This window comes from Lacerta agilis, chromosome 16, assembly GCF_009819535.1.
Source record: "Lacerta agilis isolate rLacAgi1 chromosome 16, rLacAgi1.pri, whole genome shotgun sequence".
In the NCBI taxonomy this organism is placed as follows: domain Eukaryota; kingdom Metazoa; phylum Chordata; class Lepidosauria; order Squamata; family Lacertidae; genus Lacerta; species Lacerta agilis.
The window spans coordinates 36,412,063-36,541,088 of record NC_046327.1 but is presented as its reverse complement, the minus strand read 5'-3'; the positions used below and the strand labels follow the sequence as shown (position 1 = coordinate 36,541,088).

Below are 129,026 nucleotides of genomic sequence, written 5' to 3'. Positions count from 1 at the left end.
TTTAAAACCCACGTGCAAATCTCAGAACTGGATTTCTGTAAGGCTTTCTTTAATTCTCACATAACTGCAATTCCATAATTCTCACATAACTGCAATTCCAGGGTGCAAGACTAACTTACAACAAAAAGTATTGATGGAGGTGTAATAAACACAACACATGTTAACATTGATTGTGAATATCAAGCTGCACCTTGACTAGGTATAGCTATCTTCCCTCATTTCTGTTCTTTTTAACCTGAAAAGAATTGCCATTAGGGTTTCCTCACTTTTCCTGGTTGCCATGTTGCTTCCAGACAATGTCAACTTCCAAAATAGGTTCTTTATATTTACACTGCACCAAGACAGTAGTTGGTGGTGATTATGAAGCATCTTCACCCTGACTGGCTGAGCTGCAGCAACGTCACAGAGAGGAGAAACAGACAGTGGGGTCTCTGTCATGGACTAAACTGCAGGAAAGAGGGGGAAAGCGACGGGGGGAGAGGGAGAATGGGCATAGAGGAGAGCTTCATATGGCCAGGAGGTGCAGAGCTAAAGAATTATGGCTCTTACGATTACAGGTAGGTAGCCGTGTTGGTCTGCCATAGTCAAAACAAAATAAAAAATAAATCCTTCCAGTAGCACCTTAGAGACCAACTAAGTTTGTTCTTGGTATGAGCTTTTGTGTGCATGCACACTTCTTCAGATACACTGAAACAGAAGTCACCAGACCCTTATATATAGTGAGAGAGTGGGGAGGGGTATTACTCAGAAGGGTGGTGGAAATGGGTGATAGGTGTGGAAAACCTGTTGATGACTGTTAACGACTGCAATTGGTTTTACAGGAAAAAGCAAGGGGTGAGATGATCAGACTTGTAGTCTACCTACAACTCGGGCCACAAGTTAGCAAGCTGTAGTAAAGGATTCTATATGGACATGAACAAGATCTCTATTTGTTTGCTATGTTAATTCCGTGGCTGCTGTTTCTCTGTCTTTGGGCTGCTTGGCTTACATAATGCATAGTGGCTTGACGAGAGCCTGACTGAAGATTTAACCAGTGCATTCTGAGTCTGTATAACTAGTTTACCCAAATCACGGTTCACAGTGAAAGAGTTGGGATTCACAAGTGTTGCCTTCTTCCTCATAAACAGCTGGGGATAGAGTTCCTGGCCCTCCAGTCTCAAGTATTTTATTCCCAACTTAAGATGGTACAGAGTCGCTTAAAACAACGTGACTGGTCAAAGTATTGGATTAGTAGAACGCACTGCAATGGGACACTTTCTCCCATGGGCACCAGGGGGTGCTATAATCCCAGTACGTAGAGGCATGGCTCAACCCATTTTCAAGTCTTTTATAAACAGGAGGGAAATGGGGTCCCTGTATAGTGAGGTATGTGTGCTTTTCACTAAGGAAGTAGCACTACTGCACACAAACATCCAAAGGGAGAAAAATCCCCCTATGCAAATATAATAATGCTTCCTCTGAAAGAGAAGGTAGGTAGCTTGGAGGTACTTCTGGATCCTTTGCTGTTGCTTGAGGCTGTGGCACCGAGTGCCTTCCATCAATTTCAGCTGGTGGCCCAGTGGCATCCCTATCTGGACAGGGACAAACTATATTGGACAAACAGGCCAAACCCTACGCCAAAGGATAAATGGACATAAATCTGATATCAGGAATCACAAGACAGAGAAACCAGTAGGAGAACACTTCAATCTCCCAGGACATTCTATACAAGATCTTGAAGTAGCCGTCTTAATACAAAGGAATTTCAGAAATAGACTAGAAAGAGAAGTTGCTGAATTGCAACTCATTACAGACTTAAAACCATGGAGAGACCTGGTCTGAACAAAGACATTGGATTCTTATCTCATTATAAATGACAGAGCTATCTTTAGCCATCTCACCCCTTGCTTTTTCCTTTAAGACTAATTGCTGTCGTTAACAGTCTTCCACACCCATCAGCCAATCCCCCTTTCCCACCACCCTTCTGAGTAATACCCCTCCCCACTCCCTCACTATATATAAGGGTCTGGTGACTCCCGTTTCAGTGTATCTGAAGAAGTGTGCATGCACACGAAAACTCATACCAAGAACAAACTTAGTTGGTCTCTAAGGTGCTACTGGAAGGAATTTTTTGTTTTATTTTGTTTGGGCAGGGATATCTATGTTCCAGTAACTAGGTTAGATTACTGTACTGCAACACATTATGCATGGGACTGTTTCTGAAGATGGTTCTGAAACTTCAGCTAGTGCAAAATTCGACAGTCAGGTTGCTCACCAGGGCAAGACGGTTTGAGAATATTACACCGATCCTGGTGCGACTGCACTGGCTGCCAAAGTGTTTCTGGGCCCAATTCAAAGTGCTGATTTTGACCTATAAAGCCTTAAGTGGCTCAGGGCTGCAATGCCTCAAGGACCACCTCTCGCCCTCTCCCCATCATCTGTTCATCATCTGAGTCCCATCTTCATGTGTCTCCCCCGTGAGAGGTCTGGGGGGTGGCAACATGAGAACGGCGTCTTTTCTGCAGTGGCTCCGTTTGTGAAATGCTCTCTCCACAGAGGTTTGCCTGGTGCCTTCATTAGATACCTTTAGAAGCCAGGCAAAATAGTTCCTCTTCAGCCAGGCCTTTGGTTGATTAGCATTCTCTGGCGTTTAAAATGTATTGGAGAGGGTTATTGGTTTGTTTTTGTTTCGTCATGTATTTTGTATTCTCATTTTGTATTTCTATGTTGTGAACCGCCCTGGGATCTTCGGATGAAGGGCAGTAAACAAATTTTAATGATGATGATTATGATGTCTTGGTCGACACCAGACTCCTTTTATTTTAAAACTATCAAGGACATCGCAAAAGCACAACCGAGGGACTTCCAAATCTGGGGCAATTTCAGCAACATCCCTTTTTATATTTTGCTGGAGGTTGTACATCCTCCCCCCAAGCTGGATTTGAACACCCCATATACATGTCATGATGACCCCCATATTTTCTGCAGGCCCTCTTGCAAATACAGAGCCCCACCCCCAATGTTTGTGGGTGCACACGATTGTGTAGAGACACATATTGTATTTAAACTATGTTCCAGCACTGATATACATTCATATTAAAATGGCATGAACTATGAGAAGGCAACATGCCGTAAGCCTCAATAGATCAAAATGTCCTGAACTGGAAATGTCCTCAGCATGCTTCCTCACCAGTAAATCCCACTAAGTTTAATAGGAACACGTGGGTGGAAATGAAACATTATAGCACCATCCTACTATGCAGGGATCGGGATCTGGTGACCCTCCAGTGTTGCTGGTCTACAGTCGTCATCATCTTCGACTATGGGCTATGCTGGTTGGGGCTGATGGGAGTTGAGGTCCAGCAACCTCTGGAGGGCCATAGGTTGCCTATTCTTGTACTAACATGCGAAGGATCACACCCTTAAAGGGAATTGGCCAGTTTACTGAGCTGTCTGAGGTTTCCAGGCACCGGAGGTCTTCCTATGATTTCAATGCCACATTGGGAGTGTGGGATAGATTGGAGGGAAACCTTGGCTTCCAGGGCCTGACATTTCACGGTTCTCTCTATTTTGAATTTATTCGCCTTTCCAATTGAGGGCTCAGGGGCAAATTGCTTTGGAAATGGGCTGTGAGAGATAAGGCAAAACAATGAAAAAATGACCGGAGAGGAGCAATCTCAGAAAATAGGCAGTAGGCAAATAGATAGAAATGTCACAGAATTATGTTTCTTATGAAGTAGACTCTAGGCTATAAGTGCTTTTCTCGGGTGGGGGTGGGGGAGGGAATCGTAATCCTTAAAACACCACAAGAATCTTGGCTGCTTTTGTTGCAATGGATTGATAGGGCTACCCTTCTGGAAGCTGTTCGCCTTGTTGCAGTCTATCCGGTTTACCATTTCTCTAAACTCAAGTTATTAAGCAGGAAAAGGAGATCTCAAGAGCTGGGGAACCCGTGGCCCTCCAGACATTGCTAGACTCCATCTCCCATCAGCTGCAGTCAGAATGGCCAATGGCCAGGAATGATGGGAGCTGGAGTCCAACATCATCTGGGCTAGAGAATCACAGGTTCCTCATTTTTGTCTCACTCCATTTGAGGTAGTTATATAACAGTAGTTCACACACATTAAAGGTATGGCTCATTACCATAATAACCTTTTGGATTATCAAGATTAGAATAAAAATGTAGCCATGGGAGCAAGATCTGAGGAAACAAATTGCCCTAGTCACTTGTGCCTTATTTCAGGGAATAGTTCCTTATTTCCTATTAACATTTAGCAACTGTTTCTTGAAATAAGGAACTGGTGCCAAGCCTAGAACAACATCAGGAATACTGCCACAAGTGTTAACGCCTAAATGTAGCACTATAAAGAAAGGATGTAGAAAGTTTTGAACAGCTGTCACCTGTTTAAAAAAAAGATTTATATTGGTGGATAAGTGACAATGTAATATAGGGAAACAACAACAACAACCTCTCTATAGAGCCAAACTGCTGGTTTTGAAAAACCAGAAGAGAGTCTCTCTCTCTCTCTCTCTGAGAGATGGGGAGACATGTGTTTGGCCATATGTTGTTGGCCTACAACTCCATCCTCGCTGGCCTTTGGCCATGCTGGTGTGGGCTGAGGGGAATCCAATAGCATCTGAAAGGGCCACAGGTTCCCCACCTCTGTTTTAGGCCTTAGTTCCCAGTGAGAAAGTAAACCTGTGTCAGAGCTGTACCACATCATGCTGCAATTAGGAGCTCACATGACTGCATGCTCCTAATAATCATTATTATCATCCCTGTACATTAAAAAGAAACAATAGTAGATTGTGCCGCTGCTTCTGAGGGATCTGAAATAAAACCACCATGATCCGAGCAGGACTTTAGAGACTTGGTGCAGCTATGTAGTTGTGGAGCACTTTCCTTACCAGGAAAGACTATGTTTTGTTTAGTTTTGTTCCTGTTTTTATATTGTACTTTTGTGCTTCATGTAAAGGGCAATATACAAATTTAATAAATAAAATAAGCAAAACATTCTGGGGTATGTTTTAGAATAAATCTGTGAAGCGGGTGAGGGTGGAGGAAGGGGTGTGCGCAGAAATAATTCAGGGTGTAATATCCCTGCATGGCAGGGGGTTGGACTAGATTACCCTCATGGTCCCTTCCAACTCAGCAATTTTATGTTTCTTTGATTCTGTGAACCTTTAATATCAGAAGGGCGAAGCCTAGGCTAGAGCCCCCTATGTGCATTCCATCAATGGAGCCCACCTGAAGTCTCAAGAGGTACAGCTCAGATTCATGTCTACCATCTCAGAGAACATTAGGCCTCTGAGAAAGGACCTTCTATCTCAGCTATTAATTGCAGTGAAATTTCAGCTGGGAGCAGTATGTACGACGGAAAAAACAGGCCTCCGTCTATTGATAGTTGGCTTGGAATGATTTGAAACCTTTTGATCTTGGACAAAATTGCTTCATAAACCAGGAACATAGAAAGCAACCCTAGATTAAACCACTGTTTTGAGAGAGAGTTCTCATTTTTGTGGTATATGGAGGATAAAACAAACTTTCAGGGGGAGAAACAATCCACCAAGACTTTTATTTAGGTCAATTTATGGAGCAATTCATTCTAAGTGTAGGTGGGTGGGAATTACTACTCTGCTATTGTGTGCTTATTTCTGGAAGAGCCAAAAGGATTTGCTTTCTACACATACATTTGCGAATCCCAAGAATCATGCCATGCAAGAAACCCTTTTTCTCCAGCTGCTCAGGGCTCCATTCTGATTTTTGTCTATTCTTTTGTTTCATCTAAACTTATTTTAGATCAACTAACTTATATAACTAAATCTTGTATAAGGCAATAATCTTTTTAAATGATATACTTACCTCTTTTCCCACCTACCCTGAGTGGTTAACGCCTAAAATTTCTGCTTTGCTCTGGGTCTGTGTAGGTGGACTGTAGCCATCAAGCAAACAAAAAGAGAGGGGTGCAGTCTGAATATGTTCAGAGGCACTCTCCCTTCACCAGGGGTGCCCACTTCAATATACTGTATTGGGGGGCGTAAGCCCCGCCCCATATAATCGATCACATGACAGGGCACACAATATTTGAGTGGTAATGTCCACCAACTTTGGGGGCCCTCAAATAACAGCATTTTGTTGGGGGGCTGAAGGGATCTCGGCCCCTGGGAGTTGGCTCCTATGCGTTAAGTGATCTGTGCGTTTTTAGGCTGAGTTACACAGACACCTCGCATTGAAATCCGGTTCTGGTTCGAATGAAGTCTCGCTCCTCCACTCCCGCCTCGTCTTTACCTGGAAGAGAGCTAGGCTCCCTGATGCGAGATCCCCCCCCCCCAAGAGCCCTGCTTCCCTTGCTTGCCCGTCGTCCTTCCCTCCGTCCCCCTCCCCCGTAGCCCGCCGCTTGCCCTGCCGCCTTGCCCGCCCAGCCCACGTGGACGCGGCCCTTGCCAGGCTCGGTAGCTGCGACGGCGGTGGCATCTGGTTCTCATCAGAGGCTTCGGGCGGGTTGGGTTTCCGCGGTTTCTGGGCGCTGGCGGTGCCAGGCAGCGGCAGTATTGCAGGCAGGCCGGCCGGCCACGGCCCCGCTTCCCCTCCCCTCCCTTGGATCCCAGCCTGGGACGGGACGGGACGAGCCCTTCCCCATTTCTTCTGAGCCGGGACACCAACTCAGCCCCCGCCCTCGAGCCTGCGCGCCTTGCAGGCAGCTCATCCGGAGCGAGCAGCGAATACTAGACGGAAGGACCCGGCAGGGGAGGAGGTACAAGAGCGGACCGAGTCTGGGATATAGTTCGAGAGAGAAGTGGGGGGCGTGCAATGGCTCTAGAGCCCGTGCTTCTATCCTGCCCGTCCCCTCCCGCATTACCTACGCTGGACCCACGCCCCTATATCTCCCCTCTCCCTCTTTGACCCACCCCACCGCCCAGTTCTCTCCATCATCCTCCCGCCACCCAAGGGGGCGTCCATCATCTCTCATCTCCTGGCTCCCGTTGCCATGACAACGTGCCTTGGCTGGTACAGTGGCGGCGGCGGCAGCAACAGCGGCAGCCAAAACAAGGGTGCGGGGAGAGATCTGGGGTCTGTAGCGGGGAAAGGGCACGGTGAGCTGGAGAGGGGGTCTGGTGGCGAGAAGATGGCTAGGACCGGGAGAGCTGTTCTTAGGTGTGTCATTGGGGGGCAAGCTCATTTCCAGGCGTGCAACTGGTGTTTCCCCCGCCCTCCGCCCGCTGCTTTTTTTTAGGCAGGGGTGGGGGGAGGACAGGAGCATTAGTCCGGTTTCTCCACTAGGAGGCGCCTTACGCACAGCAACGTTGCCTAGGGCCGGGAAGGGGTGTAATTGGGAATTTATAAACTAGGGGGCAGCCCTTTGCCCTCCACCCAGCAGATTTTCGCTTCTTTTCACGAGGTTCCACCCCCCAAAAAAATAAATATGAAAGGAGGCTCGAGGATTCTAGCAGCGGAGAGACGGAGGATTTATTATCCTAGAATCTTCCTTTGCTCGCAAAAGACCCGTCCTCTCTCATGCCGCGTAACTCTTGGCATCTTCTCCAGGGTACATGATGGCTCAAGGGTGGGGGCGGGGGGGGGGCGCGAGTGAAACTGTCCCTTGCAAGGAAGGAGGAGTGCAAAAGCAGAGGAGGGCGAGAGGGAACTGCGCACGTGCGCTCCTTGCACCGATTGCCTGGGGAGTGTTCGGTTTTGCAGCCAGCCGGCCTCGTGGGCTCCGCAAGCGTTTGCTTCCTTCTCCAGGTTGGGCACTTATTTACAAAAAACAACAACACAAACAACAAACAAACAAACCCAAGCAGCAGCTCCGCGTGTGCAAGAGCGGGAGCGAGGCGCTTGCCGAACGCCCCTGATTCTCGCACTGGCCGCCGCTCAAGGGTCTGGATGAATGAGTGCCCGGGCGGTACCATTCCATGGGCCGGGGGTGCGCGTACATGGCGACTCCTTGGCGGGGAGGAGAGAGACGGTTCTCCCGCTGCCCTTAGCTGAAAAAGAAGGACGGGGGCTGGCGCAAAGGAAAATCGAGGAAGAGTGGTTTCAGAGACCGGGCAAGGAAGGGGCTGGAGAGGGGGCGCCGCTTTCCCCAAACCCCTTCCCTTCTCTTCCCCCCCCCATGCCTTTAATGGTTCTGGCCACGTTTAAAGGGCTCAGACCGGCTGGGGCGGGAGCAGACGCTGAGCAACAGCGGCGGCTGGAGACGGAGACGAGGGAGGCAGCAGGCGGGGAGCGAACGGCGGGCAGGTACAGCCTGGATCCGCGCAAACTGCCGAGGGGTTTGGGGGACCCGGAGGTGAGGAAGGGAGGCGTCACCCCACACCGGCCTGCCCACTCACCCCTCCATCGCAGCACCGGGCTGCATCGTTTTCGAGCAACAAGGAACGCCGTGGCTATTCGCAAAGAAAAGGGTGGTTTGGTCCTGCCGTGGGGGGAGATGGAGTGGGATTCCCCCTCCCTTCACTTGGGTCTTTGCTAGACAGGGCGGGGCAGCCCCTGCCTGGTTCTGTGCCAGCAGCAGACGCCCCATCTGTTGCCCCCACCCCTCTTTTGTGGTTGCGCTTCTTGCATTGCTCCCCCCCCCCTCCTCCGCCGGGTCTTTTAAGCCTACCGTTCAGGGAGGTTCCTCGCTATTTCCCCTGGTTTGCGAAGGGGGCTTCGTAGCAAGTGGGCGGCCGTCACAGGAAGGAAGCGGGGCCGGGAGAAGGGGGGAGGCGAAATGAACAGGTAAGGGAATATGGGCGAGAATGCAAAGTCAGAGAAGATTGGCCGTTTCGAGATGGCACCAGCTGGGTGTGTGCCTGTGTGGAAGAGATCAACTCTTTCCTTCTTCCCCGCCACACAATGATTTGATTCCTTACCCTGGAAGAGCCCGATCCGGAGTGGAGGAGCCTGGCTAACGCCCATCACACTCCAACTGGGGTTGACTTGTGTGTGTGTGTTGTGTGGGGGGCGTTCGCTTAGTAGGTAACATAGACATCACCTCGCTGGCCCCTGATCTGGCGACTGTACGCGATTTGCCGGTGGACTTGTTTGTATCTGGTTCTTTGCTTTTGTTAAAACGAAAAACAACCCCCCTCCCTTCTCGTTATTCCTGGAACCAAAAAATTTAGTCATTTGTAATGGAGGAATTTCCAAGCATGTTATCTTAGTGGGGCTGGTGAGGATGCGGATTCTGCTGGAGGGGCCAGAATTCCTCCTGCTGTACCTTTATGATGGCTGTTTGGAGTTCTAAGGTTTTGCGAGGAGGGGTCTCCAAGCTCTGGGAACTGGGTCAACTTGATTGATGGTGGTGTGTTCTGGAATGGAAGGGAGGAAGGGGCTCTAGGCTCTCATGTACCTTTAATTCAATGCATTGCTTTTTTAGAAAAAGAGAAAGGGGGGGAAACATTTCCTTATTTTGTTAATCCCCACAAAAGATCTGTGAGTGAAATCCAATTGTTCCCATTTTGCAGAGTGGGAAAACTGAGATTAAGCTCACCCCTAGAGGACCTATGGCTGTGATGTTGTTTTGAACCCTGGTCTCCGAGGCCCAGTGTTGTATTTGATGGACAACTCTGAAATGTGTGTGTAACAGGTTGGTGTCTCTCTCTATTGGCAGGAAGATTGGTTGATCCCAGACTGTTCCTCCTACTTGTGCTTCCCTCCCTGGTTGCGGGCGTAATAATGTATTGGGTCTTAGAATGGTTATGGTTGCTGTTCCACCCAGTGCTTCTTCCAGGCCTCTTTCTGGGAGGGGTCTGCTTATAATTCATGCCTGTTAAGGAGGGAAAAGTAGACAAAAAGGGATTGGGGAGGGGGAGAAGCTTGGTATGTGGGATGGGAGATTTCTCTCTCCTTCCTGTGAGGTGGATGATTGAGAGGCTGAGCATTTGGGTTGGGGGGAGAGGAGGAGGAATGAAATAGCTTGTTGGAGGAGCTTATATCAATGAAGAGCAAACCCAGCGGTTTGTGGTTTGCTTGGGTCGCAGAAGGTTGCATTGAATGAAAAGGGGGGATCTATGCACATCGGTTAGGATATTTGGAGCGACAGGCTGAGAGGCTGGCGTATACTGATGTTACAAGCTGGTCTGCTGTGGGGCCACCATAGTGGGTGGGGCTGATTCATTGGCTTAGTATGGTGGGAAGGGACAAGGTGGCAGCAGGAAGCCACTGGAACGAGTGTATTGGCAGGAGGAGAGTGTGTAAAGATGGGATTGTATATTACATTTATTACAGGCTTGAGTATAGGGTTTGCATGTTTGTTCCAGTTAAGCTGAAGAATGGGGGGCAAGGTTGCTGGATGACCCTTAATTTTTTTTGGGGGGGTCCCTTCCTACCACACTTTATAGAAACCACAAAAACATAGTTTCTCCATGACCACATACAGCTCCATACACATCCCTATTTTTAAGTATGCTCAGTGGTGGCAGTCTAAGTAGATGACACTGGGAGAGGCGGAGTGATGATCTGATTGGCCTCCCTCACTCTGTATGCTAAGGTGGGGGCGCTTGCACGCTTTGTGTATGTGTGTGCATGTACTACAGTTCTGTGATCAGTGGACAAGAAGTCCAAAATAGCATGGGAAGTTGGGTAGGGATATTGGGAGCTGTTACTGTGTAATAGGTGTAGATTCGAAGCTGTGTGTGTCTGTCTGCATTATCTTGAGCTACTCTGTTCTCTAGATAAGACTCTTATTATAAATTCTGCAAGTCCCTATCAACAAAGAGTCTTGTAGTTCCTTTAAGACTAACAAATTTGTCTTAAAAGTGTTGGTCTTTCAGGTGTCACAAGGTAATGGTTTTGGCTGCAGAAGACTAGCACTGCTATCTCTGTGGGGAAGTACCATCGCAGGGTATTAGGCTCAAAACAAGGCTATAACATTAAAGTGTTAAGCTCTTTGTTTCTCTCCATTTTTAAAAAAAACATTGTTTTCTTAGGAGAAACTGATCAGTGTTTATACCACACCTTAGCCTAGTGCTTGGTAGGGCCTCTGGGAAGCAGGTAAAATTGCTTCATCAGCCAGCCTTTGCCCACGGCTACCAGTTTGCCCGTTCCTGCTTTAATGCATACTTTAGCCACTAGTTCGTACTTGCAGCCAGTGGTAAGGTAAAAGGATAGATTTGCATTGCTTGCTAATGGCTGGAGCCATTGAATTTGGATAGTATGTGTTCACCTGAAGTGTGAAAACTGTGATCTTGCATATGATGGGCAGGAAGAGACCACAAATGTTTTCAGAGAGCTGTTTTGGGGATAGCATATTGACAAGTTGGGGAGATGAATAAAAAAAACCCAGCGAAGCATGGGAACTTTCTGAAACCTGGATGGTGTGCAACATGCAGCTGAGGGCCTGTAGGCACAAGGGATCTAGTTCACACACAAAACCACAGTGCTTGGTTTCTTGTTACTTGGCCTCTTGAAGCTGAATGTGCGGGGCCAGGCTAGTGAAAATCATTGTGTTTGAAGTGATGGGGAAATGTGGGCTATGGCCTACAGTTGGGGGTGGAAGGAAGACTGCTTGACCTACAGAAAGTCTCATGTTCAGTCCTTAGCATCTCCAGGCAGGACTAGGAAAGACTGCCAAACCCTGAAGAGTCGCTGCCAGTCAGTGAAAACAGGACAGGGCTGGTTGAAGTTTGATGTCTCTCTATTTTCCTAGGTCATTCAGACATGCAGAGTATTGCCTTGATTATAGAATCATAGAAGAGTTGGAAGGGACCCAAGGGTCATCTAGTCCAACTGCCTGCAATGCAGGAATCTCAGCTAAAGCATCCATGACAGATGGCCATCCAGCCTCTGCTTAAAAACCTCCAAGGAAGGCGAGCTCACAGCCTCCTGAGGGAGATTGTTCCACTGTCAAACAGCTCTTACTTTCAGAAAGTTTTTCCGTATGTCTAGTCGGAATCTCCTTTCCTGCAACTTGAAGCCATTGTTTCAAGCCCTCCCTTCCAGAGCAGGAGAAAACAAGCTTGTTCCATCCTCCATGTGACAGCCCTTCAGATATTTGAAGATGGCTATCACATCTCCTCTCTGTCTCCTCTTTTCCAGGCTAAACATATCCAGCTCCTTCAACCGTTCCTCATAAGGCTTGGCTTCTAGACCCTTGATCATCCTAGTTGCCCTCCTCTGCACATGTGCAGATGGCTCCTTGATGATGGAGCCACCATCTACAAACCAGCCCATAAGGCCCCATTTGAATATGAGGTGAACTGGCAAGAGCTTTCCGTTGAAGCATTGCACATGCCCAGTAGTCAGTTTAATTGGGGCCCTGAGCCATTGTACTTCTCCTGTGAACATGCTAGGGATCTGTAGCTGAGGAAGGTTTTGAAGTGGCATGCAGTGGCTTAGGGCCCCTATGTAAATGAGACTCCCATCAACATGCGGTGCCGCATGGGCAAGTTCTTTATGCCTGCCCGTATCCTTTTTCAGTGGGGCCCCACAGTATTTGTTTGGAGGTGGCGCTGTGATGATGTACATAGCAAGGATCAGGGGTGGTGGACTTGTCATGTTCCAGCAGGTACCGTTGTGGGCCAGTGACCCAGTCCAGGGAGGTATAAGACGCCTGTGCAAAACACTCGCCAAGGGGAGCTGGGATGATCAAAGCAAGCTGAGCTCTCAAGCCCTAAGAATCAATCAGTCCGGGTTCAAAGTATCATTGAAAGGCAAGGTCAAGGAACAGTCCACGGTCAATACCAAAGGGAATACAAGTCAAGCAAGCCTGGGCACCTAGGCGCAGGTTCATGGAGTTAGAGCTGTGTTCTTTCTAGTAACTGGAAGGTTCAAATGGGAGACCTGATATATTCTGGCCTCCTAGACCACACCCCAACCACAGCTGCTGGTGATGAACATAAGGTGATAGTGCAGGATCAGGCCAATGGCCCGTCTAGTCCAGCACTCTGTTCTCAGAATGGCCACTCAGATGCTGGTCGGAAGGCTGCAAGCAAGACCCGTGCAAGAGTGTTCTCTCTTCCTAGGATTCAGAAGCTTCACTGCTTCTCACCTTTCCTCTCGAGCCACACAGTCTGTGGACACGTGCTGTGCTTTCAGTCTCCAGCCTGAACCTTTTGTTGCTGGAGTTCTGGAGCCCCGAGGAGCATTTTATTCAATGGTCTTCCCCTCGGAGGATCTCTCAGGGCTAGATCCAGATCTGTGGTGTGTTGTGTTTGTCCTCTGAGGACTGTGTGTCTGGTACCAGGCCACAGCTAGGTATAATGGAATCCTTTTCAGCCTGAGGGCCAAATTCCCTCATGCGTAGCCTAACCTGGGGCCACATGCCAATGGTGGGCCGAGACAGAAGTGAAAGTGAATGGGTAGGATGTGACCTTCGTACAACAGCCAGGTGAAAGCCAGAGGTTTCCACACATACACAAACTCCATGTCTCCCTCCACCCTGGCAAGCGAGAGGCATTGCCTCAGGTCAAAGACACATTCTCATTAGGCAAAGCGTGTGACAATGGTGTAGAGCAGGCCAGGGGTTGTGTGGCCCAGAGGAGGCTTAGAGGGCCACATTTGGCCCTTGGGCCTGAGTCTGCAGCTCCTGCTGTAGATATTGGGATATTTGTGTGGAGAGAATCCTTGGGAATGAGAAGGGAGCCACCTCTGGTTAGTGCCATCTTTGTTCATTTTGTGTGACAGGTGGCATTGCTGCCTTCAGCTTTTCTTCATTGTTGCAGGGGTGTGTGTGTGTGCGCGCTTGTGCATGTGATGCAAGATGCTGTGTTTGCTTCTCAATTCTGTGGGTGCTGTTTCATGGTGTGCATGGTGGGTGCTAATGAGAAGCTGCAAGGGTGTTGGAAGGAAGAAAACGAGTTCCTTGGCGGCTGTGACTCTTTACTTGGGGCGGCAGCGGGTGGGGAAGTGTGGATCTCCAGCCAAGAGGTGCTGTTACGCGTTTGCAGCCCCTTTGGGGAGGGGCTCCAGGGAGATTTTCAGATTGGCATTAGTAATTGTAAACCTAATTCCAAGATAAAAAATTTCCTTCCAGTAGCACCTTAGAGATCAACTAAGTTTGTTATTGGTATGAGCTTTTGTGTGCATGCATGCACACAAAAGCTCATACCAATAACAAACTTAGTTGGTATCTAAGCTGCTACTTGAGAAGAGAAGACTCCCTGGAAAAGACCCTGATGTTGGGAAAGATGGAGGGCACAAGGAGAAGGGGACGACAAAGGATGAGATGGTTGGACAGTATTCTCGAAGCTACTGGCATGAGTTTGGCCAGACTGCGGGAGGCAGTGGAGGATAGGCGTGCCTGGCGTGCTCTGGTCCATGGGGTCACGAAGAGTCGGACACGACTGAACGACTGAACAACAACAACAACAACAAAGCTGCTACTGGAAGGAATTTTTTAAATTTTGTTTCTACTATGGCAGACCAACACGGCTACCTACCTGTAACTAATTGCAAGAGACTCCCTTTGTTAGCAACCCTCCAAATAAGTGCTCACGACCTGGCTGCCCAATCCTTCCTGCATGCCTCCTGGGAGGAGAGTTCCACTCAGTGGGACTGCACTCAACGATGGGGGGATCTTTGCCCCTCCAAACGTTGCTGGACTGTAGCTCCCATCCACCAGCGGGGCCAGGGAGGATGGGAGTGGCATAGTACAGCAAGATTTGGAGGACCACACACAAGTTCCTCGTTCCTGATGTGTAGGGTGGCAGCTGATTATACACACACAAACATGTCATTTCCACTCTGCTGCTGGAGGCTTTGCCTTTTCACTGCACAATGTTGGACTGGTGCTTAACCACCGTTTCCTCTTCTCTTCCTTCCCCCCACTTGCAGGCTGAATGAGCTGCCTGTGTCTGGCCCTGCCTGACCCCAGGCAACTCCCTGGCCATCATGTGGCGGCTGCTGCTTATGGCCACCACTACAGCTGTGGTCCTCCTTTCCTCGCCGCCACCTGTCCTAGGCGTGCTGTCCCCACCCGCCGCCTTCACAGTCTCGGACCTTTCCCTCACACACCTGGCTGTCCACCATGACACGGGCGAGGTCTACCTTGGGGCCATCAACCGCATCCTCAAGCTCTCGGCCAACCTGACCCAGCTGCGGGCTCACACCACGGGCCCGGTGCCCGACGACCCCCGCTGCTACCCTCCGCCTGGCGTGCGACTCTGCGCTCATCGCCTGGCCCCCGCCGACAACATCAACAAGCTACTGCTGATCGACTACGCTGGCAGCCGCTTGGTGGCCTGTGGCAGCGTCTGGCAAGGGGTGTGTCAGCTCTTGCGGTTGGATGATTTGGCCAAGCTGGGGGAGCCGCACCAGCGCAAGGAGCATTACCTTTCCGGCGGGCGCGAGCCAGACGCCATGGTTGGTGTGATTGTGGAGCAGCCAAGGGAGCCCAGCCAGTTTTTTGTGGGCACATCCATTGGGGGGCGCTCAGAGTATTTCCCCACTCTCTCCAGCCGCCGCCTGACCCCCGACGCCAGCAGTCCTGAGATGTTCAGTCTCGTCTATCAGGATGAATTTGTCTCCTCCCAGATCAAAGTACCTTCGGACACTCTCTCGCTCTACCCGGCCTTCGATATCTACTACGTTTCTGCATTTGTCTCCGGTGGCTTTGTGTATTTCCTCACCCTGCAGCTGGACACAGCTCAGACCCCACTGGAGCCGGCAGGAGGCCCAGGGGGTCCGGGCGTGACTGGCGGGGAGCGGTTCTTCTCCTCTAAGATCGTGCGCTTGTGTGCCAATGACACAGAGTTCTACTCGTACGTGGAGTTCCCGCTGGGTTGCTCCAAGGATGGCGTGGAGTACCGCCTTGTGCAGGCCGCGCAGCTGGCCAAAGCAGGCCGCGAGCTGGCCCGGTCGCTAGGCATCGCGGAAGGGCAGGATGTGCTCTATGCCGCCTTTTCGCAAGGCCAGAAGAACCGCGCTGCCCCGCCCCGCGAGAGCCTCCTCTGCCTCTTCACGCTGGATGAGGTCAACCAGCGCATCCAGGAGCGCATCCAGTCTTGCTACCGAGGGGAAGGCCGGCTCTCCCTCCCTTGGCTTCTCAACAAAGAGCTGCCCTGCATCAACACGGTACGATGCCTGATTTGGACTTTTTGCCCCCCCGCTCAGTTTCTACATGCTAGTTTCTGTCCTTTCCCCAAGGATAGGACACCCCCTCCCCAAAATGTTGGTGCTTTAGAGATATTTGGGCCCTTTCTGTCATTGTCACAACCTCTTTGGTCCCATTTTGCCCCAGAATTCACACGTAACAGCCCAGGAAGTCTTGTTTTGAACAAAACCTGTTACATTTCCTCTGCAAATTGAGGCACAAACACGCTGTAGGATAGGAGTGAGGAGCCTGTGGCCCCCTGATGTCATTGAACTACAATTGCCATCATCTCTGACTGCTGGCTGGGGCTGATGGAGCCCAACATCCTCTGGATGGCAACAGATTCCCCATCTCTGCTTTAGAATATAGGAGTTGCTGGGGAATAGAGTGCCATTGTGTACCCAACTCTAGCTCCGTTGTGCAGGGAAAGGGCACCCAATCCCATTTGATGTTGACTCTCGCCTCCTTGTCTCCCTGTCTCCAGCCCATGCAGATCAATGGGAATTTCTGTGGTCTGGTGCTGAACCAGCCCCTAGGGGGGTTGCAGGTCATTGAAGGGCTCCCACTGCTGGAGGAGAAGACTGAAGGAATGGCCAGCGTTGCTGCCTACACCTACCGTGGCCACTCAGTTGTCTTCATTGGAACGCGTGCGGGCAACCTCAAGAAGGTGAGATGTTCTCCTTCGGTGTATGGAAAAGGGGTGGGGAGGGAGAATATGGGAGGGCGGAAGTGGTTGTCTCCACACAAGTGTGGCTGGCTTCCCTGGTTCAGTCCCCAGCATTTCCAGGTAGGGCTGGGAAGGAGCCTGTCTGCAATCCTGAAGAGCTGCTGCCTCTCAGTGTGGACAACTCTGATTCAGGCAGTTTCCTATGAGACATCATGGTCTTCATCTGAGCTGGGTCTGTGTAAATGAATTAAAATTCCTCAGAAGCCTCCCCTAATTGGGACCATCCTCTCTGGCACAGCTACTGTATTTTCTAGAAGAGTTTTCTGTTACTGGTGGGGGTATGCTATGATTTTACCTTCACCAGGAAAAATAAAAATGCATCCTCCAACACGGTTTATGTGGTCAGGTCTTCTCCTCCCTTTTTCCAGAAGAGCACATCTTATGTAATCTTATCCAGAACTCCTAAGTGTCACTGTTAGAATTTTAAACAAAAGTCAGTGGTAGGCTGTAGAATGCAAGTGATGCATTGGCTGAGACTATATTTTTCTGCACATTGGGGCCACATATTTTGAGTATCTCTGACTATGTGCTGAGTGCCCTATTCTCATCACTGCAATCTCCCTAGCTGGGCTCCACACACCTGGGCTGGCGAGGGTGGAAGCAGCTTCCAGGAAATCTTAGGCACCCGTGTGCATTTCTTATTTTTAATTAATTTCACACTTCTGGTATCACATCTTCCACTTGCTGTGCTGAGAGTTGGGCAAGAAAGTGCCAAGAGAATAAAATTAGTTTATGCTAGGAGCTGCATGCTCAGGAATTGGGCCGTGCCCCATGGGACGCCGGGCAACTGTCCCACACCTCTCACAATTACACTTTGAGGTGGGGAGAGGGTTGCAATGTGGAAACATATCTGGCAACAGTGGTGGTCACTGGACAGACTTCTATTTCATTGGATTTCTTACTCTCCTCCTCTCCGTGTCTCAGGGCAGGATACAACAATATAAAAATACAATATTAAAACCAGTTAAAACAATTTCCAATCAGAAGAACTGGGTGGGTCCTTCTATTTCAAGTGTCAAAGGCCCAGGTAAATTGCTGGTTACTGTCTCCCCCCCCCAAAAAAAATAACAACAACCCATAAGCCTCGACATTCTAGATCTAGTGAAATATTCTAGAGGGACATCTGAGGAGGCATGCAATGCCCTTTCTCTTTATGGAAAATCTCCTTCTCTCAACCCAACCCCCAAGCATTGCCTGCTGTGCAGTGGGGGTGGGAGAGAAGCAGTTGTTACTGGCAGCCCCCACCCTTTGCCATTAGTTGCCACTTTCCAGAGGCTTGTGCCCAACAGACCTGGCGCATTAAATATTAACCGGGCGGCGCATGAGCTGGCGCACCCCTCCTCCATCTAGCTGGGGGGGGGGGAAGTTCCAAGTCTGAGAGAGCAGCAGAGCCAGACGGAGATTGTAATTGTGCCCTGTAAAAGAGCTGGAGGGGTCAGGGGAGTGTCCAGGCATTGGGGGTCGCAGAGGCTGAAGCTCAGGTAATGTTGCCTGGTGGGGCAGATGCGCCAGGGTTAATCCTCCCCCCCCCCCTTTTCCTGCATTTTCCAACCTGATTTGGTTGCCTTTTGCAGCAAGTGTGTGCATGGTTGGCGGGAAGGAGATGTTGCTGGCAGATGTGAGGCATGCGACCTAAAGCCATAAATTATCCTCCGTTAGGTTCAGGGTTCCCTTTGTCACCAGGATGTGGCCCCATAATTTACTTAGGGTAGCATCTTCCATCTCTGGAGCATGTGAAGCCACAGTGTGTTTCTTAGCATGTACAGAATGCTTTCCCTTCATCATCTGTCTGCTTCCCCTGAATCTGTCCGTCTCTCTTTTTATTTTATGCTATTATTTTCTCCTTTCTTCCCTAAACACTGCCTTGGTTGTATGTCGGCTTTGGTTTCAATCTCGCTTTCTTGCTGTGCCTCAGTCCTCACTGGACGATTTGGCTCCTAGCTTCTCGCTCTTTGGGTTACCTACCGTTTTAAATTGGCCCAGGGTGGGCCTTTCCGAGGCGCAATGTGGGTGTTTTCGCCTCCTGACTACTCTGATTCTGGCGAAAAACCAACCCCAGCTGCCCATTCCAGCTTTCTCTCTGTCCCGTGCTCTCTCTCTCTCTCTCCCTCTCTCCCCCCCCCACCAGCTGTGGGGTCAGTTTTGAAGTGGAAGGGTCCTTGGGAGTGTACGGGGCGTCTGGTCTTTGGGGCTGGTGGCCTGGAATTGAGTTACAGCTTGTTGTGGTGGGGGAAGAGGGAGAAGAGAAATGCTGTTTAAACTCTTGAACCCCTGGCAGGGGGCATGAAGGGAGGTCACGACCCCCTTCTGTCCCTCATGCAAACGGTGGCAATTCAATTAGGATGGCAGGAGGCAGGGAGGTAGCCCCTCCGTCTGCCTTTCCATTCCCAGATCCCCCTCTGCCGCCTTCAATACACTAATTGCCTTGTTGCTGTGCAGCCTGGAGCCTCACCCAGGGGTGACCTGCCTGTTCCCCCAGTCAAGTCTGAAAAGGACCATTATCCTGCTCCTTGGGGAAGGGAAGAGGACTCCTATCTGAATCTCCAGCTCTACAACTGCACTGACCCCCAGGGGCCTGGTTGGTTTGTGGGGGAGGCTCAATGGGGCTTTGTTGGCCAGGATGAAAGCTCCTTTGAGCAATCTCTTGGGGGCAAGTGTGTGTGTGTGTGTGTGTGCGTGAGAGAGAGAGAGAGAGAGAGAGAGAGAGAGAGAGAGAATCTTCCCCATTGTAGGTACTTTCTTCAGATGTGGAAAAGAGAGCATCCTTCCGTTCTGCTCCTGGGCTCCACCTTAAGCCCATGAGGCTACCACGTCACTCCAGGGCAGGGGATTGCCAGTGTGGTGCCCCTTTGGTTGTTGTCAACTCCATCTCCCATCAGCCCCTGCCAGCATAGCCAGTAGTGAGAGATGATGGGAGTTGTAGTCAAGCAACATCTGGAGGCTTCCTCTTCTCTAGAAGATAGTTCCACTCAGTCTCCCTCCACCTGTCCTAAGAGGAAACTTGTCTCTTTCCCAGACCACACGCAGTGGGCACTTCTAATTGAGTTGTGGTTGTGTAGTGTGGTGGCAAATCTTGAGCATTATGAACCTGCGAGGGGGTGGATGAGGGGATTCACTTCCTTCTGTTGCCTCTCCACTGCCCACTCTTCTCTCCCCTCCCAAACTTGCCGTATGCCTATGAGGTGATTTTGTAGAGATTGCATAGGTTCCAATGACTGTAGTCAGTGCCAGATTTACGTATAAGCTAAGCAAGCTATAGCTTGGGGCCACACTCTCTTGGGGGCCCCCAAAAAAATTTAAAGAAAAAAAACCCTGGATGTACATTTCCAAAATATAAGAAAAAACCAAATAAAATAAGACCTACATACAACAACAGTGTTTTGTGTTGTGTAGGCCCCTATGATGTACGTAATGGGCCCCGCCTGCTATATAAAGGGCCCCACTACCATAATAATAATAATAATAATAATTAATAATTTATTTATACCCTGCCCACCTTGCTGGGTTTCCCCAGCCACTCTGGGCAGCTTCCAACAAAATATTAAAATACAATAGTCTATTAAACATTAAAAGCTTCCCTAAACAGGGCTGCCTTCAGATGTCTTCTAAAAGTCTGGTAGTAGCTTAAGGCCTCATCAAACCTAAATCCGGCCCTGACTGTAGTCTTCCCTTTTTTACTTCATACTTTTTAGAGGAGAGCTTCGAATAAAGACAATCTTTGGTATGTTTCCTTCCCTTCAGTTTCTGTGTCTGTTTTGTAAACATAGATGCCTATGGCCCAGTTGTCCTTATTTATTGGGAATGTGGTATTGTTCTTAGCAATTCATTGGTGCGTGTTTTTTTAACATTGTAAATAAGCAGGGGAGTCTCTCAAGTTTCACCGCCCCCCCCCAACCCCAGGTCTCTAGGAGCTGTGTTTACACTTCTCTGTGTTTATACATGTGTGCCTCTGCACAGAGGGACACACACAGAGCTGCCGAATGTCTTCCATCCCTCTCCCATTACTACCTCTCCAGATTATAAATGTTGCTGAATGCGATTAAGGCCGCAATCCTTTGGGGATATTGTGGGTCTGACTTCTGAGTAAACGTCATTAGGGTTGCTCTGTGCATTCTCCTCATTATAGAATAGCAGCAAACAGATCTATTTCATGATTGAACTTTTATTGAGTTTTAGGAGGAGGAAATGGTTCTGCTCAGTTTATTCACACACCGCTTTGGAAGCCAGGACAGGCCAGGCTATTTATCGAGGTTATTTTTAGACTGCTTTTCAGTCCTGTCAGATTCCCGAAGTAGGGATACAATAAAATATGTTAACAATTCAAAATAACATTACAAGGAGGGAGGGAGGGAGGGAGAGAAATGAAGCAAGGCTGCGTGGGATTTACTGGTCAGGGGAAGGGCCACTATCCAAGCCTGGAACATCTTTCAAGACCCAGGTAGGTAGCAAAACAATGGTGGGGTGGGGTGGGGGGAAAGCAGCTGGAGTCAACTTCTACCCCCAGAGTTCTTCAGCCATGGGTCCCCAGGTGTTGTTGGGCTGCAACTCACAACATCCCTGGCCAGCTTAGCCAACATCGGGGTGATGAGGGTTGTAGCCCATCAACATCTGGGGACCCAAGGCTGAAGAGCAGTGCTCTGCCCCATTCCTCCAGCCCCTTCTCTTTCTGCTGGGCCTTCTTGATGCTGCCTTTGAACACTTCACGGGAAATCCAGGTCATAGGTGAATCTATTATATTTAATGTTTTGCACAGTATTTCAAAGTTATCGTTGTTTTAAGATCAATTTGGAAACCATTAATATTGGGCTGGCTTGATCATGGAACTGCTTGGGAGTTAAGTGGCTCAAGCCATAAAAGGCCACATCCCATTAGCAATGCAGAAGTGTTCTGAAACTGTACAGGAAGAAGAAGCATGCACCCTGATGGTGCAGAATAGCCAAATATTTTTTCTTTAAAAGAGAGAGGTACTTTGCCTGTCCATCATTCATTGCAGGGATGGAGAACCTGTGGCCTGCCAGATATTGTTGGACTCCCAACTCCCCAATGGTCCGGGATGGTGGGAGATGTCATCAGACAAAATATGGAGGGTCACAGGTTCACCAACCTGTCCCAAAAGTTCAGAATGCTTTTTTAAAAGTCATACCACTAAATACTGTATGTACTGCAAAGTAACACGCCTTTCCTTTTACCCATTCAAAAATGCAAATGTCAAATAGTTGAGTAACTGTCAAAATCATTGACATTTGGTTGTTTTTTTTAGTAAAGTGAATTTTAAGAAAACATAGTGGAAGCTCTTCGGCACCACTGCGGGGTTGAAGAAAGGGACAACATCCTCTGTCTGCAAAGTGACATTAGGCTCTAGGCCACATTCAAGCTCTGGGGCCATTTTGGAAAGTGCCTTGCAAGTTCCATCTGGGCTCTGTGAGAGAGTATTTCCTGGGTAATTTGCCAAATGCATACTGTACAACTTCCCCTGTGATATGCAGCTAGTAGCTGGAAGTGAAATATTTTTGCACAAAGTGGTGCAAACCTGTGCTAATGGGGGGTTCTGTGCACAGTGGCTAATATAGAAGATTAAATGGGTCTGTGCCTTGGTCAGAGGAAGCTTATGAGGAAGGGGTTATTGGATTTATGAAAATTCTCAGGTATTATAACTCACTTCCAGAAATTGTGTTAAGTTCTGCTGTATGACTTTTGAATTTACCAGTAACCATATAGTAATTCAGATTTTTTAAATAGACTTTATTATTTGAAGTATCAAAATAAAAACCAAGATAGTAGTCTCTATTTTAGCTAGCAAAAGCAACAATTTCCCTTGGAAAAACAGCCTAAGACAAAGAAACGAGAACATTAATCACAAACTCCCTTTTGCATGGAAGAAATTTGATTAACTTCTGCAATTCTCCTCTTGTGTCCAAATCCTATGCCTATTTTTAATTTGCAAAGCCAAGCAGAATGACAAAATTGCAAAGAGCAAGATTGCATAGAGCAAAATTACTAGTTCAGTAGCAGCACAGCAGTGGCTGATCCTCTGCCCCATCGGAAGCCCTAACAGCTAGCTCTGGTTGGGGCAGCAGGTGGGGGCTGCTCATTTGTTTTTTTTTTTTTTAATGTATTTCCTTTTTCTTTTGCTGCATCAGTTCCAGGCTCACACAGCTGAATGGTTGTATGAGATCTGGCCCATCAGAGGATGCATGGGGGTTTGGATCTGGCAGATCCAAAACCACTGGCGCCCTGCTCCATTTTGTGGTTTTCTGCTACTATGGATGGAGAACTGCTGCTGATGGGTGGGCCTCTATAGAGCAGAGGCCTACAGATTCCAGTGGACGGTTGCTTTCACTTCATCAGGGTTAGGATTGCACCATCAATTTTGCTAACAAATAGAAAACGTGTAAAAATAATAATAGTTGAATTGCTTCCCACAACACCTCTCATTCCTATTGCAATTGCTGCTACCACCACCTGCCCACATTGCCTCTGTGGGCAAACAGGTATCCAGCAGTGGATGTACCTTTGGATCTCTTTGCCCCTCCCAAATTGCAAACTTAAAAGTACACCACCTTCCTTTAAATAGGCAGAGCTGTTAATCTTTGGAGACTCCCAAATGTGTGGGATCTTGTGCATAGCACAGACTGTTAATTACTGAGAATTTCAGCAGCTATGTAATCCAGACCCTTCAAAAAACATTCTTGTGGTGCCTGGTTGCTTTTTCATTACAAAATTTCTCATAAACTTTATACTTCAGGGCATGCAGCCGACTAGGCACATTGCATCTATCTATCTATCTATCTATCCATCCATTCCCTCATTCATTCCCTCCAGTTTTTGCCATTCCAAGCAGCTTGCAAGCTAGGTGCTTTACTGAGTCCAAGGTTGCCTGCCACATGTTGCTAGTGGATTTCCCTTGGCATTAGTGAGGCACACTTTGTGCAGGTATACTACACTGGGAGGAGGGGTGTTTACAAAGATGAAAGCAAATACCATTTTCAATTGACAAATGGGGAACTGTGGATTAGGTTCACAATTAGCTCTGGGTTGTTGTTGTTTTTAAACCACTCTTTGAGTGCACACATGTAGTTTTCCCTTTCAGGTGTGTGTGTGTGTGTGTGTGTGTGTATATACAGACTGGAACCTTGCTGTGATTTTTAATGCATGCAGCCTTCATAATTTTCACCGGAAAATGAATGTTTGTGGTATACGTGCACCAGCACCAGTATACAGCTCCTGAAATATGCAGCCGTCTTGGAGATGTTGGTTTATCCAGCCAGTGTATGACTGAAATTTTAACCCAGATGCAGTGCTCTTTTCAGCAGGCTCTATAGTTTGGAACAAACATTTGACCACCAGGTTTAGGAGATAAAACTGCAAAAGGCTTCTGTCTTCCGGGGGTGGGGGTGGGGGACTTCTGAATGTCCTGTAACCATAATATTATGTTGCTAATTCCTTCAATCTCACGGTTCACAGTTCCTGCAAGGAATCAATATCCCACTTCTGACACCATATACAAAACGTTTCCTTATCAGCTCTGTGGCACAAAATACCCCCACTATATTTGTCTGTTGCCCTTATGACAGATAAGAACGCAAGGTTGAGAGCATGACTTTGCTACAGTGCCACCCAGCGAATCAGAAGAGTACCGAGCTGCAATCTGAACCCAGCTTCAGGCTTTACCCTAACCACACCTTTTCATTTGCCAACAAAGCCCAGTTTTTCAAAAACCCCTCAAATACTGAACTGTGACCCAAGGGAGCTTGTGGTGAGAAAACGAGAATACCATTCATGCCCTTTAGGACTTGCCATATTAACAAAGCTGCTCATGCGCTTGCACTCCTCAGGTGCGTGTGGGACAACCCCAACGAGGCCCATCTCTACGAGTCTGTTCCTGTGATGCCTGGGGAGCCGCTGCTGCGTGACATGGTCCTGAGTCCGGACCAGCGCCACCTCTACTTGCTCAGCCAGAGACAGGTCAGCCTCGGGGAGAGGGATGGAGTGGCTTCTGTCGCACTACAGCTGAGAGGACAGACCCCTGAGGGCCGCATTCTCTTGTGGGCAAACTTCCAGGGGCCACGTGGCAGTGGGGGCGGGGCCAGAGGCAAAAGCGGGTGTGGTCAGGGGAAAAAGTGGGGCGGGGCAACAGATCTGACTTGCTTTCGTACTACATTTCAAATCACAGGCAAGGAAGAGGTATTGTCGGTGTTCAATAACAGGGCAGAAGCCCTCAAGGAAGGCATGGAGGGTTGGGTGGGTGGGGGGGAGAGAGAGAGAGAGAGAGCTGCATTTGGGTCCTGGTCCTGAGGTTCTCCACCTCTGATCTAACTGGTACTGTGTTTTTTAAAAAAACTGAGCCAGGCCTTATGCTGGAACATGAGGCGATGAGTGCAAGAAGGCTTGTGAATAATTATTTTCCATCAGAGTCATTTCTGAGCAATTGCAGCCACCGGCACCCAACACTTCTGGGGTTAGAGAAATGGGTCTTCCCACTTACAAAAGGCACACATCCCAGACACCTTTTTTGCACTCATTGCTAAGAGCAGGGCAATTTGACTCTGCATATATTTCACTGTGTTTAAAACATGCCTATTAAGAGGAACTAATCAGTATTTTTTCCTTTCTAAGAGGGGGAGGCAAAATCTCTAGTGCGTTATTTGGGACAATAGGTGGAAAGGGGGTGTTTGGGGGTGTGTGGTTCTTGACAAAACTTTTCTCTGGAAAGCTTTTAGATTCCTAAACCTGCAAAAAGGCAAACCTTCTTTTTTTGTGGAGGAGGGAGCTGTGGAATTTGACATTTTGAATGGAATCACAATGCTGCCTGTGAATGGAATCAGATGCTGAGGTTAAGAGTATGATTTCTGCAGAAGTGGCTTGTAGGAGTTGTGGCACATTGTGGGGTTAGGGCTACTGGGAGGATGGGGTGCTGTGCAGAGCTGCCAGCTTTCCCCACTCTCTTTATCAAGGTATTGTGCAGTTTAACAGCAGGCAGAAATTCAACAGGTGCCTTCCCCAGTACCAGAAACTGGACTGCTAGATTTTGACTTTGCACAGAAGCTTTGCTGGGGGCAGCGGTGGAGAGGAATAGCAACCCTGATACCTACTGATCTGATGAGGAGAAGGAAGGCCTTGTCTAATGACTTAGCCCTTCCCCTCAGGTGGTCCGGCTCCCCGTGGAAACTGTGAACAGTACTCATCTTGTGCTGAGTGCCTGGGCTCCAGAGACCCACACTGCGGCTGGTGCGTCCTGCACAACAGGTGAGAGAATTTCCTAACACGCGCTGCCCCCCCCCCCCCAAGAAGCATTGCACAGGCGAAGAAGAATCCATGATCCAAGACTAGCACCCCCTTCCCTCAAAAATGCTGCTTTATTTCCCACCCGATGTTGGGGATCAAGTAGGGAGGTGGCAGCCCAGTGTGAGATCCCCTCTCTCCTTCCTCCTGCTGTGGCCTCCCTCCCTCCTCCACCCCTTATCTAGGCTCTGCAGGAGCCTTAATCTATTAAATCTGCCAGCACTGAGCTGACTAGGAGGAAGAGTTAGAGGGGGTTTGGGGAGGGGGAGAGGGGAAAAGAAGAAGATAGCAGCGGTTGTCCCTCCAAGAGTGTGGGAGGTGGTGGGTTTCCTTCCCTGCTCTGCTCCCCTCCCACAACCCATCACTCGATGTCATATTGAGCAGGGCAGCTGGGGGGAAGAGCATGGGGAGTCTTCTGAGCACCCCCCCCATTGAAAGCAAGCTTGAGTTTCATCCTCCCTGCAGCAACAATGCTTCCTGTCTCTCCTGCATTTTATATCCCACCACCCTGCAGGAGCAGAGCGGAGTTAGGGCGGGGGGGGGGGAGATGGAGCAGAGGGCAACCCCACCCTGCCAGCCACTGCTGCGTCTCTGCTAGCAAATGTTTTCCTCCTGTCTTTACCCCCCCCCTCTTTCCTCCCAATTCCCTATCACTGCCTCAGCACCTGGCACAGCAACTTGCACCTCCTAGCTTAATATAGAATTATGTGATAATACTTGGAGGGGGGTGAAGAAAGAGTGAGAACGGAGGTGACACCCCCCCACACACAGTAGTATTGGGTTTGGGGGGGTGGAGTGGGAGAGGAAGGGAAAGAGGAGAGAGAGAGAGAGAAAGAGAGAGAAATAAGAAGTACTGTAGTGGGAGCTGCTGGTTCTCTTAGGACTGCTCCTCCACTCCTGAGCCAATTCTTTTCCTCCACTTGCAATCCTGTGCTCTCTGAATCAGCCACGGAGGGAGTGTAGGAGAGGGCTGGGGCTGAAGGGCTGATAATACCTCTTTCCACACTACCCAGCATGGTCTCTCTCTCCCTTGACTATGAGGTTTGCTTGCTTGCTGCTTCACTCTCCCTCCTGCCAACCCTTGTGGGAGGGGGGGGAGCAGCATTTCATTCTAGCCTCCCTCAGCCCCTTTGAGAGGAAGGGCAGGATATAAATCTTAATAAACAAACAAACAAACCCTTGCTCAAGGCGGGCATCTCCGTGCCCAGCTCCCTAAGCTCCTTTGGTTCCTTCCAGCACTGACAAGCCTAACAAGCCTCCAGGGTCCTGGAGAGGAAGCAGTAGCTTCCTTGCCACCCCCCACCCCGCACGCGTGTGCACACCTAACACACCTGAACTGCTGAGCCTTCTCTGGCTTCTGTTCCACCTCCATCTCCTCTGCCACCTTTCCTCCTGCCAAAGTTCCTTCCGTGTGTGCCACTTTCTGTTGCCAGATCAGGAGACAGTCTGCTCCGCTGAGTGCTTTGATAAGAAGTTCTGTTCCTCTAGTAGCAGGTCCCTGTGAGCTTTGTCCCACACCCACCCCAGTCCCATTGGTGGCAGCAGTGGCCGAAGGCTATGGAGAGGGGAGGATGCCAAGGCTGTGAAATTATCCTTTGCTTTCCCCCTCCTCCCCAAGCTGCCTTGTTCTGTTGCCGCTCAGGTGTTGCAGAGAGAGCGAGTGTCCCCGCGCTGCAGAGCCTCACCGTTTCACAGCATCTCTGACTCAATGTGTGCGGCTGCTTGTTGAGCCCAACAACATCTCGGTGACAGAGCCCCGCATTGTGGTGAGTCCTATGTACAATGCTTGTGCCCGCCCTGGACTTTTGGCTTTCAGTTCTCCTGTGTTTCTTTGGCAAGGAACCTCCTCTGTGTTTTGCAAGTGGTGAAGCGGGAAGGTATTGATCCTGCTCCTCTTTCTGAGGAGGGGTCCTTTCCTCAGGCTTGTGTCTCTGGATAATATATGCCGCAGTGACACTTACCTGAGCTACATCCCGTTTCGATTTCTGTAACCTCCTCTATGTGAGACTCTCTTTGAAAAGTGCTAAGAAGCCCCCAGGTGGCCCAAAAAGCTGCAGCTAGATTGTTGACCAGAGCTGGTTAGAGGGAGCAGCTACACCAGCTCCAGTGCCTACCAGTCTGTTTCCGAGCACAATTCAAAGTGCTGGCTAGGACCCTGTAAAGCCCTTCACAGTTTAGGCCCAAGATGTCCGAAAGGCTGCATTCCCTCATATGAACCTGCCCAGGATTTGAGATCTTTAGGGGAGGCCCTCCTCTTGGTCCTGCCACCCTCACAGGCACGCTTGGTGGGGATGCGGGAAAGGGCCTTCTGGGTGGTGGCTGCACCCAGACAATTTTGGAACTTCCTCTTTAGAGAAGCTAGACTGGCTCCCTCCTGTCCATCCATGTGCAGGTGAAGACCTTGTTTCAACAGGCTTTAGAGAACTGATTGGTGGTGCTGTGCTATTTTTGTTGTGCTTATCTGTATGATATATATAATATATATATATACACACACACACACACACACACACAACCCCCTATGTTTTTTTGCTGTTCTTATTTTATGTGTAAACTGCTTTGAGTCCCTGTTAGGGGGGAAAAGGCGGGGTATAAATGAATATATTATTCTTATTCTTATTACTACTATTATTATAATATGTCAACCTGCTTTCTCGGAATCATTTATTATCCTCCTATCTTGGTTCTTTGCCATTTGAACCCCAGTGTCCTGAAATCACCTGGACCTCTGCAAAGGGGACTTACACACACACACACACACATGCACACACATGCACACACTTGGGGGGTTGTCTGTGGACAAAACCATATTTGCCAGGTACTCCTCTCCTTTTAACCACTTCTCAACTACAGTTGGATAATTGATCTATAAAGTTAATGAAGGCCCCTTTTAAAAAACTTTTTTCCCTGCCAAAGTAGGGAGTCACGACTTCCGGTTAGGTGCCGAGTCAATGGCGGACGGGAGTCCGATGGCTCCGTCCTCCGTTAGGCGATAGGGATCTCCGTGTCTGCGCCACGGGTCCCTTAAAGCCACGGGAAGAGCGTCCCGTGGACCGACGGCTTCGTGGGTCCCAGACGTGCTGTCTCCGCTCCTGATTGACCCTCGTAAGGGGGAAAATCAGGCGAGCGGAGCCCCAGCACGGGACTGAAGAAGCGACTGCCTGCGGAGGATCAAAGCAGCGATCCCGCCAGACCTGAGCACCCGGCACTTCCTACACAGAAACTTCCAAAGAAACTCTGTAAGTTAAAATACTGGATTATTTTACAAGTTTTAAAGAGCACTGCTTGCAGAGGAAATTGCAAAAGGAAGCCTGTTCCCTTCGAACTGTTTGCGCGAGCTTGGTAGCGCTAAAAGATCAAAGCCGCGACTAACGGGAAAGTTTTGCGAACTCTGCCAAACTTTTTAAAAGTGGATTAAAGTTGCTTAAAGGTTGTTTAAAGACTTAAAAACAGTTGATATGGCAAAAGAAGAAGCCCCTCACCCTCTGGATTAGGATTCGGGTCAGTAGCGGGCTGTGATATATTGTTGCCATTTTTTTTTCTTTGTTGGTGTTTTAGTGACTGTTTACCAGTGGAGACATTTTGACTTCTTTGTAACCAGATACAAGTTACTTTTGGGACTTTGGTGGTAACACTGCAAGTTAGAAACTGTTACTGACTTGGGCTATATGAAAATATACCCTTCTTGGCTGTAAGGAATTTATATTGTGGAAAATTCAAACTCTTTGCCTAAAAGCCGGATCTTTGGGACTGGTGTGGGCTCCTGGCTCAGCAGTCTCTTTGTTCTCGGAATTGAGCTGCTGGCCACCTGGTGTTTACTTTTGGGACTGTTGGCCTTCTGCTGTGAATGTCTGAGATTGTTACCACAGCAACTGGAGTGACCTTGAGATTACAATTGCAGAGCCCACAGGAGATGGACACTAGATCAAAAACAGCTGGTTCTAGCTCTGCACAAAAAAGAGGCTCTGTTTCCCTAACTCTACAGGAACAAATGGAGAAATTGGTTGTTAGTGTGGCAGAAATTGCAGCAGGATTGAAAAGCGTCACTGAAGGGTTGAAACAAACACAAGACCAAGTTTCATCAGGAAATACAGCAGTGAATTCAGCAATAGAAAAATTACAAGCTGACATAAAGCTGATATTAAAAATTCTACGCAGACCCTGGAAAAATCAATTGGGCAAATTGAGGAGAACGTAAGGAAGAACAGAGAAGAAATTAATAGAATTGGGCTGGAGGTGACCACCTTGAAAAGGACTCTGAGGAAATTAAAGTGGTCAAAGAAAAAATAAAAAAGGTGGAGGAAAAATTGGACAATTTGGATTGGAGCAGATAGAGAATATTGGAACACGACAGAGAACTGTTGAAGAGTCTCTCGCTTTTCTGCAACTACATCAGAGAGAGGGCAACATCCGTCTAAGGGGTCTTCCAGAATTGGAAGGGGAAGACCTAAAAGATTATATTGTGAAGCTATTTTCAGGATATTGGGAGCTAGAAGAAGTTAACGTCTCAGCGCGCATAGTGAAGGCCTTCAGATTTGGTCCAAGAGGTTCCAGAGGAAAGAAAAGCAACAAAACAGTCAGTGACTGTTGATTGTGCTACACGACCGACACGATAGAGACTTTTTTCTGGATTTGCACTATAGAAACAACCTGGTGGTAGAGCAGAATAAAGTAATTTTTTATAAGGACATCCCCAGATTTTTCCTGGACAAAAGAGTTCCTTACAACGACTTGGTGACTGAGCTCAGAAAAAGGAAAATTCCCTTCAGTTGGGAATTTCCAGAAGGCCTGGCATTTACGTTTGAAGGAAAGAAGATAAGAATAAGGTCCTTGGCGGAGAAGCAAAAGTTTTTGGACAAGCATCAGGAACAATTTAAAGGCACACCACTCGACCCAGCACAATTATACAGGTTCCCAGCGGAATTTCCACCACCGCCGGGACCACTAAGTTTACCAGGTTCAAGCCAGGATTTAGAGAAAGACAAGAAAAGGAGAAGCAACTGGAGGAGAAGAATAAAGAAAAGAAAATGGCGCTCAAGCTAATGACATGGAATGTCCGGGGATTGAATCAGAGACCAAAGAGACGCAGAGTGTTTTACAGCATAGAAAAGAAGAATTTGGATATAATATGTTTACAGGAAACCCACATAGCCCGACGTCATAAAGATTACTACAGAACAAAAAATTAGGCCAAGAGTTCATATCATCGGACAAGGTCAAGAAGAGAGGAGTAGTGATATATGCAAAGGAGAAATATAGCCCAAGACAGCTTTTTAAAGATGAAGAAGGGAGATACATCGCAATTGAAATTAATATACAAGGCGAAAAACTTTTGATTCTGGGACTTTACGCACCAAATGATGGAAAGTCAATTTTTTATAAGAAAATACATGATCTGCTGCTGGACTATTTGGATTACAAATTAGTTTGCCTTGGAGACTTTAATGGTGCAGTTTCCACATTAATGGACAGATCTCAAAGAACCAAATTAACGAAATGATGGGAAACTCCCAAAGACTTTTTTCGAAATGGTGGATAATTTGAATTTGGTGGACTCTTGGAGATTAAAAAACCCTACAGATACAGAGGCAACTTATTTTAGTGAATCTCAGCAGTCATGGTCGAGAATAGATTACATTTGGATTTCGAATGAATTGGCTCCAAAAATACAAAAGGCAGAAATTGGCCCTAAAACTCTTTCAGATCACCAATCCGGTACAGTAAATCTAAAAATGATTTCCAAGGATTCTTTCAGATGGAGAATGGATGACGCTCTGATGAGAGATACCAAGCTAGTAGAAAGAGCGGCGAAAAAGATGAAAGAATATTTTCAGATAAATTGGAGTTCCGAAGTGGAAAAAAGAATTGCGTGGGATGCAAGTAAAGCTGTAATGAGAGGATTCCTCATTAGTGAAAAAGCAAAAAAGAAGAGACAACAAAATGCAGAAATGGAGAGATTGTTGAAGTCAATCAAAGAAAAGGAAAAAGAATTGAGAGGGCATCCCAGATGTGTTAAAATCCAAAAAGAAATTAAATACTTGCAATCCCAATATGCTAATATAATGAATCAGGACATTGAATGGAAAGTGAAAATGATGAAACAAAGAACATTTGAATCGGCTAATAAGTGTGGAAAACTACTAGCTTGGCAATTGAAGAAAAGACAAAAGGCAAATGTCATCAATAATTTGGTAGTAAATGGAAAAAACGTGGAGAAACCGGAGGAAATCAGATGGTGCTTTCAAAGATTCTACAAGCAACTGTACAAGGAGGAGAAGATAGATGAAGTAGAAATAGACCGATTTCTGGAAAAGAACGGATTGCAAAAAGTCCCAGAGGAAAAACTAGTTACTCTCAACCACCCAATATCGACACAGGAGATAGAAGATGCAATAAACAACATGCAATTGGGGAAGGCTCCAGGACCGGATGGACTAACAGCAAAATATTACAGACATTGAAAGACTGGCTATCGCAGCCGCTAAGAGAAATTTGCAACAAAATATTAGAAGGAGATAGGGCACCAGAGACGTGGAAAGAAGCCTTTATCACACTGATTCCAAACCAGATACTGACAAGACTCAAATGAAAAATTATCATCCAATATCCCTTTTGAATGTGGATTACAAAATTTTTGCAAATGTATTGGCTACAAGGCTGAAAAGAGTGTTGAAAGATTATATACACAGAGATCAAGCAGGTTTCTTGCCAGGAAGACAAATTAGCAATAATACGAAGAATTATTGTGGACATATTAGAAAAACTGGAGAGAAACATAAATACAGATGCGGCACTACTGTTTGTTGATGCAGAAAGCATTTGATAAAGTTTCTTGGATATTCATGAAAAGAATTTGGAAAGGATGGGAGTTGGAGAAAATTCCTGAATGGCATCAAGGCCATCTATACAGAACAAAGAGCTAAGTAATAGTAACAGTGTGATATCGGAGGAGTTTGAAGTTGAAAAGGGAACAAGACAAGGGTGCCCTATCTCCCTTTACTTTTTATTACGGTCCTGGAAGTCCTCCTAAATATGATACGAAAGGATAAACAGATAAAAGGAATACGTGTGGGAGAGAAAGAATACAAACTACGCGCCTTCGCAGACGATCTGATGTTATCCCTGCAGGAACCGGAAAGCAGTGTCCCCAGAGCCTTGGAAATAATTGAACAATTGGACTTGTAGCTGGTTTCAAATTAAACAAACAGAAAACCAAAGTTTAGGAAAAAATTTGAGTGCAGAACAAATCCAAAGAATACAGGAAGGCACTGGCCTCAATTTTGTTAAAACAGTAAAATATCTAGGTATCATCTCACAACCAAGAATTTGAACCTGTACAAGGACAACTACGAAAACTGTGGATGGAAATAAAGAAAGACATGGAGATATGGACAAGATTGAAATTGTCGTTAATGGGAAGAATTGCCGTGATAAAAATGAATGTCCTACCCAAGGATGCTGTTTTTATTCCAAGCCATACCAATTTTGGACAAACTGGATTGTTTCAAGAAATGGCAAAAGGACTTATCAAAGTTTATATGGCAGGGCAAAAAGCCAAGAATCAAGTTTAAGATTTTAACAGACTCTAAAGAGAGAGGAGGCTTTGCCCTGCCGGACTTAAGACTTTATTTTGAAGCAGCGGCCTTTTGCTGGCTAAAGGATTGGTTTCAAACTAGAGAACGTTGATGTATTGGACTTGGAAGGATATGATAATATGTTGGCTGGCATGCATACCTTTGGTATGACAAGGTTAAGATCCACAGAACTTTTAAGTCTCATATAGTTAGGAAATCCTTGTATCAGGTCTGGACTAGATATAAAGACTTGTTAGAGAGAAAGACCCTAGATGGATTTCTCCAGTGGAGGCCAAAGCCTATAAGAGACCGAACATGTCTGCAAACTGGTTAAGATATATGGACATATTGCAGCAGGAAGGGGACTCTTTTAAGCTAAAAAGCTACGATCAAGTGAAAAGCCAGGTCCCCGACTGGCTGCATTATCATCAGGTATATGAAACATTAAAATGGACAAAAAAGTTGGTTTTCAAGCAGAAAAATCAAAACTGGAAACAGAACTGATAGAATCGAATTTTAAAAACCTTTCCAAAAATGTATAATCTCTTGCTAGAGTGGCATACGAAAGATGAACTGGTTAAATCGTCAATGATAGACTGGGCGAAAGATGTAGGACATAATATCATGATGGATGACTGGGAGAGATTGTGGCAAAAAGGTATTAAATTCACTGCTTGTCATAGTTTAAGAGAAAATATAATGAAGATGGTTTATAGATGGTATTTGACACCAGTTAAGATAGCTAAGATGAATACCAAAATGTCAGATGTATGTTGGAAATGTAAACATGCGAAAGGTACCTTTTTTCATATGTGGTGGTTGTGCCCAGCGGTAAATGCTTTCTGGGATAAGATTTATAACGAACTTAAGAAGGTAATGAAGGTTACCTTTTGTAAGAAACCAGAGGCATTTCTTCTGAGCATAACTAATGAAGAGATACCCAGTCAGGATAGAGTGTTTTTTATGTATGCCACAACAGCAGCTAGAATCTTATTGGCAAGAACATGGAAAGGCGAAGAGATACCAACGGGGGAAGAATGGCAGATGAAGATGATGGAGTATATGGAACTCGCAGAACTGACCGCCAGAATCCGAGACCAGAGGGAGGAGATGGTTTCACGGGATTGGAAGAATTTAAAGACTATTTAGTTAAATCAGTAAAATTGAATATTTGAGCAGAATTAAATAGAACAGCGGCTTTAGCAGGTATATGTTAGATAAAGTTGTTAGCAAGATATTTTTGTGTGAAAGATTTATTTGTTAGAAAATATGTTAAGATTTGGTGTTTAAATTAAGATATAATTAAGTAAAGTAAAGCACATTAAAAACTGAGCAAATGTGAATAGAATAGATACAAAGCTACCTAGAAGATATATGATTCTGAAGACAGTGGAGGGAATGGGGAAGTCCCCTAAAATAGAGAAGATAGCAACAAGAAAAGTAAGAGGATAAGTGTTAGTTTAAAGGTTGTATAGGTTTCTTTTTATTGTAATTGTTTGATTGTGTTTTTGGTGTTGTGTTTATGTATTGCATTTTTGTACTGTAAATGTTGGTGTTTATGTTATGTTTTCTTTTGTCTTAATAGAAAATAATAAATTCTTATAAAAACAAAAACAAAGTAGGGAGTCACAGCCACCCTATAGAGTGTGCTGTTCTTACTGAGCTCCCCAGTAAACAGGGAACTGGATGGCAGGAATCAAGAGCCTATAATGAAGTGTTGGGAGAGAGGCAAAGTCAGAGCAGTCTGTGGTCAGGTTTGGCATAGGCAGGAGATGGATAGCCGGCAGAGTGCAGAGCTGCTAGGCAGACGTTGTTCCAGCAGCTCTTCCAGCCCAGCACTGTGGGGTTTGAGCTCTGGTTGCAGGAGCCACACCCCAACCTCAGCTGGCTCAGCTGCCAACTCCCTCCTCTCCAGAGGCCTCCTTGAGAGGAGGGTCTTGCTGCTGAGGAGACCTTTACTCCTAAGTTGTCCTTGCCTGTAGATGGGCACTTCTGCAGAGGGGCCAGGTTTCCATCTTGGCCTTGGGACCTGTCTGGCCTCGATGTCAGAGGCTGAACTCGACACTGGTTGCAGATGGCCCCACCTCAGCCTCATATCACAATCCTGGCTCCTCCCCTCCCTCATATGGGGCCTGAATGCACCTGCCAGGCTTGTTTTAAGGTTGAGTCCTCTTCTGATGATTGCTCCCCGACTGGAACGTGGGAAAGAATCCCCCCCCCATGACATCTCTTTGGATGTGACTGTAGAACCCACAGTGTAGTCACCCCTAAGTCTAATTAGAATATAGAAATTATGTTTCCTGCCTTTTTCTTTTGTGTAGGCAACAGGTTAGGATGTTGATTCTTACGGAACAATGTAAATACTAGGCTCAATTTCCTAGCCTGGAGTTGTACTCGCATCGCCCTTTGAATACAGTCATCAGACAGTCTGCTGGCAATTTTTTTCTTTTATGACGCACCAACTACATTGACTATAGAATTATTTGCAAACTGCTCCAGTAAACTAGCTTAATTGGCTGAGCCCACAACTGGTGTTGTGTGGCTTAATTACCACTTTCCTTCGCCATTCCAAGCTCTGGTACCAGCTGTTCAGGCTTGTACCTGAGAAACTCTGTGCTTTAGGCCAATTGGGGCCAAGGCCGTGTGGCTGCTGGAACTGCAGAACATTGTATTGGCCATACAATCCAGATTCATAAGGATCTTAGCTTTATTTTAATTTATTTGTTTAAGAAAGCATGTTTCTAGCCCTTACGGTTGTCAAGATATGCTTGAAAGGGCGTAACGTGGCACCCAGTGGCATCTCAGAAGCCAGGCGAGTCACTGAATAAGGTTTCCAGCAGTTGGAGGCCAGGCCTTCAGTGCCCTGCGTAGATTCTTGATTGTTGCCACCCAACCCAGCTCATAGAAACAAAACTAATTTTTGCAAAATAGTAACATTTGCAAACTAAGATAATTAGACATGGAAATTTCCTCCACCTCTATAATTTATGCATGCTGCAGAGTTACCTTGTGGCCTAAAATGTGTCGGGGCATTGTAGAGCACGGTTGCCAATGCAATGCATGCACCCACAGAAGGTTTTCTTGGCACCTAGAGGATCTCTTCCCCCTCTCCTGCCCTGCTGAAATTTAGCTTGAACGAAGCATTCTGTTGTAGCCAATAGAACAGGGGGCGAAAGTGTCCTTGGTTGCAGTGTATGCGTGGTGCCCATGGCAGTTTATCCAGTTTGCAAATGTGTTCAGGGCTGAAAAGTTTGGTGACCCCTAGTGTAGAGGGACACACACACAGTGCCCCCTCCTTCCCTTTGATATAATTCCCAAGCCTTTTAATCTGTCTAGTGACTGTCCTCTCTTGGGCTGTGTTTCCAGCTTCACCTTACTGTCCACAATGCCCCAGACCTTACGGCCGGTGTGATCTGCTCCTTTGAGAGCCTTGGAGAGAGCGAGGGGCAACTGCAGGTGGACGGAGGGATCCGATGCCTTTCTCCTACATTGAGGGATGAGCCCCCTGGGGAATACGGTGAGTGCTTGGAGGTGGAGAGGGAAAGCTGGTGAGACTGAGCTATGAGCTGGGAGGAAGTTTCCAGTTCTAATCTGCATGAACATGCTACCTAGGTTTGTTTTTGTTTTCTTACGCATTTTTTTTGTTCTCATTTTGTATTTTAATGTTATTAATTGTCCCATGATATTTGGATGAAAGGCAGTACAAACAATTAAACAACAACAGGTGGCTATGGAGTAGCCACTGTCTATCCTAGTCCCTGACTCCTCACCCTTTCTCACTGTGATATGCAGTAACACTGACCTGCTTTACAAGGCACATCCACGCAAGACATTTAAAGCATTCTTAAAAAGGTAAAGGTAAAGGACCTCTGACAGTTAAGTCGAGTCACAGACGACTCTGGGGTTGCAGCGCCCATCTTGCTTTACATGCCGAGGGAGCCGGCGTTTGTCCTCAGACAGTTTTTCCGGGTCATGTGGCCAGCATGACTAAGCTGCTTCTGGCAAACCACAGCAGCGCACGGAAACACCGTTTACCTTCCCACTGGAGCAGTACCTATTTATCTACTTGCACTTTGTGCTTTTGAATCATGTTCTTGTAGCATCTGGTCATAGGAGCCCATGCGGCTTCGTCTTCAAAACAATGAGTTTTGTTATCAGAATTATTTAGGTTAGCTAGCCTGAGTTTAAATAGCATGAAATAGTTTGGGAGGATTCTCCCCCTACTGCTCGTTATTCTTTTGGTTTAATCTTAGTAACATTCTGATTTCCCTCTGAGGAAACTGACTTTCATATCCAGTAAAACGAGGAAGAGCCAACATCTCGTTAGGGTTTCAGTTATGAGGGTTTTCATTTGAGTAGTATATATATATTTTTGTCTAATTCCACTTAGTTGTTTAGGGGCCCTCGTCCCATTTTTTTGGAGTTGTGTTCAGTCAAGTTTGGGTTATATCTTTATTATACCTTTACCTCATTTTAGGGATTAGTCACGGCTGAGTATTTTATACTTTTTTACATGTCGAGGGAGCCGGCGTTTGTCCTCAGACAGTTTTTTCCGGGTCATGTGGCCAGCATGACTAAGCCGCTTCTGGCAAACCAGCAGTGCACTGAAACACAGTTTACCTTCCCACTGGAGCGGTACCTATTTATCTACTTGCACTTTGTGCTTTTGAACTGCTAGGTTGGCAGGAGCAGGGACCGAGCAACGGGAGCTCACCCTTTCACTGGGATTCGAACCACCAACCTTCTGATCGGCAAGCCCAAGAGGCTCTGTGGTTTAGACCACAGTACCACCCGCATTCTTATACCACCTTAAACAGTCATGGCTTCCCCCAAGTTTGCAAAGAGTGGTGGGAGTTGTTAAGAGACCGTATTCCCTGCAGAGCTACAGCTTCCAGAGTTCCTTGGGAAGAGTGACTTGATTGTTAAATCACTCTACGAATTGTAGCTCTGTGAGGGAAACTGGGGTCTCCTAACAGCTCTCAACCCTGTTAACGAATCACTAGATTCTTTGGGGGGAAGCTATGGCTATTCAAAGTAGTATAAGAGTGCTTTAAATGTATGGTGTGCTTGTGACCACAGTGTCATAATGATTACAACACTCTTTTGCATGTGAAGCACTTCAGAATGTTCAATGTGCTGCATTTGCTGCTGCTACTAAGATGGAGAAAAGGTTGGGACCCAAACAGCACTTCAGCAAGGGACCCTCCTTAAATCATGAGCTTGCACTCATGGGCTGAGCTGTCAAGAACACTCAGTACAAACTGGCTGCCACTCTGGTGCTTCCTTTCCCATTTGCAGCTGGAGGTGTTCAGAAAATGGTAAATGAACAGAACTATTCCCTCTCCACCCACATCTAGACACAAACTTTGTAAATCGGATGCTTATGTGCAGAGAGAGGCTTAATCTGCTTTCCTAATTTTGAGTGTGTAACTTCAGGTTAATGTAGAATGTGATCTTGCAAACAGATGCTCACTGATCTCTCTCCTTTCCAACCCCCACCCACCCAATACCAACTCAGGTGATGTTCGCACTGTTAGACTCCGACTTCTCTCCAAGGAGACGGGGGTTGAATTCGCCAGCACTAATTTTGTCTTCTACGACTGCAGCCTTCTGCGCACGTGAGTTTTGATATGGGGCCATAACCTCCCTTCTTCAGACCCCATCGTCCCAGCTTTGACCAACAGCCCCTTCACCCCAAGAAAATGCTCCTTAGTCTTGATTTCTTCCCCTTAGGATGAGCTCTGATCTGGCAAACTGAAGGCCTATCCAGCTAACATCCTGTTGCCCAAAATGGCCACCCAAACACTCCTGGGAGTGCTCAAGTCTTATTTTACCCATAAAGCACCCACGTTGCATGCCTTTTACTAAGGACGTCTATACGACGTTACATTTGTCTTGTAAATTGCCCTGTGGTCTTCTGACAAAGGGCAGTATATAAATTTACTAAATAGTAATAATAGTATTCTGCTGGGAGCTGCCCAGAGTGGCTGGGGAACCCAACCAGATGAGTGGGGTATAAATAAATACTACTACTACTACTACTACTACTACTACTAATATTAATACTACTAGTACTAATAATAATAATTGTGAACTCCAGCTGGGGGCCCAGGACCCACGACTTGCATCGTGGGCTAATTTAAAATGGGCGACCCATCCAGATGGGTGGGGTTAAATAATAAATTATTATTGTTAAATTATTAACATAATAAGTTTTTATATGTGCTGAAAGACACCCAGAGTGGCTGGGGAGACCCAGCCAAATGGGCGGGGTATAAATAATAATAATAAATAATAATAAATTTGAATATATGGTGAAAAAAATCAGTGAAAAAATAATCAGTGGATCCCCAAATGCATGTTTGGGTTAAAGGTGGGTGCCGGGCCTGAAAACAAGGAAGAAAACTAATATAAAGGCTGGGTTGTTGTTACCTTTTCCCTCTTCAGCAAGTGTCCCCCCCCCCAGGCTTCCTTCCACCATCTTTTACAGCAGTGTTTCCTAAAGTGGGTGATACTGCCCCCTGGGGGGCACTGGAATGATCCGGGTGTGTGTGTGTGGTAGAAGCCTTGGGTGCAACTGGGGGGCAAAGAATAAAAATAAGGGAGGCAGAAGCATAAAGAAAGAAGATAATTTTGAAAAACGATTCGTACGTGACACTTACTGCCAGGCTGGGCACCGTTGCAGGATGGCAACAATGCCTCCCCTGGATCCAGCGGGGTTTTCCTTGGGCTTGGCTGAACACTTTTTGGCTTCACCCAGGCCCAGGAACTGGGTTGCAGCTATAGTACAAAGGTTTTTAATTGCATTTCCTTCATCATATTTAGTGGAACATGGCTTCAGTGTGGTCACAAATCTGTTAACCAAAAAAAGAAACTGACTGCAAATAGCTAATCATGGTAATTTAAGAATGCTGCTGACAAAAATAGAGTTTAATAACATTTAATAAATTGATAGCAGTGCACCAGGTTCAGCCTTCTCATTACTATTATTTTTAATATTATTCGTAATTTGTATTTTCATATTATCCTTCGTTACCTAATTTTGTGTGTGTGATGCAAATGTTACTATGGTTAATTTTAATAAATTTATAATTACAAACTTCAGGTGTCTTATTTACAACATCTTTTTTACCATGTTGTAGGACGTAGGTAGAAATATGGATCATAAGAGAACGCACATTTGTTACTGCATCTTTCTGTTTGTTCAGTCAAAGAAGATAGATTTCCAGGGGAACTCCGAGTATTATTATTATTATTATTTATGAAAAGGATGGTGGTAGGCCAAATAAGTTTGGGAACCTCTGATTTACAGAGTGTCACCAGAGTACATGATGCTGAACACAGTAACATCAGTATGTACACAGACGCTCTCTCACACAGCCCCAAAGGGAGTCAATTCAGAATATTTCTGCAGGGGAGAGCCAGGAAGACTTTCTAGGCCAGTGTTTTTCAACCATTGTTCCGCGGCACACTAGTGTGCCGCGTGATGTTGCCTGGTGTGCCGTGGGAAAAATGGAAATCAGCTTTGTATTCAGCCAAACAGACCCAGGTTGCACACTGAATAAAGTATTTTATAATTTTTCATATTTCTGTTTACTTACTATTTCATAATAAGTAATTATAAAATACTTTCTTTGTGTTTATTTGATTCCTATTCAAGAGAATTACTTTATATAGTCAATATAGGCACAGAGTTAAATTTTTTAACATTTTCTAATGGTGGTGTGCCTCGTGATTTTTTTCATGAAACAAGTGTGCCTTTGCCCAAAAAAGGTTGAAAAACACTGTTCTAGGCTTTAGTCCCAGAACTCGTCTTGAATTGGGGCATCTGAACCAACACAAAGGATGTCTGAGCATGTGCAGAGTGCTTTCCCCTTTACCAGGACCCATAAGCAGCTCTATTTGCATCAAGGGTTAGGCGGTGGTGAATGGGCTCTTTTCAGGCCAGAGGGTGAGAGCAGCTAGGCAAATCTGGGCCTTGTTCGCCTCTTGTTTTTAGAAACAAAGCGCTGGAGGTGCCTGTTCAGCAGCACCCGATCTGCCGCCTTGGTTGTCCTTTCTCATGGCTTGGCACACGCTTCCTTCCTTCCTTGTTTCATCACCCCCACCCCCACCCCCCATTTTAAAATAGGAAGTCACATACAATCTCTTGTTTAATTTTGAAGAAGCGCTTTCCCCTCTCGGTTCTGGGGCACCCAGCCTTATACACCGCCAAGTCCATTTGTGGCAATGGCTTCAGTCAACATTCGCCCCCCGGGCTTGTCTCTGCAGCAAGCAGATGGCTTTGGCAGGACTTTGGGAGCTGATTCAATCAGTGTCCCTCCCCCCCCCTCCCCTCCTTTCCCATGAACTCCATATCCTCAAGCAGAACAATGGCAACGGGGAATAAAAGGTCCAGGAAAGAAGGGGGTGGGTGGCTTTTGTGGGACAGGGTATATGTGGGTGTACACCTGTTGTTGATGTTCTTGCCGCTTCTGCTGCTGTTTCCCCTTATTGACTTTTTATTTCCATTCTTCCTGCAGATGCTTGTCGTGTGTGAGCAGCCACTACCCTTGCCACTGGTGTAAATACAGACACACTTGCACCCACAATGTTGCCAAGTGCTTCTTCCTAGAAGGGCGAGTCAACACCACGGAGGTGAGAGCGGTCCCGGCACTGTAAGGTGTCCTTTACTCCCTCTTGCCCCGCTGCACCTTGTGGGAATGCCTGCCAGGCCCTGGAGAGAACCTCTAGGCTTCATTCAGGGATACCAATACGCCACCCACCCCAAGCCATGCCCCCTCTTACCCGCCCCACTCAAAGTAGTCCCCCTGCAACCTCCCCTTTGCTTGCTGGAGAAATCCATAGGAGTTTGTATGGTGGGTCTGAAGCTTCCTCAGGGCACAATTTGATAGGCAGGGACTTCTCCCTTCCCTCACCTGCTGCCTGAGGGGTTGGGAGGGGAGGGGAGGGGAGGGGAGGTCTCCCCACATGTGGCTTCAACCCGGAATATCACCTGCTTTCCTTCTTCTCCTGTGTTTCTGCACAATAGCAGAAATGGCTGCAAGACAATTGACACCTTGCTTTCAAATGTATGGGCACGTATGGAATGCAGGCAGAGTTTTCCATACATTAAAAAACCACCCAGCTCCCCCAACAACGTTGTAATATTTCGGAGTTTTGCAGAATTCAGAGTCTATTGCTTGGGGTGGTGCAGGCAGAAAAAAGAAGGAATCAGAGTTGTGAGGTGGGACAGAAAGGTAAAGGTTTCCTTTTACTTGACCGCTCCCTCAGCAAGACAACATATCTTCAGATGACCTGAGCTCTAGGAATTTTTTTGAAATATAAACAGAGAACTGAGATTTGTGGAAGTCTAGATTGTCTTTAGGCTGTTTCCTGTGTTGTAGCATGCAAGCGAAGAGCTGTTCTTCCTTGGATGTTTTAAAGGAGACGTTGGATCCATGGATGCTTTAGCTGGGGGTTGGGCTAGATAACCATTGGGGTACACCTTCCAACTCTACTATTCTATGATTCTGCCATGGGATCTTTGGTACAAATGTGCGTTCCCACAAAACCAGGGAATCCCAAGCAACCAGAGGAAAGTCAGCAGGTGGCAGATCACGGCATTGGCAGCCGATAATAGCACTAAAGTGCCTGTGCTGTGGCGGGGGGGGGGGACTGGATCAATGCTGGTGGGGGGCAGGAAGGACCAGGGTATTTGCTGGTAGTGGGGCCAGTCGCTCATAATCAATCGTCTGGCCCAGGCGGCGGGATCAATAGACCTAGAGACGCCCGGGGCTCTTTGTGGGTAGGTAATTGATAGCAGCTCCCTTTGAGGGGCCAGCGTTCGGGTTGCGGTCGGATGTGGTGGCTGGAGGTGGGAGTGGCCTGGACAGCAATCTCAGAGGCTCTGGGAAGCAGAGCATTCATCGTAACTGTTGGGGTTGAATTAGCACTGGCAAAACGTGTGTGTGTGTGTGTGTGTGTGTGTGTGCGTGCGTGCTGCACACTAGAATTGAGCAAGAGAGCGGGGAGGGAACTTAGTGCTTCGCTCTTCTCTGCTGGCCCTGCCTTTTGTCTTGACCCCATTGTCTTGGGTCTGGACAGGAAGTTGCACCCAGGGCTTGATTGTTCTCCAGGTCAGGACCACATTTCCTCTATTGCTTCCTGGCGTCACTGTCCCCCCCCCCCACCTCCCTGCTAGCCATGTAAACAGAGCAGCACGCCTCCCCCCCCCCTCTCCTTTGGTACCAAGGAGCAATTAACTAGACTCTGGTTTCCATGGCAACTCAGAGCGCCCAGCAGGCTCTTTCATCTCCATCTTTCTCCTGCGGCTGCCCCAGGCAAGAGGAAGAGATAGAAGCCAGACTCCTGGGTTTTATCCTGTGCTCAGGACAAGGGTCTCTGAGGGTGGGAAAGGTCATGTTTTTGGGGTGGGGGCAGAAAGAGCCTCAGTTCTTGTGGTGGAAAGGGTTATGTGTGGAGGCCAATGTTGCGCCCCCAGAAATACTTGGGAATCAGTGGAATGGTAAGCCAGTGGGCTTACTTGCAAGTAAGCCTGCCTGGAGTAGGCTGCGGGGGGGGGCTACTTCTCCCCACCCCCCAGTCTCTCATGTCTGCTATTTCAAATGTAATATGTACACTGGTTATAATTTAGACCCATATATCTCCTCTGCTTTCAGTCCTGCACTGGCAACGTTCAAAAGTGCATGGAAACAGTACAAGAAGTGTGTGTGTCAGTCAGTGTGTCATTTTTAATACCACATGCAAATGCCTTGCCCCTCTCCTGTAGGGCTGCCCTGAGCTGCTTCCTGGTGGCGAGATACTGATCCCAGTGGGAGTGTTGCAACCCATTACCCTGCGTGCCAAGAACCTTCCTCAGCCTCAGTCAGGACAGAAGAACTATGAGTGCGTCCTGGGCATCCAAGGCCGGCAGCAGAGAGTCCCAGCCGTGCGTTTCAATTCAAGCAGTGTTCAGTGCCAGAACACCTCGGTGAGACAGCCGCACAGTTTACGCCTGTATTTTGAATACCTCTTTCCCTTGTCCTCCAGTATTCTGCAGCCGCGAAGGCTGGAAACATTGTAATGGAAAAAGGATTCAGTTGCTCACTGTTCTGGGGATGCCACCGGTTTTTCTTCCCTGTGCTTCACTTCCCCTGCTTCTGAACAGTTGTAAAATGCCTCCTTGCGCATCTGTGGCACAATCTGCGCACATGTTTTAAGGGCAAGGACCAGAACCCATCCCAGCTGATGATGTTCCAGTGGTTGGAGTGCTGGGTTCAAGCCTTTGTTGTTGAGTTGTTTTGACATGCCATCAAATGGCTAACTTTCTTGGCCTCAGTTGTCCGTTTGTATAATGGTAATGGTAACCTAATTAACAGCATTGTACTCCTGTAATGATGAATAAGTTGCAAAACACAAAGCGCTCTGTACACTGAGCATTAGATTGCTTACATTTTTGCATATGCACTTTAGCATGCTCCCAAAGTATAAGAAACATCCCTCTTAAAAAAAGAAAGAAGACAGTAACTCTCTCCTTTGTGAACCCCCATACCATCCCTGGCCATTGGCTATGTTGGCAGGAGATGAAGAGTTGGAGTGCAACAACATCTGGAGGGCCACAGGCTTGCCCCGTGAGTAGAGTTGCCCAAACCCATGTATGTTCAGTGAGGTAGGAAGGTTTGCCAATGAAACCAAATCAGGGTGAACTCCCAACAGAATTTAACAAAATGGGCTGCAAGCAAAACTGCAGTTTAGGGTGAGTAGCTAGAGAGATGGATGTTGGGTCAAAATAAATAAATAAAATATAACCACATAAATGGATTGAGTATCTAGGAAAGAGATTTAAAACCACAGTGGCAAAGTGTACTTAATACTTCAATGTAGTGTACAGAAATAGTGGGAAGGGGAAGGCTAATTCCATGTTCAGAACTGGCAAAGGGACTGGAAACAAGTCTGCAACATCTGTAGTATACTGTGTGGAGTTATCACTGCATCTGAAAAGGGACATCACACATCTGGAAAAGGTTGAGAAAGGACAACTAAAACATTAACTTGACTGAAGCACAAAGCTAAAGGGGATTTACAGAGAGCTTATTAAAGCTAGCTATAAAGTGGTTGGATAGCGAGATTTCCCTTTTTGCTCTCAAATAATTTTAGAACCCAATGAAATTCAGGGCATTGTCAGCATTTGAGCATTATTTCGTTGTTAGTCTATCTGCCCCTCTTTGAATTAGACTGTAGTAGTTCATACCTGCACTTACTTGAATTTGTATATTGAGAAGCAACTTTGGTCTTTCCTGTTTATACCTGTAGGTGTTCTCATTTTTTGTGTTTGTCCCTGCCTTCTAATTTCTTGATTCTATTATGCCAATTAACTACCATCAGGGCATGTGTGTAGATAGCTGCAGGTATGTTGTTGTTGTTGTTGTTGTTGTTGTTGTTGTTGTTTGTTTAAATCCCCAGTAAGAAGTTGCAAAAGCACACAGGCAGTTGTAAATTCTCAGTACATACTTCTGTTGTACTCTGGGTTTTATTTTGAAAATCTGAGGGATCAAAAGTAATAGCTTTAGCCCCGTGTGTGTGTGTGTGTGGCTTTGTACTCTGTTCAAGAGTGCACTTAAAGTAGTTACAAGCACAGCTGGAAAAGATGTGAAAACATTGAGGCAGTAGTAGGCATGGAAAGGGGGACAGAAAATGATTATTGATCCACCTACCCAAAACATCAGAAGGAATAATCTGCAACCCAAGTGAAGCAGTTTGGAGCCCTGTTTTCCCCAACTTGCCAGATTTTCCCTTATTGAGTAAGCCCAATTTTACAGGTGGAAGGCATTGAGAATGACATTATTTGAGGGTAATGTCAAGTGGACTACACAGATTAAATGGCAGCCCAAACACCTGCAAGAACATATTACGCCCTGAGTGTGTAGAAAGTGGGGGTGGGGGTGAGTGAGGGAGACCGTTCCTCCTCCTCTTGTAATACTGGAATTCAGGGTAATCCAATGAAATAGATGGACAGTAAATTCAGGACAAACAGAAGGAATTGCTTCTTTGTGTAATGCATAATTAACTGTGGAATTTGCTGCCACACGATGTGGTGATAGCAGCTATGTTAAGATGGCTTTGAAAGGGGATTAGGGAGACTTATCCTCCATGAATTTATCAATGGCCACTGAATGACAGTTGCTGGAGCAACTGCTCAGGAGGGCTATTACTTCCACGCTCTGCTTGTAAGCTTCCCATAAGTTGTACCACTGTGGGGATGACGGTGCTGGGCTAAATCAAGATGCTGGACCTTTAGTCTAATCCAGCAGGGCTTTTGCCCCTTGAGTGCCTGGTGGCTTGACGCAATCGAGAGGGGAGAAACTCTTGGCTTTCAGTGCCTAATGAGCTGCTGCCCTCATGGAGTGCCTTTGAACTACCAGAGGCATCTGGCTGGCTGGCTGGCTGGTCGGTCATTGTTGAGTAATTCCTGTGTAGTGAGATTTGGAAGTGTAAATTAAAGGAATAATGATTTGAACTAGCTATACTAAAAGAGTGAAGAGAAACATGCAGATTTATCCTCCACAATCCTTCGCTTTTGTAGGACCCACTTCCAGAGCTGGCCAGAGTCAGGCCCACCATCCTCAGCTTGCTTCCTTATCAAAACTGGCTGTGTTTTTATGTGGGGCTTCCACAGGATGCTCCACCGAGGTTTCCCTCTGCTGTTCATAACCTAATACTGCACTCTGTAAATCTTCCCCATGGCTATTATTAACAAAGGTTGCCCCCCCCCCACACACACATATTGGACCATTTGTCTTCCACAACAATTGGGAGTGGAGTATTGGCAAATTTGGGTGAGTGGGCAAATTGGAAGAACTTTCCCAATGGGTGTGGGCTTACCCTATAGATGATGAGTCCCATATTACAAAAGAGACATTGCCAGGCTGGGCTTCTGAGGGCGGGGGAGCTATTGGTTGAAGCAGTGGCAAAGCTTAAACGAACAAGCAAATTCTTGGCCACTTCATGCTTAAGATCAGGGTAGGCAACCTAAGGCCCATGGGCCGGATGCAGCCCAATCGCCTTCTTAATCCAGGTCCGGGAATCAGCGTGTTTTTACATGAGTAGAATGTGTGTTTTTTATTTAAAATGCATCTCTGAGTGATTTATGGGGCATAGGAATTTGTTCATCCCCCCCCCCAAAAAAAATAGTCTGGCCCACCACATGCTCTGAGGGACGGTAGACCAGCCCACGGCTGAAAAAGGTTGCTGACCCCTGCTTAAGATAAACCCACCCAGCTGAAAGTTCTGGATTTTTACTTGTCCCGAAGATGAATGCCATCTTTGGGGTGTGTGTGTGTGTGTGTGGTGTGTGTTTTGCCCCAACACCCCGAAAGTAACAAAAACATATGGGCTGAATGCTTCAGTCCAGCCTTCCTATTAATGATTTCGGTCTGCAAACAGGGTCAAGGGAGTTCTGGCTGCTGTGCGATGGAACAGGGCAAGCATCCTCCTTTTTTCACTACTTCTCCTTGGGGTCTAGCTACTCCTCTTTTCCCCCTAGCTGCTGTGCCTTTCCTATCCAGGACCACCCAAGTTCCCCTATCAACGTGCCCTTGAGTCTGAGATTGCTGAAATCAATGCTTAAAGTTGACCCATGGAGAAGGAGCTGTCATCTAAGACTTGATCTAAGACTATACTCAGCCTGCCCTCTTTGCCTGCCTTTTTATTTGGCATTCTTTCAGGGGGTGGCTCTGCTAGTCAGTTTCCTCCTCCTTAGACTCAGTTTTGCCCTTGTAGAACTCGGCAGGGAAGACAATGGCATCAAAACTAGAATGAGTTGGCTCTGTCTGTCATTGTTGCTATCTCTACCCACCTGTTGGTCTCCCTGCCTTCCACCCTACTAGTCGCGGTGGGCACAGACCACCACAGGTTCTACCTCTCCTGTTGGAAGTAGTATGCTTCTGAATACCAGTTCCTGGGAATCACAGGTGGGGAGAGAACTGTTGGCGCTCAGGTTCTGCTAGTAGGCTTTCCATAGGCATCTGGTTGGCCCTTGTGAGAATGGGATGTTGGACTAGATGGGCTATTGGCCATCAGGGCTCTTATGTTCTTACAAAGGACCAACTTGGCTTGCATTTCCAATCCAGATGAGGCAAGCTAGGCTAGCTCATCTCAATTATGTCCTCCTAGAATCTCGTTTCAGTATCAATATTCCATCTTCCTCTTCAGGTTCATGTATTGCAGAGCCTTCATTCTGAGTGTTTTTGTGGGGTAGTTGGGACACAACAAAGGTTCTGGTTAGTGTACTGACCACCCCAACTTGCTGCCTGATATTTGCCTTGCCTGATTTGAAGGAGGTAGTCTCGGACTTTTAGTGGTGAGGCTCAGGACCTTATGGCAACCATGAGAACCACCAGGCCTATTACCAGAATGTTTTGTACCCAATTCATTTGATATTCTTCATGTGATGTTCTTTGTTGAGGGTGAACTGATAGCGGTCCTTGGGTTGAGGGATTTCTTGGCTGTTTCCCAGTCATGGGCAGATCACTACCTGGTGGTGACTCCAGTCCTCTGCAAGAGTGGAGTGAGAATGGGGGCAAGTAGGCTGGGCCAACTCCAAAAGCTGATGAATCCAAGCAGTTTCCTGACAGCCATTCTCCTGGAATACAGAGGAGGTTGGGGTGATGAAGCATAGGGATGCTCGCTGGAATGTGAGTGGAGAGGAACTTGGAATGAGACTGAACAAATCCAGGCTACAGCTCATTTTAGAGGCTCCCTCGTGGCAGCGATGGCAGCAAACAAAAACTAATTTTCTGCCACTGTTGTATCTCTGCTGAGCCATTCAGCAGAGCCGGTGTTGAGTGGACAGAAATCTTCTGCATTTAGGTCCCCAGGGTGATTGTAATGAACCCTTGGTAGCCTGTTGAGATTTATCTGCCAAGCACTTCACCAATAAAAATTGCTCTCATCTTCTCCAACTTAGATGACACTTTAGATCCAGTGTAAGTGCTAGAAGTTGGGCTTTTAGATTGGAATTTCTAGCGACAGACAAACAGACAGACAGACAAAAACAAACAAACAATTATCATCTTATTTCTTCAAATAGTCAGGGATTATTTTGTATGTGTTTGTGGGGAAGATCTCGCCCTTTGTTTGCTCTCCTATTGGGTTGCTTCTGTGGGGTTTGGCATTTTCTCCTCCTGGTGACTTCTGTTTCTATTAATATTGGCATTTGGCAGGAAACTACCTCACTTCTGCACATTTCATTGTCGTGAGATTAGGCTGTCATATATATATTTGGGTGAGGTTTTTACAGTCTTCTTTGCGGTGACTCATACATTTCTGCTGTAGCTGCTGAGGTAGCAGTTTCAGCCTGAGGAATGGTGATCAAACTGAGAGGGCTTATATGTGTCTTGCATTTGGGGTTAGGTTCTGATCCCTGTGGTGCTTTGCAGTAAAGGGAACATGGGCTGGTTTGGTGCCAAGCGTTGAGTACTGTTGGGAAACTGACTTATATCTGATCAGCAGACACTTTTGGGCAGCGGGCCGCGGCGGGATGGTGGTGGTAGTATGTGCACAGAGAATTTCAGGAAGATAACTTTGGTTTGAAGGTTCATCAGAGTCTGATACCAGCTACTGCATCCCATCAGCACAAGGATTCCTCTTGCACTAGGGGACTTGCTCTCCGTCCTCCTATGCAGACTCAGTACCCTGCCCAAATCTGTTCCGGAGGGTTGGAACAGATTTAGGGGCTGCTTGGGGGGGAGGAAGATCGGGAGAACATTTGGTTGTGAAAGGAGCTGACAGAACAAAAACTTAGTGCTATGTTGGGTTTCACCCCGGTCTCCAATCTGGATAAAAATTCACAGATACTAATTATAGGTGGTTTTCAAACCATTTGGAATTCATGATTGCCTAGTTCAGGCATTGGGTCATACAATGCACACCTTGCATGGAGCTATGTCCAAACCCTAGGGTGTGTGCATGATGTATGAATGATATTTTTGCCTTATTCATACATTTAAAGAGCATGTATGGGCATAAAGCGTATGGAGGTGGCATGAAACTGTGAGCAGCCCCCCACATGGCCACTGGGGTCTGCCTCCATGTCCACCACCAGCCTTCCCATGTGGAGCAGGAAAGTCTGATGGGAGGTTCTTTGAATGTTTGGTTGAACATGCGGGGAGGATTATTGTTATTTGTATGTTTAGGTGAATGTGTGACTAGTTCCCCTTCAAACCTATTGGCTCAATGCTGAGAAGTTTGGGGTAGACTCAGTGGGGATGCTGAGGGTTAGGCTAGCAGGTGCATTCGTGCACCTCTACCACTGTTTATGCCAGCAAAATGGGGCTCTTGTGTCCAAATTGTGGCCTTGGTTTTTGAAGCCCCCCCCCCACCTCAGGACATGGTGAAATGAGATATGAATATGTCAGAGCTTTCCCAAAGCCAGGTCCACAAGCCAAAATTACTTCTGTAGGAATGGTGAGAATCTACCTATAATTGTTGCAAGTTGGGAACCAGCTTCCTTTACAACCTCCCTTTACAACTCTCCCCCCAAACTGTAGCATGCTAACTGCATCAGTACATGGCTTGGCTGGCTTTCTTGAGCTAACTTAAGCTATTTGCTCTGCAGGCACCTCACAGAGGTTCACCTGCTCTCAGTATTGGGGTACCATGGAAGTCTGAGGCTGGTAGTGAATGGATGTCCTTCCTTTTGGCTCATTTCAGGGCTGCAAGCCTAGAAGGAGTGATTAATGGTGTTTTTGGGTGCTGTTTGGCAGCAAAGGCTTTATCTTCCTTCCCACCTTCCCCTCCACTTAATTAACACTGTTGCATTTCTATATGTTAAGTGGTATGGAAACACCGATGGGATGGAATGAAGGATTCCGCGTTGCTTTCTTTATAAGGATTAAAGAGTCTCTTCTTTTGGCTGGGGCAGAAATAAACAGCAGGACTTACTGAAGATCTGCGTTGGCACTTGTTCTGTTTACTTTTAACATGCATTAATGATGTGAGAGAGGATATGGACCGACTCTAAGGAGGCTCAAATGTTCTGCAGGCGATGCAGAATAATTCCAGCTGGCAAAGTACAAAGAACGCTGCAGAGATGTGTCAGAAATAAAAGTAAAAGTAAACCAGGTGGCTGAGGAACAAAATGGCTGAGAACACAGAGGGTTGATAAAGCAGCAAAGTTATTTATGTGATCAAGGGGAGATTTTGTTTTTCTACACCTGTGGCCCTAGTCAAGAAGTTACCTCAACTACTTGGAGAGAAGACTGGGGAGTGACACTTGTTGCCATTGCCTCCATGCCTCTCTCTTACCTCAGGACAGGCAGTTGTGGGGGCTGGATACAGTGAAAGGGATGCCCCCACCTTAGGACTCCTAATGTTCATTTATTTTATTAAACAAGATTTATATACCACTTACATCAGCAGCAACAACAAAAAAAACCCATGAGTGGTGCACGTAAAGCAATATGGAATTTACATAAGAAAATACCAATAAAATCAACCCTCCGACAAACAAATAGGCATACAATTGATCAAAAATATAAATTAAATTTTAAAGTTTCAAAACAAGTGCACACAATAAAATTACATGCTTGGGTATTGATGTTTTATTTATCTGAAGAAGTGTGCATGCGCACGAAAGCTCATACCAAGAACAAACTTAGTTGGTCTCTAAGGTGCTACTGGAAGGAATTTTTTTATTATTTTTTATTTTGTTTTGACTACGGCAGACCAACACGGCTACCTACCTGTTATTTAGGTGTGTGAGGTGTGTGCTTGTTAGTTTAAAAACTAATGTTTTCCTATTAGGGAAATAAGATTGTACAGTATTCAGGAAAATTATCAACATGCTGCAGCTGCCAAAAACTGCCAGAGAATCCTGAGAAAGCGATAAAAAGTATTATAAACACAGTGAAGCAGCCAGAACTTGAATACTGTGCGTTTTTGCATCCTGGGCAAGCTATTCCCTTGCCGATCCGTAGACCGTATTTTTCTGTGTATAAGACACCCCCCATGTATAAGACAACTCCTATTTTTTTTTTTGAATCCCAAATTAAGAAATCAATATTTAAACTAGGGTTGCCAAAACCATGCTGGCTGGCTGATGAGAGCAGCAGCAGCAGCAGTGCTTTGGTTGGTGGTGGGTTTTGCTGCAAGTTGTTGTTTCCTTCTCCTGCTGCTGCTGCTGCTGCTGTTGCTGTTGCTGCTGCTGACACCCGGGGCTTAAATGGTGGAGCTGAGCTGAGCTGAGCTGAGCACAAACAGTGACAGCTACTGGGCAAGCACCGCCTTCAGCTCACAGGGCCCTGTCCCGGAGCCTGTTGGGTTCCTCTCGCTCGCCATGTCCGGGGATGGTCGGTGGCGGCAGAAAGTTCTTGAGCTTTTTTGGGCGACTGCCCTGAAAGCTTTCTTTGCACAAGTGGGCAAACTGCAACCCCCCAATTGCCCCTCCAGCCCGCCCAAGCCAAAAACCCATCCGTGTAGAAGACGACCCCCAATGCTTTACTAAATTTTTAAGCAACAAAACATAATCCTATACACGGAAAAATACGGTAGTTTTACAGCACCCAGTCAGGGGCAAAGCAGTTGCTTTAGCTTTTGTTTTACGTTCAGTTCACATGGTTAGCAGCACGTCCAGACAGGAACTAGGAAAACCCCTGCTTTGATTCTCAAAAGTTTTCATCCCTTCATTGCTGGATCTTTGTAGGATTACTATACAGCCTGTGGAGTTCTGGCCAGAGCATCTTGGAAAGAACTTTTTGGCTTTCTGATGTGATCAAAGCAGCCCCATCTTCCCCTTCCCAAGTCAAGAAAAGGACCGTTTGCACTCCCCAGTCCTCATCACTCATCTGCTAGACAGGGAGATGGTTTGGCTGACAGAGCTCAACACCTCGACAAGAAACACGTCAGAAATGAGAAAGGAGAGAAATGGGGGACACACGAGGCCACACAGCTTGGGGACTGGATCCCATGAAAGCTGCAAATTCTCACTTTAAATAATGATCTACTTCATTGGTGCTGGCATGCTTTGGCTCCTGGACAAGTAATAACAACACATAAACGTATTTATAAAGTGACTGTGTGGCTTCTTCCCCCTTTGTCACTGCCTCATTTGGCAACAGCACCTTTTAAAAAGCACGCTGTAGTCCTAGAATTGGGGGGGGGGTTAAAACTGTAAAAAATAACATTTATGGAAATTCTGAAGCTTAAACTCAATTTAAGATTGGGAAAATGAGAAACGGAAGTTGACAGGTGAATCAATTCCTAGTATTTTGCCTTCTTATACATTTGTGACCCATCTCTTTCCCACAGTACTGGTATGACAGCGATGACCTGGGGGAACTCCCGCTGGATTTTGATGTCATTTGGGATGGAGACTTCGCTATTGACAAGCCACCAGGGTTCAAAGGTATGAGCCCTAGATGCAGAGTGCACGTTTTTGCTAATGGGGGTGCCTTAGGTCTGATTTCTAATGAATCACTTTCCAGTTTTCTAAAATGAACATTTTGTTACGGAGAGACCTTACACAATGATTGTTAGAATGCAGTACACCAGGGCATGTCAGTGCTGTCCCAAAACTTTTTGCAGCCTGAAGAACATAAATGCCCCTTCTCAACCAGTGGCGGAGGAAGCCTTTCGGGCACCTGGGGCGAACCATCCATGGGGCAGGGTGAACTGCGCTGCACGGCAGTGGTGTAGCGTGGGTTGTCAGCACCCGGGGCAAGGCAAGTAATTTGCGCCCCCTAACCCATGGATTTTAGCACTCGAGTCAGAATTGTAGAGTTGGAAGGGACAATGGTCATCTAGTCCACCCCCAGCAATGCTGGAATCGTTTTGCTCAATGTGGTGATCCAAGCCACAACCCTGAGATTAAGAGTCCCATGTTCTACTGGCTGAGCTATCTAAGATAGATAATTAGATAAATGGACAGTAGAGGTGGAGAAAAAACGAGAGAGAAAGGGATGATAGAGAGCGACAGAGAGAGAAAGGGAGGTAGATCACAATAGAAAGAGTGGGGGAGAGAGAATGAATGAGATAAAATATAGATTGATAGAAGATAGATAGAGAAGGGTAGAAGAGAGAGAGAGAGAGAGAATGAACCTCCAGACCCCTAGAATGAGGCATTTGTAGAAGAACCCTTTTTGGATTACCAAAGTAAATATTTTGATTTTTTGGCAATACAAGATGGATTAGCATAATAAGCAACGGGGGGGGGGGGAAACCCCAATAATTTTTTCCTATTAGGTTAATATCGGGTGTATTATAAACAATAAAGCAGTAAAGAGATTTTGGGAAGCGATATGGGAAGTCAAAGGAAAAAACAAAAAAAGTGTTATGTGATCTGGATGGAGCTATGTGACAATTTAATAAACTACAGTAAGTCAAGAAAGAGAGAGAGAGAAACAGAGAGGGAGGAGACAGAGATGCTGTAGGGAAATACAGCTAAACGATAGATACACAGAGATAGAGGTAGATATAGATGGAAAGAAATAAAGAGGGAGAGGGAGAGAAAGACAGAAAGAAAGAAAGAAAAGAAAGAAAGAAAGGTAGAGGCGGAGATAGAAAGAAAGAAAGAAAGAAAGAAAGAGACGTACAGATAGAGAGAGAGAGAGAGAGAGAGAGAGAGAGAGAAAGAAGTGGTAGAGACAGAAAGAGAGCGAGAGCAAGATAGGCAGAGATGGAGGGAGGGAGAAAAGGGAGAGGGGGCTGGTGGAGAGAGAGAGAGAGAGAGAGAGAGAGAGAGAGAGAGAGAGAGAGAGAGAAAGAAAGAAAGAGAGAGAGAGACAGATCAGCTCCCCTCCCTGATACGGAGGAAGCCAGTCCCTCTTTCCTTCCCCCCTCTGAGCCACCCCACTCGGCCTGCCCCCCAGCGCCCCTGTGCCTCTCTCGGCGGCGGCGAGGCCTGCCTTTGGGCGGGCGCGGGGAGGAGCCGGAGGCGGAGCCTCCCCAAAGCCGGCCGGCGACCCGGACCGGCGCGAGAGGCTGGCGACGTCTTCAGCCTTTGGATATGGCGGCAGCGACGGCGGCGACCTGCGCCCCCATTTGCCGCCGCCTCCTGCTGCTGCGGAGAAGGCGCCGCGGAAGCTCCCTGCGGCTGTCGTCGGCCAGCAAACGCCTCAGCAGCAGCAGCTCCCTCAGCAGCGGCGGCGTCAGGTGCGGGAGGGGAAGAGAAGGGCGCCTCTGTCATGGGAGGCGGGTGCCGAGGGTGTCGTCGTCGTCGGTGCGAGCGCCCCCCCCAGATGTTGTGCCCAGTGCCATTGGCCCCCCCAGCACCCCCCACGCTATGCCACTGCTGCACGGCGCCCATAGGGATAGAGAAGCTGCCTTAAACTGTATCCAACTGTTGGTCCATCTACCTTAGTTTTGTCCACACTTCCTGCTAGAATTTTCCCAGGGTCTTCGTCTGAACGTATTTGCTGGCCTATCTGGACATGCTGGGGATTTAAACCTGGGACTTTACTCATGCAGAGCAGATGCTGTACCCCTGAGCTTCAGCCCTGCACCTTGGTTGACCCTGGTGTGATAACTTCCAGCCCAGATGCATTCCAAGACACAGTTGCATCAAGAAGCTAACCTACTAAAACATTTATGGTGATTCTGCCATGTTAAGCATGCATCTGAATCGTGGCCCACACTGCCTGGTTTAGATTGCCAGCATAGGTGGAGGGATCTTGGAGGGAGGTGGCAATCTGGTGCACTGAGAAAAGAGGAAGTTCCTTTCATTCCATCTCCATATTGTTGTTCTTCCCTCTCCCCAGCTCTGTTGTACAAGTGTTCAGCCCAGCGCTCCAGCTGCGGGCTCTGCCTCAAGTCAGACCCGCGCTATGAGTGTGGTTGGTGTGTTCCAGAACGCCGTTGTCTCTTGCGCCCTCACTGCCCTGCTTCCCGGCAGAATTGGGTGCCGCCTGGACGGCGGGGGGCCCGCTGCGCCCACCCCCGCATCACCCAGGTAAGAAAAACTGCTTAGCGGTTTTCTAACGGTGGTGCTTTTTCCTTCTTTTTTGGAAGCCCTGCAGACCTCTCTGGGTTCCCTCCCCCCCAATGAGCAGCCTTCCTTTCTCTTCCCCTCCCACCCCCAATCTCTCTGCAGGTGTTGCCATTGACTGGCCCCAAGGAAGGTGGGACACGAGTGACAGTTTGGGGAGAGAACCTGGGGCTTCATTTCTTCGAGGTGGGGGTCCGTGTGGCAGGTGTGCGCTGCAGTTCTCTCTCTGCTGAATACATCAGCGCTGAGAGGTTGGTGAGGGTTTTCTGAAAACACTGGGTGCTGGTGGAGGAGGAGCCTGCGGGTTGCTGTCAAGGGAAGGTATAGAACAGGGAATCTGGGTAGGAGCAGGAACCGCCAAAAACAACTGTATGGTTCATGGTCTCTCACTTAACACCACCGCCTGGACCTAGTGATGCATTTAATGACAGAACTCTGAATGCAGCTCCTTCACACCTCCTTTTGCACTTAAACCAGGAAGTCCCTAGTTAACCAGAGTATCCCATTTTCCCAGAATGGAAGAAACTCTGATCAGCAGCTTTGGAACAAGCCCAGGATCATAAAGTACAGTTTATGGCAGAGTGCCTTTTAGTTATAGCACTTGGTTCTCGTGCATTTGGGAGCCAGAGCTTCCAGGCAGGTTTGTCATGTTAACTAAAAACAAAATAATATCTAAGAAGGGAGGCTGCAGGGTTGCAAAATCGGAAGCATGAAAAGGAGCCAATACAGTGAGCTAAAGAGCACACGGTTGTACTTGATGAAGCTATAATTTTAATCTTCAAACTTCATGATCAGACCAGAAAGATTTATGTTGCAAGAAAGGACAATAAATTAGTCTTTTCCTCCCCCCACGTCCCCCGTGTCATCCCTGCATGTTCCACTCATTTGAATTTAGACATGGTTGTCTAAATGTTTCCCTCTTAAACTCCAGAAACAAGGTTCCCATGCCCAGATTCTCTCACTTTGGTAAAACTGGTCTAAACTACCAATAATGTGTTTTCTTGGGGGTTGTCCACACTTAATTTTTGCTCTGCTTTTTCCAGGCAGCGGGAAAGAGCCCTGTGTTTAAGCTTTATTTCCCACTTTCCCTGCGAAAAATCCGCTCTTTAGCATTCATTTGGAACAAATGTCAGTTTGGCTTTTTCATGGATTGCCGCTTGTTCCAGGGTTTTCATGGGGAAAGATCCAGAGCACAAAAAGGGAGGGACTTGGACACAAAGCTTTAAAGTGTGGACCCTGCCTGGAAAGAGAGGGGCAAAGGGGAAAGTGTAGAGAAGCTCTCAGGTCGGCCCAAGTGGATTTTGACGTTTCAATAGCACATGGATGGGTAACTTTTTCAGTCTTAACAGGTGGGAGACTCAGATCTGCCATGATCATGAATTTATTGCTTCCTCTGTGCATCTTGTTTGGGTGGGGCAGTGGGTGGAAGGTGCCTTCCCGATGCAAAACAAGATGATGTTCCTAGCCCCTTATTGCAGAAACCTCTGGGTTTTCCTTATATTTTGTGGTGAGAAGGATGTTGGTGCTGCCTTGATTGAGGTGAAAAGATAGGCCAGGCCAAAAGTATTCATTGGCCAGCTAGGAGAGATGCCAGGAAAAATTAGAGGGTTGCACTGAAGGCCTCTCTCACCAAGGCTAATGCTGCTGATCCAACAGGCACTCCTGAGGAAATGACCAGACTAAAAGGTTTACCAGGCAAACGTCATTCTGTTCAAGGGGTGTTTCGTGAAAGGCCTTAACAAACCCACAGTCCGGGGCAAGACAAAGAGAGCTGAGCTGTGCAAAAAATAAATTATGACATGGGCCATTGTGGAATGAAGAATTAGAAGCAATTGATGGCCTTGTGAAGGGAAGGGATGTGGTGGACTCAATGGGGCTGCAGGGATTGGATATGAGGAGTCTTGGTGTGGTGGCGATGGGATGGGGAGGGAGCCATATTCTTCTGACAGATCATCCTTTCTCCCCTCAGGCTGGTATGCGAACTGGAGCCATCGCTCTTGCCTGACCCTCCCCCCGGGCCTGTGGAGCTGTGCGTAGGCGATTGCAGTGCTGACTACCGGACCCAGTCAGATACTCCCTTCACTTTTGTGGTAATCAGGGTGGGGGTTAGGGCTCAATAGGCATATTTAGCTTATGTGATAAGCAATGGAGTACATGGTAGAAGTCTTGCTTGTAAACTGTGGGCAGGTTTATTTGTGGGAAAGGGTGTTTTCTGAGCCCCAGACCCAAAAGGTAGTCTGGTTCTGGAAGGGGTTTCCATGTTTAATCAGCTTGAGGGAAGGAGGAGAATGTCCGTGAAGTGTATCTTCATTATTGATTTCCACCTGTTTCCTCATGTAGACCCCCAGTTTTCATGGGGTATACCCAGAACGAGGTCCTGCCTCAGGCGGGACGAAAATCAGCCTCCTGGGAACGCATCTGGATGCTGGGAGCAATGTCAGTGTTGTGATCCGGGGAGCACCATGTCAGCTGATAAGGTATTGTTTGGGATGCCATTCAGGTTTCAGTGGAGTTGGCTGGGAACTCTTGGACAGGCTCAATATTAAATTGGGTTTGGGTGGGGGAAGGAATTGGGTGGAATTCAGCATTGCGCTGAGGTGAATGTCCATTCAGGACAAGCATTGCAGCAGGCGGAACAATGCCCCCCCCCATCTCTTTCCCCATGCTCTGTTCTGGGAGTCGACCTGACATCCCCTCCAAGCCTTTTTTTGGGGGGGGCACAAGTGGAGGAGAGGAGGGGAAAGCTCTTGCTGTGCAAGCAGAAGCCCTTGGGCTGAAAGGACTCTTTAGGTCGGCGGTTACCAGTCGGTAGTCTGCAGACCCCAGAGGTCTGTTTCACCCATGCAGGGGCTCCCTGGCACCATGGGCAAGGGCGCAAAACTGCCTAGAAAGCACCGGGCAAGTGGAAATCTGCTTGGACCCATGCTTTCTAGATACAGGACAAGCACAAATCTGGATGATCCCTAGGCCCGTTTCTTTTTTGCACAGCAGCTCCTTGGTATGTAGAAGCTATGAACCGAGAGTCAGCATGGTGCAGCAGGCAGAGTATCAGGCCAGAATTGAGGAGACACGGGTTCAAATCCCCACTCAGACATGAAGCTCCTAGACCCTGTTAACTGCCTTTCAGTTGAATCTACCTCAGAACAAAATAGGGTGGTGATAGTGGTGGGGAGAATCAGGTGTGCTGCCCTAGAGCAGCATAAAAATGAAACAAGTCCACGGCCTGAGACCTAAGGTGACCAGGCCCAGAGGAGGGAAGCTCTGTGTTAACGTGGGTGAAGGGAAAGTGGAAGGTGTTGAATGATGGGTTGCGGGGGAAGCATAATTTTGAGGTCAGATTATTTGTGAGGAGGCTGTGTTTGTTTCTTCAAGGGCAGTAACTCTAACTTTCCCTCTCCCAAGGCGTAGCGCAGGGGAGATTGTCTGCCTGTCTCCCCCCTCAGCCCTAGGTCCAGGCCTTGCTGAGCTCAGCCTTCGTATTGACCGTGCTAACATCAGCACCAACGGCACAGTCTCCTTCCGCTACAGCCCTGACCCGGTTGTCACAGGGATAGAGCCTGCCTGGAGCATTGCCAAGTAAGTGATGAGCCTGTGACAGCTCTAAGCTTCTTTACTAAGCATCTCTCATTCCCATGGGACGGTGCCCAGGCCCCAAATCAGTAGATGGGAGTAACTGAGGAAATAAGGCTCCCCCCACTTCCCCATGACTGCTGCTTAGTGGGGGGGGCCCTGATGCTTCCCCATCCCCTCATGACTCAGAGAGGAAAATTGGGGGCTGCCCTCCATCCTCCTCATTTAAATTTTTTTACTTCAGACACTTCTGCTTTGTCTCGTTTATTCAATCTGTCTCCCATCTCAATGTTTCTCAAACTATGGTTCCCAGCTGTTGTTGAACTACAACTCCCATCATCCCTAGCTAGCAGGAACAGTGGTCAGGGATGATGGGAGTTGTAGTCCAAGTACAGCTGGGGAACCATGTTGGACAAACACAGTCTCATCTTCTAGGCCAGCAATTTGTTTAGATTCCAATAGACAGAAAGATATTTAGACACACATACACGCCTTACCCTATTCCAAGGACAATATTGCAAATACAGGCATTCCCCCACTAGGGCTGGATGATACCTGGTTTTCAACATTGTGATATATCACCAGCTAAACACCACAATTTAGTGATACATCATGATTTTTGAAACTTAGAACTATGTAGGGGGCTGAAGATTGGGTGAATGAGCAGTCTGTGGAGATCATGCATGTTGGAGGGGTGCAGATCGGGTGTGTGGCTGGGCAAAGGAACATGGAGATAGAAGCATGGAGATCAGGCTTGCAGGAAACAAGTCAGGCATACACACACAGAGAAGGGAGCAAGGGAGGAAAGAGGCTTGAACAACACAGGGCAATAGGGTTGGTTTTTTTACTTTGTGGTGTTGGGAGGGAAGTCAGTAACTCTGCATCAGTGGCTTCACAAAACCATGCTTTCTCCCAGCTGCTTCCAGGCAAACCCACATCGAACACTCACACAAACTGTGATTCATGATGCATTGCCATGTCAATTATTTTTAGACAGTTATTGTGATGTGATCTAGAAACCGGTATTGGACGATATATCAGTATATAGCCCTGCCCTACCAGCTACATACGCGTGACTGAGTCACACACAACCGTGTATATGTGTGGTGCTGGGAAATAAATAGATTCAAACCAGGAAATGGCAGGAGAGAGCTGGAGAGTCATCGTGGCTCATGAGGAAATCCTCCTAGTAGCCCAAAGAGGATGTCAGTGAGGGCGGAGGAAGCCCCAAAGAGACCAGAGGCACAGTGGGGCTTTGTTTAAGCTGCTCAGCCTCCCTGCCTAATAGCTGATGCATGGGGTAGCGCAGCAGCCGCCACCGCCACTTACCCAGGTGTCTTCCCAGCTGGTCCCAGGGCTTCAATTCTAGCTGGAGAAAGTTGTGTGGAGAGAGAGCTGGAGTACAGGAAAAAACAGATGTTTCAAGGCTTTTTAGAGGGTGCTCCCCACTCACACAATCTTCACTTATGGGGGGGCAGAACTTAACCGCCACGTAAGTGGGGGGACGCCTGTACTAAAAAAAATTATTCCTGTACTATAGACGTATCTTCCAAATTAAAAAGCATGGAGAGGACAACATTTACAGGCAGTGGGGTTGAGCTGAAAAGAGATACTGATTTATTAGTATATATGTATGCATGTTTTTAATTTTGTGAACAAGAGGTTGAAGGCAATTTGTATCCTACTCTTCCACCCAAAGGAGCCAAGGGTTGCAAGCAACAAGCAAAAAAGCAATTCCAATTCAGATGCAGACTGGGAAAGAGCTCTACCTAAAAGGCACATACAGATCTGTGTGCACATAAGCATATCCCTGATTTGGGGGAGTATTAGTACTTTTCACACCATCTAGAAACATGAATGCTCACATCAAGGCCAGGGGTGCCAACTTGAATAAAATATGGGGGGTGGGACACAGGTAAACCCTGTTCTGCATAGTCTATCACATGACACATCACACACCATTTGAATGGCAATGTCCCTCAACTTTGGGGGGACCACCTCAAATATCATATTGGGAGGGCCAAAGGGACCTCAGCCCCTAGGAGTTGACTTCTATGCTCAAGGCTAATGGTAAATACTGGGGAAATCGAGTTTTGGAAAGGGAGGGGGAGCGCACACATAGGGAGCGCACTAGCTTTGATCCTGTGTGAACTTTCTTTGGCTCATTTGCATAGGACAGCATCTGTGACATTCTGAGCATACCTAGTCTTCTCTATGCAACTGTATCCCAGGTCTCCTTGCCATTGCCGCACCCCTGGTGGGTGCCATTATGAGAATGGGGTCTTACCAAAGTCACAAATTTCCCTTTCTTTGGCAAGGTCTTCTCTTTATCGTCTGCACCACCACAGTGTTTGTGGGCTGAATCCATTTACCTCCCCCTCTGTCTTTTCTTACCCTCACCCTACAGTGGTAGTACCAGTCTCACAGTGAGTGGGACCCACCTGCTGACAATCCAGGAGCCCCGTGTTCGAGCTGCCTATGGGGGAATAGAAACCATCAATGTGAGTCTTCTGTGGAGCGGGCTAAACTGATGCAGACTGAGTGTGCAGCAAAAAGAAAGGCAATTGACAGACATAGAGGAGAGAGGGAGGGGGAGAGAGAGATGGGATTTGCACCGTCAGGTTAGCTACTCTGCTCTAAGAAACAATATACCACTAACCCATATTGTGTATCAACCAGTACTATCACTTGGCTTAAAACATGTTTGTTGATCTACGGATCAGTCCTCCATACCCAGGAGTTCAAGAGCAGAATGTCCACTGCACCTGTAGTTCTTAACGTCAAACTTTTGCCGGGTTTTCTCCTGCACTTTTAAGCTGTCCATCTTGTGTGCATTTAATTTGTGTGATTGTAGCTGGCCGGCCGCCAAGCGTGTAAACCTGTGATTGCATAAGTTGAATGCACACAAGTTGTGAGTTGACTGTATATGAACTACTCACTGCACATTCTCCCTCCACCGTCTGAGAGAAGGTCTGTAGCTTAAGGAACTATTCAGACATATGATCTCCCACTTTCATTCTGGATGGTGGATTTCAGAAGGAAACTCCATCATGTGATATATTTTTTCTTAATCGTGTATTTCCACTCCCAAGACTCTGTAAGTAAAAACCATAAAATGTAAACCATAAAATTGTAAGTAAAACCATGAAATGGTTCTTAAACATAACTGTCTCTGTCTTGAATCCAAGATAAAGATTAGGAGGCCCAAAGCATTCTGGGAGGGAGGGAACAGTCCTCCCTTCCAAGCCCTTAAAAGGCAACATATTTTTTGAGAGCTAATTGTGAAAGCCAAGACTCTGCATGTCAGAAGTAAGGACTGCTGGTCTTTAAGACAGCAGAGTAGGTATGTGCGGTTGGTGTTGAAAGTCAGAAGCCAAGTGTAGCGGATTATTCTTTGTTCCCCCTCAGTTGTGGGGTGTCTGTTTTTCCTTCCTTGCAGAGTTGTCAGGTGCTGAATGACTCGGTGATGTTGTGCAAAGCCCCTGGCATCATACCTGGGGAGCAGGCCCTGCCCCTTGCAGGTGCTCACCCTGACGAGTTTGGCTTCCTCTTGGATGATGTGGCAGCCGCACGTACCTTGAACCGCTCAGCCTTCACCTACTACCCTGACCCCAGCTTTGAGCTGTTTGGTCCCAGCGGCATCCTGGAGATTAAGCCTGGATCCCATGTAGTCCTCAAGGTACTGAAGCAGTTTGTGTCGGGGCTTTTAAAACGTTAATGGTTGAAAACCTCAAGCCAATAAAATGATAGCCAGCTCAAAGCCTACTGAAAGGAAAAACCATGACAGAATTATTTTGTCCAGCATGATAATGGCTTTTTCCCCTTTTGGGTAGAGATAAGCATTCCAAAAAAGAAAGGGGTTGTGGCATTCAAATACAGAATTCGATCTGAAATTGAGAATTTAGTTTTCTTTCATATATGTTTTAAAAACTTTTTTCTAGACCTTATGACAGCAAAGTAGGTGTGAGTAAATATAGGCCTTGTTTGGTGAAATCTGGTTGAGGTAGTCTGAGGAGGATTCCCAATGATTAAGGAATTTAGTTTTAGATCCTTGCCTTTCTCCATGGATAAGAGAAATATACAATTTTGCATGTTCTTCTGCTGGCTGCAGAGAATGAATGTGCTTTTTGGTGCTGTGCTGAATGGCCTTTGTGCCGAGTGGGTACCCAATTTGCACTTGGAGAGTCCTGGGCTTGGACGCAAGACACTGTGTCATCTCCAAGCCTAGATTCAGGATCCTGTGACAGAATTCTCCTGTATCTTCTCTCATATTCCTGTGTCTTTCAGGGCAGGAACCTGATCCCAGCAGTATCGGGCAGCACACGACTCAACTATACAGTACTAATCGGCGGAGAGCCCTGCATCCTGACTGTTTCAGAGACCCAACTGCTGTGTGACTCACCAAGCCAAACCGGGGAGCAGCCAGTTACGGTACACATATTCATTGGAAGTCAGGGAGGGGAGCGGGGATGTAGAGCAGATGGGATCAGTCTGCCCATTCCAGGGAGAGCTGCCAATGCTATGGACATGTAAGGGGTTGTCCAGTGAGTGATTTGTCCTGGTGATGTGACATAGTAGTATGCAAGTGTTAGCATGAGGAATGTCAGCCCCGCCCCGCCCCGGCAAGTGTAGGTACACAGCTGGTGGGTGGGCCTGCCCAACCGTGTGGACCAACTAAAAGGAAAAAAATTGCAGAACAGAACACCCCATACATCTAGGTTGAAGAGTGTGGGATATGCTGGGGTTCTCTCACCAAATGGTACTTACCCCACACCTGGATCTTGGCATCTAGGAATTCTCCTTTTCTACCTATTTTTTTTCCCTTGCCACCAACAAAGAGGTCAACAGTGTTCCAAGAACAAGTCCTGATGTCCAAAAAGATATGCCCTAAGTGCATTTGAGGGATGTTCCCCTGAGCTAAGCTGCTGGACCTCATTGTTTTCAGAGGCAGCACATATCCTGAACAGTAGGTGCCAGCTAGTTAAATGTACAAGCTGTTGTGTTAATGATGGTGGACTATATAAATGGGCCCTTGGCCTGATCCAGCAGGGGTGCTTCTCCTGTGTGACCTGGCTTAATCTCTTGCTCTTCTTTTTGTAGATCCTGGTGGGGGGTCTCTCGTTCTCCCCTGGGACCTTACACATTTACCCTGAGACAGCCCTGCCTTTGCCGGCTCTTGTTGGGTTAGGTGCAGGAGGAAGCCTGCTTCTGGGCGCTATCATCGGGGTGCTGGTGGCCTACAAGCGGAAGACGCGGGATGCTGACCGTACTCTGAAGCGGTTGCAGCTGCAGATGGACAACTTGGAGTCTCGCGTGGCCCTGGAGTGCAAGGAAGGTATTTAGGGGGCTGGGAAATAAAGGGACGTGAATGTAGGGGACAGTAACATTGCCTTTTGGGCCCAAGGTTGGTAGTTGTTGCTTGAACGTGTTAATGTAATCTTTGGCATCTCCTCTCTTAGGAGGTGACTGATACCAATGTAGGTCTTTGGGTGCAAAGGTGCCTTCTCTAGTTGTTATCTGTAGCCTCCAACATGGACTGCGGAAGTCCAGCTCCCTCTGGGCACTATGTATGGAATAGTTCCTTTTGTAGATTGGAAAGATGTGCAGCCGTTATGGGCTCCATATTCTTTTCACAGCAAATAGTTTGTGGCAGTCGCCAGCTCCTGTAACACTGCGACAAGCTCAGCAGAGTGGGATGGCTGCATCAGACAGCTAATTCTGGGTGTCATGAAGGGACAGGAAACCAGGATTTACTGAAGGTATTTCTGATAGTATCTCCACTCGCAAGGAGAGATGCTTGTGGGATTTTCTGTCTCGTTTGCCACAATAACTTAGCCAGCTTTAAGCTGGCCATGATTGGGGGTGGGGTTTGCTGTTCTGCTTTAGGTAGCAAAAGTCTTTGCTTGTAGGTTTATCCCACAACCATCCCTATTTTGTTCCCATTTTGTGAAATAGTTGAGTGTTGGGAGTTTTTTTGTTAATGTATCAACGCACAGAAGATTTGTTTAGGTTTCAGCCCCTCCTTGGGCGTCTCGAAATTAAATCTCTGGTGTTTCTCCGGGGGTGGCTGGGCAAGAAGGGCAGAGAAGGTCCACCTAAACTCTAGATGGCAAAGTCGTGCATAGGTACAAAATGCCAAGGTACCCCACCCCACCCCGTTTTCCTGCTACTGCACACCATGACTACCTGTCCCAATAGACATACATTCCCTGCTTTAGAAAACAGTTTAGAACAAAGAGCAGAAAGAGGACAACCTTCAGCAATAAGTGTGGCAGAGTGCAGTCATCCTAGGCAGTTATTTCTGGTGTAAAAAAATCCACAAAGGCATCCCTTTGTGTGAAACGTTGAGAGGGTTGTGCTTGATACAGCTTGGTGGGCTCAGAGAACAGGCACTTGCCATGTATGGTATTTTATGAAAAATGTGGCAGCTTCTGGAGAACCCTAGGAACCCAGGTGTCTTTAAATTATTGGCTCCCTTAGGTTTCAAAAGCCTAGGGGTGGGTTTTTTCTGGGGGGGGGGGGTTTACAGTGGAGAAGGTAACCCGTTATGCATGGTCTCCAACACTTTTGACCACCTTCCACCTTCTTCAGCTTTTGCTGAGCTGCAGACAGACATTAACGAGCTGACAAACAACATGGATGGTGTGAAGATCCCTTTCCTGGACTATCGGACCTATGCAAGGCGTGTGCTTTTTCCAGGGGTGGATGAGCACCCAGCGCTGCAGGAGACCAGTGTAAGTTGCAAGGCAGGGGGGGGGGGGAGAGACAGGGACCTGGCAAAGGCCTTACAGCTGGCAGAAAAGGGAGATCAGAAGCTAGTGTTTTGTGGTCTCCAGCTGACACGAACCAAGTCATGGAGGAATCACGCAAGTCCACGGTGGTGGTGGGGTTCTTGGCCTTCTAGCTTTTGGGTGCAATTCCCTCCCCTGCCCCACTTTGGTATTTCCTCCATTGAGGTACATGTTCTTGAACTACTTGTTTGGCCTCGCTTAGACAAATTAATGAAGGATAGGCTATCAATGGCTACTAACCACAATGTCTATGTTCTGCCTTATCAATTGGAAGCAGGTGTGCCTGGGTTGCTGGGAATCAGTCACAAGTGGGCAGAGTGCAGTTGCACTCGTGTCATGCCTCTGGCCTTCCTTATAGGCACCCGGTTGACCATTGTGAGACCAGGATGCTGTACTACGATGGACCCTTTGGCCTGATCCAGCAAGGGTCTACTGCCTGTCAGCCCCCAAAGGCACCTGTCTCATTGCTGTTGGAAACAAGAAACTGGTCTAGATGGGTCCTTGGTCTGATCTAGCAGCAAAGGATGTTCCTATTCTTTTAATGCTCTTATGCAGAAGAGACATGTGTGGTCAACAGCGCAGAAGACAACACTCCACTCTCAGTTGCCATCTTGTGAGCAGCAGCATCTCAAAGACATGTGCAAAGTTGCAGGACCCTCCATGGGAATGTTTTTAATGTGCATGACCATTTTCCAAGTGTCCTGGCTAGCTTAAGGGGTGAGTCTCTCTCGCTTCTCTTGCCCTCTACAGACGCCGCCGAGCACAGAGAAGGGCCTCCGCCTCTTTGGGCAGCTTCTGCACACGCGGCCGTTCCTGTTGACCTTCATCCACACCCTGGAGGGCCAGCGTGGCTTCTCCATGCGGGACCGGGGGGCTGTCGCTTCCCTGACGATGGTGGCCCTGCAGGGCAGGCTTGACTATGCTACTGGTGTGCTGAAGCAACTGCTGGCAGATCTCATTGAAAAGAACCTGCAAAACCGTGCACACCCCAAGCTCTTGCTCCGCCGGTGAGAGGCCTTCTTTGCTCCTCACCACCACTTGATGCCATAAGCCTTTAACCCTCACACTGCCACCAAACAAGTGCCATAACACCCTCGATTGCCTCCCCATATTCTAAACAAGAGATTGCCACACCCCCTTAAGGCTGGGAGACACGTATCAGCATCGTGTTGGTACAGTCAGCTGCCGCCGGCATTTGTCCCTCTGCAGCACTTCCACACAGAGCTGCTATGGGTCCTCAGCCCCTGCTAGTCATGCCATATGTTCCACCTCTTAACATGCAAAGTCCTCCTTGCTACTTCTGTGCTCCTCCCTGTTGTAATTCCCCCACCATCTTTCCAGTTTGGTGGACTGAATTGATGCTGTGTCTCTCTTCCTTCCTTCCAAATGTGCCTGTAATCCCAGGGGCCGGGGGTAGCAGCATCCAATTTGTTGGAGTGAACATTGTTGGGGCATAGGGGGGGCAAGTTTCTAGTCCCTGTGACATGGCAAAGGGATTCCCAGATCTATGCATATTTCTCTTCACAGCTGTCAACCCTCCCTGCTGTGGGCATTGAGGATTCCCTCTGCCTCCGACACGTGGGGAACTCAGCTGTCTGTGCTCTCTCTTTTTCTGTTTTCCCAGGACGGAGTCCGTAGCTGAGAAAATGTTGACAAATTGGTTTACTTTCCTACTGCACAGGTTCCTGAAGGTGAGAGTGCATGCAAGAGAAAGATAGTGGGGAGGGCAGGGGGAGAGAGAGAGACAAGAGAGAAGTGAGAGCGATGGAACGGGGCCTCTGACATCTGGGTCCTAGCCCTTATTCTGGCAGAGAGCAGGAATCTAAAGGGGGCTGAGGGAAACTAGAGGCCAAAGATCCAGAATTTGCTACCCACCGTCTTTGTCCTGGGTATAGGGAGTTGCGAATGAGAGATCTGTGGTTAGGGAAGGAAATGTTTTGCATGCATAAGCTTCCATGTCCAATCCCTAGGATCTGCAGTTTGAAAAATGACCAGGTAGCAGAGGATGGCGGCAGTGGCTGGTCCATTAGGCCAAGCAGGATGCATCCCCACCACCCTTGGTTGGCCCTGCTGCCTGCCCTACAACTGGTCGAGGAGTGTGGGGCCCTGCCTGCCACCTCCTTATTCAGCAGGGAGGAGGAATGGGAGTGAGGAGGAACTCGAATGTGCCGGCTCTGCCTCTCACTGGCTGTGGTTGCATCTGTCACTGCCCATCATAGCTGTCAACCTTTCCCTTTTTTTGCGGGAAATTCCCTTATTATAGCATTGGGAAACAGCAGGTGACAGCTATGCTGCCTATGCCTACTGCTGGGCTCCCTGCCTTCTGAATGATGAGCACCTTTCTGCTGCCAAAGTAGATGGATAATAATCTAACCTGGGATAAGGGAGTTTCCTGTGTTCCTTGCCTATGAACCTCTCTCTTCTTCCCCACCCCCAGGAATGTGCTGGGGAGCCGCTATTTATGCTTTTCTGTGCCATCAAGCAGCAGATGGAGAAAGGACCCATCGATTCCATCACAGGCGAGGCTCGCTACTCGCTGAGCGAGGACAAGCTCATTCGCCAGCAAATAGATTACAAGACCTTGGTGAGGATGCTGGGGGCTGTGCTACGCGCCTTCGTAGTCTGGGGAGATAACAGTTTAGTTCGCCCTGTGAAGGGGGGGGGGCGGGTTGCTGTTGCGTAGGCCATTCTGGCTTGCAGTCTTGGTGGTTTAGAAGAGGACTCCAGGCCACCAGATTTGAAGAGATAAGCAGCAGCCTAACATTTTAATGGCAGGAGACATAACTTTATGGGGCTGGCCTACTTAAGCCTCAAATGGGGCTGCCTTAAAGGAAGAAGGGAATGGAATGGAAGTTCCGCAAAGTTCCATAGAACTGGGGAGAGGAACAGGGAAGGGTGAGATTAGCTCAGCTATGCCAAAGACTGCTGTCTGCCTGTGTGGTGCATGCTGGACTTTGGCTAAGGTGAGGCACTAGGTTCTGCTTACAGGCAGCTGGGGGTGGGGGCAAAACAGGGCTCGAGTCCAACTTTACAGTTGTATGTAGGAATAAAGTTTGGTTTGTTTGTTTTTTACTTTTGGTTGACTGCAAAAAGAATTGGCCTTCCCCTGTTTCCATCCTGGCGTAGATTAGGCAACTTGCTCTTGTACCTCCATGTTAGTTTGGCAATAAAAAGGTTTTCAAAATGTCTCCAAGTTCATACACCGGACTGACCCCAAATACAGCAATGCTGGAACTGCAGTTGCTCACAAATGGTAGTTGGGGATGTGAGGAATGACCAGAGCTGAAAAACTGTCTAGGTATGACCCTGGGCGCATGTAACTAGGGGTGCATGAGCCTTGAAACTGTGACGATTACAACGTTAGCAGGTTTTTTTCTCTGCTCCCAGACTCTGTTATGTACCCCCCCTGAGCCCCCTGGGGGTCCTGCCGTGCCTGTCAAGGTATTAAACTGTGACTCAGTGACGCAAGTGAAAGAGAAGCTGCTGGACGCTGTGTACCGTGGGGTGCCCTATTCCCAACGCCCACGTGCTGAAGACATGGAGCTGGGTATGAAGGCAGGAACGTGGGAGAAAGGTGGGGCTGGGAGCATGGACTGGACACCTTGGTTATCGGCCACTGGGCTTAAGCTAGGGGTGGAGAACCTTGGTTCCAGTAGATTATCCTTAAGCCACAGGCCATGCTGACTGGGGCTGATGGGAATTTCAGTAACAACAACATCTGGAGGGCCACAGTCTCCCCATCCCTGGCTTAAGTTGTAACAAAATAGGGGGGAGCCTGGGAGAGATAATACCAAGCCACCTCTCTCCTCATTGACCTTCTTTTTCACCCCAGAATGGTGTCAAGGCAGTGGGGGGCGAACCATTCTGCAGGATGAGGATGCCACAAGCAAGATTGAAGGAGACTGGAAACGGCTCAATACACTTGGGCATTATCAGGTAACCGGTTTCCCTTCCACCCAGCTCAGGGCCAGATGAACTACCCTGAATTCCTAATATGTTTGCCATAGCCTGGGGGAAATGGGGAAACGCGGTAGTGTTTGGGAGCAAGCAGCTTCCGAGCAGTACAAGGCATGAAGGCTGTTCTATATTCCTTAGGAATATTTCCGGCAGGAATCAGGAAATAAACAATGCTTTGCACGCCATAGAAGATTTGAGGAGTGGAATAGAGTAGGTTGCGGGGGGGTGGGGTGGAAGAGGGGGCCATGCATGTGAGTGCCTTGACCAAGCAAAGAACACTGGATTACCTCAAGAATACAACTCGAGGAGTCATACTGTTTGGAAGCTTCAGTGACAAACTGTATTCTGGGGGATTATCCCAGCTCTCTTCTTGTGTGCTGAGGTAGAAAGAAGCCGATTGTAGCATAATGGCTTAAGACTTCAAGGCAGGAAGATCCCTGTTCAAATCTCGTCTCCATCATGAATTCACTACGTTGGCCGCTTAAGCCAAGCCACTGTTCTCTCAGGTTCACAAACACATATGCTTGCACACACTCCCATAAAATATTAATATTGACCTACTTTACAAGGCTGTTACTAAGAGAATGCAGGCAAAATGCATTGAAAATTGTAAATGTGGTATTATTATTATTATTATTATTATTATTATTATTATTATTATTATTATTTTATTATTTTATGTCAATTTCTTTCTCTTCCCCCCCCTTTTAACCCCATCTTTACCTGTCCCACCCCTGCCATTCAATGTGCAGGTAGCAGATGGCTCTGCAGTGGCGCTGGTTCCTAGGCAGGCATCAGGCTACAATATAGCCAGCTCTTTCACTTTCACCCACTCGCTGAGCCGCTATGGTAAGGAATGACACATCCTGGTGAACACTCCCCTTTCCTTCTAATGCTTGGCTGCACTAAGTGACCAATGGCTCCTGCCTTTCTCTCTTTGACAAGGTAACACAATGTTGTGCAAAGTTATGCTGCGTTTTTTGGGTGGCAGTGGGGTCAAATTCAGCTCTCTCCCCCCCCCATTGCCACTAAAGTTTGAGAGGATGAAAATGCATCTTCCATCCTTCTGTACACTCTACACAAGAATCTTCAACCTTTTGTCCCCCCCCCCCGCCCCCCCCCCCAAATTAATTCTGTGCTCAGACAATCCATATTTTGGATTCTTCAGTCTATATAATTTATGCAAATTTACATACTTCTTCCATTTTTCCTAATTTCTCATTGTTAGCCATGGGTTTAGTCACTGCCCTCAACCACTGGAACTCTTATTCAGCCACACTTGCTCTATATAATTATTATTAAAAGCTGATGCTGAATTCTGCACATCGTGTTGCCTGTTTTGTGCTTCCTCTCCATTCCTGCTGAAATCACAGCACATGCACAGGTCCACGGAGCTGGAATTAATGCACACAGGGGTGCTGTGTCCTTGGCCTTGTTCTCAGAGTCCATAGAGCTGGTCACAGCTCTTTCCTGACCTGTTGGCTCTTTTGCAATGCCATCTGTCAGTGGTTCACCTGAGCCCTCCTAAGCTGAGAATGCAACCTTGTGCGGGTAGCATTTTTCTGCTGTCCATCTATGTGACCTGGTTCCTTGCTGTGTGCAGCGTGAACTGGAGCATAAAAAATCTGTCCTTCACAAGTGAAGTGTCCTTTCTTACTGTGTGACACAGCAAGCCTCTGGCCTTTTGTGGCTTGCCCTATTGTCACCTAAGCCGCTTTGAAGGAGGGCTATTGCCACGTCCAAACTTCTTATCCCTAAGCTTTCTTCCAGCACCACCCTGGCCTGGCTGTAATTATGTTTGCTATTCCAAGCCTGGAATGCATGTAATTTTACTGCCACTCCCACTCTGTGGCTTTGTGGTTGGAGGGGGAACGGGGTGTGGTTCACTTGGCCTATGAAGGCTGGTGGTTTTTGGTATTACCAGTGCCTGCTTGGGTGCAGGCGCTCCTTCAGGTGAGCTTCTGGTGTAGAGCAAAGATTGAAAGGAGGTGCATGGGACCCAGGCTCTTGAGGGTTGGGTCTTGAGGACTGACATGGGCAAAGCTCCTAAGAGGTTCTTGCTCACCCCACCCCCATCTTCCACAGAGAGTTTGCTCCGCACCTCCAGCAGTCCAGAGAGCTTGCGCTCACGAGCCCCCATCCTCACTCCGGACCAAGATTCGGGTACCCGCCTCTGGCATTTAGTCAAGAACCATGAGCATCTTGGAGACCCTAAGGAAGGGGAACGAGGGAGCAAGATGGTGTCTGAGATCTACCTCACAAGGCTCCTTGCCACCAAGGTATGTCAGGAAAGGAACTGAATCACTGAAATGGGGGGATTGGCTAGTTTTTAAAACTCCTTGCCCCAAACCAGGCAGGCAGAAGATTCTGCACCAATCTGTAAATCAATCCATGGCAGAATTTTTTCCTTGAAAACTGCCAGGGAAAAGATATTTTTTTTTCGTGCTTAACCTAAAAGTGACTTCCTGTTCCTGTTTTTGTTTTAAAAGAACCTCGTTGCTGCTTGCCCTCATCGCAGTTCTCCCTGATATCCTTTTTAACAATTGAAGAATTATCACTCTGTTTTCCTCTGCCTTGTTGGTATTTTCTCTTTGGTAAATGAAACACATTGAGGTTCTTCTTCCAACCTTTCATTATATAACCTACAGATCTCTGTAGTTCTAGCCTTCAACAAAACCCTATTGGAGCGGGCCCAGGTTAAGAGTGAGGCGAGAGAGGGCACGTGCTCCAGGCAGCAGGTATAGGGGGCCCACAAAACCACCTCCAAAACAGCCATCCGGGCACTTGCTTGACGAGTCCTTGAATTCCAACCATCCACCTCTTCCAATAAGTGAGACGTAGCCAGGAATGCAAGGAGTCACTGAGCGTGTGCTTGAGGGGCAGCTGTGCTATGGCTAGTTGCAGCTTACCCACCACTTCCAGGAGGAGGAGGCTGGCTGTAAAAGGGCCACCTCCTAGCTCACCCCGGGAAGAGAAAGGCAAGGGGCCCAGCGGCAGTGGGATGACACAAGGAGAGTTTCTCCCTTTGTCCTTCCCTGGCTGCTGCTGCCACAGCTCCTTGCCAAATTTTGTAGATCCCACGCTGTCTTGGGAGAAGCATTTCCCTACAGTCCTCTTCATGTTTCTGTCCTTCTTTAGTTTGGAAAAGGACTGTAGCTTAGTGGCACAGCCTCTGCTTTGCATACAAAAGGTCCCAGGTTCAGTCCCCACTAGCATCTCCACATAGGACTGGGAGACCCCTGCCTGAAACCCTGGAGAGCTGCTGCCAGTTAGTGTAAACAACACTGAGCTAGATGGATCCATAGTCTGACTCTGTATAAGGCAGCTTCCTGTGTTCTGACTGCGGTCAACCCTTCATGGAGGTGGTCTGAACTCGTCTCCTGGGGCAGGGCATGCTTTGAACCGCAGGCTGTCTGGATTGCAGGGGTGTGATCATTGGTGCCTCTGGCCCTGGGCCTTTGGCTAACTCACTGCAGCTTCCAGTGTCTGCCAGCTGACATCTAGGCACAGCTCAGATACTTTATGGACATAGCATGTGATGCCACTGTCACCAAAACATTACCCGACAGTGAGGAAGGAGTGCAGAGAATGTGTCATTTGGGGTCTGAATTGTGCGAGATTGTTTGTGTAACGTGGGGTGCGTACGCATGTGATTTTTGTTGGTATTCTACCATTCTGCTATCTGTCTAATCATGTTACTTTAATCCAGTATTTGACCGTAATACATTTAGTAGCATTTTGTGGTGCTGCTCTGGTGTTGTAGCTAAGAGTGAGCTGATACAGTTTTATTGTTGTAATTTAATTTCATTGCTCTGGTTTCCTTTGAAAGGGAGTGGGGTGTTGATATTTTTATGGTAATAAGAAACACTAAGCCAGGAGGTCCTCAGTTCAAATCTTGTCTCCACCATGAATTTATTTAATGGTGTAAGGTAAGTCACTGTCCTCACATCTGCAAAATGGGGATATGTTGTTACAACTTTACAGAGTTATTACAGGGATTATTGAGATAAAGTACAAATACAAATGCCAGTTGTAATTTAACTAAAATTATTTATAGGCCACTTAATTATCAAAATTTCTAAGTGGTAGTAACATTACTATTGTGTACAGGTTCCTTTTAAAACTGGCAATCAGCACCCTCTTATTTATAATAAAAATAAACATGGTGCCTAAGATTTCCATAAGTTGTACCTATGTTAAAAGATAAGAGAGTCGCTGGCTGCAGGCTCACAATTTAATAGACACAAAAGGAAAAGGAATGAGGAGGGAAGAGAAAAGCACTGGAGCAGCTGCTTCTTCGCTGGCCAATTGGTGGGGCCAAGTTGTCTCTTTTTCCTGGGAGCCAGAAGGTGCAACCTCCAAATGACCCTTGTTCCCCTGGCTTGTGTTAGAGGGCAGAGGGTGCTTCCCTTCAGCTCTGCATGTCTGCTTCCATAATTTTTATTTTAAAAATACTTTCATTCAGATTTTGTTACAGGTTGCAACAAAAAATAATACTCAGAATGAAGAACAGAAAGAGGCAAATAATAATTTTCCCCCTAGCAATGACTGTATCAGCAATACATCATCTGCTCACATTACTGTATAATAATAGTTGCCTTGAACAGTCTTTCAAATACAGGCAGCGACCATTTTAGGCGCATCTACACAATGCACGATTGTTGAAGCGTTGGGTCCTTTTGGACCTGGAAGAGGGAAGAACGGGGGTGGAGTGGGGGGGCAGAATGGGGCAGGGCGGACGGGGCTCGGCACATGGGAGCTGGGAACAGAACCCTGGCGCAAAATGGTCGTTGCCTGTATCTCTTAAAGCTTATCCATTCTGCAAATGAGATTGGTGTCAAGCTGCCAATTGAATGGTCCCCTCAAGAGAAGCGGCAACCATTTAAACTCATGTAAAACTGGCCTACAATGAAGTATAGATGTGCCCTTATTGAAACGGTGTCCCAAATCAAGAATACTATGGCAGAGATGATTAGGAAGGCTACTGCAGTAGGAGAGTTCAAGATAATCCGGGACAGTGTCTGGAGCAGAATAGTTGGGTGTCCTTGTGAATATTATGTATGCAGATGCAAGATGGAAGGGTGGTGCTGTTTTCCGTGGGAGTGCTGCCCATGATCTCCAAATGTTTGCAGTTGTTCTCTCCATCCATCCAAAATGTTTCCCAGAAAATTTTCTCTTCTGCTTCTTCAGGGCACATTGCAGAAGTTTGTAGACGACCTGTTTGAGACTGTGTTCAGCACAGCACACCGGGCCAGTGCACTCCCCCTGCCCATCAAATACATGTTTGACTTCCTGGACGAGCAGGCAGAGCGAAGGCAGATTGGGGACCCTGACGTGCGACATACCTGGAAAAGCAACTGGTGAGACCTTTGGCCTTTTGGCCACCAGCCAGTACCCTGAAGTAATTCTTCTTCTTTCTTCTTTGGTGAACACTTGTAGCCAAGTAAGATTGTCTTCCATGAATATGGTCTTAACAGCGAGACTGTAAGTGACTTTGGAGGCCCATTCTGGATCCGCACATCCTTCCACAGTGGGGACATAGGGCGTTGATCATGTTGAGGATTTGCCAAATGTGCCTTCCTCTTAGCTCATTTTTCTCTTTCTTCCTGAGTTCATGCCTCTTCAAACTCCATGATACCTTTGGCAGAGGCTGTTCTCCTGTTGGAGCCCTCTCTGGCCAGTGTTTCCCACTTGTCGGTAATGGTAGGGAGCCTGCAGCCGGTATGCCTATCCTGGCTGTGGGTAACTGACAGCTGGCATGTCATATTTAAGCAGACAGGGAAAGATTTTTTAGCCCTAAGGAATCTTTGCACAGCTACTACCAGATTGGCTTTGTGTATTTTTCTTCTCCTCACCCTGGTTTTTCCCTCCAGGTGCTGTGCTTGGACTTGGGGCTCCTTGTCTTTGGGCTTTGCTCTCAGCCAGCCTTCAGCCATTCATTTTTCCAGGCTCTGTCCTACCCTACCTTGCTTGAACAAATCATCTTTAGGAAGAAATTTTCACCCCAAGGAATCCAGTGCTCATGACCCCTAAGTGTTTGATGCCAGCCAACTCTCCCCCACCTCCCATGACCCCATGGACTTTGCTAATCCTCCATTCTTCTACTTCAGGGATTGTCAGGGACTGGCAGGACACTGATGAGTGTGCACCAAGGGAACAGGGGCTGGAGTGTGGCTCAGGAGGGGGGTGGGGTCAGTGGTTTGTGGGGACCTGTTCCAGCCAGGAGGCAAGAATCAGAGGTAGGGGAAGCTTCAGAGATGGAGGAAGAAGAGGAAGAGGCAGGCCAGGAAAGTGAAGGGCCGGGTGCTTCCCCACCCTCTCATGCACCACCATCTCCTAGAACCAGGAGATAATTTAAGCTGCAGAGGAAGTTTTCATGCAGATGTAGTCTCCAGCTACATTTGCACAGCCTGTCAGGGGAAGGTACATAAATGGGTGGAGGGGGAATGGTCCCCCATTGCTGCAACTGCTCCCTAGAGCACGGGCCTGGCAATAGCTGCCTAGATGCTAGATTGGTGTGCCTATTTATTCTACAGAGCTGTAGAAATGACTCTGTACCTTTGACAACAAAGAGTTAACTCTCTGGCATGTGCACTCCTTTGGCTGGGGAGCACCCTGGACCGGGATGGAGGAAGCCCCCGATGACTCTCAGCTATGGGATGTTACCTTCCTGGAGCACAGTCTGGCAAACAAGAAGTGCTGTCTCCAGGAAACGGGCTGAGTTCCATGGAGAATCGTGGCTTAGCAGTCCTTTAAAGGGGCAGTATCCAGTTCACTTGCTCCATTGCACAAGAATAACAGTGGAGTGCCCCTGCACCCTACACTCTCCCAAATCTGCTCCAGAGCTTTGAGGAAACCCCAGACCAATTGGGTCTAGTGGTGAATGTTCTGTTGTGCAAGCAGAAATCCTTGCACTGACAGAGCTTTCATGTAGCACTACTCAGGATACAACCCATTGGCTTTGATCTCTGTGTTTTCCCAGCGTATCAAAACAAACAAATGAAAAACCCTCAACAAAACATGAGTATTGAGCTTCAACCTCTGTAATTTCCTCACCACTACTGCCCTATCCCTGTCTAACCTTTTGCCTCTCATGTGTGACAGCGAAGCTTCATCTTTCTTTCTTTCTTTCTTTTTCTTCCACTGCAGCCTGCCCTTGAGGTTTTGGGTGAACGTCATCAAGAACCCACAATTTGTTTTTGATATCCACAAAAGCAGCATTACAGATGCTTGCCTCTCTGTGGTGGCCCAGACCTTCATGGACTCGTGCTCCACCTCTGAGCACCGCCTGGGCAAGGATTCCCCTTCAACAAAGCTGCTCTATGCCAAGGACATCCCTGTCTACAAAGGCTGGGTGGAAAGGTGAGCTACAGAGAGGGGTCATGTCAAGTACTGGTGGGGTAGTCTGTGTTGCCTCTACAACCGGCAGAGGTGGGATTGACCTTAGCAAATCATCCCGCGGCATTATAATGTTGGTAGCTCTTTACTGTACGAGGATAACAAGACCCTGCCTGAAACTTGCTTCCCTGAATGAGCGGGTGCTTGGATGAGGGCCATCCTCAAACAGGTTGGAAAAAGGAATGCTGTGGCTTTCCACGAGTTCAGGACAGTCAAGAAGGGCAGGAGTCTTTGAGGGTGGGGAGACTCCGTTACTATGGCCTCTCTCAGCATCTTTGGAAAGGAGGAGTCACCACTGCTGCTGTTCCACACACAGAAGCGGCACACTGGATGGGGCAGAGCTGCTGTGCCAGCTTCCTGAAGGTGGCTTGCTGTTGCTTACCAGTGAGGGAGAGAGGGAGGGCAGTGTGGTGCAAAAGCACTGGCAGAATCAATTCAGCCCTCCTACCGGCGTGTTTGCACCAGACTGATTTCCACGCTGACTTCCTCGGTAAACCACAGTGGTCTGCAATGAAGCTAGCGTAGTGAGTCTGCCACTTCTGTTTCTAAAGTGACCTCCTAATCTATTGCCAGTCTCTTGAAAGCAGTAGCTAATTCATCATGACTAGGGAAAGGAAGGTGCTCCTGGAGGAAGCAAGGGCCTGTTCCTCTGAGACAGGTGCAGGCAACCTCTAGACTGAGAGACAGTCTTGGCCCACAAGTGCATTTCCCCCATATCACACCCACCTGTTAATCATTTCACCAGGATGTGTTTCTAATCACTTGCTAGCAAATCCTTTTAGCTGGAGGTGCCTGGAATGAAATCTGTGCCCTTCTGTGTGAAAAGCACATACGCTCTGCTGCAGAGCTACGGCTTCTCCCAAGTCAGAGTTTGACCTCCACACATGTTCAGTGTTGAGGTGAACACAGCTCACGCTTTGAAGGTTATCTGTTGCTCCATATAAGCCATGATAAAATGGGGGTTATGTAGTTGTTGGTGCCTACACACTGTCAGTATTTGGCCTAAGAGGTTCAAATATGTACCAAAACTTTTAAGTTTGCACAGTAAAAGTGGATTAAAGGGCTCTGTCATCCTGGTGCAACAAATACAATTCTAACAAAAAACCCAAACATTTTTGCCATTTGGAAAGTAGCAGGGAAACGCAAATACTCAAGAAAGAAGAAAATCTCAATAATCACCAGATGTAGCCTAATCACCATGTAAGCTTTGTGCAAGCAAATCAGGATGAATGCTCAGTAAATACCTCCCTTGGCTTCTATAGAAGGAAAAGTGGGATATAAAACTAATTAATTAATTAGGTCATCTGGAGGAACCATATGGCTCTGTATCAATGTGGCAAAATCTGAGCCTTCATTTATAGCTTCCATGAATAGAAGGGACTGCAATGCATTAAACATGCACATTGATTCGCATTGGTTTGTGTGGAAACCCTCTGCTGTTGATCAATCTTCTCTCCAAGGAATCCAAAAGCTATACATATGTTTACCAGGTACTATCGGGATATCACCAAGATGGCTTCCATCAGTGACCAAGACATGGATGCCTATCTAGTGGAGCAATCACGGCAGCACGCAGGCGAATTTAACACACTGGGTGCACTGGGAGAGCTCTACAGCTACGTGGGGAGGTACAGTGATGAGGTGAGGCTCCACCCCAACTCTTTCCTTCCTGTTTCTCTCTCTCCCTCTCTTTCTCTCTCTCTCTCACACACACACCCCATAATTTTCTCTCACCGTTTTCAACCTGTTATTCAGCTGTGCTATAAATCTGATGAGGATAGAGCCTAATTTGGACCCTGCTGCAGATCCTCTGTAATAAAATTGGTCGCGGGGAGGAATTTAAGGTACCATAATAAGTTAAGACACCACTGTCTGCCGCCTCATCAGTATCCTGTACCCTTGCATTTAGCCCTCAACACCCTACATCTCAATAGCCAAGGGGCAGTGTATGAGAGGGATAGGGAACCTGTACACAGGGGTCGGCAAGGTTTACCGGCCATGGCCGGATCACTCCTATGGAGTTCATCTGTGGGCCGCACTGGCGCAGCGCGATGCCGGAAATCACGTCTGCGCATGTCCGCAGCGCCAGAAATTGCTTCTGTGCATGCCCAGACGCCGAAACATCCTGCCTGTGCAGAAGCGGTTTTCGGTGTCTGGACATGCACAGTTGCGATTTCCAGTATCTGCACGTGTGCATACGCGATTTTTCGGCGCCGCTCAGCGAGTCCCCGTGCCATGTCAGTGTGGTGTGGTGTAGTGGTTAAGAGTGGTAGACTTGTAATCTGGTGAAACTGGGTTCGTGTCTCCACTCCTCCACATGCAGCTGCTGGGTGACCTTGGGTTAGTCACACTTCTTTGCAGTCTCTCAGCCCCACTCACCTCACAGAGTGTTTGTTGTGGGGAAGGAAGGGAAAGGAGAATGTTAGCCGCTTGGAGACTCCTTCAGGTAGTGATAAAGCGGGATATCAAATCCAAACTCTTCTTCATCTTCTTTAGCACAGCACATGGGGGACTTGCTGAGTGGGTGGCTCGGTTCAGGGGCAGCTCGTGGGCCGGTAAATGGTCTTCGTAGGCTGCATCTGGCCCATGGGCCGCACGTTGCCGAACCCTGCTGTACACCCTCCAGATGTAGGTGGACTCCAGGTCCCATCAGACCCAGTCAGCATGGCCAGTGGTTCCAGAAGACACGAGTTGGAATCCACCAACATCTGGAGAGGCCAGGGGTTTCCCACACCTGGCTTAGGACTCCAGAGAAGGTAGAGTGACAAATGGAGACCTCTGCTCCATGCTTATCCCTCTCACCTACACATTTCCCCCATTTGGAGCTTTCATGCCATAAATCTGTCCTTACCTAGCATACTGGAGGAAAGAGGGATCCGCTGCTACTGCCACCAAGAACTGAAGGCATTTGAGAGGGACTGCTGCTTTTGTGTCTGTATGCACACTCCTTGCACTCTCACCTTCGATAAGCAGGTGTTGTCCGCTCTTCCGGCTTTTTATTTCAGAAACCAGACGTGGCATTGGGCAGGACAAAAGAACCGTGTCTCTCTGAAAGTGCATTATGACACTCTTTAAAAAAATGGGTTGCCAACCATTTTGAGCCACTAAGCACATTGGAATTCTGAGCTGCTGTTGGGGGTGGCACAACAAAACATGGCAGCCGCATCGGAAAGAGAAACAACCACAAAATAGCATGGGGGAAAGTCACCTACGTGGCCACCACTGCACTCACTCATAGAGAGAAGCTCTTCACCCCTCTCCTGTGTTTGGAGTGGGTGGGTGGGTGGGTGTTCAACCCTGGCATCCCACAAAATGTCTGTGGGGACACATTCCAAGGCGAGAGACTGATCAGGAAGAGCAAACAGTCTGGTGCATTGCAATGTTTTAGCCCTACCTAGAGATGCCAATGATCAAACTCAGATCTTCTGCATGCAGGCCAGATGCTCTAGCCATAGCCCTCCCATGGGAATGCCACCGGCAATCTCTGTTTAAACTATTGCCTGACTCCAGGTGACAGGACAGACCCCATAAGCCTTTCTTTTCTTTCCTGCCCCTTTCCCAGTTTTACCGGGTACTTCTCCATCCAAGGGCCTATCTCTTATTCCCATTTTGCTCCTGGAAGTTTGGGGCTTAGTCCCTCCTGACCTTTTTTTTCCACCTTTCTCTTTCCTTCCTTTATTCCGGACCCCCATGTTTTCCCAACCCGTTGCCTGTCCACCCATCAGATCCTGACAGCGCTGGAACGTGATGCCGCCTGCCGAAAACACAAATTGAGGCTGAAGCTTGAACAAGTCCATCACTCTCGTTTCTGAACTAGCCTGAGAGTGATGGGGGGGAGGGAGAGTGGGCATGGGGGGGCACGCATCCAGGATAGACGTATCAGAAAAAAGGACTCTACCCTCCAGCCTTGACTTGTGGCCCCCCAAGGGTGACAGACTTGACATTTTTAACCTCCCTGTCGACAAGAGACGTGTGACCTCTTGCCCTGTAAGGCTGAAATCCTGGGGTTTCAGAAAGAGGCTGTGCTGCCCACCCCCTCCCTACCTTCAGCCCGGAAGCAATAACCAGCACCCTTTCCTCAGCATCTGAATTGGGAGGAGCACCTCAGAGTGAACAATAAGGTTGGGGTGCAGCCAGATAATGCCCCCCCTCAAGCTGGCAGCTAAATGGAGATCCCTCACCCCAAATGTTTGTGGACCCTCCCTGTAATCATCCAGACCATTCCCAATCCCCCACTCCTTGTTGGTAGCTGGTGGAATTTTGCCCTTGTTCTGTTTTTTGGTACCATGGCAATCAGATATTTTAATCCTTACCTGACAAACCCCCACCCTCTCACCCCACCCCACCTGTTGTGCCCTCTCCGGGTGCAGTGCCTTACTCATTAATTTATTATTGCATCTCGTTAAGATTATTGGCTGTAATATGATTCCATTCCCTGGGTGTAGAGATTTCAGTGTAAAAAGTCCTCCATCCCCCCCCCCCCCATCCGCATCCTTCGAGTCTGTGTAAATATTTGCACTGCAGCCTGGAGGGAATTGGTCCCCCCACTCTCCCCAAAAATAAAAGAAAACTACACTTTTAATCCCCCCCACTGGGGTTAAGGAGTTGGGGTGGGGGAAATGTCCCTGCAGCTGGCATGGGCTTTTTATTGGTTCATTTTATAATTAATTTTTCTTTTGCTAAATAAAAGCGTGGAAAAATGTTCTCTTGTTGTCATGTGGGGATCGGCAAGGGGTGTGTGGTGTGTGTGTGTGTGTGTGTGTATGTGTCCCAAGAGAAGACTCCTGGGTAAGTGGGCAAACACTTCAATTTCAGTTTGATACAAGGATAGTTTGGTCTTTGCAGAACCCATATGGCAATCCTCTGTCCACCAATCCCTTCCGATCAATATTTCTTTCTCTTTTGAATTGCACCCGAAGCTCAGGCTAATGCTGGCTCTTTTTTCACATGCAATAAATTTTTGTGTGTGTGTGTGTGTGTGTGTGTGTTGCTGTTGTATTTTAACAGTCAGGTTTGTTTGTATTCCAGCAGATATATCAGCCCACATTATTTAGTTTCTTCAGGAGCCGCACCCTTTTACCCAGCAGTCATGTTTGCTGTTGAAAAACACTGCAGTACATGCCACAAATGTATGTGCACATCCTTAAATACTTGTGCGCTGATTTTGTGTACAATTGGATTCTTGGGCATGGTTACACAGTTCTTGGGAAGGCAAATTTGATATTCACACATACGTTTGCCAACAAGAAAAGTGCCTTGCCCCTTGACAAATTAAGACCAAACGTGGAATCATAGATAGGGGAGGCCATTTTTTTCCACAGTCAACCAAAAGTTAAAAACTCTTTTACTCCTTCATAGAATTGTAGAGTTGGAAGGGATACCAAGGGTCATCTAGTCCAACCCCCTGTCCCTGTTCTCCCCCAATCCCAGCTGACTGTAAGCCGCAACTAGTGCCCTACCTTAGTCAAAGCTCAGCATGCACCACACAAGCAGACAGCAGTCCTTGGCACAGGAAGGCTAATCTCACTGTTCCTCCCCCAGTTCTATGGAACTTGGTGCAACTTCTATTCCATTCACTGCTTCCATTAAAGGTCAGCCCCATAAAATTAGGTCTCCAGTTGTAAAAATATTACGGCTGCTGCTTACCTCTTCAAATCTGGTGGCCTGGAGTCTTCTAAACCTGCTGATTCACCAGCAGTCCTGAAAATATCAAGTATGGAAGCAGCCTAGGACTTTCTAGCATTAGCATGTTGCGGTCTTGTTTGTGTTAGGATATCGTACAGACCGAGCTGCAAAAGCAGCAGCGAGGCTGGTATGACATGTTGTTTTTCCCATGAGAAAGCCAGCTGTCTTATCTGCTTTCTCAACCATGTGATGTTACTGTTATATCTTTCCTTTCACTTTCACTTCTGGCTCAAGAGATGTTGGACATGTTTAATGCACAGCTCTGCCTTACTGAGCTGGCAAGCAGAGACATACTCTGCATCTAACTACAATAAATAGTTTAGCCTAATTAATGGCTTGTGTGTGTTGTTCTTCCTGCTGGGGAACAATCACATATGAATGTGCCTCCGGGCTCTTGTAGCCGGGAATGTGCACAAAGGTTGTGTTCCTGTTTCGGGCAGTCTCACAACTTGTCCTGGGCGGGACATTTCCTAACAGTTTGCACACGTTGGTGTCCCTGCCTTGTGGTCCCTTTTCACTCTGAGCAGATGCTCAGAACTCTTCCATGTCCATTCAGTTTCCACTGAATTAAACATTGTGGAAACACTTTAGTTGTTCTGGGGCCACTTCTGGACTAGATTATTTCATACTAATAACCCTTTGTTTTCAATTGTCTGGGCATAAACATCTCATTGAGCCAATGTTTTGGACAATGCCTCCATGCCATTTGAGCAAATGCTGCTGAGCCTGCATGCACCTACTGGCTTGTACTGTGGCCGGGTCTCCTTCAATTCATCTAGGACAGCCTTTCTCAACCTTGGGTCCCCAGGTGTTGTTGGCCTACAACTCCCATCATCCCTAGGTAGCAGGACCAGTGGGTCAGGGATGATGGGAGTTGTAGTCCAACAACATCTGGGGACCCAAGGTTGAGAAAGGCTGATCTAGGAAGAGGGCGGGTGCCCAAACCAAAGAGCATTCTTATTTCAACCAGTTACAGGTGGGTAGCCGTGTCGGTCTGCCATAGTCGAAACAAAATAGAAAATTCTTTCCAGTAGCACCTTAGAGACCAACGCACGAAAGCTCATACCAAGAACAAACTCAGTTGGTCTCTAAGGTGCTACTGGAAAGAATTTTCTATTTTATTTCAACCAGACGACTAGAGAAGAGAGAATGCAGTGGCAACAGAGCAAGGTTTGGCAAAAACAGCTGCTACTAGCTATAGTTGGCCTTAGCTGGAGAACCACCTAAGTACAAGAGCCCACACTTTATTTCTTCTTAAATCAAGGTTGAAGATTTCACTGTGCACCCTAGCACTGAAGATCCAACGATCTGGGGCACCTGTAAAGTTGTAGCTTCTGTGAGAAAAATGCAGAACAAAGCTATGGGCTTGTTTTTATAAATGAAGTGCTGGACAAAGGGGTTGCCTTCCCACACACTAATGATCAGACAAGCAGATCTTCCATTTTTACATACAGCTCTCTAGAAATATTCTGGATTCTGGGGCAAAACTCAGCCATTCAGCTGTCTATTCACCTAAGGGTGCATTAAAACCACACTCCGCCCCAAGAAATGGCTGAAGGGGGGGGGGGAGAGATGACACTGTTGCTTATTTTTTCTAATAAGGAAAAAAGACAAAAGCGAATTATGTGTCTATCCTGCCCTCCCTGCCTGTCAGCTAGCAATTTCACTTGCACAAGAAGCTTATTCTGCAACACCCACACCCTCTGCTTCCATATTTGCAATTATGCAGATTAAATATCCACTTTATTCGAACTTTTCTACATAGAAAATTGTGGCTGGGAAAGGGTGAACTAGGTCTTCCACTCTTCTCTGAGCATTTTGACTGTGGGCTCGTCCACACTTCCTCCTGTGCCATGCCTAGAAAACATGGGTATCCGAGCGGTTTCCCCCTTGATCTGTTCCTTTCCAAGGGAAAACCTCCTCTTTAGCATGTACTAGTCTGAAACAAATTGTAATCTGGAGGAAACCTGACTATGTGCTAAACAGCGGCCCCTCCCCTGGGAAGCAGGGCGCGGGGCAAGAGGAAGAGTGGATAAGCCCTGTGTGCCTAGATGTGGGCTAAACTGCACAGAAGAGGAGCAACTGACCTGCATTAAGCTTGAGTGCACATTTTTTTAAGGTGCTCATTTCGAAGTAGGTTTGGTCCCCTGGAGTTGTGAGCAGTCGGCATCCTCCTACCTCTTAGGGAGGGAGGGGGCCTTTTGGAGTTCTTCTTGTGGCCTTGAGATTTCCCCCCACCCTTCAGGCTCTGGTGTTTAGGAAAGGACCCAGGGGCTGGAGCAAAGAATGCACTGTGGGCTCCCCAGGCATTTGTGGCTGTCTGATGGTGGGGAGAGGACTGTTGTGTGTGGGTGTGTTGTGTGTGTGTTTTGATGTGGGAGTGAGGCAAACCAGCAGCGCCTGGGAGGGGAGGCAGCAATAAGATAAAAGGAAAGTTTTGGTGGCAGCTTTATGAATAAGTCATGGGTGCATCAGGGGCCTTCATTAGCAGGAGCTCCGGGTGCTGAGTAGCTGTGGGAGGAGGGGGGCTTTGACTTAACGAGTTGGGGAGCTTTTTAACTGCCAGAATAAACTAGGGAAGGGGGGGGGAGGAGAAGGGATGTAGGTCAAAAAATGTCTGCATGACTGTGATGTAGGGCAGCCTGATCCACCCCAGGGGCTGATGGGAGTTGTAGTACGAAACATCAAGAGGGCCCCAGGTTAGGGAAGACTGATACAGCAAAAGCGCCTTCTTAAATGTTAGCTACAAGTGTCCCTGTTTTCCAGGGACTGTCCTGGATTTACAGAAGCTGTCCTGGTTTCTGATTTGATCCTGGAATGTCCCGCTCTTCCTTAGAACGTCCCCTTTTCATCAAAGAAATGTTGGAGGGTATGGAGTTGTGAGACCCCCCAATCCAAGGAGCTACCAGCAAGTAACTATACAGCCTTTAGAAGACATCTGAAGGCAGCCCTCTATAGGGAGGTTTTTTTTAATGTTTCCTGTTGTTATGATTTTATATATAACATAAAATTATTATGGAATAGGACATTCCTATTTTCATTGGAGAAATGTTGGAGGGTGTGTAGAACGCCTGCTCTTATTGAGCATTTGCCCTGATTTTAATTGTGGTGATGAGAGTTATCTTCCTGTCAGTCCATCATTATCCCACACTTTTTAGTGAATTTCCCTGTCACTTCCCTAACTGCAAAAAGTTGTCTTTTTAAAAAATGGATCTGTTTGCAATAGAGTACTTTAATTCACTTTAATTGTACACAGCTGCATTTCCAATACAGTGGTACCTCTGTTTATGAACAGGATCTGAATTGGAGCCCCGTTCGCAATCCAAAAGGTCCACAACCTGAAGCATCGCGTCTGTGCATGTGCGCGACACGATTGGGTGCTTCTGCGCATGCACATGACAGAATTTTGCGCATCTGCGCATGCGTGAATTGCCGAACCTGGAAGTAACCCGTTCCAGTACTTTCGGTTTTGGTGCGTTCGTATCCCGTGACGAACGCACCCTGAAGCATTCATAACCAGATGTACAGGATGGGAATCCCACCCACAAAATAGTGATAGTCTGGAGTTGACAGATAACTCAGAGTCCAATGGTTACCTAAAAATTAATGCACTGGTTTACTGCATAAGCTTTCATGGACTTCAATGAATGCAGTTGAGAGGCGTATATATACACATGGGTGCAATGGGGTGGAGGAGGGAAAGCAGAAGCTAGAATTAAAAGTAAAAGGTAAAGGTAAAGGTACCCCTGACTGTAAGGTCCAGTCGCGGACGACTCTGGGGTTGCGTGCTCGGGGGAGCCGGCATTTGTCCGCAGACAGCTTCCGGGTCATGTGGCCAGCATGACTAAGCCACTTCTGGCAAACAAGAGCAGCGCACAGAAACACTTTGATGGTGTTTCCTGCTTGGCAGGGGGTTGGACTGGATGGCCCTTGTGGTCTCTTCCAACTCTATGATTCTATTCTATGAAACACCGTTTACCTTCCCGCCAGAGCAGTACCTATTTATCTACTTGCACTTTGATGTGCTTTCAAACTGCTAGGTTGGCAGGAGCAGGGACCGGGCAATTGGAGCTCACCACCATCGTGGGGATTCGAACCGCCGACCTTCCGATCGGCAAGCTCTAGGCTCTGTGGTTTAACCCACAGCGCCACCCGCATCCCCAGAATTAGGTCTATCACAATTCAAGTAGAGCTTAAATGTTTGCAAAGTCAGCACAGTCACCTTTCCCAAGAGCAATAATCGGTGTATTTTGTTTATTTTAACTGTTAACTGGTGGAGGTTATAGAAACTGGTACACATGACACGTAAAGTATTGCCCTGTCATCTGTAATAGGTGCCAAGGTAAGGAAGCTTGATTTTAGCTGGGTGTAATAGAGCAGAGGTTCATGCAGGTGGTCTATGGCGTCTCTGCATTTGCGCTTGGAGATGAGAGATGCCACATCCATCACATTAAATATTCATTTGGATTTTAATTGTATTTTTATTGCCTCTTTTTATTTCTCGGATTGTATTTCACTGTATTATGGTTTGCATTCTCTGAAATTCAAATTGTAATATGATATACAAGAAAAAAAGAAGTGATAAAAGTACAATTAAGAATCAAACAGCATCTAGCATTACAACTGCTACAGCTGGAAGAAATATCATTATGTAGGTCCGCCAAGACCCTCAGCAATTTTCAAGTGCTCTGTAGTTGCGGGGGGGGGGGGGGAGGAAAAGTTTGGGAACAACTGTAATAGGAGTTTAAGGAAAATTCCTTCCAGTAGCACCTTAGAGACCAACTAAGTTTGTTCTTGGTATGAGCTTTCGTGTGCACGCACACGAAAGCTCATACCAAGAACAAACTTAGTTGGTCTCTAAGGTGCTACTGGAAGGATTATTTTTATTTTTTATTTGTTTTTTACTACGGCAGACCAACACGGCTACCTACCTGTAACAGGAATTTAAGGAGCAGGCCTTAAAAGGAACAACACCCAGCACATAGCTGAGGTGTAGTGGTTAGACTGTGGGACTGGAACCTGGGAGAGACATGGGTTCGAATCACCACTCGGCCATGTTGTTCACTTGGGAGACCTTGGGCCAGTCACAGTGTCTGAGTCTCACCCCTACCTCTCAGGGTTGTTGTGAGGATAAAATGTTGGCGGGGGGAGAACTATGAGCTCCTTTGAGGAAAGACCAGGGTATAATGCAATGAATAATAAATGATAATATAGCCAAAGTTAAAGTCTTCGCACAGGCTGAGAAGCTGCTGCTCCTTCTGCTGAATCTAGTTCTCTCAAGCATTTCTACTGCTCCTGCGCTTTTTGCCAGTGGCAGGCCAAAATAGGGCTATGTGGATGGTGGGGCCGGCATCCTTGCTGCAGCACCAACTGATTGCTTAGCAAGATGTAAGATGCTCATAGTTGGCAGCAGCGCCGATCTTATTGTCTAGTAGTCACTCAGCCATGGGCAGAGGGCAATAATTGGGGGTCTCCACCCCCCCCCCCAGGAAAAAAACCGTACAAAGGCTAAGCGAAGAAGGGAGTGTCTGGTGCTTCTTACCCTGGGGCTTTCAAAAGAAAAGGGTGGGGGGGGAGAGAAGAGCTGTAATGCCACATCTACATCCCCAGCTAATTCACTCTGGATCCATCAGCCTTGACAGCGCAGCCCACAAAGGGCCACTCAGGGAAGAATGCCCAGTCCCATTTAAACTCGCTTCTCTGACAGGCAGCAGCTGAATCCTGCCGTCGAGCGGCACATGTGCCCTCCCCATTGCAATCCCTCTCCCCAAATCTTATCCATGCCCCCCACATTTATGTTGGCCTCTTCACAGCTCTTTTCTGCTTTCTTGCTTAAGGTCTCTTTGTCTGCCTGTTCTCTCTCTCTCTCTCTCTCCATGCCGCCCCCCCCCCCCCCGGCCGCCCCATCATCCATGATATATAATCTCGGAGCCAGGGGGAAACTTTAAATTCTTCTGCTTTCTTTCTCATTCCCAGCCCATCATTGACAGGCCCTCTCCTTCCGTCTCTCTGCAGCTCCGCTCCCACCCACCCCTGCCACCCTCAAGATGATCCCTTATTATGGGGAAGAAGCGTTTCTGCCTTTAATCCCATGGGAGCTGTCTAAATCCGGACCCTTTGAAGTTATTTTCTACGCAGTTGGCTGAAGCTTCCTGCCTCGTGGCAGCATAGCAAATCTGCACCTTAGGTTAGAGGTCACTGCTGAGCTCTGGGACCTTGTTCGCCCAGCCGCTTTGGCCTTGGAGAGAGTTGCCCCTGCGCATAGGCCAAAGTATTCTTCCTTCTCTGCTGAGTAACTACAGCTAGCCTGTGTTATGGATTAAGGGGCAAGTCGTAAACCTTTCTTACTAGAAAATAACCTATGTTGCATGGTGAATGTAAGGAGCTGTTAATGCCATGCCCTTTTAACATTTCCACAGACAAAAAGAGGGGCCATGGGAAGGATCAATGTCTGGTATATACCCAGGGATGGAGGAGCAATGCGATTCAGGTTGCATTTAAAGGCAAATTTACCTGTATTGCACTTTCTGAAACCATAAAAGAATTAATTGAAAAACAGCTGTCCTTCACAATTCACATTCCCCCTATACACTTATCCAGCCAAGTTAAGAAAATGCATATACTAGGGTACAGTTTGCATTTTTAAAAATGTATATATTTAGTGAAATACATGCAAATACAAATAAAAATAAAAAAAATCCTTCAGTAGCACCTTAGAGACCAACTAAGTTTGTTCTTGGTATGAGCTTTCGTGTGCATGCACACTTCTTCAGATACGAAAGCTCATACCAAGAACAAACTAGTTGGTCTCTAAGGTGCTACTGGAAGGAATTTTTTTATTTTTTATTTTGTTTTGACTATGGCAGACAACACGGCTACCTACCTGTAACTGGAACTTATGCAGATGCATTATATTAGGCAAAACAGCATACAAAAATGTGCACATTTGGATAAATTTGCCCTAAAATGCTGATGAATTTTCATGCAGACTTTAAAAAATAATAATCACAGGCTGGCACGGAAATGCAGAGTGGAAAAATGAGAAATGAACAAAAACTGAAATGAAACAGTTACCCCCTGACCCAACACACACCCAATACACAATCCTTACATGTTCTTGAGGCCTCCCCTGCCTGCTTTATGTTAAACTGACCACAAGAAACACCCTGATATTTTTTTAAGGCCATTATAATATGCTTTAATCACATTGGGTTTGTTTACAGTGCAGCTGCAACGCCAAACACATTCACATTTACCTCTGGATCTGTACTCTCCCAAGGCACACAAAAAGCAAAAGAAGCCCATGTTGATTCACAGGGGGAGAATCTAAACTAGATCTTTATGGCAGAATGATTTATTTACTTCCTTTCTATTTATGTATACCCTACCTTTCCTTCAAAGAGACCTGCGTGGTTCCCCCCCTTTCCCTTGTATTTCAACTTCACAATAACCCTGCAAGATGGGCTAGGCTGAGGTACTGACCCGGGTCACCCAGTGAGCTTCGTGGCTAAGTAGAAATTTGAACCCTGGCCTCCCAATCTGGCACTCCACTCCACTGGTTCTCTGCTGTGCAGTGGTGTTTTCCAATTCCACCCTGAGTTTTTGCATATGATTTATATGTGCCACAGTTGGGAAGGATCTTCCTAACTAGCCACTTGGAATTTAATTGAGCCAACCCAACATTTCCATCCCAAATGTTACATTACAGGTAATTTGCCACAGAGCAGTTGTTGTAGCATGGGGATAGTGATTCAGCAAGTGATTTTCAGCTCTGACATAGCAAGTAGAAGACAGCTTCTTCATGTAACACTCTTTATTCAGACCAACAAGACTGGGGAACTAAGGAGAGGGATGCTACATTATAGGGACAGAAAGACTGGCTAGAAAGGATACATTTTGGAGGGAACAATCTCAAGCAATCACAAAGCTGCCTTTTGGTGGAAACCAATAAGACTGAGGATCCAAATGCAGCAACTTGAATGAACCAATAGTAGCTGTTCCTTCTGGAACAGGAAGGCAGTTACTTTCCCCTAATGTGAATACAGACATAGTAATACAGATATTATAACCCTTGAATCAATACACAACAGCAATATTTGTGAAAACGGGGATTGTCCCTGATAACTGGGGTGGGTGGCGGCAAGGGTAGACATCAGTTGGAGAACATGCTAAATGTTCCCTTCTCTTCATGCTTTGCACCCAGGAGTCCCAACCATGTGTTTTCAATATTTAAAGGGGTTTGCCATTGCTATGAAGCTAAGGAGCATTGCGATGCAGAGGGAGGATTTGGTAATAATTGGGAGTCCCATCTCCCAGGTGTGCCACGCTGTGTAGTACCAACAAACCGTCGGCCGTACTCTTTGGCAATTGTTTTATGTAGGTTGTGGGGAGAGGAACGTGAGGGAATCCCACCGCTGACTCCATCCATTAACCTTGTGTCAGCCGCTTGCCCACAGAGGGGGATAAATAATGAATAATCAAGCAGAGCAGGCAGCGGCCAGAGGCTTCTTTGTGTGTGTGTGTGTGCCTCCGTTTCTGCTGTTTCCATCTGCCAGGGTCATGTGAGGGTGGAGAGATGGAATGGGATGAACATGCTCATGCTAGACCCCAAGAATCCAGGACGCAATAAATGGTACGAGAAAGCTGAACATGGGCTTGCAAACGTCATCATCCGCTTCTGTGCTATTTTTCTAGAAAAAGAGGTGCTGAAACTCACTGTCAACCCTTCCCTTGTTCTCTTATAATGGCAGTGGCACACACCTGGAAAATGCCCTGATCAGCTTCGTTAATACCTTCTCGTATTGGTTTTAATGGACTTAGTAACGGATTACTTTAGCTGGATTCGGGGCCTAATGTAAGGTGCTTAGGGTTGGGGGTGGTCTAAGTACAGAAGATCCCTCAGCAACATGGAGAGTGAGGAATCTGTCATCTGGGCTACCTGTTCCAGTCACTGTCTGTGTCCGCCCCACCCAGTCTAAAAAGCCCAGACAGAATAAATTTGTATTAGATGGAAGAGAGTGGTCTTCTGGACATTGTAGGGCAGTGGGCACCTGTGGGAAAGCCAGATTCAAAACTCTCTGCCTCGCCTATTGTATGAAGCAAACTGGATGGGATATTTGACCTCTTCTGAGGCTGAGTGTGATCTGAATGTTTAGAGAATCGACTCTTCCTTTTTGGTAGGGAGTCCCCAAATTTTAACACCCCACTAAGAACATGGCTGAACCCCAGAAGCTATTGGAAGGCTGCTGTGATGCACCAGCCAGTAGACCAATCCTTTCCCTTTACTCTCCCCTATTTGCATATTTGAAATTCCAAGCTCTTTACTAGCAAATGCAACAGATTTCAAATATTCCCATTATTTGGAGGAAAATACTGCAAATAATAAGGATACCCCAATTGGGATCGGTGTCTTCATACATTTTCACACTGAAAGGGTACTTAATATTTTGACTTATTTTTGTGTAAAAATAGTTAGATGTAATAGAAAATAGGAGGCAGCCATTTTAAAACTGGACATGTGTTCTTTAGTGCAGTGTTTTTCAACCCTTTTTTGGGCAAAGGCACACTTGTTTCATGAAAAAAATCACGAGGCCACACACCATTAGAAAATGTTAAAAAATTTAACTCTGTGCCTATATTGACTATATATAAAGTAATTCTCTTGAATTTTTCCATTTTTCCCACGGCACACCAGGCAACATCTCGCGGCACACTAGTGTGCCGCGGAACAGTGGTGAAAAACACTGCTTTAGTGAGTGTAAAACAAACAGCCAGTCTGCCTAAAGGAGGTTTTACCTCTGTCTTAAAGCTGCTTGGATTGGATTCAGCATAAGCAGGAAGGGAGCAGTCAGTAATTTTGGGCTGTAGCACAGGGAGCCCTCTCCTTCCTTAGGCCAGCAGATAGCCCAAGCGGCAGCCATATAGGCCACGTGGTAACTTGAAAACAGAAAACTCGGCAAGAAAGTTATTTATTCCCACTCCTGAATGTACCTGCAGGAATCAATTCCTTTAGGGGTCAGAGCCTGAGGAGGTGCAGACAACAGAATAATGGCATGGGGGTGTGCCAAGGAAAGTGGGTTCAGTTCCTATGACTTGGGTTGCCGTAACCCCCTAACATCGCAGAATATGCTTCCCACACATCACCAGTAGTGGGAGGTGGTGGTGGGGGTGTTGTTTTTTTTTGCTGTGCGGTTACAACATTTCCCGAACTGCCACGATGTGTGATTCATGCCATCACCAGTCACTGGTGTCCATTAGTGGCTGGCAGCGCCCACATAACATTTTTATCAAGAGCAGAAAGCCAGTGGGGGGGGGGGGAGCATCAATCCTACCCAGGGCCTGTCACAGCCACCCTTCCTCTCCCCTCCGCAAGTTGGTGATTTTCACCCGCCAGCCGCCGCTAATGGCCTCGTAAATGAAATTTTATTGTTTCTGTCTCAAAAAAGTCCAGAGAGGAAAACGAGCCAAGATATAAATCCTGAGGAGGGGGAGGGGGGCAATGATCTCAGAATAAGTCTGGGGGGGGGGACGGAGGGGAAGGAAGGGGAAGGCTCTCTCTCCCACCCTTTCAGACATAGCTCATTTGAGGAGAGGGGATTAAGGACCCCTCCCCAGTTCAGCAAGGGGACAGAAATCTCATCTCTGGGAGAGGAATGGGTTAAAGTGGGCCAGAGTAGAAACCTCGCCCAATGCCGCTAGAAATTTCTTTCTGTGCAAAGCACACGAGGCTCTCAAAATCAACCCCAAATGGAGGCAGCCTGATTTTGCGACAGGCTCCAACCAATGGAGCAGCGATCCAAACCCCAAAGAGGCTCAGATTACTACAGACGCAGCTAAAAAACCCAACAAGCCGGTCCTCGCAACCCATTGGGAAATGCACATCTAAGCAGCAAAGAGGCTTGGCAGCTCTAACTGCTCCCAGGCCCAGCCTGGGATGATCAAGCATTTCCCTACAGTGAGGTGGACGAACAAAGGCAAGACCCTCTTGCCTAGTTGTTGTGTTTTTTTAAAGGAAATGGAAAGGTGCTGTGAGCAGGGAAGGAGGAACCCAGATGGCCAAAAAGTCAGATGGAAACCATTTCCAGAGAGAGAGAATGTCATGATTTCTGATTGATTGGTGCCAACCCAATAAATGATGTGACTCAGGGTCCCCTGGTTCAATACCCTATTGACTATACTGCACTCACTTCCCTCCCTGTGGCTGTGCCTGTGTTTCCTTGGCTATTTCTCTGATCTGCCATTCTGTACATCCCCTTCTCCTGTCTATCTTGCTATGTCACTTTTTGCAGCTGCAACTTCAACCATTTCCTTCCCAGGGAAGGAGAATCTGTCTAGTGAGGGTCACTTTGTCCTCTTCAACCAGGCCAAGGACAAAGGGGAAGGGAAGAGGGCAGGTGTGGGAGCTGCAACGGGCACAGCCCTGTGGATACCCACTGTCTGAAACAGTCTTGAACGCAACACTTGTTGTTGTTTAGGTCGTTCAGTCTGTCCCGACTCTTCATGACCCATTGAGCAGAGCACGCCAGGCACTCCTGTTTTCCACTGCCCTCCCGCAGTTTTGGCCAAACTCCATGCAGTCACTTCAAGAACACTGTCCAACCATCTCGTCCTCTGTCATCCCCTTCCCCTTGTGCCCTCATCTTTCCCAACATCAAGGTCTTTTCCAGGGAGTCTCTCTTCTCATGAGGTGGCCAAAGAACTGGAGCCTCAACTTCAGGATCTGTCCTTCCAGTGAGCACTCAGGGCTGATTCCTTAGAACGGAGAGGTTTGATCTTCTTGCTGTCCATGGGACTCTCAAGAGTCTCCTCCAGCACCATAATTCAAAAGCATCAATTCTTCGGTGATCAGTCTTCTTTATGGTATGGTCCCAGCTCTCACTTCCATACATTACTACTGGAAACCCTAGCTTTACTATATGGACCTTTAACTATACGCAACACTACTTACAAGGAAATTGGAAAGTACCTTTAACTGCATTGCATCTCCTCTCACCTGCAGTGGCAGCCCCTCCTAATGTTGCTAGACTACCACTCCCATCATCCTTCACCATTGGGCATGCTGGCTGAGGCTGATGGGAGTTGTAGTTCCAACAACATTGGCCAGTTGTTGGGACCGGCCCAAGCAGGCGACTGTGAAATTTATAGGGATGAGAGGAAGGCAGGAAGTGCTTTTTGGAATGGTGCAATGGGAATGTTTGATTTTTTTGGCCCTTGCCTGTGGGCAGAGGGGACATTCAGAGGTTTGCTTGAGGCAACGAAACGTCTTGGACCAGCACTGGAAGGAAAAAAAACGATTTACAGCACAATCCCAGCCATGTCTATTGAATTCACTGGGGTTTGCTCTCCCATTAGTGGTAGTTTACCCCTCACAGAGTTATAAATTCCAGGAACCTTTAACAAACTGCAGTGCCCAGAATTCTTTGAGAGGGGAAATGTGCTTCGGATGTGTGGTGCAAATGCAGACTGTGTCTGGGAGGAGAAGGCTCAGTGGCCCCAATTCACGTGCTGTACAGTGGAAGAGGATTGAGTGGTGAGGAGAACCACTGTGTGACCAGGAGCTGTGGAAGTGAGACATCAGATGAATGAAGCTCATGTGCTGATTTGAAACAACCAGACAACTCTTTGACTTCAGGCATCTTGTGGAAGGATGGGAAACCTGAGGCCTTCCTGGATGTTGCTGCGCTATATTCGCTCTGGGTGATTCCAGGCAGATGAGTGAGGCTCAATCACATACAGTACTGGCAAATTCAGGCTGTGCAAAAAAAAAAAAAAAAAAAAACCTCTCCACAACACATCCCCAGCCAGATCAGACTTTTTGCTATAAGGAAAGTGATGAGGAAATGCACTGGGAAGTGTGGGGTTGTGGGGATAGCCAGCAGATGGGACGACCAGTAATTCTGGAGTTCCTGCTCCCACTGCGCCGTGAAAGGGTCCGCTGGCTATGATCTGAAGGTAGTTGTCGTGAGTTCTGAAGGTTGCTGATGTTTCTGAAGGTTTTTCTGCAGGTATCTGGAAGTTCCGAAGATTCCGGAGGTCTCCGGAGAAGAAGATAGACTAAACTAGGTAGCGGCCAAAACTTAGAAGGCCAAATAAAAGCTTTTTAAATAAAATGAAATAAATACTAAGAGACTGCAGTCAATGGTGAAGAAGCTCTCAACTGCTCTGTGCGGCTGGTTTCGCTTTCGGTATCTCTCTGGCTTGTCTTGCACTGATGTTCTCTCTGGCTTGTCTTGTGCGTTCTTCACACACGCTACAGAGAGTGGAGGCTATTTATTGAAGACTCAAACACCGTCATAACATTTACATGAACCAATCACAACCTTGCTTCTATGCTAGTTTTTGGGTGGGAAACTAACTACTGACCGTTATATTGGCCAAATTGGCGCGCTTCGCCCAAACGCGGAGGGATCCATGCAGCAAAACTCCCTGCTGGATCCTTTGCCCTTCCTTCCTAACGCGGAAGGACACCTAAAGTAAACACAAACAAACAGGTGCAGTAGCACCTTAAAAACATATTGCCACATGGGGTAACACTTGCTTAACACAATATCATGTAACCTCCCCGCAAACAAATTAGAATGTGTGTTGAATGAGAGTTAATATCCCCATACCACATCACAAAGTTTGTGCAAACAAATTAGGATAAAAGTTTGATCAACAGGTCTGGAAGTGACCCCTGACCATTGGCCAGGCTGGCTGGGGCTGATGGGAGTTCCAGGATGCCCTTGAGGGAGAAGGTTTAACGGTGCCTGGGAAAGGGGCCTTTTGTAGGGGCTGTTGCATTTTAATTTGATTTTGGTGCTTTTTGTTTAATTCGCATTAGGGTCTGCCCAAATTTTCTCTCCTGAGGATGATGTCATATTAAAACAACATTATTTATTGCTGCTTTTTGTGCACAAAATCGCCCAAAGTAGTCCTCAAAAATTAACATACAGAATGAAGCAAAATACCAATTACAAAACAAATTGGATTGCAGAGAGATTAGATGAAGCTACATGTGCTGAAAGGATTTTTAAAGCAACACAGCAGAAGCCCAACATGAGAGGGGAGACGAAACAAATGCCGTTGTCATCATGTTGCTGCACACATATGTTATTGCTCCAACTGACGCTGGGTGCATCTCTCTTCCTTTTCACACTTTCCCATCTGCAACTGCACATGACCTTTCCACGCACACCCCAGTTCACAGCGCATCTTGCATGCATTTGCCATACTGTTTCCTTAGGCTTCTGGCATCAGACTGAAGGTCTTGCCATCCCAGAGAACAGTGCCCTGGTGATACCGTGTGGATGTAGTTTTGCTCTCACGCCATAACAGTCTGTCACAAGCTATTGTACGACTGGAGGAGTAATGCCCTGAGAGTACGGCTGTTATGAGATTACAGGCCATCACTAAGCTGCAACGAGTGTTTGCCCAGGTTTGGCAAAATGCAGCAGAATTCAGAAAACAAAGAAATTATTTGGGAATATTTATTCACTCTCAACAGGTCCGGCTACCATCAGGCAGTGTGAGGTGGATGCCTCAGGTGGTAGACTTGGGGTTCATGAAAGGACGGCAAGTGAATAGGTTATTTAATGTTGCATTTTTGCTCCCAGGGAGAGGCACTTGTATGTTTCACACAGAGCTAATGTATGAAGCACCCCTGATGGAAAGAGCACCCACAAAAGGGCCATAGCCCTTTAGTGCTGGATCTGATCCAGGGCTGACTCCAAGATTCAGGATGCTGAGCCTAGGTCAGATCCAGCACTCTAGCAAATTTAGCCACTAGCGATGACTTGTGGCCACAGGAGCACGCTCGAGCTGCCCTCGGTGGTTGAAAACTGCCAGTTAATTTTTCCCATGGTGCGCCAGAGTGATGATACATTGGAGGCATTGTGGGTAATTAAAATGGTGGCTCTTGGAGGGGGTGAAATACAATGGCAGAGCTGCGGGGTGGGAGAGAGCAGGGCGGGCACATGTTACGGGCCCAACACCTACCTGAGGGTGCTGCATGCTGACGCCAAACCCATTTGACTGGGCTCCCAGGATTCGCTCCAGGAAACGAAAGCTTGGATTCTGCAGCCAAAGCTTTCAAGCAACTATTGATTCTCAGCCCAAATTCTAAGTGACCTTGTGCGCTAAGAGTCTTGTTGATTTGCCAGTGAAACCTGCCGCTAACCCCCCGTTTCACCACGGCTGCTGAATGGTGCAGGCTGCCACTGCCACCCGCCTGCTTCCTGCTTCATTAGGCGTCACCTTGTGGGCTTCCAGCAGCATTAATAAAGCCTTTAACATTGTTAATTACTTCCTTGTCTGAGAAGAGGCTTGGGGGCAGCAGCCAGAGCGAAGCGAGCGGCTGTTAATAATGCTGCTCAGAACTTGTTGCCTGTGCTGTAGCTCAAGGCTTTCCAGACACTGTGTTGTGTCGGCTGCAGGGTGTCGGTGTGTTGTGCAAACACTCCCTGCGCTCCTCCTAGGGCTGGAAGGAGGTTAGTTTAACCTCTGGTTTGCTAGTAAAACTGAATTGAAAAGGTAAAGGGACTCCTGACCGTTAGGTCCAGTCACGGACAACTCTGGGGTTGCAGCGCTCATCTTGCTCTATAGGCCGAGGGAGCCGGTGAACAGCTTCTGGGTCATGTGGCCAGCATGACTAAGCCGCTTCTGGCGAACCATAGTAGCGCACGGAAACACCGTTTACCTTCCCGCCGGAGCAGTACCCATTTATCTACTTGCACTTTGATGTGCTTTTGAACTGCTAGGTGGGCAGGAGCTGGGACCGAGACATAATTTTCTTTTTCCTATTTCCTATTACTTTCAGGGTTTTTTTTGTTTTGTTTTCTTCTTGTGTTGAAATGTATCAGAATTTCTGAGTTCTTTGGAGTCCAAATCTGGGAAGGGGAAGCAGGATGTAGTAAGTTAAGCCAAGAAAATGTTCTTGCAGGCTTCACGCTCACAGTCGACACACACTCACCTTAAGTCACAGCCGCACATGCAACACCTTCGAATGGTATTGCCTGATGTTTTTTAATGGGGGAATAATTTCTGAAGAAACATATTCCATACAGGAGACCTGTTCGTACCTTTTGCTTTAGTTCAGCTGGAAGAACTGCTCCTTCATTTTTCAACCACTAACACAGGTTAGAATCCCTGTAATTATATTCCCTTTCAGCAAACACTGAAAGGGTTGACTCTGCAATAAAAGGAGTTGCTTTGTACGTGTGCATGTGTGAATGTGAACATGCATGTGCTTGTTAAAGGAGACAGGCGTAATTTTGCAGCCCCCTTAAGTCCACCCATCCAGGGAGAGAGAGCACACTTCTGGCTAGCAAGAATCCTGGGAGCCTCCCTTTTTCCTGTGTGCTTCCCCATTCAGACCCTTCAGTTGTGCACATAACCCAGAGTAAAGTGGTAGACTGACATGGTGGAATACTTCTGGGCTCTTGCAGTAGCAGTCGGGGCTCTCAAATTTCAGCAGCACTCCGTGCAATGTCAAAATTTGGCATGCCCCCACTTCTCGTGCTCCGTCCTGTACAGCATTGTTGTGGTGCCCCCTGAAGCTCTTTATGCTGGGTCAAACCGTTACTTCATCTAGCGCAGAATTATCTACACTGATTGGCAACAACTCTGCAGGGGACATTCCCAGCCCCACTTGGGAGACTGAAACTGGACTTTCTGCATGCAAAGCAGCTGTTCTACCACAGAGCCACAGCCCTTGCTCTGTGAAGTGGCACAGTCCAGAATTCTAGTGCCTCAGTCAAACACAATGCACTCTGGGAGAGATGACTTCATAACTCAAGTTGTACAGTTGCAGGTTGTAGAAGCTGGGGTGCAATATTTACTGTACTGTGCTAATTTTCTACTTGCAGGGAGATTTTTTTTAAATATAAGGAAGTGCTGGAAAATAATGTTTTCCTCCCCTCCTCAGCTGCAGGTTGAAATGATACTGGGTCTCGGCATCCTCTGGGAACTTACTTCTCCAAGAGTCATTTTTATTGTGCATTCATGATTATTTGATCCTGCTTTGAATACTGTTTTCACCTACCAAAGTTCCTGTTTCTTTTCCATTCAGTGTGTGTTCCCCAGCTTCCTGCTGAAATCTTTGTAACTTTTCATACCACAAAGGTTCCAAGGTTTTGTGTTGCTTTGTTGCACTCAGTCCTGTGCCCCTCTGGGTGGCAATCATGCAGTAATGTCGGGGAAGCATCAAAGAACAGCTAATAAAGCAAAATGATATGTGGATGCTCCAGTATAAATCCGCCACCAATGCATTATTCCTGAGTCACAATGCACCCACCCACACCTGCTGAGCAGCACCAGTCTGGAGGGGCCTGGGTGTGGTCTTCAAGGAGCCCTCTCATTTAAAGACAGTCGATAACTAGGCCTCAGGCAGCCATACTCCACCGAGCCTGCCTGTGTCTGCCTGTAAATCTTTAGCCCTGACACACATACACACCCTCTGCCTCTGGGTGGAGAGAAAGGAAGATTATAATGCGAATCGGATAGAAGTTCAGAGCAGCCTCATAAAGATTAATTACGATCAGGGGGCTTTTAGCACATTAATTGCGTACGGAAGTGGCATTCTATGCCAACTGCATCCTCAGACAGGGGAGAGCTTGGAAAGGGAGGGGGCACAATAGAGATGCCCACTCTCGATTTTCTGAGCCAGAAAGATGTATGTGGCATCACTGGAGGCCCAGGGGTAGAACGCAGAGCTAGCCAGGATGCATGGGTTCAATTCATGGGCGTAGCTGGGGGGGCAGGGAGGGGCAGCCCCCCAATCAATAAAAATACATAGCTAACTAAGGTTCTGCCCCCCCCCCTCAAACAAAAGCCCCCCCCAAAAAAACCAAAAATCCTGGCTATGCCCATGGTGGGAGATCTGAAAATAATCTGCTAAAGGTAGAAGGCAGATGCCATCAACAGATCAGGCCCCCCAGGCAAGAGCCCTCCCCACTGAAACAAACCAGAGGCTCTGGGCTACAGGTTGGCAGTGCAGTTCCTCAGAACGAGGCCAGGTAGCTGAGATCACTCTCTGGACCCTGTTTTTTCTTTTATTTCTCTTTCCCTGTGTGCTGAAGCATGTGAGGTGTATCACTAAGAAGGCTCAGGGGCCAAGGTGGGGAGGAGGCTGCTGTTTGCATCTTCTCTGCCCCCAACTTTCTTCCCATCTTTGCAGCCGGGACTCCGGGGGTTCTTTGCCAAGCCTGGGGGTGGGGGGTGGGGGGTGGAAGGCAATTCAGTGGTCTAGAAGAAGAAAGGGGGTAGCAGTTTGATTCCTCCCCACCACCAGATCCTCAAATCTACAATCGGAGATCTCAGCCTGAGGAAATGGGTTGCAGATGATGTCCGGGAGGACGCTGGGGAGCCCCTTCTCCTGCTTCCAGAGACACGTGCTCCCTGACCATCTGCCCTGGCCTCCCCTCATCCCCGGGGGGTAATAAAGAGCCACTCAGGGTGAGGTTTTGCAGAGCCCAGATGTGATTGATTCCTCCTCCTTTAAAATAAAAAATGGGGGGGGGGGGAGAGAAAAGCTAGCCATCGCAAAGAAGAGAGCGTTCATGGTTCCCCAGAGGCACACAAGAGCTTCAGCAGCTGCTTAGAACTGGGGGTGATGATGGGATGGAATGGGAATCGCCTTCTGTACTGATACAGAAATGCAGCTGTTTCTGGGGAAGGACCAGCAAGAAGAGAAGCTGTCAGCCACTCGCCTGAGCAGCAAAGGCCAGCGCCAGATGCATGCGGGGCGGGGTGCAAGAGGCCAGTTGGCAAAGAAATGTGCGCGTAGTAGGGAGGAATTCTCGCCGGAATGATCTCTCCGTCTCCTTTAAAAGGGGGGCGGCTTTGGAGAGCCGAGGCAAAGCGGCATAGGGCGGGGGAAGGGCGCCATCTGGTGGCGGTCTTGCTCCACTCGCGCAGAGCCAAGCGCGCCGCCCCGAGCTAATCTGGCGCTTCCCCGACAGGCGTCTTGCTTGCTCCCTTTCATCTGTCGCTGAAGAACCATCGTGCAACCGCCTTCCCCTCCCTGGTACGCTCCTTTTATAGTAAGGGAGTAGTTGGATGTTCCAGCCCCAATTCTAATCCCTTTCCGGACCCCCGCACCCCCGCACCCCACTTCCAGGAACCGCGGCGCTGCCAAAGATAGGGATAATTAATGGAGGCGCAAAAGCGATTAATGGAAAATGCATTTCCCCCCCCCAAGCCGCACATCTATCTAGCAATGCCAGGATCCAGAGAAATAAACAAGGGGGAGGGGGAAAGTGAGGGAGTTTCATTGGCTCACCAAAAATGAAGGGGAAAAAGGAGGGGAGAGCCTATAATTGGCACCCCTGAGAGACCCGGCGCGGGATGATTCACACGGCTGGAATCCTGACATATCTCTGCAACGAAACCTTTTTAGGAATGGGCAAAAGTGTGCTGTGCGAGGTGGCAGGACGCCAAAGGGAGGAGAGAGGAGGCGGATCCGGGGAGGGCGATCTCTCAGACAACCCAGATCAGCCAACTTCCCTCCTCCCCTCAAGAAATGCCATCATCGCCCCATTCCGATGGACGGGGCTGATGTCATCTCAGACCATGCTTAGCATCTTGAAGGCAAATAAAAATGCTAGACGGCCTACAAATGCGGCTTCCTTTACTGCCTTTGATCTTCGCTTCCCTCCTACAAGGTGGGTCACTCTGGGCCATGTTGTCCGTTTATTTCCCTGTTTTTCTAAGCTCATCATGTTGATCCCAGGGAGAAAGTGGAGGCTGGTCCACTGGGGTTAAGAGGGTTCTGCACCCCAAACTCAGCCAGTCCCCACCTGCCTGCCTGATTTATGGCCTCCTTATGGCCAGTCCAGGGTCTCTCCTGCCAATCTAGGCACATGAGCAAGTTGGTAAAGAGACTTGTGTGCGTTCTATTATCTTGGTCCCAAGTCTTTTAAGGTTTAGGTGTCGATTTTAGCCCCGTGAATTGGGGTCAGGAGTACAAAGGCAACCAGTGCAAGCCTGTCAAGTCTGGTGCTGTATAACATTCGGGACCTGACAGTTGCATTCTGCACTAATAATTTCTGAAACGGTCTTCAAGGATCGCCCCACTTACAGTGCATGGCAGTAATCCCACTCTGGAGGCTACCAGAGCATGGATAACTAGGGCAAGACTATCCTGGTTCAGGAACAGCAATGGCTGGCGGGAAGAGCTCTTGGGTCTTTTTACACAAGCACCAACCCAGGTTTCAGCATGCGTGCCTTCAAGAGGGAGCTGCAAGCTGCAAGTGTAACTTACGACAAATGCCAAACAGAAATTCAACAGGTGAAGCTTTCACCAGAATGCAAAGGTGGTGACAGAGGTGGGGACGTTCTGCTTGCTGCTTAAAAGTAGGAATCCTGCCAGAAAGAAAAAGGCAAATCTTGCTATATAAATATGACTTCAAGGCCAGGCCATCTGTTTTGGCTCCTCTGCTGCTTGGCCCCACTCCTCTTCCTCACTGCCAACTATTGGCTGCTTTCCACCTGGTGGCAAGAGAGACAGAGAGAAGCAGCAATGGGGATGGGGAACCTGTGTCTCTGCAGATGCTACAAGGACTACAACTCCCATTATCCCTGACCCTCAGCCATGCTGGATGCGGCTGGAGGGAACTGGAGTCCAGCAACACCTGGAGAACCTGAGGTTTTCCATGGCTGATGTAGGAAAGAACAGAACGGAAGAAGAGAAGCATAGATCTGTCAGCTTCATTTAACTCCAAAGTCACAATTTATAAACTCACAAGCCTCAGAGCACTGCCTTCTTGACAAATTTGATGAAAAAAGAATTGATGGTTTTCCTGTTTCTATTTCTAGAAAACAGATGGCTTTCCCTTTTCTAAACAATGAACATCAGCATCTGTCTTTTTGTTAGAATTTTCTCTCTTATGATATCATCTCAGTTCAGGAGCCTCAAAAAGAAAAACCCCACCCCAAAGCACTATGATTTAAGATTTTGCTTGTGTTTGTGTAATTGATTAATCAATATGGTGAGCCGGCTCAAATATATTTAATCAGTTAACACATGCAGACTATAAAGTAAAGCACACTGGATAATTTATTAGAGCACCAGATTCCATGTACTTTGTCTTATATCAAAGCAGTCCCAGGCTTGTCTGCTTTTCAGCACCCAAAATCTATCAATGTCCAAGAGTATCCGAGAGCAAAGAGTTCCCCGCTGGCTCCAGAACACAAAGTAACATCTTGGCTCTAAGGATGGCATGTTCAGGGCCTCCTCTAAGATCAGTAGCCCATGGGCAAGTCCAGAGTCCAGACAAGACTATTGGGAAGTTTCCTGTTGCAACCATCTATCAAGCCACAGGAGGCCCAAACAGGTCCATAGTTTCCACCACCAAGGAGAGATGCTCCAGGAATGAGCTGATGGACACACGCAGAATGCGGGCTTCATCTGCTCTCCATCGACTGCAAAAAAATAAAATATATATATTTTGTGTATACTGAAACATAAAACGTCAACACTTGCACTACAGAGTCCTATGAATATGCCACTCCTTCTGCCAATATCCTCATTCTATTCCAGTCCTTGAGCTTCCCTTTTACTCTTGGCAGACACTGGGCACCTGGTCCAATACATTTTGATGCCAGAAAATTACTTTATGCTTATCATAGCACCACCTGAATGCAAAGGACTCAACAGAGAGGATAGGAGGAATTATTCTTATTATCCTCCTCCTCCTCTATATAGGATCATCAGCATGTATAGCACTTTACAGAAAATACAAAGGGATATATCTCTGCCCTGACAGGTTTACAGTTTTAAAATTTGGCAAAACAGAGGAGGGAGAGGGACGTGGGGGCAGGCGAAGGAGGCAATGATTTGACTGACCAGTGTCCAGGTTTAGTTAGAGGCCTGGCTGCTGTAGTGTCCAAGGGGTTCTCCAATGTGAAAGATGATTGGAGGTGGGGCTTGAAGGAAATAAGCGAGGAGGATGCACAGAGGTGTTCTGAGAGGTGGTACCAGGCATATGGGGCACCAGGGAGGAAAAGACAGAGTTGTTTCGGGGAACATAAGATGTCTAGAGGTTGAGGAGCAAAGATCACAGGCAGAGATGTATCGCGATACAAAAATGCTGTCATAAGGGTGGGAGAGCATGGCCAGAGGGCTCTGAAGGCAAGAGCAAGGAGTTTGTGATGCTTCCGGGAGCAGGCAAGGAGGAGGAGCATTTTATTGGAGTGCTGTGAGAGATGAATGATTTTGGCAGCTAAGTCAGCAAGGGGAGACAACAGAATGTCGGGGTGCAGAAGTCTCCATCTCTGTAGGCAAGGGATGATGACAAGGGCATCCCACCAACTCTCAGTCACTAGCAGGGGGCACAACACCCCCCACCCTTGGGGAAGGGCCCCAGCTCAGTGGGAGAGCAGCCACTTTGCATGCAGATGGTCAGTCCCTAGTAGGTCTGGGAGCTATGCCTGTCTGTCTCCCTGAAAAACTGCAGATGGTCCTGTGCTAAATGGATGATAGGCAGATTCCTACGTCAACAGGAAGTTGTCCTGTATGAGCCTCACAGGAGGTTTGCAGAAGCAGGTCTTGCTCAGCACACCACTTTATTTTACTTGCACCCCACTCTTCTTCCAAGTTATGCTCAAAACAACCCTGCAGGATAGGTCAGGCAAGAAACAGACTCATTCCAAAGGGTTCAGCTCCAAGGGCCTTCTGGCGGTTCCCTCCTGTGAGAAATGAGGTTACAGAGAACCAGGCAGAGGGCCTCCTCGGTGGTGGCACCCGCCCTGTGGAACGTCCTCCCATCAGATGTCAAGGAGATAAATAACTATACAACTTTTAGAAGACATCTAAAAGCAGCCCTGTATAGGGAAGTTTTAAATGTTTTATATTTTTATATCTATTGGAAGCTGCCCAGAGTGGCTGAGGCAACCTGGTCAGATGGGCGGGGAACAAATAATAAAATTGTTGTTTTTTCAAGTCCAACATGCCATCCGTTACGGCGTCACCTTGTCACTTGTGCAGGAGACCTTCCAGCAGGCTGCACCCAGGACCCAGAGCCCACCATCTGCCCCAACTGCTGCCACACATCGCAGAGCAAGGGGGGGCAGAGGCTGGGCCGCCCCAGGTACCGCCCTGGGGGGTGACACTTGTGGCAGGGCCCCGCCCCGCGATCTGCGCAAGGCAAAGCTGAGCTGGCCGGCCGCTGGCGCCAACTTTCCCTTTAAAAAAGCGGGGGGGGGGCCTTTTTCAGTGCTCAGCTGCCGCAGTGCGGAGCCGATTGGCGGGCCAGCAAGGAGGGATGTCATGCAACGCCCCTCCTCGCTGGCCCGCCCCTAGCCTCGATGCCGCGGCTCCACCCAGGGAGCCCAGTGCCAAAAAAAGCCCTGAAAGGGGGGAAAGGGAAGCGTCTGCTTTGCTTCCCCTCCCCCCCCCTTTCAGCGGTTTTTTTCGGCCCAGATGTACTACACACACCCGGAAATTCCGGGCATGCGCAGGGCATCTGACGTGCGTTGTGATGCCATGACACACACGTCATGCCCCACCCCCAGGGGGTGCCCGCAGGCAGCAAAGAGGCTTCCTCCACCGCTGGCCTGGCCAATACTCACACATGCAAGATGTCCTCCGTCACGTCCAGTTTCTTGCTGATCCCTTCTTTGCGGGGCTCAGGGTCAGGAGCCAGGGAGCCCAGTGCAATCTGGGCCAATGCTGGTGATGGAAAAGGGATCCTCAGCTCACTGGTGTTGGGGGTAGCGATAAGGAGCATAAAATGTACAAGAAAATTCCCACCACACACAGGCGCACACTGCCTACCTTTCCAACAAGAGACTTTCTTATTCAAGTTACAGGTGTTGGTCTGCCATAGTCAAAACAAAATAAAATGTAAAATTCCTTCCAGTAGCACCTCAGAGACCAACTAAGTTAATTCTTGGTATGCACACGAAAGCTCATACCAAGAACTAACTTAGTTGGTCTCTAAGGTGCTACTGGAAGGAATTTTTTATTTTATTTTGTTTTTTCTTATTCAAGGTCACCTTTGTATGTTTAATATTTCTGGGAGAGCTTCTAGTCCCTGGTTTTCGACTGCGGAGTTATGACACGGATTAGAATCCCTGCTTATCCATGACTGTGGATGGGAGAAAACTCAAGAGCAATGTTCAAATTGCAGGGTGGAGGGCAGAGGGGGGGCCACTTTTGTGCCAACCTCTTTCGCCTACTATTTTTAGAGGGGGATTTTGCATCAGGGAAGCAGGGGAAGATATGTTATCAGGAGGGGGCCCAGGGCATGTGGGTTTCATTAAAGGCCTTCCTGCCTCTTTCCCTTCACCCCACTCAGTCACCGTTCTGTCCTATTTGCAGTTAGTGGTCAAAAAGCATTAAAGGGCAATTTATCCCCATTTCTCTCCTCAAAGAATCCTGGGCACTGTAGCTTAACCCTCACAAAGCTAGAAAGTGCCCATAATACTTTGCGGGGGAAACCCTAGCAACCCATCACCTTGATTTCCCAGCAGCTCTAGAAATGCAACTTAGCACACATGCATTTTATTCAAATGCATGTTGGGGGTCTGCGCTTAGAGTTCCTTCAGCAACACCCTTGCAGGTGACCACGGACTCCGGCCCCCTCCCCAACCTCCCAGCAACGGTGCTCAACCTTCCGGATCCACATCGCACTTCTAATCCGAACATACAGCACAGGACCCGTTCCTATTTTATTTTTACGGGGTACATCCGGGTTTCCGTCGCAGGACTGATCAAGGCTTTTGCACTTTTGGCACGTCAAAGGCGTGGGTATTTTGGCAGGAGCTGAAATCCCGTTTCGTTCTGCAACCGGTGAAACCCATTTCAACCGCCTTTACACCTCCTGCCTATTTCCTGAAAGGCGGTTGCCAGAGGCTTTCGGTGCCAAAGGCGCGTTTACGCAGAAGCAAGTTCGGCGGCGCCAAGCGGAGCTTGCTCCAGGCAGGATGAGGGTGCACAGGGGCGGCCGGGGGCCTGATCCACCCACTCCCCTCCTTCTTGCCCCGCGATCCCGGCGTTGTCCTCCCCCACAACCTAGTCCGGGAAACTACTGTCCCTCCCACCCAGGAAATGAATTCCTGCCCCTCTTGAAAACAAATATGGCGGTGGTGATGGTGGGGGAACCGCGATACCTCCCTCCAAGGGACCCAGGCGTCCGACAGCCCCCCACCCGGCCCCCCTCCGCGGGCGCAATGCTGCCTCGTCCCTACTGCTTCTTTTTCGCCGGATACAAGGCGAGGCCTGGCCGGGACACAGCGCTCCCTCCGGCCGCCGCCTGTCCTTCCATCGCCTCAGCCGCCTCCCCCTCTTCCCCACGTGGGCGCCGAGGGGTGGATCCCAAGGAGCCACCAGCCCACGTGGGGTGATCCTTCCGAATCCAAGCTGTAGCGTTGGAGACGAGGTGGCGACGAGTACTGTACAATAAATACAGAATCTCGGGAGCATAACTTGCCAATCGGCCAATCATTTTTGGTATAAAGTACAGCAATCCCGCGATCTGCGTGCATTTAACTTGCACGCTTTCAGCTTTCTGCGCTCAGTAGTTGTTGTTGTTTAATTAAAAAAATTGGGGTGGAAAGGATCTGGGAGGAAAGACTTGGGCAATCTGGCATGCCATTGCACCCAATGTGTTTTGACTACACGCGATTTTGGCTTTAGGTGCGATTCCCCCGTAAGTTGAGGGCTTTCTGTACCACATAATCAGAGCCGGCCCACTGAGGAGGCCGGGCAAAGCACCTGCTTCAGGTGGCAAAACCACAAGAGGCAGCGCTCTGCCCACCCCTTCTGCCACCTTGTGGAACGCTCCCTCCTCTTGCTGAGCTTCACAAGGGGGGAGTGTTCCAGCCAGGCAGTCACATAATGGTATTTAATTTGTTGCTGATTTAGGCCTCTGCATAGTGAAACAGGTTGCAGCAAGGAGACTACTGTCCTCTGTCAGTGGAGAAATCTATGAGACACAAGAAAATGCAGATAGGATTTGGGTCCCATTTACGCTATACATTTAAAACACATGGCTTCCCCCAGAGGATTCTGGGAACTGTAGTTTCATAAGTGTGCTGAGCATTTTAGATCTGAGGGGTAAACCATAGTTCCTACAATTCTGGGTGTGTGGGTGGGACCATGTGCTTTCAATCTGCTTTGCATCTATGGCGTAGCTGTGACCTTTCACACATGCTTGGTTTTCTGAGAAAGCTGTAAAAAAACAAACACAGAGGTTTATGAGTACTGCTGTAGATTTATGGTGAACCCGATGGTTTGTAGAATCATGTATAACTTTCCAAGTTGGTCTCTGGCCAGGCCAGAGCACTTCTGTGGCATGAAACCAGGCCCAGAACATTGGTACCAAATGAATGTCACATTCAGTGTCCCATGCACTTCATTCTAAAAAGGTAATATTGGAATTTGATGCAAGAGGGGAATTACATGCACTAAAATAAATAGTGGAAGAGGAAGTGTGAGTCCATTGGTGCTCCCATTCCCCAATCTACCTAGTGGACCTTCAGCCAGAAGACACACAACTGTATTGCTGCTACAATTACGATAGAGCATTTAGAGATTACTTGTTCGTTATTAGTGCCTATCGCCACCTCTGATAATACATTGCAGTTGAAGGTATTTAAATATATTGCCTTAGGAACAGAAGCACTGGCGAGGATCCAAATTTTAGTATTTGTCGGAAACCCAGCAACTATCAACCCTATAGTACAAGTTTTCACCAAAAAGCCAGTAATACAATTTGGGTCAAATTAAATTTCTAATAAAGTCTCAGCATTTATGAATCATGTTTTCTGCCTTAAACAGGCATACCTGTACCCCAGGCAAAGAAAATTGGGAGCTACATGCCTCCTTTATCTACAAGATTTAAGGGTACAGGCCTCTGTTCCAAAATGTTTCATCAATGTGGGTTATTATGATTTTGTGTGGCCCCACTCTGGTCATTAGTGGAACAATCAGCCACCCCCTTATGTACGAGTCAAAATGACCAGAGATTCGGGATTCATAAAATTTCAAATATTTTCTCAGTCATCTCAGCCTTACCATTAACAGAGAAACTTTTCTGCCCTTTATGTACAGGAAAAAAATGATCTAGGCTCATCCTTCCTAATTCTGAATATGTTTGTGCTTAAATGTTTGCTGGACATTTTTTGCTTTAAAATGGTTGGCAAAATGGTGAAAACCTCTACTCACTCCAATGCCATCAGTAGATCCACCCTCAAAATGCCTTATTTGCTTTTTCACACTGAAATCAGCAAGGCAACAGTTACAGACAAAGGAAGCAGTTTGATGCATCAGGTTGTATCTCTTTTAAGTATTCCTTGTGGGAGGGGCCCCAGTGATGGATTAATCCATATATCCGGACTCACAACTGCTAGCTGTGAGCACCAATAAACAGATGAAGTTCAGCTCCAGAGGTTTTGAAGTAATCCTTTTTTATTTAAAACAAAATTTAAAAAAAAAAAAATCTTTCCAGTAGCACCTTAGAGACCAACTAAGTTTGTTCTTGGTATGAGCTTTCGTGTGCATGCACACTTCTTCAGATACACTGAAATGTTTAGCTTTTATTTATAAGCTAAACATATATATACACAGATTATACAGACTGTGTGAGTTTCAGTCACCCAGCAAAGATGAGAACACATTTTACCTCAGAATACTCTCCTCAGAACTGACAGTTAAGAACAGTTAGGAATAACAGTTACCAAGTAAGCTCCTCCCCCTCTCTCTCCACTGAGTCAGGAGATTGACAGAAAGGGAGGGATGAAAATGCTAACACCCAGGGCCCCAAAATGGATAGCCTATTGTTTTAAAAAAATGCTAAGAACCTGTTAAAGCTATCTATCGACCTATCGATCTATCGATCTATCGATCTATCTATCTATCTGGATGCAGGTGACGCTGTGGGCTAAACCACAGAGCCTAGGGCTTGCTGATCAGAAGGTCGGCGGTTCGAATCCCCGCGACGGGGTGAGCTCCCGTTGCTGGGTCCCAGCTCCTGCCCACCTAGCAGTTTGAAAACACGTCAAAGTGCAAGAAGATAAATAGGTACTGCTCCGGCAGGAAGGTAAACGGTGTTTCCATGCGCTGCTCTGGTTCGCCAGAAGCGGCTTTGCCATGCTGGCCACATGACTCAGAAGCTGTACGCCAGCTCCCTTGGCCACTAACACGAGATGAGTGCCCCAACCCCAGAGTTGGACATCACTGGACCTAATAGTCAGGGTCCCTTTACCTTTATCTATCTAGCTTGCTATCCAGCTAGCTAGCTAGCTAGCTATGGATCTATCTACAGTATCTATCTATCTACAAGCAACATTTAAAATTGTCTACTTTGGAGATCACAAGTGAAAATCTGTTGTATATCTTTTAAAAGTTGTAAATAACAACATCAGCTCTGACCAGTGAGAGGGCTAAAACCAGTATTATTGCCAGGGACAGTCAGTGGTGGAGGAAGCCGCTCAGGCGCCTGGTGTGTGAGCTTCCCATATGGGTGGGGCGAGGCAAGCCGCCCATAGGGGCAGGGCGCACCATGGAGACTCCAGAGTCTGCCAGCCTCTTCCCACTGTCTCCTTACAGCTGGGGGGAGGCAGCGGGCAGACCGTTTGGGCAGCACAGAGCCTGCGCACGCCCAAGCCACGGCATCTCTCCCAGGAGAGACACGTGCCACAGGCACGCTGCAGGCCCTGTGGTGAATGCCACCTGGCATTTGGCCACACCCCTCAGGGGTGACACCAGGGGCGGCCCCACACCTACCACACACCCTTCCTCTGCCCCTGGTGGCAGGGCTCTCAGAAAAGTGACCATGGTCAAAGATGGAATATTGTGGTTGAGATCCCCCCCCCCCCCCGAAGAACCAAAAACTGTGAGCCACGGATCCATTTCGTTTATAACCGATTATTTATTTATTTATTTAGCCAAAATGGTACACAAATGTTGTGGGGCTTTGCGAACTATTGGAGTAATGGAGAGACAAGTAAGCAGTCATTTTTGTTTCCTCTTCTTGGCAGGCCTATTCACACAACATGTGCATGGTTGGTCCTTAATGCAGGAGCCGGGAAGCTGTGACACTCCAGACGTTGGGAAGCCAACTCCCATCCTCCGCCCCAGGCAGCATGGATGAGGGAAGCTGTAGGCCAACAACAACAACACCTCACATCTCAGAATACTGTGGTTTTGTTCCCACAATGTTTGTCGCTAGACACTGGAACATTAGAGGATGAATTGCTTGTGTGAATCAGCTGCCTTGGGTTTAAGCTCATATATGAGACATGCTAAAACAAAGGAAAGACTGTAACTCTGCGAGCAGGGCTTGCATTGTTTTTAGAAAATGTTAGAGAGAAAACATTAGACACTTTACAATTCAAATAAAAACCCTCTCCATAATTTCGGTTCTCTGCATTCGCCTGTTGAATGTGCAAACTGACTCCACTGAGGGAAAACAATATTGCATTTGAAGCATGGTATAAGTCTAGATAGCATCTTAAAAAGCAAAGACATCACCTTGCCGACAAAGGTCCGTATAGTTAAAGCTATGGTTTTCCCAGTAGTAATGTACGGAAGTGAGAGCTGGACCATCAAGAAGGCTGATCGCTGAAGAATTGATGCTTTTGAATTCTGGTGCTGGAGGAGACTCTTGAGAGTCCCATGGACTGCAAGAAGATCAAACCTATCCATTCTGAAGGAAAGCAGCCCTGAGTTCTCACTGGAAGGACAGATCCTGAAGTTGAGGCTCCAGTACTTTGGCCACCTCATGAGAAGAGAAGACTCCCTGGAAAAGACCCTGATGTTGGGAAAGATGGAGGGCACAAGGAGAAGGGGACGACAGAGGATGAGATGGTTGGACAGTGTTCTCGAAGCTACTAACATGAGTTTGGCCAAACTGCGAGAGGCAGTGAGGGATAGGCGTGCCTGGCGTGCTCTGGTCCATGGGGTCACGAAGAGTCGGACACGACTAAACGACAGAAAAACAACAACAACAACATAAGTCTAGTCTGTGGTGTCCATTCACAGGTGAAACATTGCTGGGCGTTGCAGTGATCTGGTGATGAGTATTTGTGTGTGTACCAGCCCTGAAAGCAAACTACAAAATTTAATACTATACTTGTTTCTGCACTAATAATTTCTGAAACGGTCTTCAAGGATCGCCCCACTTACAGTGCATGGCAGTAATCCCACTCTGGAGGCTACCAGAGCATGGATAACTAGGGCAAGACTATCCTGGTTCAGGAACGGCAATGGCTGGTGAGAAGTGCTCTTGGGTCTCTTTACACAAGCACAAACCCAGGTTTCAGCATGCGTGCTTTCAAGAGGGAGCTGCAAGCTGCAAGTGTAACTTCTGACAAATGCCAAACAGAAATTCAACAGGTGACGCTTTCACCAGAATGCAAAGGTGGGGAAGTTTTGCTTGCTGTTTAAAAGTAGGATCCCTGCCAGAAAGAAAGAAAAAAAAGCAAATCTTGCTATATAAATAGGACTTCAAGGCCAGGCCATCCGTTTTGGTTCCTCTGCCGCTTGGCCCCTCTCCTCTTCCTCACTGCCAGCTATTAGCTGCTTTCCCCCTGGTGGCAAGAGAGACAGAGACACACAGCAATAGGGATGAGGAACCTGTATCTCAGCAGATGCTGCAAGGACTACAACTCCCATTATCCCTGACCCTCAGCCATGCTGGATGCGGCTGAAGAGAACTGGAGTCCAGCAACACCTGGAGAAACGCTATGATTAAGATTTTGCTTGTGTTTGTGTAATTGATTACTCAATATGGTGAGCCGGCTCAAATATATTTAATCAGTTAACACATGCAGACTATAAAGTAAAGCACACTGGATAATTTATTAGAGCACCAGATTCCATGTACTTTGTCTTATATCAAAGCAGTCCCAGGCTTGTCTGCTTTTCAGCACCCAAAATCTATCAATGTCCAAGAGTATCCGAGAGCAAAGAGTTCCCCGCTGGCTCCAGAACACAAAGCAACATCTTGGCTCTAAGGATGGCATGTTCAGGGCCTCCTCTGACATCAGTAGCCCAGGGGCAATCCAGCGTCCAGCCAAGACTATTGGGAAGCTTCCTGTTGCAACCATCTATCAAGCCACAGGAGGCCCAAACAAGTCCATAGTTTCTACCACCAAGGAGAGATACTCCAGGAATGAGCTGCTCTCCATCAACTGCAACAAAAAAATTATATATATATATTGTGTATACTGAAACATAAAATGTCAACACTTGCACTACACTTAACAGTCCAATGAACATACCACTCCTTCTGCCAATATCCTCATTCTATTCTAGTCCTTGAGCTTCCCTTTTACTCTTGGCAGACACAGGGCACCTGGTCCAATACATTTTGATGACAGAAAATATACTGTTTCACTTAATTAATTTATTCTTATCATAACACCATCTGAATGCAAAGGACTCAACAGAGAGGATGGGAGGAATTATTCTTATTATCCTCCTCCTCCTCTATATAGTATAATCAGCATGTATAGCACTTTAAAGAAAATACAAGGGGATAGATCTCTGCCCTGACAGGCTTACAGTTTAAAATTTGGCACAACACCTACCCTTTCCTCTGCTCCTTCGTACATCCAAAGACGTGTTGGTTGAAAGGTAAATAAACTTGCTTTCACCCCTCACGTTCTTTCATTTGTCTTAGTTTCCCCTTGGCTTTTCTAGTCATCAGGTGTATCTGCTTTTCTTGATTCTCTTTAAAATCTTCAATTTGGTATTTTTATGAGTTTTCAGTTTAAATTTTGCTTGGCTAAGCTTTCTGTTGGGGGCTTTATCAAAGTCCGTCATCTGTCCACAATTTACTCTCCCTGTTTTATTAGGATTCTTTGTTGGTCTTCTATTTTCTTTCAGTTTCCTTTTAATTTTAAATGTATTGCCTCTCCTAACACTTTTTAGGGAGTTACTGAATCAAGGTATCTCTCTCTGTCTCTTTACAAGCAACATTTAAAATTGCCAACTATGGAGATCACAAGTGAACATTTGTTGTATCTCTTTTTAGAGTTGTAAATAACAACTTCAGCTCTGACCAGTGAGAGGGCTAAAACCAGTATTACGGCCAGGGACATTCTCACTCACTAGACTCTGGCTCGCCCCTTCCACCACCTGTTGGTCATAATGATACATAAAAAGTCCCTTGGTGCATTGATACAATGGTTACAAATGTGTTGGGTAATTTTTCACCCATGTGTAATTTTGCACATGGGTGAAAAATTAGTACCAGCCCCACTCCCTAATAACAGGGTTCCTGGGTGGGGGGCGGTAAGCCCTGCCCTACATAGTCACATGACAGGGCACACAGAATTAAATGGCAATGCCCATCAACTTTGGGGGGCGAGTTTCCCGGCCCCCTCAAAAGATTTGGGGGGGGGGGGGGCTTAAGAGGAGTTCGCTCCTAAGCTGGGGTATGTGTCATTCCTGGATCAATGTCTTTGCTTGCTTGGCTATGTGTAGCACCTGCTGTGCATTTTAATAGCATTTTGTCCATGTATCGCACTGATCTGAGCATTAAAGATTTTGGGAGACACTGCAGCCTGAGTTTGAATTCTTCTTTGAGAGGGAGCCAGGAAACTCTCCACCACAGTGTGCTTTTTTGGAGGTTCTCCTTGTGGGAGGGGCCCCAGGGGCCCAAAATGGATAGCCTATTGCTTTAAGAAAATGCTTTAAGAAAATGCTAAGAAACTGTTAAATCTATCTATCTATCTATCTATCTATCTGTCTACAAGTAACATTTAAAATTGTCTACTATAGAGATCACAGGTGAAAATTTGTTGTATCTCTTTTTAAAGTTGTAAATAACAACTTCAGCTCTGACCAGTGAGAGGGCTAAAAGCAGTATTATTGCCAGGGACAGTCAGTGGCGGAGGAAGCCACTTGGGCTCCTGGGGCGGGGTTCAACATGGTGTCTCCAGTGTTTGCCTGCCTCCTCCCACTCAGTTGCCCTACAGCTGTTGGGGAGGCAGCGGGCAGACTGTTTGGGCAACACAGAGCCTGCGCACGCCCAAGCCTCCGCATCTCTCATAGGAGAGACACATGGCTCAGGCCCCCTGCAGGCCCCGTTGTGAGTGCTCCCTGCAGTGGTGTCAAGTATCCCGTATCCGCCGGGATTCCCGTTTTTAATCGTGTTTCCCGCTGCAATCCCGGATGACTAAAAAACCCGTATATTCCCGGGTTCGCCTCTCAGGGGAAGCTGCACCTGTGGTTGCCGCCGCCTGTCCCACGCCTACTTTGGCGCGTGAGGCTCCACCCGGCTCGCGCCTGAATGCGCGCTTGGCATTGGCACTGTCGCTAGCCGCTGCCGCCTCAGTGCAGGCAGCACTAAGCGGAGGAGGGCGGGAAGGTGGTGGCTGCTGCTGCTGCTGGTTCTTACTGAGGTGGCCTCAGCTAGGCCCGAGGCGCCCGGCCACAAGGGCTCTCTGTGGGTGCCTGCGTGGCATGGACGGCGCCCAGAGGAGCCGAGCAGAGTCTCCTCGCGAGAGAAGGCGGCGACGGTGCCCGTCCGAGCTCGGTGCCTGCAGCTCGCCGGTGCCCTGAGCGCCAAGTCCGAGCCGCGGTGCTCCCACCCTGGGCGAGGCGTGTGGGGAGGGGGGGAGAGGACTGGGTGGTGCGGGGTGGGGGTGCTGGGGGAGCAGTTCTCAGCTGCCTCTCGCTCGCTCGCTCTCCTCAGGAGCTTCACCTCAGCCTCCTGCGCTGGGCGGGAGGGGTGGACGGGGGGAGCGTCGGAGGAGAGAGAGAGAGGCAGGCGAGGGGACTGTCGCCGGCTCCGCCTCTTCCTCGGCGGCTCTCGGGCAGCCGGAACCGCACGCGGGTGCGGCGGCGGCAGCGGCTGCGGCTGCTGCTGCTGCTGCTGTGGCAGGAAGGGAGCCCAGAGTGGAGGGATGTGGGGCTTGGGACGAGGCAGGATCTTCGGCGTCTTCTCCGCTCCGGTCCTGGTGGCCGTGGTCTGCTGCGCCCAGAGTGGAGCCTCGGCATATTTTCCCATTGGCTCCGCCCACTTTTGCTTGTGGCTCCGCCCACCACTGCCATGTGACTATCATAGGTGGGGCTGCTGATCCCTTATTTTGAAATCCGAAAGTTGACAGCTATGGCTCCCTGGCATTTTGCCACACCCCTCAGGGGTGACACCCGGGGCAGCCCCACACGACCCTGGTTGCACGGCTATCAGAAAAGTGACCATGGTCAACGATGGAATATTGTGGTTGAGACCCCCCCCCCGAAGAACCAAAAAAATGTGAGCCACGGATCCATTTCGTTTATAATTGATTATTTATTTAGCCAAAATAAATACAGAGGGTTTTTGCACCATTTGTTTCCTACCGGGATGGGGCTTTGCGAACCATTGGAGCAATGGAGAGACAAGTAACCAATGTTTGTCGCTAGACACTGGAACATTAGAGGATGAATTGCTTGTGTGAATCAGCTGTCTTGGGTTTAAGCTCATATATGAGACATGCTAAAACAAAGGAAAGACTGCAATTCTGTGAGCAAGTTCTGCATTGTTTTTAGAAAATGTTAGAGAGAATTATTATTATTATTATTATTATTATTATTATTATTATTATTATTATTATATTTATACCCCGCCCTTCCCCGCCAAACCGGGCTCAGGGCGGCTAACACCAATAAAATCACAACAAAAACATAAAACAATTCATTAAAATACAGATTAAAATACAATCTAAAATTAAATCTAAACTGCAGCCTCATTTTTAAGTAGCCCACCAATCACACCAAAAGAATGAAACATCAGGGTTGAACTGAAACCAGCCCAAAGACCAGATGGAACAGCTCCGTCTTGCAGGCCCTGCGGAAAGATGCCAAATCCTGCAGGGCCCTGGTCTCTTGTGCCAGACCGTTCCACCAAGTTGGGGCCAGTACTGAGAAGGCCCTGGCCCTAGTTGAAGCCAACCTAGCATCCTTGTGGCTCGGGACCTCCAAAAAGTTATTATTTGAGGACCTTAAGGTCCTACCTGGGACATACCAGGAGAGGCGGTCCCTTAGGTCCCATTAGACACTTTATAATTAAAATGAAAACCCTCTCCATAATTTTCTTTCTCTGCTCTTGCCTGTTGACAGTGCAAACTGACTCCATTGAGGGAAAACAATATTGCATTTGAAGTGTGGTAAAAGTCTAGTCTGTGGTGCCCATTCACAGGTGAAACTTATTTCTGGGAGTTTCCGTGATCTGGTGATGAATATTTGTGTGTGTACCAGCCCTGAAAGCAAACTACAAAACTAAATACTTGTTTCAGGAGTCAAATCCCCACCACATGAACCTAGACATGGTAACATCTTCTTTTGGACTGATGGCGTGGAAATATGGGGGCTTTTCTGTTTTGTCAAAACTTGCTTTTTACGGATTTCACTTGAAGCAAAGAAACATGCAGACACTATATAAATAAAACATCATCAGCTTACACAGCAACCTTCCTTCAAATCCCATCTGTCATTTTCACCTTTGGGCCCAAACTATCTATAACTCTGTGCCTTGGTTTTTTTTTTTCTATATTACAAGAAATGCTTCCCGGCATGTTGGGAAATGTGCCAAGTCCTTTCTCATCATCAGGGCTCTTTGAACCAATGTTGATGGCAACAGGATTGCCACCACGTCCTGAGCTTTTGACAGCTGTACAGCAATGCAACAGGCACAGTGTTTGCTGGCATAGAGATGTGCCCAGTGAAGAAAACTGTGTTTGTCTGAATTTATGCATGGCATGTAGTTGTTAACGAAGAGGGTGGTTGGCAGCATTAGGTGGCACAAGAACTGGCATAACTTTAGTTCAGCATCAGATTCATAACGGGCATGTTAAAGTTACGACAGTGCCTTACATATCAATCCTAACTGTATACTCAGTTCACACATGTATGTACATTAGTGGTGGGTAACTCAAGCTCTCTCCAGCTGAAGATGTAAACAGACTGCCCACCTCTATTGAAAGCATTGTGGTGGAGGTGATAGGCAAGTTCTGGTTGCATTCTTATTTCTTCTCATACATGCAAGTTATGACAGGATGTGGTAGTGCTCAAATGGTAAACACGTATGCCCCAGCTTTTGAGGCCTTACAGCAGAATGCATGGATGACTACAGGGGGGAAAAAAGGTTTCGTCTGTGATTATCTGCCTGCGACCAGGGGCGTAGCGAGGTAAATTGGTGCCTGGGGGCAAAAAAAAATTTTCCACCCCCCCCCCCCAGGCATGGGAAGGTCAGGTGGTACCCGGTGCGTAACATTTATTGTCAACCCCCCATTGATCCCCCCCGCAAAAATGGTTTTACGTTATTTCATATTTTCTTACAAAGGAATAATAACAAGTAATAATAATAAAAACTTTTATTTATATCCCACCCTCCCTGGCCGAAGTCGGGCTCAGGGTGGCTAACATCAGATGCATAACATTGGTATAAAATCAAACAATAATTAAATTACCTCCTAAAAACATCTCAAAATCAAATTAAAGTCTAATTAGATGGCTTTCCACAGGGTTAGGGTTGGGAACAGTAAGTGTTCTCTGAACTGAAATTTCAGCCTTCACGACATAGGAAAACAGCCAAGTGAACAGCTATTTTGGTGGAGGAGGGTCAAGATATTAACCGATATGCATGAAATTTCATATATAGCTATATAATCCCTAGTATAGTAAGATAAGACCTTCGAAGCAGGCATTTTCAAAAAAAAAATTCATTTTTTTCCCCAAAATTCTCCCCCCCCAAATTGTTCCTTGATAATTTGTCACCCCCTCCATTATGGAATATGGGGCGGCCCGCCCCCTGCCCCCCCTTACTACGCCTCTGCCTGCGACAGCTCTTCACATGTAATCACTAATCCATACTGCATTGGTCACATTTACATTGTACACTTAAAGCACTACCATAACAAGGCTTCCCCCAAAGAATACTAGGGACTGTAGTCTGTTAAGGGCACTGAGAATTGTTAGGAAACCCTGCCCTGAGCTAGAGTCCAGTGCCCTTAACAAATTCCCAGTTCCCGGGATTGTTTGGGGGAAAGCTATGGCTGTTAAAGTGCTCTAAGTGCTTGCAAATAATTACGTTCTGCCTGTAGAGTTTGATCTGTGAGAATGCAGGCACATACCCAACTCTACAATTATATGATTCTATTCTGTATGCAAGTTCACAGTGGATGCCACAGAGGTAAACATTCAGGTGCCAACCTGTACTTGGAGGCTCCATTGATTATTGTGAAACTTGCTTTTCAGTAAATGAGTTTCCAGGAGAAATCTGCTTGCCTCCTTGGCTCATATAGTCAGTGATATGCCATCCTTGCAATATGTATATGCAGTGCTTTCCCCCCCTAAAAAAATGTTTAGGGGTACGCTCATTTTGACTCAAGAAAATCATAATTTTATAGTTCAAATCAGGGAAAATAAATACAGTAAATGGGCAAAAGTACGAAGATTCACAAAATGTTTAGGGGTATGCGTACCCCCAGAAAAAAGCAGTGTTTGTGTGCAAAACACATAAGTACAACAATCAGAAGGAAGCGTGTGTTTGCTAGATTTCTGCCTTTAACCATTTGAAGTTTTTCATTTATTCCTTCCTTAAGTCGTGTGGGCTGGGCTAGAAGTTTCATTTTCAGAGCTCACTGTTGTAAAATGAAAACCGAGGTTTTCAGTATTCAAAGCAGCTTCCAAAAAAACTTGGGTGTGCAGGTGCTTATAGCTCTCCCTTCCATTTAGACAAAGAAGAAAATTCCATTCACTTCCCCTGCAGCTGCCAGGATATTTCATTCATTCGAAGAGCACACGTTTAATTGTGGAGGGTACCCTGTTCAGAATTCCCCAGGCCCCAGAATTCCATTTCTCCCCAACATTCAGTTGGCATTTCGTTGCCACTGGGCATGCTGAATTCTCTTTGACCTGTTTGGGGGATTTCCCCCTCTCCGTTTCGGTTTTCTCTCTCTGTTTTAATTTTCTCTGTATGTGATAGACATGCTTGTCCTCAATGCCAGGTACAATCGTTTCATTTCTCCACTTACGACACTGGGCAGTTCTCACATCCGTTCCACCCTGGGGAAATTTTTAAATAGCATCTCAGTGTGAATCAGGAGCTGACCTTTCCAGACAATGAGATGGTGCTCTCTAAACTTTTTATGACTGTGTCTCTTTCTCCCCCTACCCCCATTCATGCCACTCTATTCTATTTCCCCCTCTCCCCACACAGGCTTTCAGCTCCCCCAACAATCAATCAGCCTTATGTGGCCACAGAGCATGCTTGGTCCTATGTTTCTGGATTCTCAAGCCTTTTTGTCCCTGGTTTGTGTACTTCTGCAAGACTTGGGTTCCCAAAAGGCTGCTGCTACCTCTCTCTTAGTCGGGGGAGGGATGCAATAAACAATAGCACACACAGCATGCAACATCAGAAATAGAATGATGAGAAGAGACCTGCTAGATCCGATCAAAAGCTCTCTATAATTCAGCGTCCTGTTTCCAAAGGTAGCCAGCCAAATGCTTCTGGGCAGCCCACAAGCAAAGCATGAAGGCAACACCACCACTTCCCTGCCATTGCTCTGCAAGCCGCTGATATTCAGAGGTATTTTGCCACTGAATATGGAGGCTCTATTTAGCTGAGGAGTGAGGAAGCCTGTGCCCTTCCACGTGTTGTTGGACCATAACTCCATTCATCCCTGACCACTTGGCCATGGTGGCAGGGGCTGATGGGCACTGGGAACTCAACAGCATCTTAGAGGACACAGGTTCCCCTTCCCTGCTCTAGTCATTAGCAGAACCATCACTCCCAGTTCTCTTCCACTATTAAGCTGTGCAAAGGTTTGCATTCTGTTATTAGTGCAGAATTACCTCCCTCCTTTAGACTCCAATATCTGCAGTGATGCCAGCCCAACAGTGCCTACCCTTGAGATGCAGGGCTCAGTGCAGAATATGATTTTAACCTCCCCCACCAAACAACAGCAGCAGCCAAGCCTATGCCTTTGAATGTACACATTTCCCTCCCCAGTGTTTAGGCTGAGCCTGCCTGCACACGTCAGAAATCAGGGTACAGAGCAATCACAAAGACAACAACTCAGCACTGCACAGCTGGCTGTTTTGCTTTGGAAGGGAACCACTGAAGGCCACGTAACAAAAATAATTGCTGGGTGAGCACAGAGCCTCCAACTGGCCCTGAGCATCTCCTGACTTTATTACACACAGATCAGCTGCTTCTTCCAAAGCCTACTGGCAAAGGGCACTTGATCATCCCACCCTCCCAGTAAGTACAACAAAAACAAGGGAAAGGAGTTGCCAAAATTAAACAAAGCTTATTATTCTAACAAAGATGTTTGTTACCCACACTGGGAAGAAAGGTGTTAAAGAACTGTATGTTTGCATTCTAGCTCACATGGATGGGAGTGAATGAAGAGACAGAGCCAACTGTTTTGATAGCTTCTATTTAACTCAAAATATAATCCCTGTTAAAATTAGTTGCAGTGTCATAGGGCCAAGAGAAACCCCACCAGTCCTTTCTCCCATAACCCCTGATGCCACAGCTCTCTTCAGTCCATAGCTCCCAAACACAGCCTGCTGCTGCTGCTTCACCCACCCAACCCGTTTCCAGCCTCCCTAATCTTACATCTCTGTAAATTATGTTCTTGCTAGCCGCCACCATCACCACCGCCGCCACCACCCCTCCTCCTCCTCCTCCTCTCAGGCTCTCTTGGCCTGACCTTATTCCTGAGAGTTAAGTATTTCATGTGAAATATGCTGTATTTTAAGTTTATGGCATGGTTAATTGGCATGCACCCTAATCCAAATAAATCTGAACTTGAACTGTTGCATTTTCACCTCACAGGAACAACTTTCATGAATGCCTTGCAGAATCCAGATTGTTCATTGTCTAAATCCGAGAGCATAGATTGAGAATATTGTGCCAACATCCGTCTATGGTGTTGATTACCCAAGTGGCAACATCTTGGCGTAGATCTGGAGGAATCGGTTCTCCTCTGCCTCCAATATGTTGCTGGACTCCATCAGCCCCAGCCAATGAGGCCAATGGTGAGGGATGACAGGAGCTGGAGTCCAGCAACATCTGGAGTGGCAGATGTTAGCCCCTGACTCCCACTGCAGTATGGGCTATACACTATAAGTAAGTAAGTAAGTAGTACTTGTAAGTAAGGCCTGAAACAAAGAGATCAATGACTGGACTTTCCTATGTGTTTATTCACCTAATTAAAAAGCAAAGATACTGGGAGAAATAGGAATTAAACCCTTCCCCACATTCTATGATTGTTTCCCAGATCTAAATTACCCTATCTAGACACACAAACACCAAAGATCCTATGATCCCCACAGTGCTGAAGAGGGGAGAAAGAGGGGCTTGATACAAGGGCTTGCCTTTTCTTGCTAGGGATGTTCAAAGCACCTTTTGGGCAAGGGGATTTAGAACTGGGGGGAAAATGTTGGGAGATTCATTCCCAGATGTCCTGCATCATGTCCATTTCGGCTTGCCAGCAGTGAACAATGTCTCTTTCTTCTGCACAATCTTGGAATATACACAGCCTTGATTTGGGGTGCCTTTCCATTGGACAGATCCAGTTTCCTTGAGCTGTTTATCTGGCCGCCATCCAAAAACACCACACAAAGAAATATTAGCAATTGCCTCTGACAGCCACATAAGCAACAACTAAACATCTTCAGAGAGTTTGTTTGTGGCATCCTGGAGATCTACCATGCTGTTTGAATGTTCCATGCGTGGCATGGAGAATCTTTCATACAATCTGAACAAGACGAGTCAAGAAGAATGATCTGTATTCTTAGAAAGGGACAAATCATTCTGTAAAGATCATGTAGCACTTTTGCCCCCCCTTCCCCCCCCTACTGGCATCTGACTGGATGCTGAGGCTGGAGGTGGGTGGGGGAAAATAAATGATCCGCCTGATCCCTGTCTGCTGCTGTGTCTGAGTGGTTAGGGACCTACTTTGTGAGATTTGCAGCATGGGCTTGAGTACCAATTGCACATCACTCTACTCTTTTTCAAATGATATTACTTCCCTTGCTTCCCAGGCATTCAAAAGGCAACTAGGACCATAGTTATCCTTTCCTCCTAATGGGGCTCACACTCCTGGCTCCTGCTTCTCAGCCTCTCTGGTCTATGCAGTGAGCCTATGGGGGCTACTACCAGTGTGTCTTCGCCCCTGCCTTTGGCTGCTTGGCAAAAGAATCTTCTCCACCCTGGGCAGGTCTTGAACCCTTGTCCATAGGAGAGCCATGTATACTTCCTGCAGGACCCCTACCCAAGGAACTATGGAGGTGCTACATTCATTATGTGGGTCCTCCTCTCTCGCCTCTGTGCGTTTGTGTGTTGTGTTCATAAGGAGCATCAGAATATTAAAACCTCTGATTATAGGGCTGCTCAGGGACTAGTGATGCTGAGGCCACTGCTGTTTGTGCTACAGGAACTGATGGAAAGTGGGCACGCTGGCATTACTGTTGACATTATGTGTGCAGTGATGGAGGGCTGTGTGATGAGAACATGTCTGCACCTATGCTCTGGTAAGCATTATACAGGTGGCAGTGCCAGCACAGTCCCTAGTTAATGGTTTTTAGTAGGGTGTCCAGGAATGCTGTTAGCATCTCTTATTGATTTCCTGTTTTCTGGGCTGTGCGTTTTTCCTCCTCCAATGAGCATATATTGGATGCAGTGGCTGTTCCACTGGCAAAAAGGCAATATCGTTCTGCTCCCAGCACAATGCAAGTCTGGTTCTGGTTCTCTCTCTCTCTCTCTCTCTCTCTCTCTCTCTCTCTCTCTCTCACACACACACACACACACAAGCATCAGTACTAAGGTTTTCAAAACTTGTATTTTAAATTTGGGATATTCAGATTTGATTTTCTGTCTGAAAATTTTGGTAAACTTTATTTTTAGGATGGCCTTTGGATACAACAATAAATATGAATCTATTAGCTGCAACCAGGCTTAGGTGATGAAAAAGAAATCCCCCATATTATTAAACACAGCAGCACCCAACCCCAACGGCAGCTGCATCTCTCAGTACTGGGCAAGCAATCTTTCCCCAAGAGTCATTCCCCCCACTTCAGACGAACACACTAGACAGAGTAGATCAGTCTCACCCATCACCACCTTTAATGGACGGGGGGTGGCTACAGATGCTCTGTGCCCCTTTAACAGCAGTCCAGAGGGATCGCTCCCATTAAGCCCCAAGCTGGGCCCTGCCCAGGGGCTCTCTGTCCAAAGAGGCAGGCTCAGTCCCCAAGTTCACCAGCTAATCCAGAAAGCCCATTTCTACAGCTTCAGCCACCTCAGGGTGAAGCAAGCGTGTGGCCAAGCGCTCAATGTCATCCAAGCTCAGTAATCGAAGGCTCCGCTCATAATCCTGGGATGGGGAGGGGGGAGAGAAGAGAGAGAAAGAAAGAGAGAATTGAACACAGCGTTCAGAAGCACACCTGCCAGATAGTCAGACATTTTGTAGTTAAAAGGGTCCCAATGAGAAACTGCTGTGTGTGTAGATTTGCAGGTTAGCCAATGCAATATTTTAAAATACAGTGACATATTTTGATGTGGGAGACAAAAGTTAAAAATCCTGCTTATTGGCTGATCTTGGGCAAGTCATTGGAGTCTTGATTCATACACACTGGATGCATGTGTGTGAGTGAAGCAGGTGCCTGGCTCATTCTCAGCTGCCTCTGCCATCAAATAAAAGCAGGTTATCCCAAGGAGCTGTTGGGACACCGGCAGTACGACATCTTATATACGTATTCTCAGAAGTAAATCCCACTGAGTTCAATGCGACTTACTCCCAGATAACTGGGTACAGAACTGCAGCCTGAATAAGATAAAGACAACAATAATGTTTTGTAGGCCAAAACACAAACACACTCAGTCAAGATCAAGGCTGCAATCCTAACCCCACTTGCCTGGGTGTAAGCCCACTGAGTTTAATGAGATTTCCCCCCCCCCTTCCATGGTACATAGTTAGGATTGCACTGTGAGCCTCACTGAATTCAGTAGGAATTACTTCCAAGTAAAGGCACTTAGGATCAGACTGCATAAGCCAAACCTGAGGGGATTCCCACCTACACTCCCTGTTAGAAAGTTACCTTTTGCAGTTGCTCCAACACCTTCTCAGCATCAGCTACACTGAAATGCCTGCCTAGGACTTGGGCTAGTGTGTGCCAGATGACAGGATTCTGTGGGGGACCAGCTCTGCGGCCAGGTTCCTCAGGCGATGCCTTCTCTGGTGGCTTGATCACAAGGTTCAGTTTTGACTCGGGTCCAATAGAGTAATCAGAGAGACGATGTTCATCTGGGAAAGGAAGCACAAGCTGCTGAAAGGCCAGGTGCTAGCCAGCAAGAGGCATCACTCTGGCAACCAGAACTTCCACAGGGCCACAAAGCTATGGTCTCAGACCAGCCATAGCTTTTCACGGACTGGAGGATACAATTTACTACAGAAAATTAAAGGGCAAAGCATTCAGCTAGTGCATGTGTGGGGAACCTCTGGTCTTCCTGATGCTGCTGTATGTAGGAGCCAACTTTTAGGGGCCAAGGTCCCTTCAGCTCCCTCTATAAAATATTTGAGGGGCCTGGCGCCCCCCAAAGTTCATGGGCATTGTCATTCAAATGGGGTGTGTGTGTGTGTGTGTTGTGTCATGTGATCAATTATGGGGGGGCTTAGCTCCCCCTCCCCCAATATTTTATTCAGGTTGGCACTCCTGCTGCTGAACTACAACTCCCAACAGCCCCAAGCAGGCATAGCCAATGACCAGGAGTGTGTTCCCCCACTGCGAGAAGTGAAGTTACAGGTGAACCAGACAGAGGGCCTTCTTGGTAGTGGCACCCACCCTGTGGAACGCCCTCCCATCAAGTGTCAAACAGATAACCTACTACACAACTTTCTGAAGGCAGCCCTGTATCAGGAAGTTTTTATTGTTTGATGTTTTTGCTGTGCTTTTATTATGCTGGAAGCTGCCTAGAATGGCTGGGGAAACCCAGTTAGCTGAGCAGGGTATGTAATAAATTAATATCATTGTTATTATGGAAGTTGTTCATCTAGAGTGCTAAATTTTCCACAATCCTAGCTAGTCACATCTCCATAAGCATTCAAAGTCAAAACATCATTTGCTGTGAGTTCAGAGCAGAAAATATATGCCCCCCCCAAAGGCAAAGATTATAGATTCTTAATATCTGCTGCAAAATAAATCTGTGTTTTGGCTTATGAAAACCAGGTAATTTCATATTGTCACAGAACATCCAGTCTCCACAGTGACATAGCAGGGTTTTTTGCGGGCATATTAGCCAATATTAAGAGACTCTTCTTTTCTATGAAACATGTCACAAATCTCACTGCCATAAGTCTCAAAATGAAATAAGGGCAAATGAGATTTGAAAAGGCTTAGACAAAAAACAGTACAAATCAGAGCTATAGCTGGGATGTTTCGGGAAGACATTAGGGAAATGAAAGGAAGTCATCAAGCTCCATTTGTAGGTAGCAATTTTTTTAGAAAGGTTGCAAGCAGGGTGGATTTGATTTAAATCAAACTTACGATTTAAATCACCAGTCAGTAAGGCTCAGGGTGGATTTAATTAAAAAAAATCCGATTTAAAGAAAAAAATCCAATTTAAATAAAAAAATCTGATTATTTTTTTATATAAATCCACCCTGAGCCTTACCGACTAGTGATTTAAATCATGATTTAAATCAGTTTGATTTAAATCAAATCCACCCTGGTTGCAAGCATCAGAAAATATACTTTCAGTACAGAAAAAAGCTTTCTTGAATGCTTTTCAAACACTGCATTTCCTATATCAATGCCAAATCTCATACATATACATATAGGTTGTTATTATTATACTCTTCCACACAAGCAATCTCCACCCCGTTTACGCTACTATGTTCCTCCCTCCACAATTTACAACCCCACTTACATGCCCCCAAACCATTCCCATTGATTCCTACCCAAAGATGCCTTCCTTCCCTCACACACAGTCAGGTCTGGTCCAAGACAGTTAATCCCACAAACACCTCACTCTGAGAGTAAAATACAATAATAATAAATCAACTTCTCACTACCCTTTCAATAAACTCAGCTGCCTGAGACAGCTGCTTCATTTTATTATTATTATTATTATTATTATTATTATTAAATTAAATTTGTATATCGCC

At 47.4% G+C, this 129,026-nt stretch overlaps 3 protein-coding genes and 1 long non-coding RNA gene across 4 annotated transcripts in view; 1 reads left to right on the top strand and 3 right to left on the bottom strand.

The window, feature by feature from the left end:
• The first annotated feature begins 8,116 nt into the window (after positions 1-8,116).
• On the top strand, positions 8,117-82,958 carry PLXNA3 (plexin A3). The gene is given in 33 exon segments (XM_033174096.1): positions 8,117-8,221; positions 14,738-15,976; positions 16,480-16,682; positions 24,558-24,687; positions 25,869-25,884; positions 25,887-25,968; positions 27,647-27,770; positions 36,945-37,095; positions 39,097-39,196; positions 42,101-42,215; positions 44,350-44,550; positions 53,865-53,961; positions 56,312-56,502; positions 56,644-56,789; positions 58,508-58,628; positions 58,879-59,015; positions 59,941-60,114; positions 62,516-62,609; positions 63,548-63,787; positions 64,396-64,539; positions 65,209-65,443; positions 66,700-66,842; positions 67,650-67,906; positions 68,524-68,590; positions 69,337-69,483; positions 70,287-70,446; positions 70,732-70,835; positions 71,609-71,705; positions 72,942-73,135; positions 76,047-76,216; positions 78,006-78,218; positions 79,745-79,895; positions 81,980-82,958. Coding segments are annotated over 32 exon segments (5,673 nt in total). The 5' UTR covers positions 8,117-8,221; positions 14,738-14,794; the 3' UTR covers positions 82,067-82,958.
• Positions 82,959-104,955: 21,997 nt separating this feature from the next.
• On the bottom strand, positions 104,956-109,218 carry LAGE3 (L antigen family member 3). Its single transcript, XM_033173893.1, has 3 exons — positions 109,128-109,218; positions 107,487-107,615; positions 104,956-105,338 (listed from the first exon to the last, which is right to left on the bottom strand). Exons 1-3 carry the CDS (start codon positions 109,181-109,183, stop codon positions 105,227-105,229), a joined length of 297 nt encoding a protein of 98 aa, XP_033029784.1. The 5' UTR covers positions 109,184-109,218; the 3' UTR covers positions 104,956-105,226.
• LOC117061205 lies at positions 107,961-109,116 on the bottom strand. Its single transcript, XR_004428052.1, has 2 exons — positions 108,314-109,116; positions 107,961-108,283 (listed from the first exon to the last, which is right to left on the bottom strand). It is a non-coding gene; the product is annotated as an uncharacterized LOC117061205 (long non-coding RNA).
• Positions 109,219-125,730: 16,512 nt separating the features above from the next.
• Positions 125,731-129,026, bottom strand: part of UBL4A (ubiquitin like 4A) — a 6,692-nt gene continuing 3,396 nt past the window's right edge. Inside the window, exons 3-4 of the mRNA XM_033173482.1 lie at positions 126,961-127,166; positions 125,731-126,236 (exon numbers count right to left, since the gene is read on the bottom strand). Of these exons, the coding sequence (XP_033029373.1) occupies positions 126,126-126,236; positions 126,961-127,166 (317 nt within the window). The 3' untranslated portion in view covers positions 125,731-126,125. The remainder of the gene's footprint in view (positions 126,237-126,960; positions 127,167-129,026) is intronic.

Excerpts from the sequence above, each read along its gene's own strand:
- LAGE3 (XM_033173893.1), bottom strand. The coding sequence starts at position 109,183 with ATGGAAGGACAGGCGGCGGCCGGAGGGAGCGCTGTGTCCCGGCCAGGC. Across the intron at positions 107,616-109,127 it reads TCCCGGCCAGGCCTCGCCTT|TGAGCTGAGGATCCCTTTTC; the intron begins GTATCCGGCGAA and ends CCCCAACACCAG. Across the intron at positions 105,339-107,486 it reads ACGGAGGACATCTTGCATGT|TCGATGGAGAGCAGATGAAG; the intron begins GTGAGTATTGGC and ends ATTTTTTTGCAG.